This window comes from Electrona antarctica (assembly GCF_951216825.1).
Source record: "Electrona antarctica genome assembly, chromosome: 13".
Classification (NCBI taxonomy): Eukaryota; Metazoa; Chordata; class Actinopteri; order Myctophiformes; family Myctophidae; genus Electrona; species Electrona antarctica.
In genome coordinates, this window is record NC_136794.1 from 48,885,377 (window position 1) to 49,029,555 (window position 144,179).

At 42.0% G+C, this 144,179-nt stretch overlaps 2 protein-coding genes across 3 annotated transcripts in view; one reads left to right on the forward strand and one right to left on the reverse strand.

Moving 5' to 3' along the window:
• Positions 1-3,497: 3,497 nt before the first annotated feature.
• obsl1b (obscurin like cytoskeletal adaptor 1b) lies at positions 3,498-107,572 on the reverse strand (the record flags this gene model as incomplete). The annotated part of the gene is made up of 36 exons (XM_079517852.1): positions 107,421-107,572; positions 103,506-103,592; positions 101,889-102,929; positions 98,330-98,599; positions 93,810-94,070; positions 92,606-92,917; positions 87,928-88,194; positions 86,832-87,107; positions 86,121-86,396; positions 85,072-85,347; positions 84,519-84,794; positions 83,794-84,138; positions 80,304-80,582; positions 78,131-78,406; positions 76,325-76,603; positions 75,679-75,957; positions 75,131-75,406; positions 73,562-73,858; positions 72,730-73,005; positions 72,127-72,399; positions 70,395-70,670; positions 69,927-70,202; positions 69,330-69,605; positions 67,851-68,129; positions 66,527-66,796; positions 65,011-65,277; positions 63,524-63,796; positions 61,336-61,608; positions 50,183-50,449; positions 39,325-39,437; positions 29,788-29,941; positions 29,231-29,392; positions 28,198-28,302; positions 27,503-27,769; positions 10,845-11,117; positions 3,498-3,508 (listed from the first exon to the last, which is right to left on the reverse strand). Exons 3-36 carry the CDS (start codon positions 102,904-102,906, stop codon positions 3,498-3,500), a joined length of 9,354 nt encoding a protein of 3,117 aa, XP_079373978.1. The 5' UTR covers positions 102,907-102,929; positions 103,506-103,592; positions 107,421-107,572.
• Positions 107,573-114,197: 6,625 nt separating this feature from the next.
• col18a1a (collagen type XVIII alpha 1 chain a) overlaps positions 114,198-144,179 on the forward strand; it is a 137,098-nt gene continuing 107,116 nt past the window's right edge. The window contains exons 1-2 of one of the 2 annotated variants that reach the window (XM_079519195.1): positions 135,145-135,199; positions 135,319-135,395. In XM_079519195.1, coding sequence (XP_079375321.1) covers positions 135,195-135,199; positions 135,319-135,395 — 82 coding nt within the window. In that variant the 5' untranslated portion in view covers positions 135,145-135,194. Of the gene's footprint in view, positions 114,430-135,144; positions 135,200-135,318; positions 135,396-144,179 lie in introns of those variants that run through there. The other variant, XM_079519196.1, reaches the window with a different exon arrangement.

Below are 144,179 nucleotides of genomic sequence, written 5' to 3' on the forward strand. Positions count from 1 at the left end.
TAACCTTAACCCATGTCTAACCAATGACTAGTCTAAACTAAGTATGCACCCCACCAGGGGTGTTTTTGGCAGCAAATTTCTATTTTAGTTTAGTCATAGTCTTTGGACTGAAACTGTGTTTTAGTCACATTTTAGTCACCTGGAATGTCTTGGTGTTAATCTAGTTTTAGTCGACAAAATGTCATAAGATTTTAGTTGACTAAATCTACAGTTGATTTAGTCGACTAAAATGTATTTTGGCGGGCCTTGATGTCGTCGTAATGAGTGTTTTTACAGTTGCTGAAAATAGCCGATCTACAAGCTCACAACTGCGACGCGTTGTGAGCTTGTAGATCATCTATTTTCAGCATGCAACCAAGTGTAAAATGACTTATACTGGATCTCTTGTCCACTAGTCCCTTCCTAACATTTTAGTCTAGTTTTTATTTGTCGACGAAATTGTCAGTATATTTAGTTTTAGTTTTAGTCACCGTAGCTTAGTTTTCATTTCGTTTCCATTTGTTTTTGTCAGTGAAAAAAGGTAGTCGACGAACATTTTTCGTCTTAGTTTTAGTCGACGAAAACAACACTGCACCTCACATGTTCTGTTTATTGAAGAGCTGGAGAGATTCCTGTTACTGAACAAACATCAGGTTATACCTGTTACAGCTCTAACTTTATTTTATTTATTTTCTTACGAAAAAATAAATATAAAAATCACCACATTTAAAGGAGAATTCCATGCTAGAAGGTTTTCTTACCTTTATTATTTGTAGTTGTTACGTCCCCACCAAAGAGGTCCAGGTGTTATTTTGTGCAAAAGTGCATTATTGGCTATTTCCCCTAGTATAAGCCCTCAATGTGGGTTGGGTTTTTGTGCTAATTCGCTTATTTCCATCGAAATAAGTAGTAAAGTGTGCCGCTTGGGATACTATTTACATTATGAAGAGAGGATATATACAAAAAAAAAGATTTTTGAGCGATGGAAATAAGCGAATTAGCACAACACCCCATAGCCCCATTCAATTCAATGCAATTCAATGCAATTCATTGAGGGCTTATATTAGGGGAAATAGCCAATAATGCGCTTTTGCTCAAAATAACACCTGGACCTCTTTGGTGGGGACGTAACAACTACAAAGAAAGGTAAGAAAGCCTTCTAGTATGGAATTCTCCTTTAACTCCTGAGTGTACCATATACACTTGTGGGAGTTAAATGGATAAATGAACACCCAGTCTGTTGATAATGTGTATGAATGGATGACTTCCAGTGTCTAGGTTTCAGTGGGACTGCATCAAATGTGAGTATTTCCCTTTGGGTTAAAGAAAATATAACTTTGAAAATACGTATCTGTAATGTAACCTAGCTTTTATGAAATAATGATTTAACTTTTTTAACTGTATGCAAAAAGTAAAGAAAGTGATCTAAGATAATGTTGTTACTGAATGTTCCAAGTTTGAAAACAAGAGACAGCTATAAGGCGAATTTGTACTTTTGCATCAATAAAGCGTGTTTTATTGAAAGAGGAGAGAATTTCAGTACACTACATTTTCCATACGACCCTAATGTTCAACACGGATACAACGAGGGCAACGAGTACAATGGAAAAATGGAATATAGAATAGACTTCGTATGAAAACATCTTCCGTTCCCCTTAAGTTGAAATATCAAGACCCTTCGACCGTATAAGTAACTATAACAACTACACAGTAAAATTCCCAGTGTTAATTCAACTCTCGAGCGACACAAATGGAACCAAATGGACCCGCGTTAACACCCAGGATTTTCCTGCGAAGTCATAATTCAACCACATCTCTTTTTGTAAATCTAATTATTTTTGGCCCAATGTATTTTACATTTCAAGCCTTTTTTTTATTACGAGACAAAACACCTTCCTTTCACACGACCTTTGAACCCTGACTCACCAAAATAAAATGTAAAAAACAATGACTATACAATGGACAAATGATGAAAAATACACAGGCACTTTTAAAGGTTAACGGTCATTTGTCACAAACCCCAAATCTCTAAAAAAAAAACATAAGTGGTTGGAGCCCCTATCAATTTAAAACCTAGCGGAATCTAATCTTGAGATGCAGGAACAGCTGAAAATTATTAATGGTAATGGCTGCTGTCTAGAGAAGATTAGCATGGTATTTTAATATGGTAATATAACCACAAAAATGTATCCTCTCTTGCTATGAATAATAGAAATCAGAGAGCCACCACAACAGCCACACAAACCATGCTGTGATATTATGGAGTAAAATTGCACAGAATGAAGAAATGCATTGTAAAATCCTCGGCTAATTTAATTAGTTAGAAATGGATACACTGAGCACTTCACGGTGTACATTAATTGGACAGAAACCTTGTGAATAAATATGTAATGAGTAATAATGCACATTATTCTAGTTGAGAGAACATCTCAAGTTTAGCTCCTATACCCTCGGAAACCCTGTAATCAATCATTCTTAAAAACTACATATAATGCAAAGAATCCCCGGTGTTAAAGGTATATTCAGTGATTTCACTTAATTAAAATATCACTTCATTTTTGTTTTGTTGTGATAATCCTCCCTACTATAGAGTGTGCTGACCATATAAGGAGTTCCTCCCTGTCCCCAGTGAGCCCCTGGGGTCAAAAAACCTTAGGTTTCGTTTTTGGCTAGGTGGTCAAGTCTTCATCCAATCAGGATGAGAGGGGCCTTCCGCCAATCATGATCGAGCGGGGGCGGACCTTGGTGTGCGTGCTGTTGGCCTGTTGCGTGTCCCCCCCACTGTAGTGTGTGCATGTGCACATCTTGTTACCGGGGCGGACCGGAGGGTTTTCCAAATCACCCAAATCACTGAATGCTCCTTTAATTTACGTCTGAGAATGAAAGTAGCTCTCAGAGTAGGATTTTGTTCTGTGTCTGAATTCACTTGGCTTCTTTTGAACCCCATTAGGAATTAATTTCAACATGACACGGAAACATAGACTGTATGGGCTCCTTTTACACAAAAACAAAACAAAAAAAAAGATGTAGAATTAATGATAAAGAATAGGAATAATTCTCGCTTCTTGAATAAATCCACCATGTATATTAATGTATAGCCAAAGTGCCACTGAACTTCTTAGGTCAAAAGCCGTTCAAGTTCACAACTTAGGCTATATTCAATACTTGGGAACTTTTAGACTTTGTATTTTGAACCAGGAAAAGGTGTCAGTGAAATATAAATTATAAGCTGATGTATGGCTGACTGTCAATTTGTTTTTTAGATTGAATGTAAGAACTTTTAATGAGCACAATATTTCCACTTGTTGTAAAAGAAAAGAAAAGAAAAGAAAAGAAAAGAAAGGAAAGAAACTTCCATTGATTCATTTGATTTCAACCTTGTTCTCGACTACTGTAACTACAGTAAAAACCTCTTAATTTTAGCCACTGCCTCTTCGGTTTCACATCTTGAAAAAGTAAAAAAAACAAAGAATTCCTTTTAATGAGGTGATGACACTTTGAAGACGACACCATCACTTTTAGGGATCACCTGCGAAATGAGAGCAGAGAAGAAATGCATGTGAACCGGAGAGCATCCATACAGTAAGTATGCCTGGCCTTATTCTGTCAAAACGCACACTTGTTTATGCTGCAATTGATATGTTTTCAGTTTCCATTACACAATAAATAGTAAAAAAAACAAATGTGGAAATAGTGTTGTCCACTGAACCCTTTTCAAATTCAAACTGACATCATTATTTTTGTGTAGGCAAACATTTTCAAAATGTTAAATAATTTTCAGAGATGTACAAATGGCATCACATGAACTGTTTTTGCTATTTCCATGTATAGAATAGGCTATGGCTTAACGACCACATGGACTGGTTGCTTCCACTGTTTTTGTGCAGCACCGTTGTACGACAATTTGACAGTGTAAAAGTGTAAAACGAGGCTGAAGTAGTGTTGTGTCAGACATCTCCGCCTATTGATATGTCTGGTGACGTCTAACTTCTATGGATGGGCTAAATCTGTGTGGGAAAAAATTAATGATAGCTTCACAGAAGTAGTAATTTTGCATGTCAAATTGTTTAATATATAATGTACAGTAAAAATGGGTTTCTCGATGACTTGCTTAATCGAAAAAGTAATTTATACAATCTCTAAGAAAATAATCGATATTCACATTTGATTTATCCCATTCTTGGCGGGAACCCCTTTTGGTGTTAGCATTATGTTATGCTTTAGCTATTGAAAAATAGCAGATCTACAAGCTCATAGCGCGCCACCGAGTGGCGTGCTATGAGCTTGTAGGTCTGCTAATTTTGAAAAATCGAAGAACGACTAAGCAAAGCAAAGCAAAGTTACTATATTTACCCAGGGTAACTGGACTAAGCATCAGATACTTGTTTACAGCCAGGCCCTGCTCATAGAACATTTCATGGTAGTGGTTCAATGCCTTGCTCAAGGGCACTTCAGCGGTGGTAATTTTAACGTGCCGGTCCGGGGATACGAACTGGCGACCTTCCGGTATCAAGACCGCTCCGCAAACCGTTCGGCCACCGCTGCCACTAACATTTTTAGAATCTGATCTCAGGTCAAAATGGGTTTAAGTGTTGAGTATTTCAGAAATTTCAACCAGACTTTTGGTCAATAGGTGGGAATTCAGCTTCTACAGATGCCATTCTGGAAATACTTGAAGGGTCAAGTACTGTGATACTTTTTCCAATGGCTCGCATAGCGATCTGCAAGGCCGGGGGGGTCCGGACTCATTTCATAGCGATCTGCAAGGCCGGGGGGGTCCGGACTCATTTCATAGCGATCTGCAAGGCCGGGGGGGTCCGGACTCATTTCATAGCGATCTGCAAGGCCGGGGGGGTCCGGACTCATTTCATCGTTGGAAAGGAATCGGAACAGTCTCTGCACCCCGGACCATACCTACCTCCTTAGAGCTGTCGCACTGACTAAACTCACTGACGTCTGACGTTGACTCTGCACGTTCAGTTATTGGTCACTAATCAGTTCCGTTCTGTTTATTTTTGCGTTATAGTCAAGTACTTTTGTACAACAACAACTGTACCTCCCCAACCCCCCCCCCCCCCCCCCCCCCCCAAGTCAGACGAATGAACCTAATACTCTCCTATTGGCAACATAATAAAACTAAAAATAGTTTACTATCCTGGCCTAGACGCATCCCTGGATATCTGTTCCATATCACTTGACCTCTATGCCCATGAATAGAGCTGGATCATAAATGAAGAATTTAGCACATACAGGAGCCAGCAAATGTATATCTTGCCTCGGCAGGGGTCTGACGGCAGGGGTCTGACATGATGACATCATCACCACGTTGGCTCGTGGTTGACATTTGTGTCAAAATGCCATTTTTTGCCACACGGACATACACAACATGAGTGGACCTGAGGACAGTTTTCTGAAAAACCCTTTGTTTCTATGTCGTTCTCAAATATTTTCATGTCAAGGACCCCCAAAAATATATGTAATTGGCCTCCGACCCCCATCTAAAAATATGTTGTTCCAGGGACCCCCTAGAAGCAAAGAGTTAAAAACTGAAAGAATATATATTCAAAGATTTGCATCACATTTTCACGATTTAAGAAACATAGCAGATCTACAAGCTCGTATCGCGGCACTCGGTGCCGCGCTACGAGCTTGTAGATCTGCTATTTTTCAATAGCTAAAGTATAACATAATGGTATAAACACCAAAAGTGGTTCCCGCACAGAATGGGATAATAATGTATTTACCAGAAACACAAAGAGATATATAGTCTTGAATGACCATGACAGGTCTGTAACTCTGAGACACAGTCACATTTTGTACACTCTCAGAGTTATGGTGGTCATAATAAAACATGTGAGATCCAGGCCAGGTCAGCAATGTGTCCCTGAGCCCCATCTCTTCACCTCTTAAACCCTGAATTGCTCCCTGAGCGCGTAGAATGGCTGCTCACTGCTCCTAGTTATAGGATGGGTAAATGCAGAGGACGAATCTCAGTATTTGTTGTGTACTGTCCATGTCCATAACAGTTCTCTAGTCTATTGTATACAATAGAGAACTGTTATGGACCCTACAGGTTAGTAACTTAGTGTATAGTGTATAAAATGTCACTTAGATTGGCACTTTCACAGTCATTGAACCGATTTTTACTCCACAACTTCAGCGCTGGTTCAAACTATTGAAACTATCACTTCACTGCATGTAGACAACTAATATTCCACGGAGCACACACACACACACACCCTAAGGCCGTAATAACACAGATATTATATATAATATTATATATATAATATTCCACGGAGCACACACACACACACCCTAAGGAGTGGGGACTATTATAAAAAGGAAATCTACGAGTGCAAAAGGATACAAAGGGAATCTTATAATCCAATCTAACTGTCTGACAGGCAGACAGACCGACAGTGCAGGGACCTTAAGATAAGAGTGATGTGAGCGCTTATCTTATCTCCGGTTAAAACTCTGTCTGGCAGAGATAGTGAGTTGATGACTGCATTATCACATTTACATTTATTGCTTGAGATGTGACAGTGTAGTTAATTATTATTATTATTATTATACATTTATTTGTATTTACTATAATTTCACTGTTGGTTTTGTTTAGTGTACAGCTTCTTGCATCATTAACCTCATGATCCAAGTCAAATTCCTCCATTTACTAATGTAAAAGTTAATATTTTCCCCCATCTAGTGGTGAGTGTTTGAATTACAGGAATGGAGTGACAAAATAGGCGCAGAACTGGATAATCACAGAATGTGTTTGTCTTTTTCAATGGCTGTATTTACACACATTTACAAAATATACGGTGGCTATTAGACAATCTGTTAAATGTAGCATTTTATGGCATCATTTCAGAGGTGTTTCCTCTCATCTTGGTCACAGCTGGTGTTACCAATGTAGCAGAACCTTTCCGGTGAGCCAACACACACCTGGCATTAATTTGTGTTTGATTGGTAACAGCTGTGAAGGAAGTGTGTATGTGACAGGACATGGGGGAGAGGAAGTCAGATCAGCTACACATCTGGGGTCTGTATCCGTGTTAAGCGTACAGTATCATATGATGCGCTGGGTTTCAGTACACTGAAAACACCAGTTAACACTTGTTACCTTCTATCATTGTTGTTTCATAAACAATTACCTTCATAGCGACCACGGTGGCTGTCAATCAAAGCCCTTTGGCTTCCACTTGCTGCCCGCACCCAGTAGCAGTGGTGGAAAAAGTACTCAATTGTTTTACTTAAAGGGGAAAACCACCCATTTTCAACATTTTACTATGTCATTAATATACCTTAGAGCTGTTGTGTGGAAATAATAAAAAGTCCCCCCATTTTGTGTTTCCTAGAACTGTAATTATGAAAAAAATCATTAACATGGTGAAACACATCTTGATGACATCATCAAGATGTGTTTCACCATGTTAATGCTTTTTTTCAGACCTCTAGTTCTAGGAAACACAGAATGGGGGAACTTTTTTATTATTTCCACACAACAGCTCTAAGGTACATTAATGACATAGTAAAATGTTGAAAATGAGTGGAATGCCCCTTTAAGTAAAAGTACCAATACTGCAATGTAGAACTACTTAGTAGAATTACAAGTAAAAGTACGGAATTGAAAATGTACTTGAGTAAAAGTACAAAAGTATCGGCATCAAAATGTACTTAAAGTACTAAAAGTAAAAGTACTCATTGTGCAGAATGTGCCATTTCACAAGTTCAAAATGTGTACAAAATCTATTGAAAATAGCAGATCTACAAGCTCACAATGCGTCGCGTTAGATCTGCTATTTTCAAATGGTCGAATTGTATATGGTTGAAGTGGTATGTTTTCTAATCAAAATTTTAATCTCCAAAGTAACTAGTAACTAAAGTTTTCAAATAATTGTAGTGGAGTAAAAGTACACCTTTTGGCTCTGAGATGTAGTGGAGTAGAAGTAAAAGTACTGGAAATTGGAAATACTCAAGTAAAGTACAAATACCTCAAAATTGTACTTAGGTACAGTACTTATAAGTAAAAGTACTTAGTTACTTTCCACCACTGCAAACAAAGCCCTTTGGCTTCCACTTGCTGCTGGACTAAAAGGCAACCAGTATTGATTGATTGATTGATTGATTGATTGATTGATTGAAGTATTTAACAGATTGGAGAATTACAGTACATTTCAAGCACAACTCAATACAAAACTGTTAACTGTGGACGACACCATAAAGCATTACACTTGTTTACAAGAGGGTCCACCATGTTCAATTGATCATAACATTTAGAGACGTGCAAATATACACTTCTATAGGCCTATAGCCAAAAACAGGAAATCATCATATACAGTGAGGGGAAAAGGGGTGGGTGGGGGAATCAGATTTTACGGGGGCCAGTATCGAATTGCAGTCCGTCCATAGGTGCCCTTTGAGAGCAGTTTTGAAGGAGTCAAGGGATTCACATGTCTTAATGACTGTTGGTAGGGCGTTCCACATTTTGGTGGCATAGGAGCGAAAATAATTTAGTCCCTTGTTTGTGCCGAATCTGGGTAGCACATGTTTGTTGAACTCCCTCTGGTGTTGTGGGTGTGGACTTCGCTGACATAAAAAATAAATTAGGTACATGGGTATTGAATCTTGTGGACCAGACCCATTGCAAGATGCTGTACTCTGTCCTCAACCCTAAGCCATTCCAGCCTTTCGGGGGGTGAGGCCCAGTAGTAGCCTGACCAGTTTGTTTTGGGAAGTCTGGAGCCTTGTTTTAAGGGCCTTTGAGGTGCTGTGGTACCAAGAGGTGCATGCATAGTCGAAGAAACCTTGTACGAGGGCTCCTGTTAGGATCTTCAAGGTGTTTTTGTTGACCAGTGAGGAGATCCTGTACAGGAATCTTGTTCTTTGGTTGACTTTTTTGATTACGTTGGTGGCCATTTTATCACCGGAAAGATTTGCCTCCAGGATGGAATGGATCCTAGGTATGTAATTTCATCTTTTCGTGTGATAATATTGTCAACCCACTCTAACCAAGAAGCCATCTGCCTTGCTGAGATTACTATTAGAGTCAAAGAGAATGGATTCAGTTTTTCCCAGGTGTAAAGATAGTTTGTTATCAGCGAGCCAGGTGCAGATTCTACCGAGTTCAGAGCTGAGGGCCTTTTCAACCTGCAGTTTGTTCCTGTCCGAGACTAGCAGTGCCGAGTCATCTGCATGCGAACAGGAACAGGTTGCAGTCACAAGCTGATGTCATGTCGTTTACATATATTAGGAACAGTAAAGGCCCTAGTATGCTTCCTGGAACGCCACAGCTCACTGAGAGGGGGGTGGAACAGTGTTCCGTTCACCTCCACCATCTGTTCTCTCCCCTCCAGGTAGGATTGCATCCAGCTCACTGATGTGCTATCAAGATTCAAAACCAATTGCTTTTAGCTTGTTAACCAGTATGGAGTGGTTCACGGTGTCCTGCCTTCAGGACATTATCCAACCTACAACCCTTCCAGCTCATTTTTGATCATCTCTATTTTATCGATTCTGACATGATTGAAAATGTCAGAATCGATAATAAAATACATACCAAGAGTCTAATAGGCAATTCACACTGAGAGGGACTGAATCCGTTTCATTGGAACCGTTTCCGAATACGGTTGCCTGGTCCCCGATGGCCATGATTCACATTGACCGAGATTCAACAGCGCACCCGGGTACACTTGCATAACACACTTTGATCCTCCAGATGGTGGTGTGCTTTATGACTGGTGCGCACGGACACTGACCATCAACTCTGCGACATTGTCTCCAATTAATCCAGACACTGCATTGCATTGCCTCTTTTGGCTCTTTGCCGTTAGACTACTTCACTGTCAGCCTGCCTGCTATTCACTGTGTCAGTCAGTTCTGTGCTCCAGTGTCGTGTTTGATATTAGTTTGCTATGGATTCTACAGCATTATTATTATTTTGTTTTACTTTGGAAACTATGCCAAGCAAAGCCCAAGAGCCAGGTGTAGTCCAAGATCAGCGCGTACTGCGGTGCTGCGCGTATAGCAGATTCAACAGGAGACGGGCGGCGTTGAGAAATGAGCTGGTGTTACGCGTCGTGCAGCGTCTGTGTTTTTCTTTTGTTGACGCTTGGCTCGTCGACTAGAGATCATGTCACGTTCTAAAAAAAAACAGTCCACTTCCTTCTTTAGGTACGCATGCATTCACATTGGAACGATCCGTATCTGAATACACTTCAACGGTCCAGAGACCCGCCCCCAGTTGGACGATCCACTCCCGGGAACGGTACGCATCATTCACACTACCACAACATCTGCCAAGTGGTCCCGAGTGCGCACCCGGGACCATAGTGTGAATCGCCCCTAAAACACCCTGGACAATGCTCCACATGTCCCATGCAGGCTCTCGATCTATTCCCCTTCCTGGCTCCCAAACTGTGGAATAAACTCCCCATTTGCAGACTCGCTTCCAATTTAGTTTTAGTTTTGGGCGGGAACCGTTTTTGTGTTGTAAGCATTATGTTATCCTTTAGCTATTGAAAAATAGCAGATCTACAAGCTCATAGCGCGGCACTGAGTGCCGCGCTACGATCTTGTAGGTCTGCTATTTTTGAAAAATAGTGAAAATGTGGCGCAAATCCTTGAATTTATATTCTTTCAGAGCCAACGTTTTTAACTCAAATCTTTGCTTCTGGGAGGGGGTCCCTGGAACAACATATTTTCAGATGGCGGCCGGCGGCCAATTACATATAATTTTGGGGGTCCTTGACATGAAAATGTTTGAGAACCACTGACATAGAAACATGTAATATATGTAATCAAGAAAGCATATGTAAAAATATATGTAAATTAAGAAAGCATAATAATTCTGCGTTTTAACTCACTCAGGACATGGAGCTGTGAACTGCTGGTGGCTTTCCCTAAGTTGAACTCCACGCTGCCGCTCATGTCCGGAGAGGTGTGTCGTAGGGTCAGTCTGTGGACGGTTCCCATCCTCTCGATGCGGACCCTGGAGCTAGGCGTCAGGGGGGCCCCGTTCAGGCTCCACAGCGGGCCCTTGAGGATGGGCACCGACACCTCGCACTCGAAACAGGCCTCTTCGCCGGGCGCCACCGACACGTCTTCCAGCGCCCGGACCAACGTTAACGCAGCCTGGGCTGTGTTCGGGTGAGAGAAAAGAGGAATAACTTTGTAAATTCCTAATTAAAACCTGAGGACGATTCTAGAAATGTCTTCTAAATCCTGACAGTTTTCTGAAAAACCCTTTGTTTCTATGTCAGTCGTTCTCACACTATTTCATGTCAAGGACCCCCAGAATTATATGTACAGTAATTGGACCGTGGACCCCAATCTCAAAATATGTTGTTCCAGGGACCCCCCCCCCCCCCCAGAAGCAAAGATTTGAGTTAAAAACGTTCGCTCTGAAAGAATATATATTCAAAGATTTGCAAACATTTTTCAAAAGCTAAAGTATAACATAATGCTTAAAACACCAAAAGGGGTTCCCGCCCGAAATGGGTTAAAACACTTATTTAATAGAAGCTTAATTTATGATCATCTAAATGCTGTATTTTTGTAAGACAGTTGGCATTTAATTCACATACTAAAAGACAAGCCATTTTATGCTTGGTTGCACCCGGGTGTTGTTAGCAGATAGCAGATCTACAAGCTAACAACGCGCCACGCTGCCTGCGACGCATTGTGGGCTTGTAGATCGGCTATTTTCATCATGCAACCAAGTGTAAAATCAGCCATTACGACACCATCAAGGCCCGCCAAAATACATTTTAGTCGACTAAATCAACTTTAGATTTAGTCGACTAAAATCTTAGGATATTTAGTTGACCAAAACTAGACTTAACACTAAACCATTTCAGATGATTGAAATATGACTAAAACTACATGACATTTCCTTCAAAAGACTATGACTAAAACAAAATCTAAATGTACAGTAAAATTAAAAAACTAATATCAGCTTGCAGCAAGTTTGTTTATTCCCGATCAACCGGAATAAACCGGAGTTCAGCAATAGCATAGATAGATGGTACTCAATTAATACACTCCGCCAGATGGGGGCAGTATTGTATTGATTCACAAGTTCACAACACAGCCTCCATCATGTTGCGGTGTTCAGAGTATGGGTTTTTTATGCCGTTCAGACTATGGGTTTTATTATATAGGTAAGTCTCCCATTGGCTTAGAGGCAACCTAGAGGCAGCCAATCATGAAAGTGTCCACTACGGTCGTTAATAGTAAAATGTAGATCAGCTCTGCAAGCTGATCTAAATCAGGGGTTCCCAAAGTGGTCCTTGAGGGAGTTCCAGGGGGTCCCCAGCTAAATGATAGTTTGTAACCAAATGTACCCTTATGGGACTGTAACTTTGAGAGTGTACAAATGGACACTCTCAAAGTTATATTAGCAGTGATTTTACAATATATATTGGGGTCCCAGAGATGGAAATGCCATTAAATGGGTGGTCCGTAGACTAATGCAGGTCAAACTGGGGGGTCCTTGAAATTAAACGGGTTGAGAATCACTGCTAAAGCCATACAAATCTTCTCTTATGGGGGTCCCTGGCATATCTTTGCAAATGGGGGTCCGCAGGGCTAATTAGGGTCAATTTGGGGGTCCTTGACATGAAAAGGTTTGGGAACCAGTGATCTATAAATGATATAAATCTCCTTCCACTGATCTATAAATGATATAAATCTACCACTGATCTATAAATGATATAAATCTACCACTGATCTATAAATGATATAAATCTACCACTGATCTATAAATGATATAAATCTGATCTATAAATGATATAAATCTACTACTGATCTATAAATGATATAAATCTACCACTGATCTATAAATGATATGAATCTGATCTATAAATGATATAAATCTACTACTGATCTATAAATGATATAAATCTACCACTGATCTATAAATGATATAAATCTACCACTGATCTATAAATGATATAAATCTACCACTGATCTATAAATGATATAAATCTACCACTGATCTATAAATGATATAAATCTACCACTGATCTATAAATGATATAAATCTACCACTGATCTATAAATGATATAAATCTACCACTGATCTATAAATGATATAAATCTACCACTGATCTATAAATGATATAAATCTACCACTGATCTATAAATGATATAAATCTACCACTGATCTATAAATGATATAAATCTACCACTGATCTATAAATGATATAAATCTACCACTGATCTATAAATGATATAAATCTACCACTGATCTATAAATGATATAAATCTACCACTGATCTATAAATGATATAAATCTCCTACTACTGATCTATAAATGATATAAATCTACCACTGATCTATAAATGATATAAATCTACCACTGATCTATAAATGATATAAATCTACCTCTGATCTATAAATGATATAAATCTACCACTGATCTATAAATGATATAAATCTACCACTGATCTATAAATGATATAAATCTCCTACCACTGATCTATAAATGATATAAATCTACCACTGATCTATAAATGATATAAATCTACCACTGATCTATAAATGATATAAATCTACCACTGATCTATAAATGATATAAATCTACCACTGATCTATAAATGATATAAATCTACCACTGATCTATAAATGATATAAATCTGATCTATAAATGATATAAATCTACCACTGATCTATAAATGATATAAATCTGATCTATAAATGATATAAATCTACCACTGATCTATAAATGATATAAATCTGATCTATAAATGATATAAATCTACCACTGATCTATAAATGATATAAATCTCCTACTGATCTATAAATGATATAAATCTACTACTGATCTATAAATGATATAAATCTCCTACTACTGATCTATAAATGATATAAATCTACCACTGATCTATAAATGATATAAATCTACCACTGATCTATAAATGATATAAATCTACCACTGATCTATAAATGATATAAATCTACCACTGATCTATAAATGATATAAATCTACCACTGATCTATAAATGATATAAATCTACCACTGATCTATAAATGATATAAATCTACCACTGATCTATAAATGATATAAATCTACCACTGATCTATAAATGATATAAATCTCCTACTGATCTATAAATGATATAAATCTACCACTGATCTATAAATGATATAAATCTACCACTGATCTATAAATGATATAAATCTACCTCTGATCTATAAATGATATAAATCTACTACTGATCTATAAATGATATAAATCTACCACTGATCTATAAATGATATAAATCTACCTCTGATCTATAAATGATATAAATCTACCACTGATCTATAAATGATATAAATCTACCTCTGATCTATAAATGATATAAATCTACCACTGATCTATAAATGATATAAATCTACCACTGATCTATAAATGATATAAATCTCCTACAACTGATCTATAAATGATATAAATCTACTACTGATCTATAAATGATATAAATCTCCTACAACTGATCTATAAATGATATAAATCTACCTCTGATCTATAAATGATATAAATCTACCACTGATCTATAAATGATATAAATCTCCTACTACTGATCTATAAATGATATAAATCTACCACTGATCTATAAATGATATAAATCTACCACTGATCTATAAATGATATAAATCTACTACTGATCTATAAATGATATAAATCTCCTACCACTGATCTATAAATGATATAAATCTACCTCTGATCTATAAATGATATAAATCTACCACTGATCTATAAATGATATAAATCTACCACTGATCTATAAATGATATAAATCAACCTCTGATCTATAAATGATATAAATCTACTACTGATCTATAAATGATATAAATCTACCACTGATCTATAAATGATATAAATCTCCTACAACTGATCTATAAATGATATAAATCTACCACTGATCTATAAATGATATAAATCTACCACTGATCTATAAATGATATAAATCTACCACTGATCTATAAATGATATAAATCAACCTCTGATCTATAAATGATATAAATCTACCACTGATCTATAAATGATATAAATCAACCTCTGATCTATAAATGATATAAATCTACCACTGATCTATAAATGATATAAATCTACCACTGATCTATAAATGATATAAATCTGATCTATAAATGATATAAATCTACTACTGATCTATAAATGATATAAATCTACCACTGATCTATAAATGATATAAATCTACCACTGATCTATAAATGATATAAATCTACCACTGATCTATAAATGATATAAATCTACCACTGATCTATAAATGATATAAATCTACCACTGATCTATAAATGATATAAATCTACTACTGATCTATAAATGATATAAATCTACCACTGATCTATAAATGATATAAATCTACCACTGATCTATAAATGATATAAATCTACTACCACTGATCTATAAATGATATAAATCTACCACTGATCTATAAATGATATAAATCTACTACCACTGATCTATAAATGATATAAATCTCCTACCACTGATCTATAAATGATATAAATCTACCACTGATCTATAAATGATATAAATCTACCACTGATCTATAAATGATATAAATCTACCACTGATCTATAAATGATATAAATCTACCACTGATCTATAAATGATATAAATCTACTACTGATCTATAAATGATATAAATCTCCTACCACTGATCTATAAATGATATAAATCTACCACTGATCTATAAATGATATAAATCTACCTCTGATCTATAAATGATATAAATCTACCACTGATCTATAAATGATATAAATCTACTACTGATCTATAAATGATATAAATCTCCTACCACTGATCTATAAATGATATAAATATACCACTGATCTATAAATGATATAAATCTACCACTGATCTATAAATGATATAAATCTCCTACCACTGATCTATAAATGATATAAATCTACCACTGATCTATAAATGATATAAATCTACTACTGATCTATAAATGATATAAATCTACCACTGATCTATAAATGATATAAATCTACCACTGATCTATAAATGATATAAATCTACCACTGGTCTATAAATGATATAAATCTACCACTGATCTATAAATGATATAAATCTACTACTGATCTATAAATGATATAAATCTACCACTGATCTATAAATGATATAAATCTACCACTGATCTATAAATGATATAAATCTACTACTGATCTATAAATGATATAAATCTCCTACCACTGATCTATAAATGATATAAATCTACCACTGATCTATAAATGATATAAATCTACCACTGATCTATAAATGATATAAATCTACCACTGATCTATAAATGATATAAATCTACCACTGATCTATAAATGATATAAATCTACCACTGATCTATAAATGATATAAATCTCCTACCACTGATCTATAAATGATATAAATCTACTACTGATCTATAAATGATATAAATCTCCTACTACTGATCTATAAATGATATAAATCTACCACTGATCTATAAATGATATAAATCTACCACTGATCTATAAATGATATAAATCTACCACTGATCTATAAATGATATAAATCTCCTACTACTGATCTATAAATGATATAAATCTACCACTGATCTATAAATGATATAAATCTCCTACTACTGATCTATAAATGATATAAATCTACCACTGATCTATAAATGATATAAATCTACCACTGATCTATAAATGATATAAATCTACCACTGATCTATAAATGATATAAATCTCCTACTACTGATCTATAAATGATATAAATCTACTACTGATCTATAAATGATATAAATCTCCTACTACTGATCTATAAATGATATAAATCTACTACTGATCTATAAATGATATAAATCTCCTACTACTGATCTATAAATGATATAAATCTACCACTGATCTATAAATGATATAAATCTACTACTGATCTATAAATGATATAAATCTACCACTGATCTATAAATGATATAAATCTACCACTGATCTATAAATGATATAAATCTACCACTGATCTATAAATGATATAAATCTCCTACTACTGATCTATAAATGATATAAATCTACTACTGATCTATAAATGATATAAATCTACCACTGATCTATAAATGATATAAATCTCCTACCACTGATCTATAAATGATAGAAATCTACCACTGATCTATAAATGATATAAATCTACCACTGATCTATAAATGATATAAATCTACCACTGATCTATAAATGATATAAATCTCCTACTGATCTATAAATGATATAAATCTACCACTGATCTATAAATGATATAAATCTGATCTATAAATGATATAAATCTACCACTGATCTATAAATGATATAAATCTACCACTGATCTATAAATGATATAAATCTCCTTCCACTGATCTATAAATGATATAAATCTACTGATCTATAAATGATATAAATCTCCTACTGATCTATAAATGATATAAATCTACCACTGATCTATAAATGATATAAATCTACCACTGATCTATAAATGATATAAATCTACCTCTGATCTATAAATGATATAAATCTGATCTATAAATGATATAAATCTCCTACTACTGATCTATAAATGATATAAATCTCCTACCACTGATCTATAAATGATATAAATCTACCACTGATCTATAAATGATATAAATCTACCACTGATCTATAAATGATATAAATCTACTACTGATCTATAAATGATATAAATCTACTACTGATCTATAAATGATATAAATCTACCTCTGATCTATAAATGATATAAATCTCCTACTACTGATCTATAAATGATATAAATCTCCTACTACTGATCTATAAATTATATAAATCTCCTACTACTGATCTATAAATGATATAAATCTCCTACTACTGATCTATAAATGATATAAATCTCCTACTACTGATCTATAAATGATATAAATCTCCTACAACTGATCTATAAATGATATAAATCTCCTACTACTGATCTATAAATGATTTAAATCTCCTACTACTGATCTATAAATGATATAAATCTCCTACTACTGATCTATAAATGATATAAATCTCCTACAACTGATCTATAAATGATATAAATCTACCACTGATCTATAAATGATATAAATCTACCACTGATCTATAATGATATAAATCTACCACTGATCTATAAATGATATAAATCTACCACTGATCTATAAATGATATAAATCTGATCTATAAATGATATAAATCTACCACTGATCTATAAATGATATAAATCTGATCTATAAATGATATAAATCTACTACTGATCTATAAATGATATAAATCTCCTACTACTGATCTATAAATGATATAAATCTACCACTGATCTATAAATGATATAAATCTACTACTGATCTATAAATGATATAAATCTACCACTGATCTATAAATGATATAAATCTCCTCCCACTGATCTATAAATGATATAAATCTACCACTGATCTATAAATGATATAAATCTACTACTGATCTATAAATGATATAAATCTACCACTGATCTATAAATGATATAAATCTACCACTGATCTATAAATGATATAAATCTCACTGATCTATAAATGATATAAATCTACCACTGATCTATAAATGATATAAATCTACCACTGATCTATAAATGATATAAATCTACCACTGATCTATAAATGATATAAATCTACCACTGATCTATAAATGATATAAATCTACCACTGATCTATAAATGATATAAATCTACTACTGATCTATAAATGATATAAATCTACCACTTATCTATAAATGATATAAATCTACTACTGATCTATAAATGATATAAATCTACCACTGATCTATAAATGATATAAATCTACCACTGATCTATAAATGATATAAATCTACTACTGATCTATAAATGATATAAATCTACCTCTGATCTATAAATGATATAAATCTACCACTGATCTATAAATGATATAAATCACTGATCTATAAATGATATAAATCTACCACTGATCTATAAATGATATAAATCTACTACTGATCTATAAATGATATAAATCTACCACTGATCTATAAATGATATAAATCTACTACTGATCTATAAATGATATAAATCTACCACTGATCTATAAATGATATAAATCTACTACTGATCTATAAATGATATAAATCTACCACTGATCTATAAATGATATAAATCTACCACTGATCTATAAATGATATAAATCTACTACTGATCTATAAATGATATAAATCTACCACTGATCTATAAATGATATAAATCTACCACTGATCTATAAATGATATAAATCTACCACTGATCTATAAATGATATAAATCTACCACTGATCTATAAATGATATAAATCTACCACTGATCTATAAATGATATAAATCTACTACTGATCTATAAATGATATAAATCTACCACTGATCTATAAATGATATAAATCTACCACTGATCTATAAATGATATAAATCTACCACTGATCTATAAATGATATAAATCTACCACTGATCTATAAATGATATAAATCTACCACTGATCTATAAATGATATAAATCTACTACCACTGATCTATAAATGATATAAATCTCCTACCACTGATCTATAAATGATATAAATCTACCACTGATCTATAAATGATATAAATCTACCACTGATCTATAAATGATATAAATCTACCACTGATCTATAAATGATATAAATCTACTACTGATCTATAAATGATATAAATCTCCTACCACTGATCTATAAATGATATAAATCTACTACTGATCTATAAATGATATAAATCTCCTACTACTGATCTATAAATGATATAAATCTACCACTGATCTATAAATGATATAAATCTACTACTGATCTATAAATGATATAAATCTACCACTGATCTATAAATGATATAAATCTCCTCCCACTGATCTATAAATGATATAAATCTACCACTGATCTATAAATGATATAAATCTACTACTGATCTATAAATGATATAAATCTACCACTGATCTATAAATGATATAAATCTCACTGATCTATAAATGATATAAATCTACCACTGATCTATAAATGATATAAATCTACCACTGATCTATAAATGATATAAATCTACCACTGATCTATAAATGATATAAATCTACCACTGATCTATAAATGATATAAATCTACCACTGATCTATAAATGATATAAATCTACTACTGATCTATAAATGATATAAATCTACCACTGATCTATAAATGATATAAATCTACTACTGATCTATAAATGATATAAATCTACCACTGATCTATAAATGATATAAATCTACCACTGATCTATAAATGATATAAATCTACTACTGATCTATAAATGATATAAATCTACCTCTGATCTATAAATGATATAAATCACTGATCTATAAATGATATAAATCTACCACTGATCTATAAATGATATAAATCTACCACTGATCTATAAATGATATAAATCTACTACTGATCTATAAATGATATAAATCTACCACTGATCTATAAATGATATAAATCTACTACTGATCTATAAATGATATAAATCTACCACTGATCTATAAATGATATAAATCTACTACTGATCTATAAATGATATAAATCTACCACTGATCTATAAATGATATAAATCTACCACTGATCTATAAATGATATAAATCTACTACTGATCTATAAATGATATAAATCTACCACTGATCTATAAATGATATAAATCTACCACTGATCTATAAATGATATAAATCTACCACTGATCTATAAATGATATAAATCTACCACTGATCTATAAATGATATAAATCTACCACTGATCTATAAATGATATAAATCTACTACTGATCTATAAATGATATAAATCTACCACTGATCTATAAATGATATAAATCTACCACTGATCTATAAATGATATAAATCTACCACTGATCTATAAATGATATAAATCTACCACTGATCTATAAATGATATAAATCTACTACCACTGATCTATAAATGATATAAATCTCCTACCACTGATCTATAAATGATATAAATCTACTACTGATCTATAAATGATATAAATCTACCACTGATCTATAAATGATATAAATCTACCACTGATCTATAAATGATATAAATCTACCACTGATCTATAAATGATATAAATCTACCACTGATCTATAATGATATAAATCTACCACTGATCTATAAATGATATAAATCTACCACTGATCTATAAATGATATAAATCTACCACTGATCTATAAATGATATAAATCTACCACTGATCTATAAATGATATAAATCTACTACCACTGATCTATAAATGATATAAATCTCCTACCACTGATCTATAAATGATATAAATCTACTACTGATCTATAAATGATATAAATCTACCACTGATCTATAAATGATATAAATCTACCTCTGATCTATAAATGATATAAATCTACCACTGATCTATAAATGATATAAATCTACCACTGATCTATAAATGATATAAATCTCCTACCACTGATCTATAAATGATATAAATCTACCACTGATCTATAAATGATATAAATCTACTACTGATCTATAAATGATATAAATCTACCACTGATCTATAAATGATATAAATCTACCACTGATCTATAAATGATATAAATCTACCACTGATCTATAAATGATATAAATCTACCACTGATCTATAAATGATATAAATCTACTACTGATCTATAAATGATATAAATCTACCACTGATCTATAAATGATATAAATCTACCACTGATCTATAAATGATATAAATCTACTACTGATCTATAAATGATATAAATCTCCTACCACTGATCTATAAATGATATAAATCTACCACTGATCTATAAATGATATAAATCTACCACTGATCTATAAATGATATAAATCTACTACTGATCTATAAATGATATAAATCTCCTACCACTGATCTATAAATGATATAAATCTACTACTGATCTATAAATGATATAAATCTACCACTGATCTATAAATGATATAAATCTCCTACTACTGATCTATAAATGATATAAATCTACCACTGATCTATAAATGATATAAATCTACCACTGATCTATAAATGATATAAATCTACCACTGATCTATAAATGATATAAATCTCCTACCACTGATCTATAAATGATATAAATCTACTACTGATCTATAAATGATATAAATCTCCTACTACTGATCTATAAATGATATAAATCTACCACTGATCTATAAATGATATAAATCTACCACTGATCTATAAATGATATAAATCTACCACTGATCTATAAATGATATAAATCTCCTACTACTGATCTATAAATGATATAAATCTACCACTGATCTATAAATGATATAAATCTACCACTGATCTATAAATGATATAAATCTACCACTGATCTATAAATGATATAAATCTCCTACTACTGATCTATAAATGATATAAATCTACTACTGATCTATAAATGATATAAATCTCCTACTACTGATCTATAAATGATATAAATCTACCACTGATCTATAAATGATATAAATCTACCACTGATCTATAAATGATATAAATCTACCACTGATCTATAAATGATATAAATCTCCTACTACTGATCTATAAATGATATAAATCTACTACTGATCTATAAATGATATAAATCTACCACTGATCTATAAATGATATAAATCTCCTACCACTGATCTATAAATGATATAAATCTACCACTGATCTATAAATGATATAAATCTACCACTGATCTATAAATGATATAAATCTACCACTGATCTATAAATGATATAAATCTCCTACTGATCTATAAATGATATAAATCTACCACTGATCTATAAATGATATAAATCTGATCTATAAATGATATAAATCTACCACTGATCTATAAATGATATAAATCTACCACTGATCTATAAATGATATAAATCTCCTTCCACTGATCTATAAATGATATAAATCTACTGATCTATAAATGATATAAATCTCCTACTGATCTATAAATGATATAAATCTACCACTGATCTATAAATGATATAAATCTACCACTGATCTATAAATGATATAAATCTACCTCTGATCTATAAATGATATAAATCTGATCTATAAATGATATAAATCTCCTACTACTGATCTATAAATGATATAAATCTCCTACCACTGATCTATAAATGATATAAATCTACCACTGATCTATAAATGATATAAATCTACCACTGATCTATAAATGATATAAATCTACTACTGATCTATAAATGATATAAATCTACTACTGATCTATAAATGATATAAATCTACCTCTGATCTATAAATGATATAAATCTCCTACTACTGATCTATAAATGATATAAATCTCCTACTACTGATCTATAAATTATATAAATCTCCTACTACTGATCTATAAATGATATAAATCTCCTACAACTGATCTATAAATGATATAAATCTCCTACTACTGATCTATAAATGATTTAAATCTCCTACTACTGATCTATAAATGATATAAATCTCCTACTACTGATCTATAAATGATATAAATCTACCACTGATCTATAATGATATAAATCTACCACTGATCTATAAATGATATAAATCTACCACTGATCTATAATGATATAAATCTACCACTGATCTATAAATGATATAAATCTACCACTGATCTATAAATGATATAAATCTGATCTATAAATGATATAAATCTACCACTGATCTATAAATGATATAAATCTGATCTATAAATGATATAAATCTACTACTGATCTATAAATGATATAAATCTCCTACTACTGATCTATAAATGATATAAATCTACCACTGATCTATAAATGATATAAATCTACTACTGATCTATAAATGATATAAATCTACCACTGATCTATAAATGATATAAATCTCCTCCCACTGATCTATAAATGATATAAATCTACCACTGATCTATAAATGATATAAATCTACTACTGATCTATAAATGATATAAATCTACCACTGATCTATAAATGATATAAATCTACCACTGATCTATAAATGATATAAATCTCACTGATCTATAAATGATATAAATCTACCACTGATCTATAAATGATATAAATCTACCACTGATCTATAAATGATATAAATCTACCACTGATCTATAAATGATATAAATCTACCACTGATCTATAAATGATATAAATCTACCACTGATCTATAAATGATATAAATCTACCACTGATCTATAAATGATATAAATCTACCACTGATCTATAAATGATATAAATCTACTACTGATCTATAAATGATATAAATCTACCACTGATCTATAAATGATATAAATCTACCACTGATCTATAAATGATATAAATCTACTACTGATCTATAAATGATATAAATCTACCTCTGATCTATAAATGATATAAATCTACCACTGATCTATAAATGATATAAATCACTGATCTATAAATGATATAAATCTACCACTGATCTATAAATGATATAAATCTACTACTGATCTATAAATGATATAAATCTACCACTGATCTATAAATGATATAAATCTACTACTGATCTATAAATGATATAAATCTACTACTGATCTATAAATGATATAAATCTACCACTGATCTATAAATGATATAAATCTACCACTGATCTATAAATGATATAAATCTCACTGATCTATAAATGATATAAATCTACCACTGATCTATAAATGATATAAATCTACCACTGATCTATAAATGATATAAATCTACTACTGATCTATAAATGATATAAATCTACCACTGATCTATAAATGATATAAATCTACTACTGATCTATAAATGATATAAATCTACCTCTGATCTATAAATGATATAAATCTACCACTGATCTATAAATGATATAAATCACTGATCTATAAATGATATAAATCTACCACTGATCTATAAATGATATAAATCACTGATCTATAAATGATATAAATCTACCACTGATCTATAAATGATATAAATCACTGATCTATAAATGATATAAATCTCCTACTGATCTATAAATGATATAAATCTACCACTGATCTATAAATGATATAAATCTACCACTGATCTATAAATGATATAAATCTACCACTGATCTATAAATGATATAAATCTACTACTGATCTATAAATGATATAAATCTACAACTGATCTATAAATGATATAAATCTCCTACAACTGATCTATAAATGATATAAATCTCCTACAACTGATCTATAAATGATATAAATCTCCTACTACTGATCTATAAATGATATAAATCTACTACTGATCTATAAATGATATAAATCTCCTACTGATCTATAAATGATATAAATCTCCTACCACTGATCTATAAATGATATAAATCTACCACTGATCTATAAATGATATAAATCTACCACTGATCTATAAATGATATAAATCTACTACTGATCTATAAATGATATAAATCTACTACTGATCTATAAATGATATAAATCTACCTCTGATCTATAAATGATATAAATCTCCTACTACTGATCTATAAATGATATAAATCTCCTACTACTGATCTATAAATTATATAAATCTCCTACTACTGATCTATAAATGATATAAATCTCCTACAACTGATCTATAAATGATATAAATCTCCTACTACTGATCTATAAATGATTTAAATCTCCTACTACTGATCTATAAATGATATAAATCTCCTACTACTGATCTATAAATGATATAAATCTCCTACAACTGATCTATAAATGATATAAATCTACCACTGATCTATAAATGATATAAATCTACCACTGATCTATAAATGATATAAATCTACCACTGATCTATAAATGATATAAATCTACCACTGATCTATAAATGATATAAATCTGATCTATAAATGATATAAATCTACCACTGATCTATAAATGATATAAATCTGATCTATAAATGATATAAATCTACTACTGATCTATAAATGATATAAATCTCCTACTACTGATCTATAAATGATATAAATCTACCACTGATCTATAAATGATATAAATCTACCACTGATCTATAAATGATATAAATCTGATCTATAAATGATATAAATCTACCACTGATCTATAAATGATATAAATCTACCACTGATCTATAAATGATATAAATCTACCTCTGATCTATAAATGATATAAATCTACTACTGATCTATAAATGATATAAATCTACCACTGATCTATAAATGATATAAATCTCCTCCCACTGATCTATAAATGATATAAATCTACCACGGATCTATAAATGATATAAATCTACTACTGATCTATAAATGATATAAATCTACCACTGATCTATAAATGATATAAATCTACCACTGATCTATAAATGATATAAATCTCACTGATCTATAAATGATATAAATCTACCACTGATCTATAAATGATATAAATCTACCACTGATCTATAAATGATATAAATCTGATCTATAAATGATATAAATCTACCTCTGATCTATAAATGATATAAATCTACCACTGATCTATAAATGATATAAATCTACCTCTGATCTATAAATGATATAAATCTACTACTGATCTATAAATGATATAAATCTACCACTGATCTATAAATGATATAAATCTACCACTGATCTATAAATGATATAAATCTCACTGATCTATAAATGATATAAATCTACCACTGATCTATAAATGATATAAATCTACTACTGATCTATAAATGATATAAATCTACCACTGATCTATAAATGATATAAATCTACCACTGATCTATAAATGATATAAATCTCACTGATCTATAAATGATATAAATCTACCACTGATCTATAAATGATATAAATCTACCACTGATCTATAAATGATATAAATCTACTACTGATCTATAAATGATATAAATCTACCACTGATCTATAAATGATATAAATCTACTACTGATCTATAAATGATATAAATCTACCTCTGATCTATAAATGATATAAATCTACCTCTGATCTATAAATGATATAAATCTACCACTGATCTATAAATGATATAAATCTACCACTGATCTATAAATGATATAAATCTACTACTGATCTATAAATGATATAAATCTACCACTGATCTATAAATGATATAAATCTACCACTGATCTATAAATGATATAAATCACTGATCTATAAATGATATAAATCTACCACTGATCTATAAATGATATAAATCACTGATCTATAAATGATATAAATCTACCACTGATCTATAAATGATATAAATCACTGATCTATAAATGATATAAATCTCCTACTGATCTATAAATGATATAAATCTACCACTGATCTATAAATGATATAAATCTACCACTGATCTATAAATGATATAAATCTACCACTGATCTATAAATGATATAAATCTACTACTGATCTATAAATGATATAAATCTACAACTGATCTATAAATGATATAAATCTCCTACAACTGATCTATAAATGATATAAATCTCCTACAACTGATCTATAAATGATATAAATCTCCTACTACTGATCTATAAATGATATAAATCTACTACTGATCTATAAATGATATAAATCTCCTACTGATCTATAAATGATATAAATCTACTACTGATCTATAAATGATATAAATCTACCTCTGATCTATAAATGATATAAATCTCCTCACCTTCGACCGTGAGATTGGCGGAGCACGAGTGTTCCCCGACCTGCACGCTGTACGTGCCCTCGTCGTCCAGCGCCACCTGCTGGATGATGAGCTTGCGGTAGCCGCCCTCGCTGCAGATCTCGAAGCGCTCTCCGGGCAGCACCACGTTGTGGCCCTTGTACCAGCGGATGCTGCAGCGCGGGTTGGACACGGTGCAGTCCAGGAGCACGCGGCTCTTCTCCACCACCGTCTGGTCCTGCAGAGGCTTCACGATGTTCACCGGAAGCTCTGAGAGAGAAGGACAGACAGGAGGGGTCATCGAAATGTCCAGGGACGTCATGCATCCAACTTTCCTATCTAAATTGCCCCGAAAATAGCTGATCTACAAGCTCACAACGTGTCGCAGCGCGGTCTCTCGTGGTCATGAAAGGGGGCGGGACTGCGACGCTCTATTACTGAATGTCAGTCTCCAGGTTTTCTTCAGAATATTTATTATGACACTGATTTGCTACAGTGTGATACATTAGCAATGGTTCTCCAAATGTTTATTTTCAAGGACCTCCATATTTACAAACCTTGACATTTATTGCTGGTATTGGCGAACTTAATTGGACAAATATGCATGCTACAATAAGTGTTACTAGAATACGAACATATTGTAGGTAAATTATTTAGATTAAATTCGAACGAACATGGTAAACTGTGTCACATAATACCTTCCACCTCCAGGCAGGCTGTAGACTCAACATGCCTGGCGACAAATCTGATTACTCCAGAATCCTCTCCCCTCACGTTGCACATGAGAAGAAAATGTTTGGTCCCTGAAATAATAATAATGACAATGTATTAATTATTAGCCACTTTAAAACAGGCATCCAATTCTGGGCATGCCATTATAGCAGGCACAAAAATATATAAAAAATAAATCACTTTCAAAAAAGTAAGCGGTGGCTGACCCAACACTGCAAAACAGTGAAACAGCTAATAGGCTTACTAATTAACTTTAAAGGTATATTCAGTGATTTGACTTAATCTAAATATCACTTATTTTTTCTTTTTTTCTGGATAATCCTCCCTACTATAGAGTGTGCTGACCATATAAGGAGTTCCTCCCTGTCCCCAGTGAGCCCCTGGGGTCAAAAAACCCTAGTTTCAGTTTTGGTGGCGGGTGGCAAAGCCTTCATCCAATCAGGATGAGAGGGGCCTTCCTCCAATCATGATCGAGTGGGGGCGGGCCTTGGTGCACATGCTGTTGGCCTGTTGCACTTCCCCCCACTGTAGAGCGTGCATGTGCACATTTTGTTACCGGGGCGGACTGGGTGGTTCTCCAAATCACTCAAATCACTGAATGCTCCTTTAATAGACCTATTGCTTACTCCACTATTACGTGCAGGTATTCGAGTCTTAATTCTTACTGTAAAAGAAAATCGAATAAATAATTAAAACCAGTGTTGGGCAAGTTAAGCTATATGTAGCTGACCCAACACTACTACTACTACTACTACTACTACTACTACTAATGTAGGGCAGGCTATATTACGCATGCATATATTTAAACTGTGTTAGCAAAAGTTTGTTTTGGCATGTCTAGCACCCTCTGGTGGACATATTTGCATAAAGTAAACATACTCATAGGAGCTCAGAACAGCTTGGGATTGTTATCATCATCAGGGAATGAATTGTTTGCATTCAAATATAAATGACAACGGCAGCCAGGTCCACACATACATACTGTACTCTGTACTGTACCTTCTTGGCGGATCTTCACGGTGGTAGTGGGCCGTATCTTGTCTCCGTTTCGGTACCACTCCCCCGGCACGTCCTCGATGTTGATCTCACAGACAAACACGGCGTTCTGGTCCTCCTGGATGTCCAGGTCCTCCAAGCCCTGCAGGACCTGCAGCTCGCGTTCTAGAAACAATGTGTTGTTACTTAGATCAGAGACCATAGAGCAGGGGTTCTCAACCAGTTTCATCATATGGTCCGTGGCTCAAATGCAGAACACATGATATGAAAAGGGTTGAAAACCACTGCCATAGACCACGTGGTTATCAAACTGCATGTTTGTACTCCCAAATTAATATGTATTTGGACCGCAGACCCCCCCAGAAAATTGGTTTTTTTCAAGATAGTTTGAAAATCTACAAACTCACAACGCATTGCGGTATGAAGCGTTGTGAGCTTGTAGATCGGCTATTTTCAAATAGCCAATGCATAATATAGGTTTTAAAGTGGTTAAACAGCTTTTTATGCTATATTAAGGACATTGCAGCGTGCGTGCGTGCGTGCTGTATAAATATCTTTACCATAGACCTCCACGGTGCAGTAGGTTGAAACCTCTCCAGAGTCACAGGTGTAGATGCCAGAGTCGGCGACGTCGCATTTCATGATCTGGAGGAAGCGCTTTCTTCCCATAGCATAGATGCGCATGTCCTTACAGGGCTTCACCTCAGCCCCGTCCTGGAGGAGGAGAGGAGAGCGTTAACCCTAACCCTTACAGGGCTTCACCTCAGCCCCGTCCTGGAGGAGGAGAGGAGAGCGTTAACCCTAACCCTTACAGGGCTTCACCTCAGCCCCGTCCTGGAGGAGGAGAGGAGAGTTAACCCTATAGCATGTCCTTACAGGGCTTCACCTCAGCCCCGTCCTGGAGGAGGAGAGAGGAGCGTTAACCCTATAGCATGTCCTTACAGGGCTTCACTTCAGCCCCGTCCTGGAGGAGGAGAGAGGAGCGTTAACCCTATAGCATGTCCTTACAGGGCTTCACCTCAGCCCCGTCCTGGAGGAGGAGAGGAGAGTTAACCCTATAGCATGTCCTTACAGGGCTTCACCTCAGCCCCGTCCTGGAGGAGGAGAGAGGAGCGTTAACCCTATAGCATGTCCTTACAGGGCTTCACCTCAGCCCCGTCCTGGAGGAGGAGAGAGGAGCGTTAACCCTATAGCATGTCCTTACAGGGCTTCACCTCAGCCCCGTCCTGGAGGAGGAGAGAGGAGGTTAACCCTATAGCATGTCCTTACAGGGCTTCACTTCAGCCCCGTCCTGGAGGAGGAGAGGAGAGTTAACCCTATAGCATGTCCTTACAGGGCTTCACTTCAGCCCCGTCCTGGAGGAGGAGAGAGGAGGTTAACCCTATAGCATGTCCTTACAGGGCTTCACTTCAGCCCCGTCCTGGAGGAGAGAGGAGGTTAACCCTATAGCATGTCCTTACAGGGCTTCACTTCAGCCCCGTCCTGGAGGAGGAGAGAGGAGGTTAACCCTATAGCATGTCCTTACAGGGCTTCACTTCAGCCCCGTCCTGGAGGAGGAGAGGAGCGTTAACCCTATAGCATGTCCTTACAGGGCTTCACTTCAGCCCCGTCCTGGAGGAGGAGAGGAGCGTTAACCCTATAGCATGTCCTTACAGGGCTTCACTTCAGCCCCATCCTGGAGGAGGAGAGGAGAGTTAACCCTATAGCATGTCCTTACAGGGCTTCACTTCAGCCCCATCCTGGAGGAGGAGAGGAGAGTTAACCCTATAGCATGTCCTTACAGGGCTTCACTTCAGCCCCGTCCTGGAGGAGGAGAGAGGAGCGTTAACCCTATAGCATGTCCTTACAGGGCTTCACTTCAGCCCCGTCCTGGAGGAGGAGAGAGGAGCGTTAACCCTATAGCATGTCCTTACAGGGCTTCACTTCAGCCCCGTCCTGGAGGAGGAGAGAGGAGCGTTAACCCTATAGCATGTCCTTACACGGCTTCACTTCAGCCCCGTCCTGGAGGAGGAGAGAGGAGCGTTAACCCTATAGCATGTCCTTACAGGGCTTCACTTCAGCCCCGTCCTGGAGGAGGAGAGAGGAGCGTTAACCCTATAGCATGTCCTTACAGGGCTTCACTTCAGCCCCGTCCTGGAGGAGGAGAGAGGAGGTTAACCCTATAGCATGTCCTTACACGGCTTCACTTCAGCCCCGTCCTGGAGGAGGAGAGAGGAGGTTAACCCTATAGCATGTCCTTACAGGGCTTCACTTCAGCCCCATCCTGGAGGAGGAGAGAGGAGAGTTAACCCTATAGCATGTCCTTACACGGCTTCACTTCAGCCCCGTCCTGGAGGAGGAGAGAGGAGCGTTAACCCTATAGCATGTCCTTACAGGGCTTCACTTCAGCCCCGTCCTGGAGGAGGAGAGAGGAGGTTAACCCTATAGCATGTCCTTACAGGGCTTCACTTCAGCCCCATCCTGGAGGAGAGAGGAGCGTTAACCCTATAGCTGGTCCCTATAGCTGGTTAACCCTATAGCATGTCCTTACAGGGCTTCACCTCAGCCCCGTCCTGGAGGAGGAGAGAGGAGCGTTAACCCTATAGCATGTCCTTACAGGGCTTCACTTCAGCCCCATCCTGGAGGAGGAGAGAGGAGCGTTAACCCTATAGCATGTCCTTACACGGCTTCACTTCAGCCCCGTCCTGGAGGAGGAGAGAGGAGGTTAACCCTATAGCATGTCCTTACACGGCTTCACTTCAGCCCCGTCCTGGAGGAGGAGAGAGGAGGTTAACCCTATAGCATGTCCTTACAGGGCTTCACTTCAGCCCCGTCCTGGAGGAGGAGAGAGGAGGTTAACCCTATAGCATGTCCTTACACGGCTTCACTTCAGCCCCGTCCTGGAGGAGGAGAGAGGAGGTTAACCCTATAGCATGTCCTTACACGGCTTCACCTCAGCCCCGTCCTGGAGGAGGAGAGAGGAGCGTTAACCCTATAGCATGTCCTTACAGGGCTTCACCTCAGCCCCGTCCTGGAGGAGGAGAGGAGCGTTAACCCTATAGCATGTCCTTACAGGGCTTCACTTCAGCCCCATCCTGGAGGAGGAGAGAGGAGAGTTAACCCTATAGCATGTCCTTACACGGCTTCACCTCAGCCCCGTCCTGGAGGAGGAGAGGAGTGTTAACCCTATAGCATGTCCTTACAGGGCTTCACTTCAGCCCCATCCTGGAGGAGGAGAGAGGAGCGTTAACCCTATAGCATGTCCTTACAGGGCTTCACTTCAGCCCCGTCCTGGAGGAGGAGAGGAGCGTTAACCCTATAGCATGTCCTTACAGGGCTTCACTTCAGCCCCATCCTGGAGGAGGAGAGAGGAGCGTTAACCCTATAGCATGTCCTTACAGGGCTTCACTTCAGCCCCGTCCTGGAGGAGGAGAGAGGAGCGTTAACCCTATAGATACATGTCCTTACAGGGCTTCACTTCAGCCCCGTCCTGGAGGAGGAGAGAGGAGCGTTAACCCTATAGATACATGTCCTTACAGGGCTTCACTTCAGCCCCGTCCTGGAGGAGGAGAGAGGAGCGTTAACCCTATAGCTGGTTAACCCTATAGCATGTCCTTACAGGGCTTCACCTCAGCCCCGTCCTGGAGGAGGAGAGAGGAGCGTTAACCCTATAGCATGTCCTTACAGGGCTTCACTTCAGCCCCGTCCTGGAGGAGGAGAGAGGAGCGTTAACCCTATAGCATGTCCTTACAGGGCTTCACCTCAGCCCCGTCCTGGAGGAGGAGAGGAGAGTTAACCCTATAGCATGTCCTTACAGGGCTTCACCTCAGCCCCGTCCTGGAGGAGGAGAGAGGAGCGTTAACCCTATAGCATGTCCTTACAGGGCTTCACCTCAGCCCCGTCCTGGAGGAGGAGAGAGGAGCGTTAACCCTATAGCATGTCCTTACAGGGCTTCACCTCAGCCCCGTCCTGGAGGAGGAGAGAGGAGGTTAACCCTATAGCATGTCCTTACAGGGCTTCACTTCAGCCCCGTCCTGGAGGAGGAGAGGAGAGTTAACCCTATAGCATGTCCTTACAGGGCTTCACTTCAGCCCCGTCCTGGAGGAGGAGAGAGGAGGTTAACCCTATAGCATGTCCTTACAGGGCTTCACTTCAGCCCCGTCCTGGAGGAGAGAGGAGGTTAACCCTATAGCATGTCCTTACAGGGCTTCACTTCAGCCCCGTCCTGGAGGAGGAGAGAGGAGGTTAACCCTATAGCATGTCCTTACAGGGCTTCACTTCAGCCCCGTCCTGGAGGAGGAGAGGAGCGTTAACCCTATAGCATGTCCTTACAGGGCTTCACTTCAGCCCCGTCCTGGAGGAGGAGAGGAGCGTTAACCCTATAGCATGTCCTTACAGGGCTTCACTTCAGCCCCATCCTGGAGGAGGAGAGGAGAGTTAACCCTATAGCATGTCCTTACAGGGCTTCACTTCAGCCCCATCCTGGAGGAGGAGAGGAGAGTTAACCCTATAGCATGTCCTTACAGGGCTTCACTTCAGCCCCGTCCTGGAGGAGGAGAGAGGAGCGTTAACCCTATAGCATGTCCTTACAGGGCTTCACTTCAGCCCCGTCCTGGAGGAGGAGAGAGGAGCGTTAACCCTATAGCATGTCCTTACAGGGCTTCACTTCAGCCCCGTCCTGGAGGAGGAGAGAGGAGCGTTAACCCTATAGCATGTCCTTACACGGCTTCACTTCAGCCCCGTCCTGGAGGAGGAGAGAGGAGCGTTAACCCTATAGCATGTCCTTACAGGGCTTCACTTCAGCCCCGTCCTGGAGGAGGAGAGAGGAGCGTTAACCCTATAGCATGTCCTTACAGGGCTTCACTTCAGCCCCGTCCTGGAGGAGGAGAGAGGAGGTTAACCCTATAGCATGTCCTTACACGGCTTCACTTCAGCCCCGTCCTGGAGGAGGAGAGAGGAGGTTAACCCTATAGCATGTCCTTACAGGGCTTCACTTCAGCCCCATCCTGGAGGAGGAGAGAGGAGAGTTAACCCTATAGCATGTCCTTACACGGCTTCACTTCAGCCCCGTCCTGGAGGAGGAGAGAGGAGCGTTAACCCTATAGCATGTCCTTACAGGGCTTCACTTCAGCCCCGTCCTGGAGGAGGAGAGAGGAGGTTAACCCTATAGCATGTCCTTACAGGGCTTCACTTCAGCCCCATCCTGGAGGAGAGAGGAGCGTTAACCCTATAGCTGGTCCCTATAGCTGGTTAACCCTATAGCATGTCCTTACAGGGCTTCACCTCAGCCCCGTCCTGGAGGAGGAGAGAGGAGCGTTAACCCTATAGCATGTCCTTACAGGGCTTCACTTCAGCCCCATCCTGGAGGAGGAGAGAGGAGCGTTAACCCTATAGCATGTCCTTACACGGCTTCACTTCAGCCCCGTCCTGGAGGAGGAGAGAGGAGGTTAACCCTATAGCATGTCCTTACACGGCTTCACTTCAGCCCCGTCCTGGAGGAGGAGAGAGGAGGTTAACCCTATAGCATGTCCTTACAGGGCTTCACTTCAGCCCCGTCCTGGAGGAGGAGAGAGGAGGTTAACCCTATAGCATGTCCTTACACGGCTTCACTTCAGCCCCGTCCTGGAGGAGGAGAGAGGAGGTTAACCCTATAGCATGTCCTTACACGGCTTCACCTCAGCCCCGTCCTGGAGGAGGAGAGAGGAGCGTTAACCCTATAGCATGTCCTTACAGGGCTTCACCTCAGCCCCGTCCTGGAGGAGGAGAGGAGCGTTAACCCTATAGCATGTCCTTACAGGGCTTCACTTCAGCCCCATCCTGGAGGAGGAGAGAGGAGAGTTAACCCTATAGCATGTCCTTACACGGCTTCACCTCAGCCCCGTCCTGGAGGAGGAGAGGAGTGTTAACCCTATAGCATGTCCTTACAGGGCTTCACTTCAGCCCCATCCTGGAGGAGGAGAGAGGAGCGTTAACCCTATAGCATGTCCTTACAGGGCTTCACTTCAGCCCCGTCCTGGAGGAGGAGAGGAGCGTTAACCCTATAGCATGTCCTTACAGGGCTTCACTTCAGCCCCATCCTGGAGGAGGAGAGAGGAGCGTTAACCCTATAGCATGTCCTTACAGGGCTTCACTTCAGCCCCGTCCTGGAGGAGGAGAGAGGAGCGTTAACCCTATAGATACATGTCCTTACAGGGCTTCACTTCAGCCCCGTCCTGGAGGAGGAGAGAGGAGCGTTAACCCTATAGATACATGTCCTTACAGGGCTTCACTTCAGCCCCGTCCTGGAGGAGGAGAGAGGAGCGTTAACCCTATAGCTGGTTAACCCTATAGCATGTCCTTACACGGCTTCACTTCAGCCCCGTCCTGGAGGAGGAGAGAGGAGCGTTAACCCTATAGCATGTCCTTACACGGCTTCACTTCAGCCCCGTCCTGGAGGAGGAGAGGAGAGTTAACCCTATAGCATGTCCTTACAGGGCTTCACTTCAGCCCCGTCCTGGAGGAGGAGAGAGGAGGTTAACCCTATAGCATGTCCTTACAGGGCTTCACTTCAGCCCCGTCCTGGAGGAGGAGAGAGGAGAGTTAACCCTATAGCATGTCCTTACAGGGCTTCACTTCAGCCCCGTCCTGGAGGTGGAGAGGAGAGTTAACCCTATAGCATGTCCTTACACGGCTTCACTTCAGCCCCATCCTGGAGGAGGAGAGAGGAGCGTTAACCCTATAGCATGTCCTTACAGGGCTTCACTTCAGCCCCGTCCTGGAGGAGGAGAGAGGAGCGTTAACCCTATAGCATGTCCTTACAGGGCTTCACTTCAGCCCCGTCCTGGAGGAGGAGAGAGGAGGTTAACCCTATAGCATGTCCTTACACGGCTTCACTTCAGCCCCGTCCTGGAGGAGGAGAGAGGAGGTTAACCCTATAGCATGTCCTTACACGGCTTCACTTCAGCCCCGTCCTGGAGGAGGAGAGAGGAGCGTTAACCCTATAGCATGTCCTTACAGGGCTTCACTTCAGCCCCGTCCTGGAGGAGGAGAGAGGAGCGTTAACCCTATAGCATGTCCTTACACGGCTTCACTTCAGCCCCGTCCTGGAGGAGGAGAGAGGAGCGTTAACCCTATAGCATGTCCTTACACGGCTTCACTTCAGCCCCGTCCTGGAGGAGGAGAGAGGAGAGTTAACCCTATAGCATGTCCTTACACAGCTTCACTTCAGCCCCGTCCTGGAGGTGAAGAGAGGAGCGTTAACCCTATAGCATGTCCTTACAGGTCTTCACTTCAGCCCCCTCCTGGAGGTGAAGAGAGGAGCGTTAACCCTATAGCTTCACTTCAGCCCCGTCCTGGAGGTGAAGAGGAGCGTTAACCCCATAGATACATGTCCTTACACGGCTTCACTTCAGCCCCGTCCTGGAGGTGAAGAGAGGAGTGTTAACCCTATAGCTGGCATCCCCGACAGGCCTGGCTGTCACAATTACTGCATCATCGAGTTAACCCATTTAGGCCTGACATCGAAATTAAAAAAAAAAGTCTTCTATATCCTGACGGTTTTCAGTGGTGCTCAACCTTTCATGCCAAGGACCCCAAAGATTATATGTAATATGCCTCCGCCCCCCCATCTGAAAATATGTTGTTCCAGGGACCTCCCAGAAGCAAAGATTTGAGTTAAAATGCTCACTCTGTAATAATATATATTCAAAGATTTGAGGCATATTTTCACGATTTTTCAAAAATAGCAGACCTACAAGTTAGTGAGCTTGTAGATCTGCTATTTGTTTTTTGTTTTTTTAACTTTGTTTTTATTTCAGTTTAGGCAACTTCACATAATTATAAGCATACATATTTCTTACAACTGCTTTTTTTTTCACACAACCTCAGCTGTTTCATACTTTCACAGAATATATATATATATATATATTATACACTCCTACACACAAACAACTTCACATACGTACATTTACAATAATTCACAATAAAACAAGGAAATAAAATACTACAATTATTCACCATAAAACAAGGAAATAAAATACAAGTAGCGAGACAAAAACCACAGAGCGTCGACAACAGATCTGCTATTTTTCAATCGCTAAAGTATAACATAATGCTTTAAAACACCAACAGGGGTTCCCACCCAGAATGGGTTAATAGATATGCACATGCATAAAGTGAATGGGAAATCGAGTGGCAAAGCGAGTTTAATGTTGTTCAACGTTGTTAATGCAATCAGACACAGGACCTTTCTGTGTGGATGTACAGAATGGGCTGTCAAGGCCAGAAAAGCAAGCAAGCATGATTGAACCCTACAAACCCTCCCGCGCACTCAGATCAGCCAACGCAGGAAAGCTGGAAGTACCCTCACTAAAAACGCCGGGACAACGCTCCACACGTCCCAAACTCTTCTCCCTTCTGGCCCCAAAACTGTGGAATGCACTCCCCGTTGCAATCAGAACTGCAGCATCACTCCCAATCTTCCGCCGTAGTCTGAAGACCCACCTTTTCAGACTCCATCATGGCCCATAGCACTTATCCTACCCCCTTAGACAGCACTTTTTAGACTTAGATAGCATTTGAAACAGACTTATAGCATGTCATGTAGACAGCACAATAATTGCATTGTATGTAGTCATAGCACATCATAGTAGCCTACATATGTATAGCATAGTATAGTATATATGTATAGTTAATATGTATAGTGTCATTATATAGATATGTTCTAGTTACGTTCTTAGCTTACGCATGTTTCTTGATAAATGCATTTTATATATGTGATTTATTCCCATACTTTTGTTCCTGCCTAATGTAAGTCGCTCTGGATTAAGAGCGTCTGCTAAATGCCTAAATTGTAAATTGTAAATTGTAAAAGTAGGTTTTTGCCACTCAGTGGGCGTTCCCGCATGACCTCCGGGTATGATGATGATGTCACGTGCAGCATACCCTCTCTATACTCGCCCGTGTCAAGAGTTGAATTGTGCTGAACTTTTGTGTAGAATCACGTCTATGCGGTCGTAGTGCGGGCGTAGCCTCTAGTGTCGCTCCCTGTGTGAAAATCCCTTAACTCTTCACTTAACATAGCTTGTGGTTTGGTGTTGAGATGCCCTGACACTCAAGACAGTCAATAGACCTAGTACTGTACACAGTAATTTTACTCTGAGCATGTACACCTTAGAGTATATATATATATTAATAGAGACGGCACCATATTTCTCCTCCCATCCACTTGCATTAAGTTGCTCTAAAGCGCATGAGGCGATTTCACTCCTCCTTCCGGGTAGGAACAGAGTGCATTCTGGGATGGATTGGGCCCAAACACATGAACAACATGCCGTTGACCATCATTGCATGCGTTCACGTATGAAACAGCGTTCACGTGTCATCGTGAACGTGCACAATGATAGTCAACGGACCAGCGCGTTCATGAGTTTGGGCCAGCGCTGCCATTACCAAATTCGGCCACTATGTCCATTTCGCCTCATGGTTTCCTCCGGGTGCCGTCTGAGCCCGTCTCTATTCATATATACTCTAAGATGTACACTTATACAATTACAAATAGACCCAGGATCGTCAAGTTTGCTATTGTTTACAGAAACATAAATTGCAGATAAAGATACGAGATAAGAAGAGAAACACGATACTCGCCTTGCTCCATTTGACGTCCCCGTTGTGTCTGGACAGCTCACATTCAATAGATATGCTCACCTTGCTCCATTTGACGTCCCGTTGTGTCTGGACAGCTCACATTCAATAGATATGAAGAGAAACACGATACTCGCCTTGCTCCATTTGACGTCCCCGTTGTGTCTGGACAGCTCACATTCAATAGATATGCTCACCTTGCTCCATTTGACGTCCCCGTTGTGTCTGGACAGCTCACATTCAATAGATATGCTCACCTTGCTCCATTTGACGTCCCCGTTGTGTCTGGACAGCTCACATTCAATAGATATGCTCACCTTGCTCCATTTGACGTCCCCGTTGTGTCTGGACAGCTCACATTCAATAGATATACTCACCTTGCTCCATTTGACGTCCCCGTTGTGTCTGGACAGCTCACATTCAATAGATATGCTCACCTTGCTCCATTTGACGTCCCCGTTGTGTCTGGACAGCTCACATTCAATAGATATGCTCACCTTGCTCCATTTGACGTCCCCGTTGTGTCTGGACAGCTCACATTCAATAGATATGACTGATCCTTCAGCACATCTTTGGTCCTCCAGCTTCTTGAGGATGGTCACTGGGGGCTCTGGGTGGTGGCAGCAAAACACACATGTTTTATTTAGAGAAGCTGCAGCGGTTTCACCTTAGAGTATATATTAATATACTCGGGCGACTCACACGGTCGCAACAGATTGATGTATGCTTGTTGTATGAGATGTATAGCTGATGCAAGCTCGCAATGCATTTCCAATGGGAGTCACATGGTTTGACACAACATTTGTGTTGTATGAGGGGGAGGGGGGCAGTCGAAACACAGCCGAAAGCCATACAACAGCTTGTAGTCCAAAATGTTGTATCAAACCATGTGACTTCCATTGGAAATGCATTGGGGCGGCCATGACACTTACATCTTGCATGCATCAATGTTGTATGCTAGATCGAAAGGTGTGAGTGAGGCCTAAGGCCCGACTCACACCTTTACATCTAGCATACAACATTGATGCATGCTAGATGTATGCAAAGGGTTTGTTTACATCTTGCCCCAATGCATTTCCAATGGAAGTCACATGGTTTGACACATTTGTGTTGTACGGCTTTTGGCTGTGTTTCGACTGCACCCCACCCCCTCATACAACACAAATGTTGTGTCAAACCATGTGACTCCCATTGGAAATTAATTGTGAGCTTGCATCAGTCAATAAGTCTCATACAACAAGCATACATCAATCTGTTGCGAAGGTGTGAGTCAGGCCTATGGGTTTCACACTGGAGTCACGCCACAGGTTGATGTGAACAGCAGTGGTGGAAAAAGTACTCAATTAAGTTTGACTTAAGTAGTGGAGTAGAAGTAAAAGTACCGGAAATTGGAAATCCTCAAGTAAAGTACTTGTAATGTTACTCAAGTACAGTACTTAAGTAAAAGTACTTAGTTACTCTCCACCACTGGTGAACAAACATATGCTGTTCCAGGCAAATGCTGTTTAATTGTAATGTATTTTAAAGATTATCCCAGCCAGGTGAGAGACCACATTTTCTACATGAGATATTTCAATTTTCATTTTGCAGTTGCAGTTCTATTTGTTAGCCAGCAGGTGTCCTACTTGACACTTGGGTCTACATTTCTCAATATACACAGGGCAGTGGTTTTTAACCCTTGTCATGCCAAGGTCCATTATTTATTCAGCATTTGAGCCACGGAACCACCGTTTGATGACATTTAGCCCCTCAGACCCATCTGAGCCACGGAACCACCGTTTGATGACATTTAGCCCCTCAGACCCATCTGAGCCACGGAACCACCGTTTGATGACATTTAGCCTCTCAGACCCATCTGAGCCACGGAACCACCGTTTGATGACATTTAGCCTCTCAGACCCAAAACTAAGAATATTTAGTTGTCATTGGATAAGACGACTTTTCTACGTTATCTAATTGTCTGGACTTCTTGTAAATTAAGCAATGCACATGTTTAACAATATTTTAACACTTGAGAGCGTAAAATGAAACGATAAGGGTCCATATGGTTACCAACTCCATCATTTAGCTGCATGGGGACCACCTGGAACCCCCTCAAGGACCACTGGTGGTCCCCGGACCACTGGGGACCACCTGGAAGCCCCTCAAGGACCACTGGTGGTCCCCGGACCACTGGGGACCACCTGGAACCCCCTCAAGGACCACTGGTGGTCCCCGGACCACTGGTTGAGAACCACTGGCATAGGGTAATATCCCCCAAGCCCTCAGTAAGGCTATCCACCGTTGAAGATGCCACTACCTACTGGCGAAATGTGGAATTGCAGCACTTTAATTGGAGGTGGGCGCGGACGTTCATGACGTCACGTGCGTAAGCCAGCCCGTACCTCAAAATTGAGGGGGTACCCAGCTAAATGATAGTTTTGAACCAAATGGACCCTTATGGGTCTGTAACTCAGAGAGTGTACAAATGGAACCAAATGGACCCTTATGGGTCTGTAACTCAGAGAGTGTACAAATGGAACCAAATGGACCCTTATGGGTCTGTAACTCAGAGAGTGTACAAATGGAAACAAATGGACCCTTATGGGTCTGTAACTCAGAGAGTGTACAAATGGAACCAAATGGACCCGTTAGGGTCTCAGAGTTACATTAACATTGATTTTACAATATAAACTGGGGTCTCAGAGATATAAATGACATTAAATGGGGGTCCGTATAGACTAATGCATGTCAAACTTGGGGGTCCTTGAAATTAAACGGGTTGAGAATCACTGCTAGAGCCGTACAATTCTTCTCTCATGGGGGTCCCTGGCATATCTTTTCAAATGGGGGTCCGCGGGCTAATTAGTGTCAATTTGGGGGTCCTTGACATGAAAAGGTTTGGGAACCACTGATGTAAGGGATAATATCTGGCTAGGTGGTCGGCATTAAGCAACTAGTCGACTAGTTTACTAGTCGACTAGTAAATCCACTAGTCGACCTTGCTGGTACTAGTCGACTAGTTGATAAGAAAAAAAAAGTTAATATTCTTTTTTTTTTTTTTTTTTTTTCCCCGATTTTGTAGGCCTCAATATCAGGTAGATTATAGTTATAGTCACCAATGTACACAGTTTTTAAATGTACAAATATTTATTTCCCAAAAAAAAAAAAAAAAACGTTTTTTGTTTTTTGTTTTCGTTTTTTTTTAAACATAAAAGGTGGTTAAACAACTAGTCGACTAGTCGACTAGTAAACTAGGCAACTAGTCAACTAGTAAAAATGACTAGAAGTGAATGCCCTATGTTGTCGGGAGATAATTCACCGACAGGAAGTTTTGCAGAGGTGGTTAATCACCCTGAAGGTGAATTATATCCCGACAACGACCACCTAGCCAGATATTATCCCGCTTGTTACATGGCTACCTAATATAAATGAATACATTGATCCAAAACACCGGAAAATGGATTCAATTTGATCAACTCACTTCCTTGTTTTCCGACAAGTATACCAGCCCTGCCGCCTTTCAGACGCAGCCAGCGCCAATACTTTTTGTTGTTGTACTGCTAGTCTATTTCTAGCTCAAATGTTTTCAAAAACATTTTTGAGAGCAATATTTAGCTGTACATGACATTGTGTGTCACAATGTGTGTGTGTGTGTGTGTTTACATGGCTGTCATGTTGGAAACAGCAGTAAATCAAGTGCGGCACAGCTGCAGTGCGATTAGGCAGCGCGGTCTGTTCTAGAGCGGAGCGGTCTGTTATCAAGAAATAACACACCGCTGAATTCAGCAATTGACCAATCAGAATCAAGCGTTCGACGAAGCCATGTAATAAATTGTAATAACATACTCTATCTTGCAGATTGTTCAAAAGTTAGGGGACTCATGGGTTTCAGCTTTAAAAGAAGCATTTGAACTAAATAAAACATTGAAAGGCCTCAAAATGTTCATTTGCTTCTTTAAAGGGGCATTCCACTCATTTTCAACATTTTACTATGTCATTAATATACCTTAGAGCTGTTGTGTGGAAATAATAAAAAAGTCCCCCCCATTCTGTGTTTCCTAGAACTAGAGGTCTGAAAAAAATCATTAACATGGTGAAACACATCTTGATGATGTCATCAAGATGTGTTTCACCATGTTAATGATTTCTTTCATACTTAGGGGAGGACCTTTTTATTATTTCCACACAACAGCTCTAAGGTATATTAATGACATAGTAAAATGTTGAAAATGGGTGGTTTTCCCCTTTAAGTGCATTTCAAAAAATAATAAAACGATAAATTAGCTTTTACCGTATCCAGGGACGTTGCTGACTATTTCGTTGTCCAGGATATGCATAATGTCTGAGCTGCCAGAAACCATCCCTCAGGGACCCCCAGGGGTACCTGAGGGAGTTCCAGGGGTCCCCAGCTAAATGATAGTTTGGAACCAAATGGACCCTTATGGGTCTGTAACTCAGAGAGTGTACACTCTTTGTACACTCTCAGAGTTACATTAACATTGATTTTACAATATAAACTGGGGTCTCAGAGATAGAAATGCCATTAAATGTATAAATAGCCTAATGTATGTCAAACTGGGGGTCCTTGAAATTAAACTGGTTGAGAATCACTGCTAGAGCCTTAAAATTCTTCTCTCATGGGGGTCCCTGGCATATCTTTTCAAATGGGGGTCTGCGGGCTAATTAGTGTCAATTTGGGGGTCCTTGATATGAAAAGGTTTGGGAACCACTGGTGTAGCATAGATTTGGCAACTTGATAATGCATGCTGAGGTTTTGACAGTGTGATGTTATTGTGTAAATATAGCCAAAGGCAGCTACTAGAATGCGTGTGGTTTGGAGCCCGCTGACATTGCATTGGTAGTACTTAGAATGGAGCTATTTGCAGGAGCACCACCACCACCGCAAACAAACAGCCAGACATGGTTATGTTTCAGCGTTGGTAACTAATCACAAATTTACTCCCAAGTACTGCCAACCCATTTTGACCTGAGATCAGATTCTAAAAATGTCTTCTACATCGATTTTTCAAAAATAGCAGATCTACAAGCTCATAGCGCGCCACTCGGTGGCACGCTATGAGCTTGTAGATCTGCTATTTTTCAATAGCTAAAGCATAACATAATGCTAACACCACAAAGGGGTTCCCGCCCAAAATGGGTTAAAAGTACACTGTCCAAAGGCGACATGAGGCACGATTGATCTTTGGGACATGACGTGTCAATTTCTAGCCGCTCTAGATTAGAACATAATAGCAAATATAAAATCCCTAAATCCAACGACTCGGGGATTGTAATATAGGATATTGGATGCCAATTTTGAATACAGGACTTTTATTCGTAACAGAGTATTTCTAACAGTACATTATGGTATTGCTACTTTTACTTGGAAGTATATAAAATCAGAGTACTTCTTCCAGAACTGGTATTTAGTTTAGAGGTGGGTTTGGTGTGGTTATAAGGTCGTGGTTTAGGAACTGGGAGGTGTGGTTATAGGAACTGTGATCTCTCTTCGTTTGGCTCAAGTTCTGTGACCTTCAGTAACTTTGAGTCAGTGCACCTGTCATTATGTGTTCTCTTGTAACAGCATCCTGGTTTCAAACGTTGTATTAAGTAATCAAAAACAAATGTATGTAATCTGAATTCCAAAAATAACTATAGTATAGGAGCTATACAGTAGCAACCGTATAACCTGTAAGCTACCATACAAATATGTATAAAATATTCTGTATACTGCTCTAGGTCATTTTAACCCATTCTGGGCGGGAACCCCTTTTGGTGTTTTAACTAAGCATTATATGTTCTACTTTAGATATTGAGCTCGTGCTATTTTTGAAAGATTGTGAAAATGTGCCTCAAATCTTTGAATATATATTATTACAGAGTGAACATTTTAACTCAAATCTTTGCTTCTGGGGAGGTCCCTGGAACAACATATTTTCAGATGGGGCATTTTTGGGGGTCCTTGACATGAAAGGTTGAGCACCACTGATACAGAAACATAAGGTTTTTCAGAAAACTGTCAGGATCTAGAAGACATTTTTTAAATTTCGACGTCAGGCCTAAATGTGTTAAATCGTAGTTGCACCAGTTGCACCACTGTTGTACCATTACTTGTGACACACACACACACACACACACACACACACACACACACACACAGTAGCTTACAGTATATATATATATATACGTACACTATGGGAACTCCCAATGTACAGTGATGACATTTTCATCCAAGTGTCACCCCTAGTCCTTTGGACTCCTGGCTCAGCGGGGATGAGACACACCGAATGACTCCGCATGCATGGCACGGATTATCTTACGGCATGGAGGTTAAACTGGTGTCTGACTGACAGGGAAGAGTAGAAGACGACTTTGCGCGGCCGGGGTCGCGCTGGGCTATTTTATTATGACCGTGTAACGTGAGCCTGGATATATTGTAGGAGCAACGTACGGTAGCAGTAGAGCTGTCACTGCTGTTCTATTATCATACTGTAAAACTAACGTACGGTAGCAGAGAGCTGTCACTGCTGTTCTATTATCATGCTGTAAAACTAACGTACGGTAGCAGTAGAGCTGTCACTGCTGTTCTATTATCATGCTGTAAAAGCAACGTATGGTAGCAGTAGAGCTGTCACTGCTGTTCTATTATCATGCTGTAAAACTAACGTACGGTAGCAGTAGAGCTGTCACTGCTGTTCTATTATCATACTGTTAAGCAACGTACGGTAGCAGAGAGCTGTCACTGCTGTTCTATTATCATACTGTAAAAGCAACGTACGGTAGCAGTAGAGCTGTCACTGCTGTTCTATTATCATACTGTAAAAGCAACGTACGGTAGCAGTAGAGCTGTCACTGCTGTTCTATTATCATACTGTAAAACAACGTACGGTAGCAGTAGAGCTGTCACTGCCTTCTATTATCATACTGTAAAAGCAACGTACGGTAGCAGTAGAGCTGTCACTGTGTTCTATTATCATACTGTAAAAGCAACGTACGGTAGCAGTAGAGCTGTCACTGTGTTCTATTATCATGCTGTAAAACTAACGTACGGTAGCAGTAGAGCTGTCACTGCTGTTCTATTATCATACTGTTAAGCAACGTACGGTAGCAGAGAGCTGTCACTGCTGTTCTATTATCATACTGTAAAAGCAACGTACGGTAGCAGTAGAGCTGTCACTGCTGTTCTATTATCATACTGTAAAAGCAACGTACGGTAGCAGTAGAGCTGTCACTGCTGTTCTATTATCATACTGTAAAACAACGTACGGTAGCAGTAGAGCTGTCACTGCCTTCTATTATCATACTGTAAAAGCAACGTACGGTAGCAGTAGAGCTGTCACTGTGTTCTATTATCATACTGTAAAAGCAACGTACGGTAGCAGTAGAGCTGTCACTGTGTTCTATTATCATACTGTAAAAGCAACGCACGGTAGCAGTAGAGCTGTCACTGTGTTCTATTATACTGTAAAAGCAACGTACGGTAGCAGTAGAGCTGTCACTGTGTTCTATTATACTGTAAAAGCAACGTACGGTAGCAGTAGAGCTGTCACTGCTGTTCTATTATCATACTGTAAAGCAACGTACGGTAGCAGTAGAGCTGTCACTGTGTTCTATTATACTGTAAAAGCAACGTACGGTAGCAGTAGAGCTGTCACTGTGTTCTATTATACTGTAAAAGCAACGTACGGTAGCAGTAGAGCTGTCACTGCTGTTCTATTATCATACTGTAAAGCAACGTACGGTAGCAGTAGAGCTGTCACTGTGTTCTATTATACTGTAAAAGCAACGTACGGTAGCAGTAGAGCTGTCACTGTGTTCTATTATACTGTAAAAGCAACGTACGGTAGCAGTAGAGCTGTCACTGCTGTTCTATTATCATACTGTAAAAGCAACGTACGGTAGCAGTAGAGCTGTCACTGTGTTCTATTATACTGTAAAAGCAACGTACGGTAGCAGTAGAGCTGTCACTGCTGTTCTATTATCATACTGTAAAGCAACGTACGGTAGCAGTAGAGCTGTCACTGCTGTTCTATTATCATACTGTAAAAGCAACGTACGGTAGCAGTAGAGCTGTCACTGTGTTCTATTATCATGCTGTAAAAGCAACGTACGGTAGCAGTAGAGCTGTCACTGTGTTCTATTATCATGCTGTAAAAGCAACGTACGGTAGCAGTAGAGCTGTCACTGCTGTTCTATTATACTGTAAAAGCAACGTACGGTAGCAGTAGAGCTGTCACTGCTGTTCTATTATACTGTAAAAGCAACGTACGGTAGCAGTAGAGCTGTCACTGCTGTTCTATTATCATACTGTAAAGCAACGTACGGTAGCAGTAGAGCTGTCACTGCTGTTCTATTATCATGCTGTAAAAGCAACGTACGGTAGCAGTAGAGCTGTCACTGTGTTCTATTATCATACTGCTGTTTTGGCACTGCAGCTTTACTTGGGTTGGAAGCGTCTAGCCACCTGTCTGAGCCCCACCAGAAAAACTAAAACAAATGCCCACAGTAAAATTATTGATACTGCTTGGTTTGAAATGTAAATGTAAATGTCTCGTATCAGGGATATAGCAAAAGGAACAGGGGCCAAATTAGCCTATATATGGGCTGATGTGCAAAGTGATTGAAATTTGTTGCTTAACCCATTTAAGAACTGAGGACGATTCTAAAAATGTCTTCTAAGTTTTCTGAAAACCTCAGTGGTGCTCAACCTTTTTCATGTCAAAGACCCCTAGAATTATCTGTATTTGGTCGTGGACCCCCATCTGAAAATATGTATTTCCAGGGACCCCCCCCCCAGAAGCAAATATTTGAGTTAAAAACGTTCACTCTGAAAGAATATATATTCAAAGATTTGCGCCACATTTTCAAGATTTCTCAAAAATAGCAGACCTACAAGCTCGTAGCGCGGCACTCGGTGCCGCGGGTTCACATCCCGGGCTCAGGAAATGAAGCTTGCATACTGTATTGCAGATTTAATGACTCCTTACATTTTATTGTGTATACTATGTTTCATACACATTAAAATCCTACTTTGAGCATGCCCAAATGGCTCCATTTTTGTACACCCGGTTACAAATGGATAAATTAACAGTTTTTTGAGGGGTGCTAGCCCCTCCTATGTCCAGCTTTTGAGGGTTTGTGTAAACACAAACATTGTCTTGCTACCGTTTCCTATGACTATGTTTTGAGTGTTTGTGCACTCAAACACAAACATTGATGACAAAAGTGAGTGACGCAAATTGTGATTGGCCAGAATGAGATGATGTATATGATGATGTCTTATTGTGATTGGCCAGAATGAGATGATGTGTATGATGATGTCTTATTGTGATTGGCCAGAATGAGATGATGTGTATGATGATGTCTTATTGTGATTGGCCAGAATGAGATGATGTATATGATGATGTCTTATTGTGATTGGCCAGAATGAGATGATGTATATGATGATGTATATGATGATGTATGATGATAAGAGCGCCCCTCACTTCACACCAGTGTTGTTTTTGGCAGCAAAATTAGATTTTAGTTTTAGTCCTAGTCTTTTTGAATAGTTTTCATTTAAGTTTTAGTCACATTTTAGTCCCCTGGAATGTTTTTAGTGTTTAGTCGTGTTAAATCTACGGTTGATTTAGTCGATTAAAATGTATTTTGGCAGGCCTCGATGACGTCGTAATGGGTGATTTTACGCTTGCTGAAAGTAGCCGATCTACAAGCTCGTTGTGAGCTTGTAGATCTGCTATTTTCAGCATGCAACCAAATGTGTAATATGACTTATACTGGATCTCTTGTCCACTAGTCCCTTCCTAACATTTTAGTCTAGTTTTTATTTATTGACGAAATTGTCAGTATATTTAGTCTTAGTTTTAGTCATCATAGCTTAGTTTTCATTTAGTTTCTATTTAGTTTTTGTCAGTGAAAAAAGGTAGTTTTAGTCGACGAAAACAACACTGATTCACACGGGTGGGATTTTTACACAGACAACCAGTGGTGGAAAAAGTACTCAATTGTTTTACTTAAAGGGACACTTCACCCTTTTTGCAAAAAAATACATGTTAATGACGTTTAGAAGCTTTAGAACACTTTCCTGGGGGTCTTTATGTGTGTAATATGTGGTTGTAGATATTTTAGATTGTAGCAGTGAGCCCAGTGTCTCTGATGTCATGGACACTGGGCTCACTTACTTCCTGGACTACATGTTGTCTCAGTAAGACAGCCCTCCCCTATCCACAAGGAGGAGCAGTGCACCAAAGTATTATGGAAATTGTAGTCCAGGAAGTAAGTGAGCCCAGTGTCGATGACATCAGAGACACTTGGCTCACTGCTAAAATCTAAAATATCTAAAACCACATATTACACACATAAAGACCCCCAGGAAAGTGTTCTAAAGCTTCTAAACGTCATTAACATAATATTTATTTGCAAAAAGGGTGAAGTGTCCCTTTAAGTAAAAGTACCAATACTGCAAATTAGAACTACTTCGTTACAAGTACGGAATTGAAAATGTACTTGAGTAAAAGTACAAAGGTATCGGCATCAAAATGTACTTAAAGTACTAAAAGTAAAAGTACTCATTGTGCAGAATGTGAAAGTAGAAGGAATAACGCTAACATTTTTTTATAATTGTTTGAAAGACAGATTGAGTCACTTCAATGTTATGTTAAAATGTCCTTTCCATTTCCTTCACAGTGAGGAAAATCACAATAAAGACAGGCCTGGTGGACATCCGAACCACAGAGAGAGATATATATAAATATAAATATATAAATAGCAGATCTACAAGCTCACAATGCGATCTGCTATTTTCAAATGGTCGAAATGTATAGGGTAGAAGTGGTTAATGTATTGTTTTCTAATCAAAATTTAAATCTCCAAAGTAACTAGTAGTAACTAAAGTTTTCAAATAATTGTAGTGAAGTAAAAGTACAAATGTTGGCTCTGAGATGTAGTGGAGTAGAAGTAAAAGTACTGGAAATTGGAAATACTCAAGTAAAGTACAAATACCTAAAAATTGTACTTAAGTACAGTACTTAAGTAAAAGTACTTAATTACTTTCCACCACTGCAGACAACACATTTTTACTGTGTGTATTATTGTCCCAACGTGCTCCGTGTTCTGACGGACCGTACCTCAGAATGTGGGGCACCGTAGGGGCAGCGGTGGCCGAACGGTTTGCGGAGCGGTCTTGTTATCGGAAGGTCGCCAGTTCGAATCCCGGACCGGCACGTTAAAATTACCACCGCTGAAGTGCCCTTGAGCAAGGCATTGAACCCCTACCATGAAATGTTCTATGAGCAGGGCCTGGCTGTAAACAAGTATCTCGAGCTTAGTCCATTCACCCTGGGTAAACAAAGAACTTTGCTTTGCTTTGCTTACCTTTGACCACGAGTCTCGCGGACGTCTTCAGATTCTCCACACAGAACATGAAGGTTGCGGTGTCGTCGACGGAGAGGTTGGGGACGGTGAGGCTGTGGACGTGGCCCTTGGCGCTGATCCGCCAGTGGTTACTGGGCTTCAGCTGGACTCCGTTCTTCATCCAGATGCCGGTGACGTTGGCGTGAGACAGTTCCACCTCGAAGGACGCCGTCTCTCTCTCTGTGGTTCGGATGTCCACCAGGCCTGTCTTTATTGTGATTTTCCTCGCTGTGAAGGAAACGGGAAGGACATTTTAACCCATTTTGACCTGAGATCAGATTCTAAAAAATGTCTTCTACATCCTGACAGTTTTCTGAAAAAGCTATGTTTCTATGTCAGTGGTTCTTTTGATTTTTCAAAAATAGCAGACCTACAAGCTCGTAGCGCGCCGCTCGGTGGCGCGCTACGAGCTTGTAGATCTGCTATTTTTCAATAGCTAAAGCATAACATAATGCTAACACCAAAAGGGGTTCCCGCCCAAAATGACCTCTGCATCCATGGGAGTTTATAGTTAACATAACATTGAAGTGACTCTTGTCTTTCAAACAATTATAACAGATATTTCTTTTAGCGTTATTCCTTCTACTTTCACATCAACTTAACCCATTTAGGCCTGACGTCGAAATTTCTTCTAAATTCTGACAGTTTTCTGAAATACCTATGTTTCTGTGTCAGTGGTGCTCAATATTTCATGTCAAGGACGCCAAAAATGATATGTAATTGGCCCCCATCTGAAAATATGTTGTTCCAGGAACCCCAACCCAGAAGCAAAGATTTGAGTTAAAAACGTTCGCTCTGAAAGAATATATTCAAAGATTTGTGCCGCATTTTCACGATGTTTCAAAAATAGCAGACCTACAAGCTCGTACGTAGCTCTATGAGCTTCTAGATCTGCTATTTTTCAATAGCTAAAGTATAGCATAATGCTTAAAACACCAAAAGGGGTTCCTGCCCAGAATGGGTTTTAACTGAAGCCTTTTTAAACCTCCCCTAAAACACCCTGGGCAACGCTCCACATGTCCTAGACTCTTTCCCCTCCTGGCTCCCAAACTGTGGAAAAATCCCCCTCACAATCAGGCCTGCAGTCTCACTGCTCACCTCTTCATACTCCACCTCACCCCCTAGCACTCCTCTCTCCACCTCACCCCCTAGCACTCCTCTCTCCACCTCACCCCCTAGCACTCCTCTCCCCTTGTATCGCTTCTTGTTTTTGAGTGGTGCAACCACTCCAAGGAACAGCAATGTCTGTGTTAACCTATGTGACTATGTAGCCTATGTGTATGTATGTGTGACTGAGTTCCAGTAGGGGCAAAAGTGGCGCTGTTGTGCCAGAAAAAAGAGAGAGAGAGAGAGAGAGAGAGTCACTATGCTTACGTGTGTCTGTAAGTCGCTATGCTTACGTGTGTCTGTAAGTCACTATGCTTACGTGTGTCTGTAAGTCGCTATGCTTACGTGTGTCTGTAAGTCACTGCTTACGTGTGTCTGTAAGTCACTATGCGTACGTGTGTCTGTAAGTCACTATGCTTACGTGTGTCTGTAAGTCACTATGCGTACGTGTGTCTGTAAGTCTCTATGCTTACGTGTGTCTGTAAGTCACTATGCTTACGTGTGTCTGTAAGTCACTATGCGTACGTGTGTCTGTAAGTCGCTATGCTTACGTGTGTCTGTAAGTCACTATGCTTACGTGTGTCTGTAAGTCGCTATGTTTACGTGTGTCTGTAAGTCACTGCTTACGTGTGTCTGTAAGTCGCTATGCTTACGTGTGTCTGTAAGTCGCTATGCTTACGTGTGTCTGTAAGTCACTATGCATACGTGTGTCTGTAAGTCACTATGCTTACGTGTGTCTGTAAGTCACTATGCTTACGTGTGTCTGTAAGTCACTATGCTTACGTGTGTCTGTAAGTCACTATGCTTACGTGTGTCTGTAAGTCACTATGCTTACGTGTGTCTGTAAGTCACTATGCTTACGTGTGTCTGTAAGTCTCTATGCTTACGTGTGTCTGTAAGTCACTATGCTTACGTGTGTCTGTAAGTCACTGCTTACGTGTGTCTGTAAGTCACTATGCTTACGTGTGTCTGTAAGTCACTATGCTTACGTGTGTCTGTAAGTCACTATGCTTACGTGTGTCTGTAAGTCACTATGCGTACGTGTGTCTGTAAGTCACTATGCTTACGTGTGTCTGTAAGTCACTGCTTACGTGTGTCTGTAAGTCACTATGCTTACGTGTGTCTGTAAGTCACTATGCTTACGTGTGTCTGTAAGTCACTATGCTTACGTGTGTCTGTAAGTCGCTATGCTTACGTGTGTCTGTAAGTCACTATGCTTACGTGTGTCTGTAAGTCACTATGCGTACGTGTGTCTGTAAGTCACTATGCTTACGTGTGTCTGTAAGTCACTATGCTTACGTGTGTCTGTAAGTCACTATGCGTACGTGTGTCTGTAAGTCACTATGCGTACGTGTGTCTGTAAGTCACTATGCTTACGTGTGTCTGTAAGTCACTATGCGTACGTGTGTCTGTAAGTCACTATGCTTACGTGTGTCTGTAAGTCTCTATGCTTACGTGTGTCTGTAAGTCACTATGCTTACGTGTGTCTGTAAGTCACTGCTTCAAGTGTCTGTAAGTCACTGCTTACGTGTGTCTGTAAGTCGCTATGCTTACGTGTGTCTGTAAGTCACTATGCTTACGTGTGTCTGTAAGTCACTATCCTTACGTGTGTCTGTAAGTCACTATGCTTACGTGTGTCTGTAAGTCACTATCCTTACGTGTGTCTGTAAGTCACTATGCCTACGTGTGTCTGTAAGTCACTGCTTACGTGTGTCTGTAAGTCTCTATCCTTACGTGTGTCTGTAAGTCACTATCCTTACGTGTGTCTGTAAGTCACTATGCCTACGTGTGTCTAAGTCACTGCTTACGTCTGTCTGTAAGTCACTATGCTTACGTATGTCTGTAAGTCACTATCCTTACGTGTGTCTGTAAGTCACTATGCTTACGTGTGTCTGTAAGTCGCTATGCTTATGTGTGTCTGTAAGTCACTATGCTTACGTGTGTCTGTAAGTCACTATGCTTACGTGTGTCTGTAAGTCACTATGCTTACGTGTGTCTGTAAGTCGCTATGCTTACGTGTGTCTGTAAGTCACTGCTTACGTGTGTCTGTAAGTCACTATGCTTACGTGTGTCTGTAAGTCACTATGCTTACGTGTGTCTGTAAGTCACTATGCTTACGTGTGTCTGTAAGTCACTATGCTTACGTGTGTCTGTAAGTCACTATGCTTACGTGTGTCTGTAAGTCACTGCTTACGTGTGTCTGTAAGTCACTATGCTTACGTGTGTCTGTAAGTCACTGCTTACGTGTGTCTGTAAGTCGCTATGCTTACGTGTGTCTGTAAGTCTCTATGCTTACGTGTGTCTGTAAGTCGCTCTGCTTACTTGTGTCTGTAAGTCACTGCTTCAAGTGTCTGTAAGTCACTGCTTACGTGTGTCTGTAAGTCACTATGCTTACGTGTGTCTGTAAGTCGCTCTGCTTACTTGTGTCTGTAAGTCACTGCTTCAAGTGTCTGTAAGTCACTGCTTACGTGTGTCTGTAAGTCGCTATGCTTACGTGTGTCTGTAAGTCGCTATGCTTACGTGTGTCTGTAAGTCTCTATGCTTACGTGTGTCTGTAAGTCACTGCTTACGTGTGTCTGTAAGTCGCTATGCTTACGTGTGTCTGTAAGTCGCTATGCTTACGTGTGTCTGTAAGTCTCTATGCTTACGTGTGTCTGTAAGTCACTGCTTCAAGTGTCTGTAAGTCACTGCTTACGTGTGTCTGTAAGTCACTATGCTTACGTGTGTCTGTAAGTCACTGCTTCAAGTGTCTGTAAGTCACTGCTTACGTGTGTCTGTAAGTCGCTATGCTTACGTGTGTCTGTAAGTCACTATGCTTACGTGTGTCTGTAAGTCACTATCCTTACGTGTGTCTGTAAGTCACTATGCTTACGTGTGTCTGTAAGTCACTGCTTACGTGTGTCTGTAAGTCACTATGCTTACGTGTGTCTGTAAGTCACTATGCTTACGTGTGTCTGTAAGTCACTGCTTACGTGTGTCTGTAAGTCACTGCTTACGTGTGTCTGTAAGTCACTGCTTACGTGTGTCTGTAAGTCACTGCTTACGTGTGTCTGTAAGTCACTGCTTACGTGTGTCTGTAAGTCACTATCCTTACGTGTGTCTGTAAGTCACTGCTTACGTGTGTCTGTAAGTCACTGCTTACGTGTGTCTGTAAGTCACTATGCTTACGTGTGTCTGTAAGTCACTATCCTTACGTGTGTCTGTAAGTCACTATGCCTACGTGTGTCTGTAAGTCACTGCTTACGTGTGTCTGTAAGTCTCTATCCTTACGTGTGTCTGTAAGTCACTATCCTTACGTGTGTCTGTAAGTCACTATGCCTACGTGTGTCTGTAAGTCACTGCTTACGTGTGTCTGTAAGTCACTATGCTTACGTGTGTCTGTAAGTCACTATCCTTACGTGTGTCTGTAAGTCACTATGCTTACGTGTGTCTGTAAGTCGCTATGCTTATGTGTGTCTGTAAGTCACTATGCTTACGTGTGTCTGTAAGTCGCTATGCTTACGTGTGTCTGTAAGTCACTATGCTTACGTGTGTCTGTAAGTCACTATGCTTACGTGTGTCTGTAAGTCACTATGCTTACGTGTGTCTGTAAGTCGCTATGCTTACGTGTGTCTGTAAGTCACTATGCTTACGTGTGTCTGTAAGTCACTATGCGTACGTGTGTCTGTAAGTCACTATGCTTACGTGTGTCTGTAAGTCACTATGCTTACGTGTGTCTGTAAGTCACTATGCTTACGTGTGTCTGTAAGTCACTGCTTACGTGTGTCTGTAAGTCACTATGCTTACGTGTGTCTGTAAGTCACTATGCTTACGTGTGTCTGTAAGTCGCTATGCTTATGTGTGTCTGTAAGTCACTATGCTTACGTGTGTCTGTAAGTCACTGCTTCAAGTGTGTCTGTAAGTCACTATGCTTACGTGTGTCTGTAAGTCGCTATGCTTATGTGTGTCTGTAAGTCACTATGCTTACGTGTGTCTGTAAGTCACTGCTTACGTGTGTCTGTAAGTCACTATGCTTACGTGTGTCTGTAAGTCACTATGCTTACGTGTGTCTGTAAGTCACTATGCTTACGTGTGTCTGTAAGTCACTATGCTTACGTGTGTCTGTAAGTCACTGCTTACGTGTGTCTGTAAGTCACTGCTTACGTGTGTCTGTAAGTCACTATGCTTACGTGTGTCTGTAAGTCACTATGCTTACGTGTGTCTGTAAGTCACTGCTTACGTGTGTCTGTAAGTCACTGCTTCAAGTGTCTGTAAGTCACTGCTTACGTGTGTCTGTAAGTCGCTCTGCTTACGTGTGTCTGTAAGTCGCTATGCTTACGTGTGTCTGTAAGTCACTATGTTTACGTGTGTCTGTAAGTCGCTATGCTTACGTGTGTCTGTAAGTCGCTATGCTTACGTGTGTCTGTAAGTCACTATGCTTACGTGTGTCTGTAAGTCGCTATGTTTACGTGTGTCTGTAAGTCGCTCTGCTTACGTGTGTCTGTAAGTCACTATGCTTACGTGTGTCTGTAAGTCACTATGCTTACGTGTGTCTGTAAGTCACTATGCTTACGTGTGTCTGTAAGTCACTATGCTTACGTGTGTCTGTAAGTCTCTATGCTTACGTGTGTCTGTAAGTCACTATGCTTACGTGTGTCTGTAAGTCACTATGCTTACGTGTGTCTGTAAGTCACTGCTTACGTGTGTCTGTAAGTCACTGCTTACGTGTGTCTGTAAGTCACTATGCGTACGTGTGTCTGTAAGTCACTGCTTACGTGTGTCTGTAAGTCTCTATGCTTACGTGTGTCTGTAAGTCTCTATGCTTACGTGTGTCTGTAAGTCACTATGCTTACGTGTGTCTGTAAGTCTCTATGCTTACGTGTGTCTGTAAGTCTCTATGCGTACGTGTGTCTGTAAGTCACTATGCGTACGTGTGTCTGTAAGTCACTATGCTTACGTGTGTCTGTAAGTCTCTATGCTTACGTGTGTCTGTAAGTCACTATGCTTACGTGTGTCTGTAAGTCTCTATCCTTACGTGTGTCTGTAAGTCTCTATGCTTACGTGTGTCTGTAAGTCTCTATGCTTACGTGTGTCTGTAAGTCGCTATGCGTACGTGTGTCTGTAAGTCTCTATCCTTACGTGTGTCTGTAAGTCGCTGTGCGTACGTGTGTCTGTAAGTCACTATGCTTACGTGTGTCTGTAAGTCTCTATGCTTACGTGTGTCTGTAAGTCTCTATCCTTACATGTGTCTGTAAGTGATGTATCTGGAAATCACAATTCACATTAATATAGATAAAGAACCATGTTTTAAACTAAAGTGGATCTTTGTCTCTCAGGGCCTGAGAGAGTGACATGACGTGTTTAGACAGGATGTATGGGCAGCTGCAGGAGGGACCCTAAAGATCTGGCTTGCTGATAGTAAACGGCCAGGCCTGCAGGACACCTACTGTTCTGTGCTTGCTTCCTGGTGACCAACACCTTATTTAGACATGTTTGACCATTTGGTACAGGGGGGTTGGGACCACCTTTGCATTTCCTTTGTGTATAAGGTCTACTGAAAATGTTTTGTAACAGTTAGTTCAGTGGCTCACACGCCGTGAGGCGGGTGGGCCAGGCCCATGGCTGTGAATGATGTCTTGTACTCTCTGAAAATAAATGGAACTCCGGAACCTTCATCTGCCTGCCTGTGCTTTTTCATCCATCTATCTGTGCAGAACTTCTCCGTATTTTTGCCTGAGTATTTTCTAGTCTAAGTATTCAACGTCTGTTTATGCTCTATGGGGAGAGGGAAAGCACTCTCTCCTTTGTAGAACAGATTCTTCAAAGTGGTGCCGAGCTCGGTCGTGTTGATGCATTTTTACGTCAGGCGAGAGAACCAGTGGACAATTGACAATTCAGTCTAATAGATATTTCGGTCGGCAATTTTTTTGGACGGAGGGGAACGGCGACGACGACGGCGCTATGCGCACTGCAGTCGAACCAGCGAGACGATGGCGACGGCCTGCCCGGCGCGGTGGGGGGGGTTTCATTCATCACCACCACGACGGAGGCGGCCTGCACCGAGGAGCGGCGATGGGCAACGGCGTGATGCTCTCGGCGATCGTGACCAGAGGCGATGCTCGGCGGCCGGACGGCGGGGAGAGGGGTGCTACGGAGCACAGCGTGCCCCGGCCCGAGGGCGTTCATCGGCGGTCAGCGGTCCAAGGGAGGCGATGGCCGCTTCATTGACTCTTCACGGCGCGTCTCGACTCGACAGGCGCCGGCGGCGAGGCGTCGTGGCTTCGTTCCATTCAGCGGCTCGACAGAGCTGATCTACAAGCTCGCAACGCGGCACATCGCAAGTTTCCGCCTCGCGGGGGCCTACGGGCTCCTGTGATGACACTGATTCACTTTCTCGTTTTTTTTAGTCATGTTGTATTATCATGACTGAAAGGGAGGAGGTGATAAAGTGAATTCAGATCAGAATTCAGAATGAAAGTTTCCGGACGGGACAAAGGGCAACTCGACAACAAAGCGGCCTACGCCATGCGGTGCATAAGTGTACTACATCACAACCTCGTTTGGCCTGTGTGTGCGCTGGCTGATGAACATCGAAGGTGAGACAAAAGAAGAAGAGAGACATTACAGAGAAGAATAATTCTACTATATCAGATGGATATCGTTCCATTTGATTCCAAATTGTGTGTCGCGTTTGTTTTCAACATGAATTAGAAGGCATTATGTTGATTGTATGTTTTTGTCGTATAATTAGATAAGTTGAGTCATGAGTAGCCTACTTATGCAACAATGAGGTGATTTCCTCGACGTGAAGAGAATATTAAGTTGAATATTGCTTAAACTCTGGCCTGTTAATGTATTTTTATTTTTTTCTTATTATTGTTTAGCTGGTTAACAAGGGCCCAGCGTCATTTATTATGTACTACCCTAGTAGAGCAGAGTTTTAGTTAAAGCATTATAACGTATATGTTATTGCACGTCCTAAATTTCCTCAAAGCGGCAACGTCTGTTAAATGTCAGTTATTATTTGTACTAATCATTTGACCATTATTCTTTGTTTGGGATTGGGTATTTGTCAAAAGAATGATTGGAATTACAGACAGCTGAGTTATCGAGGTGTAAAGGGGATTTTTACTGTGGGTTTTAAGCTAAAATGTAGTCCATGACCTAAGGGGTCATGAAGTGAATGTTGTAAGTGTTTATTTTTTATATTTTAGCAAAATTAAAGTAACACAGAGAGAGTCCTAAAAGCACACCGAGGATGAAATGTAATGTAATGTAATCATTTGTGACAAGCTGTAATCTTGAATGTCTGTGTCTGCAAACCATTTTTGAATTCTACTGTAATTGTTGATTTCTTTGTGTCATATTTTTAATGTTCCAGTCAGTGCCAAAGGGAGGACGAGGGTCAATTGTGTTTCCATATTCGTTTTTATGAGGCATGGTTGCCTCAAAGGGAGGTCTGATGTATCTGGAAATCACAATTCACATTAATATAGATAAAGAACCATGTTTTAAACTAAAGTGGATCTTTGTCTCTCAGGGCCTGAGAGAGTGACATGACGTGTTTAGACAGGATGTATGGGCAGCTGCAGGAGGGACCCTAAAGATCTGGCTTGCTGATAGTAAACGGCCAGGCCTGCAGGACACCTACTGTTCTGTGCTTGCTTCCTGGTGACCAACACCTTATTTAGACATGTTTGACCATTTGGTACAGGGGGGTTGGGACCACCTTTGCATTTCCTTTGTGTATAAGGTCTACTGAAAATGTTTTGTAACAGTTAGTTCAGTGGCTCACACGCCGTGAGGCGGGTGGGCCAGGCCCATGGCTGTGAATGATGTCTTGTACTCTCTGAAAATAAATGGAACTCCGGAACCTTCATCTGCCTGCCTGTGCTTTTTCATCCATCTATCTGTGCAGAACTTCTCCGTATTTTTGCCTGAGTATTTTCTAGTCTAAGTATTCAACGTCTGTTTATGCTCTATGGGGAGAGGGAAAGCACTCTCTCCTTTGTAGAACAGATTCTTCATAAGTCACTATGCTTACGTGTGTCTGTAAGTCACTATGCTTACGTGTGTCTGTAAGTCTCTATGCTTACGTGTGTCTGTAAGTCTCTATGCTTACGTGTGTCTGTAAGTCACTATGCTTACGTGTGTCTGTAAGTCACTAAGCTTACGTGTGTCTGTAAGTCTCTATGCTTACGTGTGTCTGTAAGTCTCTATCCTTACATGTGTCTGTAAGTCACTATGCTTACGTGTGTCTGTAAGTCTCTATGCTTACGTGTGTCTGTAAGTCACTATGCTTACGTGTGTCTGTAAGTCTCTATGCTTACGTGTGTCTGTAAGTCACTATGCTTACGTGTGTCTGTAAGTCACTATGCGTACGTGTGTCTGTAAGTCACTATGCTTACGTGTGTCTGTAAGTCTCTATGCTTACGTGTGTCTGTAAGTCACTATGCTTACGTGTGTCTGTAAGTCACTATGCTTACGTGTGTCTGTAAGTCACTATGCTTACGTGTGTCTGTAAGTCACTATGCTTACGTATGTCTGTAAGTCACTATGCTTACGTATGTCTGTAAGTCACTATGCTTACGTATGTCTGCCAAAAGCATAAATTGTAAGTGTGCTTTCCCATGTTCTGTAGACTTCAGTATAAACCACAGACTAAATATTTAACAGCAGACCGGGATGAGCAGATATCTTTGTCATTTCAATACTACACAAAATCCTGCTTCAAAACGTCCAACATTTTTCATTTATATACCAAGACGGAGAGGCATCCCCTGTGGGGGGAAAAAAGGAGTGTTTATTTTGGAGACCTGATGACAACAACCTTAGTTCTGAAGGCCAGTGGGTAAATTTAGATGCAATGAGAGGAGATCCAAATCCGGAGGAGGTGCCAACAGCAGCCTGAAGTCCAGACTGTTCCCTTCCCCACCCACGCTAGTGTTGAAAGAACAGCCTCTAACTCACCCACCGGCCTGCGGATCCGCCCACTAAGTCACCTACCAAGCATGCACAAAGAAGAACTTAACACGTAGAGTTCGTACGTCTTAATCCCTAGAAGATGTCCAAACCTAAGGCTTTTATGGAGTGCAAAAAGCCAGTAGCACCAGCGAACAGCATGGAGGCTCTAGGGTTGTGTCTCTGCAGCAACACGTAAACAGATTTGTGACCCGTTGCAGGAGAGCATCCACATGAAGTCTATAGCGTCACAACTGTGGGATTGTCATAACAGCCCAACATTCAGTGACCTACAGTACTGGCTCACAATGTGTTGTGACGCATTGTGAGCTTGTAGATCGACTATTTTCATCGACGAGGGTCCCCTGGAGGACCCTGGCAAACGCAGTGTTTAGGTGGCAGGGGACAAAGTAGAGACCCCTGGAGGACCCCCAAGAGGACCCCCTGGAGGACCCTAGCTGGTGGCAGGGGGAAAAGTAGAGACCCCTGGAGGACCCCCTGGAGGACCCTAGCTGGCAAACGCAGTGTTTAGGTGGCGAACGGCCATAAAAATAAGCCGGCATGCAGATTAACTCAGCAGGCCCTTCCTTTGAACATCCGATCCACTGGCCTTTGACGTGCTTCATTAAACCATCAGGGGCTCTAGTGATATTGCGTCAATACATTCACAGCTGAAAAGTCAACTTGGGCTGTGGAGCAAATCACCTGTTGGTAGACATCATGTCTGAGGTAGAACAACCGGTCCCCTCCCCCCCCCCCATCATCACTCATATTACTCTTACTCAGTCAACTGAGTTTCCCTTAAAAACACAGCAGTGAAACAGGTGTGTGTGTGTGTGTCTGTGTGTCTGTGTGTGTGTGTGTGTGTGTGTGTGTGTGTGTGTGTGTGTGCGTGCGCGTGCTGGGGTCGTTGGACAACGGAGGTAAACAAAACAGCAACAACAGTGCATAGTGACAACAAACAACACGTGCGTGTGCGCGCGCGTTGGGTCGTTCGACAACGGAGGTAAACAAAACAACAACAACAGTGCATAGTGACAACAACACGTGCAACAGAGCAGACTCACGTTCCACGGTGAGCTGGGCCTGCGTGCGGTCGTGGAGGCTCTCGCAGCTGTAGGTGCCGCGGTCGGCGAGGGCCAGCCTGTGGACGGTGAGGCTGCGCGCGCGGCCCTGCTCCGTCAGGGTGAACTTGGAGGCCCCGGTGGGGTGGATCAGCACGCCCTGCCTCATCCACTGCACCTCGCCGCCGTCCAGGCTCACCTCCACCTCCAGCGTGGCCTCGCCGTACTCCTCGGCCGTGACGGGCGCCATGCATTTGGTGAACAGCACCTGTTGCTCTGAACCGTGACATCGGCAGAATTAATTAATTGGAACAATACAACGGAACACATTCACAGAAAACCAGTGGTGGAAAGTAACTAAGTACTTTTACTTAAGTACTGTACTTAAGTACAATTTTGAGGTATTTGTACTTTACTTGAGTATGTCCAATTTCCACTACTTTTACTTCTACTCCACTACATCTCAGAGGCAGAATTTGTACTTTTACTTCACTACAATTATTTGAAAACATTAGTTACTAGTTACTTTGGAGATTTCAATTTTGATTAGAAAACACACCTTAACCACTTCAACCCTATACATTTCGGCCATTTGAAAATAGCCGATCTACAAGCTCACAATGCGTCACGTTGCGACGCATCTATTTTCAATAGATTTTATACACATTTTGAACTTGTGAAATGGGTACTTTTACTTTTAGTGCTTTAAGTACATTTTGATGCCGATTCTTTTGTACTTTTACTCGAGTACATTTTCAATTCTGTACTTTTACTTTCTAAATTGCAATTGAAGTAAAACAATTGAGTACTTTTTCCACCACTGCAGAAATCACAGAATAAATTCGCGGCACATGTTTGCAGGAATTTTTCAGTGCAGGACTTTTGTAAGGGGCGACCTGTTCGAGAAAGTGGCAGCTAGAGGCCAGTAAATGATTAGGTATATTTTAAAGTATGTTTTACTGTCATCAAACCAAATCATTTCAAGTTAGACTCAACCACAGAGTTGTACAGTAACATCTCACCAGCCCTGCACCCCCCCCAACAAAAAGCCACTGTGCCACTTGTCTCTGTCAGTTACCAGAGGAATCCTAACAGGAGAAGCTGCTAAGCGCTGGCCGTCAAAGGCGCCTCTTCAACAATTTAAACATGTCTAAAGGGCCGGGTCATTATTTATCACATACTGTACACGCTCGGTGGCACAGGCTTTTGGACCACTTGCTGTTCCGATTTGATTCCTTGGGCGCGATTCATACTCCTATTTTAGAGCCGAATAAAAGTCGGTTCGGCTCTGTAGAGCCTACAATGTGACGTCATTTGAGGTTCAGGGGGGGGGTGGGTACCGTCCTAAAGTCGGCTCTTCGGTGCTACTGAAAATTTCTGACGAGCCGAAATCATTTCGGCACTACAGCCGTAAAATAGGAGTATGAATCGGCCCTTGGCCTCTGCCAACACCAAAGTTCTCGTTCACCGCCAATATAGTTCACAGAAGTCATTTTTCTATGGAGAACAACATTGGGTCATCTGAAAATTGTCTCGTATATAGGCATTGTGGTCCAACAACCCAGGTGACCCGGGTAATTACGTCAGACTTTGGTGCTCTATAACAGTGGTCCTTGAGGGTTGAGGGGTTTCCTGGTGGTCCCCAGGTTTCCTGGTGGTCCCCAGGTAAATGTAGAGTTGGTTAACCAGGCTATAATCCTACTTCCCTCTCACTCTCTTCCTGGTCCTCTCCCTGTCTCTCCTCGTCACACAGCTGTCACATTCCCCATCCCTCTAGCAACGCTGTCCAGTCCACGTCCACTCCAGTGTTTCCCAGCTTTGTTCCATGCCTGATGGACAGCCCCCCCCCCCCCCCACACACACACACACACACTCTGGCACAACAAGCATTCCATTCCACGACACCACACCTCACCTCACAGCACATTCATCTCGTTTACTCCCAGTCGTAACATGAGAACCCTGGAGCCACTGTGTCAGCAGACAGACGCCGGGCACAGCGAACGACTCACCTTGTACCTGGAGGTTTGCCTCGGACAGCAGTCCCTCCGCGTCGGCCGTAACGACTCACCTTGTACCTGGAGGTTTGCCTCGGACAGCAGTCCCTCCGCGGGCACAGCGAACGACTCACCTTGTACCTGGAGGTTTGCCTCGGACAGCAGTCCCTCCGCGGGCACAGCGAACGACTCACCTTGTACCTGGAGGTTTGCCTCGGACAGCAGTCCCTCCGCGTCGGCCGTCACCCTGCCGCTGTCTGACACCTGGCAGCCGTGGACCCACAGCGTGTGGCACAGGCCGTTGCTGGACACCGCGAAGCGCTCGTCGTCCTGGGGCACCGGCTCGCCTCGCAGGCGCCACGCCAGGCGGGTGTCCTCCGGCGAAACTACGCACTTGAACGTCACGTCCTCCCCCTCGCGCACCGTGATGTTGTGCAGCTCGGCGATGAACTCCACTAGACGCGCCGCTGAGGGTTAGAGGGTTAGATCCTTTGAGTTAGTTATTTGTCCTTAAATAACTCATTTAGACATGGGAACGATTCTACAAAATGTCTTCTAAATCCTGACAGTTTTCTGAAAAACCTCATGTTTCCATGTCAGTCGTTCTCAAACATTTTCATGTCAATGACCCGCAAGATTATATGTAATTGGCCACCGACCCCCATCTGAAAATATGTTATTCCAGGGACCCCCCGGAAGCAAAGATTTTAGTTAAAAACGTTCGCTCTGAAAGAATATATGTATATTCAAAGATCTGCACTACATTTTCACGATTTTTCAAAAATAGCAGACCTACAAGCTCGTAGCGCGGCACTCGGTGCCGCGCTACGAGCTTGTAGATCTGCTATTTTTCAATAGCTAAAGCATTATAACATAATGCTTAAAACACCAAGAGGGGTTCCCACCCCCTTGATTGACAGAGGTTCACATCACTGACAAATAATATTCATGGCTCGATGACTTTGATTTCTGCGGTGTTAAGCCTATATATAAATGGCCCATTACATACCAGTGAGACTTGGACCAGACAGTGAACATTAGCTCCAGAGTCATCTGGCGGTAGAAATGGCGAGATCTCGTTTTGTGAGTGTTGCTGCTAATGAGCATTCCAAACAGGGTATAGCAACAAAGGTTTGTCAAAATAGATCACAAAAAGTATTTTATGGTGACCAAGTGCCGTGCGACCTTGACTTTCAGAAAGCATTGTTTTCACTCAGTTGGACATAATAAACAATCTGATCTGGCACAACAACCAAAACATGTTTTGATTTATTGTTTAATGAATGTGTGCGCGATGACATCAATTTACAGCTTTGTTTAATTTATGAGCCTACAAATGTCTATTGAAAAGTTATTTTAAATGCCATGTTTGTGTAGCAGTGGCTACAGAGCCTCTGCCTGATGGCCTCAAAAGTCTAATATCTCCCCTGGTCCAGAGGGATATCCCTTTATCCCGGGCGTTACATTTGGAATAGTTGTGCAGCAAGATGCTAGAAATGGGAGCCCGCTGTTTTTGCAAACGGCCGACTCTGGAGCTAATATTTTAATTTCATTTTTTGAGGATGTGATTGAACCTCACCCAGAGGTCCATCCTTGGGCCCCCTCATCTGCAAGTCCGCCTATTATAACATGGCCAGAGTTGGGACAAGTATACATACAGTAAATGTAAATATGGACCTACTTTCTATAGTGACGGTGGCAGAGGTCTTGTCATCCGTGGATTCACAGGTGTACTCCGCCGCATCCTCGTCCGCCAGTTGGTGGACGGTGAAGCTTCGCTCGCGACCTTGTGCCCTTATGGTGTGTCGACGGCTAGGGGAGATCTCCTGGCCAGCCTTTAGCCACTGGACGTCTCCTTTGGGCTTGTTGACCTCGCATCGTAGCGTGAGGCTGCTGCCCTTCAGGGCCACCACGTTCTCCAGAAGTCTGGTGAACTTCACTGGCATTTCTGTTTTAATAGAATGTGTGGTATAATAATTATATAATAATATATATATATAATATGATGTATGAAAATATGACTGTTTCAGGGATTTGTTGTAACAGATTTTAAAATTATTTAACGTGTGCATGAAATCAGCAGTGGTGGAAAATAACTAAGTACTTTTACTTAAGTACTGCACATAAGTAAAATTTTGAGGTATTTGTACTTTACTTGAGTATTTCCAATTTCCAGTATTTTTACTTCTACTCCACTACATCTCAGAGCCAACATTTTTACTTTTACTCCACTACAATTATTTGAAAACTTTAGTTACTTTGGAGATTCAAATTTTGATTAGAAAACATACATTAACCACTTCAACCATATACTTTTCGACCATTTGAAAATAGCAGATCTACAAGCTCACAATGCATCGCGTTGCGACGCATTGTGAGCTTGTAGATCTGCTATTTTCAATAGATTTTGTACACATTTTGAACTTGTGAAATAGCACATTCTGCACAATGAGTACTTTTACTTTTAGTACTTTAAGTACATTTTGATGCCGATACTTTTGTACTTTTACTCAAGTACATTTTCAATTCCGTACTTTTACTTGTAAGGCTGAGCTCACACCTTTCATGCAATTCTCGTGCTCGTTGGATGCTTGTTGTGTTGTGTCATGGCCGCCCAATGTATTTCCAATGGAGGTCACATGGTTTGACACAACATTGTGTTGTGTGAGGGGGAGGGGTGTTTCGACTGCGCCCCTCCCCCTCACACAACACAATGTTGTGTCAAACCATGTGACCTCCATTGGAAATACATTGGGCGGCCATGACACAACACAACATTCATCCAACGAGCACAGAGCATTGCATTAACCGTGTGAGCTCAGCCTCAGGCTGAGCTCACACCTTTCATGCAATTCTCTGTGCTCGTTGGGTGTTGTGTCATGGCCGCCCAGCGGCCCAATGCATTTCCAATGGAGGTTACATGGTTTGACACAACATTTGTGTTGTGTGAGGGGGAGGGGGCAGTCGAAACACAGCTGAAAGCCATACAACAGACCATGTGACCTCCATTGGAAATGCATTGGGGCGGCCATGACACTCACAACGCTGTAAAGGTCTGAGTGAGGCCTAACGAAGTAGTTCTAAATTGCAGTATTGGTACTTTTACTTAAGTAAAACAATTGAGTACTTTTTCCACCACTGGAAATCAGTGCAATAGAACAGTGATTATGTAAATGTGTGGGCGGTTGATTCCTTACCTTTGACGGAGACAGTGAAATACATCTCGTCTGTATTCACGTCACAGATGTATTTCCCACTGTCTGAAACACGCAGGGGGTTAATAGTGAGATGATGGTTTTTACCCTCACTTGAGATGTGAACGTTGTCTTCGTTCAACAAGCGGCCGTCTTTCAGCCATCGGACGTTGGCCCGTTCTTGGTTCACTGTTGCACACAGTGTGACACTCTCGCTCTCGTAGGCAGAGATGTCGGTGTCTGTGTGTTTATTGACAAACTGGGCTGGTAGCTCTGTGGGCGAGGAAAGAAAGAAAGAAAAAATCATCAGCATCATAGCAAAAGCAGAATCATATCATCACTGTCAGACTAAACTTTGTATGTTTGGCACATTTTAGTCCCCTGGAATGTTTTAGTGTTAGTCTAGTTTTAGTCTACTAAATATAAGATTTTAGTCGACTAAATCTACTGTTGATTTAGTCGAACAAAATGTATTTTGGCGGGCCTTGATGCCGTCGTAATGACTGTTTTTTTCACTTGCTGAAAATAGCTGATCTACAAGCTCACAACGCGTCGCAGCGCGACGCATTGTGAGCTTGTACATCTGCTATTTTCAGCATGCAACCAAGTGTAACATGACTTGTACTGGATCTCTTGTCCACTAGTCCCTTCCTAACATTTTAGTGTAGTTTTTATTTTTTGATGAAATTGTCAGTATATTTAGTCTATTATTTAGTCATCATAGCTTAGTTTCCATTTAGTTTTCGTCAGTGATAAAAGGCAGTCGACGAACATTTTTCGTCTTAGTTTTAGTCGACGAAAACAACACCGCCTACAGTATTTACTCACAAGCTCTTTTTAACACTTTTATTGATTAAATACTTATAAAACCCAACAGGCAGACTAACCACTTTCAACCTGACATCACTAGTATTTTGTGAATGAAGGTGACATCTTCGATCTCAGCATAATATCTACAAGTAAGACGCGCGAACGCGGGAAGCGAACGCAGCTCGTAAATTGCAATAACAATTAGAATAAATTACGTACTTGTTAAGGTTTTTTTTAAGATTTATTTTTTTAAGTTTTTTCTTTAAGTTTTTTTTTTAAGTTAAGTTTTTTTTAAAGTTAAGTTTGTGTGTGTGTGTGTGTGTGTGTGTGTGTGTTTTTTGTGTGTGATACAGCTGTACCCTCTGGTGGCGGGCAGGTGGTGTTACAGCGTGACACACACACACAGACAGACAGACATGTTCTGCTAGGTCTGCGTTCGCAACAAGCTCTACATCGCATCACGGCGCCATAAAATATTCTGCCCAAGAAGCGACGGCCTGTAGAAGCAAAACACTACCTTGAACTTCAACCAACGTTATCATCTTGTCATCGACGGCATCGCAGATGTACTCTCCCGAGTCCGAGGCCTGAAGTCCCGAAAGAACGAGCTTCCGCACGACGTCGTGGCTGTCGATATGAACGCGATCGTCGTCCGATTCCAGCAACGTGTCGTTCCACAGCCACCGCACGGTGGCGTCGGGCCGCGACACCTCGCACTCCAGAATGAGGTTGTCTCCGGCCACCAGGATGTGACGCTCCGGGGTGCCAGAGTTTCCAAGTATGCATACAGGAGGCTCTGGAGGTAGAAGATACAATACCGTTTTACATTATTTTGCAATACCAAGTCATTATTCGGAGTAGAACCGCTGCTCCTTCGCCTGGAAAGGAGCCAGCTTAGGTGGTTCGGGCATCTGGTTAGGATGCCTCTCGGGCGTCTCCCTAGGGAGGTCCTCGAGTCACGTCCCACTGGGAGGAGACCCTGGGGCAGACCAAGGCACAGTTGGAGGAAACACATCGACTCACTGGCCTTGGAACGTCTCGGAATCCCCCAGGAGGAAGTCACTAATGTTGCTCTGGAGAGGGAAGTCTGGAGCACTCTGGTGGAGCTGTTTCCCCCGCGACCCGACTAAGGATAAGCGGTTGAAGATGGATGGATGGAAGTCATTAACGGTTTATTATTATAACATAAGAACAGCCAAACTAACCACACACACGCGTAGGCATGTGAGGCGGCTGTATGTGAGGCGGCTGTACAGTACTCACTGTACTGTACTGTACTGTACTGTACTGTACTGTACTGTACTGTACTGTACTGTACTGTACTGTACTGTACTGTACTGTACTGCAGGGGTAAACAAAAAAAAACTACTGTCTATCCCCTCACTCCCCTCTCTCTCCCTCTGCCGCTATATGATGCTCAGCCAATCACAGCACAGAATGCCCCTCTCTCTCCCTCTGCCGCTATATGATGCTCAGCCAATCACAGCACAGAATGCCCCTCTCTCTCCCTCTGCCGCTATATGATGCTCAGCCAATCACAGCACAGAATGCCCCTCTCTCTCCCTCTGCCGCTATATGATGCTCAGCCAATCACAGCGCAGAATGCGTCTGACGCATTCTGAGGTTGCAATCTTCTCTAGAATTAGTAGTTAAGATGACATACAGGATATTTAGTAGTTAAGATGACATACAGGATATTTAGTAGTTAAGATGACATACAGGATATTTAGTAGTTAAGATGACATACAGGATATTTCGTAGTTAAGATGACATACAGGATATTTCGTAGTTAAGATGACATACAGGATATTTAGTAGTTAAGATGACATACAGGATATTTAGTAGTTAAGATGACATACAGGATATTTAGTAGTTAAGATGACATACATATTTGCAATCATATTTGGCTTCCATAGATCGATCAAGAGATAACAATGGGATTTATATCTTCGAGACATTTTGAATACAACGCATGGATGAGTGACGTCGTAATGACCTTTGACGGTGATGTAGAACACGATGTTATCGTCCCCAGCATCACAGGTGTACTCCCCGGAGTCTTCCAGCCCGGCGCTCAGGACCACCAGCGAACGGAAGGATCCTTGCTCCTCGCTGCAGTAGCGCTCGCTGTCGTCGATGAGCTGCTTGTCTTTGTACCAGCAGACGGACGCGCTTGATCTCGACAGTTCGCACACCAAGATGATGTCATCCGATACCAAGAATTGCTTTTCTGTGTTGGCCTCCGTTTTCCCCAGGATTTTCACAGGCAGCTCTGAGAAAAACGAGGAAACCTTAACTGTTAAAAGTGATGTTCTCTTGGAATTCCCCTCTCGTGTACCAGTGGCACGTGTCCCGCGGACCGGCACCGGTCCGCGTACCGATGGTTGGGAACCTCTGGTGTAAACTAATTTAAACTTTGAATTTGATTTATTTGTATTTGTATTTGTTTATCTTGTCTATCCTTGTTATCCTTGTCCAGCGGCTTTGTGATTTTAGTTCCAGGCATACGACACACACAGACCCTCTCACAGATGGCTACTAGTCTCTTGCAGAGCTACGCCAAAAAAACAACAACAACGTGAAAATGACTTGCCTTTGACTTTGACCTGGAAATCCATCACGTCGTCCTTTGCATCGCAGACATACTTCCCAGCGTCTGCTACTGTCAGCGAGTGAATGGTTAATTGGCGCATCACCCCGTCCTCAAGGATGGTGACCTTTCTGGAATCCTCGACCTCTTCGCCATTCTTCTTCCAGGTCACGTCAGCGTTTGATCTGGACACCTCACAGTCCAGTACCAACGTCGTCCCGGCAAGCTGTTCCACTCCGCTCGCCATCTTCCTCGGACGCACAAAACGCACAGGAGGCTCTAAAGGAAAATGGAAAGTGTGACATTATTAGATCTGGGGTTACTTTGATCTAATTAGTCACATGAAAACCTAGTGCCCCTTTTCTGGGGCAATAATTGGCAAAAATGGCTATTTTCAGCAAAGAGATTTGGTGTAGAGACCTACTGTAAGAGAGGATTCTACTATTAGATTATTTCCGTTAAAGTCCATACCTGCTATGTTTACAAAGAATGTCATGGAGTCGTCGGCGGTGTCGCACACGTATTCCGCGGAGTCTTTGACGGTGGTCTCGGGTATAATGAGCCTCCTGTAAACACCGTCGACCTCCAGGATGAGGTTGGCGTTCTCCTCGACCTCCAGCCCGTCTCGGTACCAGCGCACCACGGCGTTGGGCCTGGAGATCTCACAGCTCAGTACCATCCTCTCGGACGTCTGCTGGCACAGCTCCATCTGAGACTGGCTGGGAGATACGATCCGTACCGGAGGTTCTAGAGGAAAAATGAATACAAGTTTAGCCCTTGTTAACACATTCTGAACGGGAACCCCTTTTGGTGTTTTAAGCCTTATGTTATGCTTTAGCTGTTGAAAAATAGCAGATCTACAAGCTCATAGCGCGGCACCGAGTGCCGCGCTACGAGCTTGTAGGTCTGCTATTTTTGAAATATCGTGAAATTGTGCCGCAAATCTTTGAATATACTCTTTCAGAGCAAACGTTTTGAACTCAAATCTTTGCTTCTGGAGGGTCCCTGGAACAACATATTTTTTCATTTCGACGTCAGGCCTAAATGGGTTCATGAACGCTAGCGTCCCTAGTCTGTCAGCCCTATGTAATAAGGGCTATTTTCAGCCAAGAGATTTGGAGGAGAAAAAGGAGAGGGAACTCCTGAGGGAGGGACCCTGGTCAACAACACAGAGAGAAATGTACGCCATTGATTTGATTACATATCACATCGCCTGCCAATATCATTTTGTGTGAGACATTGAAAATATTGGTTCGTTTTGCAAAAATATGTAAAAGACAAAAACGTTACCCTAAGCACCTTAAAGAGAAACGCTCATGCTGTTCATTTTCTTTTCAGTTCATTGTTGATGAAACGTTGTCTATAATTTATAGTCATAATAGTCATAATACAACAATAGTCATAGTACAATAACAGAGACAAACATTCTATCACGTTTCTACTATTCCCATAATAGATTTAGTAGGCGAGCACTGGCCTGGCAATCTATGGCCGCCAATACATAAACCTGATTGATATTTTCATACTCATTGTTTCGGATGTCAATATCGCTATCTTGCCATAAACAAAGCATGGTTACGATTGTGAATACAACAGATAATTAGAGTTGTTAATTGTTGTTGTCTCACAATAGTTGGGGGTGAACTCTGTCTGGATTGATTGATATCGGGGTTCAACCCAATGACCTTCAAAGAAAGGACCACAATTTGGACATACTTAAAGATGGAGTGCCACGATTTTTTCCACCCTAAAACATGATCATCAGGTATTATTACAATATTAGGGGGAAGAACTTTTTCCAAAAAGTGTACATTATTTGTTGAAATCATGCTTTTATGTGGACACGCCCACCAGTTCATTAAGTATGCCTGGTTTGCCTGGTGGGTGGTGATGGGTGGTGATCCACCTGAACTGAAGCCGTACCCACAGCTGTAGTTGTATGATAAAGGGGGAGGGGTTAGGGGAGGAGCTGATAGTGTGATGTCACTATATTACTGTTTATTTCATTGGCCCGTTTGACTCTCAAGGGTTCAGCCTCCAGGAAGAAACCCTAAATACAAAGTTAATACACCATTGCACATAAAAACGACTCCAGGGTGTCTAATGAAGTACTGTCACCTCATAGACACATGAAAAACTGGAAAAATACAAACATTGTGGCACTCCATCTTTAAACACCCACAATATGTACAGGTACATTTACCTGTAATACCAAGATGAAAGAATATGGAGTCATCAGCTGTGTCACAGACATATTCCCCAGAATCCTCCACGCCACTGCAGAGGATCTTTAGCCTCCGATACGGGCCTTCCACCTTGAGCTTAATGTTTTCGCTGTCCTGCAACTTCTGGCCATCCTTGAACCAGTTGACGACCCCGTTGTGACGAGAGAGCTCACAGCTGAGAATGATCTCCTCGGGGACGTGGCGGTCCAGGTGGACATCCTCTTTGGGGTACACTATTGTCACCGGTGGTTCTTTAGGGGGAGGGGGGGGCACATTTAACCCATTTAGACCCGAGTTAAAAACATTCACTTTGAAAGAATATATATTCAAAGATTTGCACCACATTTTTTACAATTTTTCTAAAATAGCAGATCTACAAACTCGTAGTGCGCCACTCGGTGGCGCGGTATGAGCTTGTAGATCTGCTATTTTTCAATAGCTAAATTATAACATAATGTTTAAAACACCAAAAGGGGTTCCCGCCCAAAATGGGTTAAAAGGAGGTCAGGTCAACCTGTACTGAATTCCAGTACAATTCTCAGGACATAAATTGTTTACGAATAGCCATGAACGCTTCTCACCTCGTATGTTAACCTTGAACATTAACGCGCTGTCTCCGGCGCGACATGTGTACGTCGCCGTGTCTGACAGTTGAGCCGAACACATAGTCAGAATCCTTGCGGTGCCATCTGCCTGCATTGTAATGTCGTCACTTGGCTGCATCTCAACTCCTTCTCTGTACCACCGGACCGTGACTTCAGGCCTGGACACTTTGCACGACAAAACAAGCTGCTCGTTTTCCACAACACTTTTGAAAAGCTCCTCCTCTGGGACGTCGGCGAATGTCACCGGTGGTGCTGTTGAAGAACAGTACATTAAAACAAATCAGTGATTTTTTTGATTTACTAATGCGCACACGCTCATCATTTCTCCTAAAGGACTTGTTTTCCAAAAGGTTAGCCATGCTGAGCTCAAGGCCTTTTCATTGTCTAGGTGGCTTTAGAGACAGGACTGCAACATTCACTGTTGAAGCGAAGAAACCGTTAATAAAAGCTCTGTGTAAAAGGAAGTATAGTGTAATTAGATTTGTGAGGGGGAAAAATAAAGCGTCATCTCATGCCTTTTTTTTTGCAGCTGATGGCCTAAAAATGTTTAGAATATAAATGAACTGCATTCAAACGTTAGGTGAAAAAGACATTTAAGAGGAAAGATGACTGATGAGCGGACTTGGTGGAGGACAACAATGCCTCCTGATGAATTAGAGGAATGGTGTTGTGGCTCCTAGCACAGCAGCAACGTGAAATGAACATGTCAATGGCTTTGAGGATCACACATCAATGGAATCTTGACAATGGCATTAGTGGCGTGGGTCACAAACAACGTCTGCATCTATGGAGAAGCTTTGTGTGTCACCTTTCACCTCCACATAGAACTCCTTGAAATCTGAACCGTCATCCTGTTTACAGCCGTGCAGTCCAGAGCACGGCGAAGTGGTCGATTCTGATTGGACAACCTGTGTTCTCTTACTGCCATCTGATTGGGTGCTTATTCCAAATTGTGGCAGAAGCTGCTTTGTTCCATCCTCATGCCAGCGGACGTGGCTCGTAGGGTCTGATATGTCACACTGTTGGAGTGTGACGGGGTTGCCTGCAGCTTCAAAGGCCGCGGGCCGCCATGCTGGCTCTGAAACAGCTGGTGGCCTAATTGGAGCTATGAGGTGCTTGGATTAATTTCATGTTAATAAAAAGGTATTCAAATCTAGTATGTGACCTTCAACATGCTGGAATTCATATAAAACTGAATTGCTGTGCCTCTACAGTTAAAATACACACTGTAGGACACTTGTGTAAAATCACACCTGTGTGAACTGAGTGGTGCAACTCCCCTCCCCCCTCTCCCCCTGCCCCTCTCTCTCTCTCTCTCTCTCTCTCTCTCTCTCTCTCTCTCTCTCTCTCTCTCTCTCTCTCTCTCTCTCTCTCTCTCTCTCTCTCTCTCTCTCTGTAATTAGCACTAGGCAACAGTGCAACACTATCTCTCTCTCTCTCTGTTTCTGGCACAACAGCTCCACTTTTGCCCCTACTGGTAATCATAGCCACACACATAGGTTAACACGGACATTACGTGGTTGCACCACTCAAAAAAGCACTGCTATTGTTTTTAACAATTTAAACCCCTATACACTTCATTGTACGTCAAATAGTGACAACTGGACGATCTACGAGCTCACATTACAAGGAGTTTTGAGCTTGCAGATTGTTTATTCATATAGTATTTTCACCCGATGTTCACATATTGAATGAACCTGTTCTCTCTGTACGTTTCACCTATTATGACATGCAGAATAGGGACGTCGCCAGAGCTCACGTGTGAATCTGTGGTTCACTACCTCAGATTCAGTTTGTGTACATTACAGTATGTCACAATTATTGTCATTAAAGGGCTTTAAATTGCTTTAAACTATAGGCCCTGCTTAATTCGATATACCCGACATTTGTTTTGTGTTTAAATCGCCGTATTTTAATAATTAAAAAGAAACTCCGTCTTTGCCACGGAGCTGGTGGAGAGACCTTCATGTTATGATGACGAAAGCAGAAATCAACCCATGCGCTGGGCTGCTAGGGCTTCTGGGAAATGGAGGCCAATGCAAGTGAACGGGGTACAACGCCGTATGATCTAAAGGTAATAAAACAATCTCGGCAGCGTAGAATATTTGATTAAAATGCGGGTAACGCGTAATAAGCAATAGAACTGTTTTAAGTACAAATAACCACAGCATTTTGTTCATGCCACATTATTGTATCAACATTACACGGTAACTACAGTAAGCCAGTATGAGTCAGCAAAAGGCAGCAAGTTGAATAAGCTCGCACGAGGCTTTGACCAGCAGACACATGTACAGCTCAAAGTTCTGCACAAAGAGCCAAACACGTAATATGACAGGGAGTTAGTGATTTGTGACGAAACTCAAAATACTCAGATCACCTGCAACATCCACCTTGAATTCTATAAGGTCATCCGTAGCTTCACAGCTGTAAACTCCAGAGTGTCTCACTTCGGCCGACTCGATGACAACTGCCCTCAAACTGCCTTTTGATTGGATGTCAATATCGCTCCGCGGGAGAAGATCGACTCCGTCCTTTGACCAATAGACGTGGGCAGTGGGTTCTGAGACTTCACATTGCAGCGTAATCGGGCAGCCCGCTTCCACAAATTTGTTTCTGGCGACTTCTGGAAGTGCTGAAAACCTTGTGGGTGTGGCTGCGGATAGTTTTTTTGTTTAAAAAACATTTTTGTTTTAATGCCAGATTATTTTGTTTGTTCGTGTATTGAAACAAATCAAATCAGTTGTTACAAAACGCTTACGGATCATTTCGTTTACACATGCAATTACACATGAAACATCTGGAGCGTTCCAGATGTTTCTGTCTGGAATGTGTGAGGGGGGAAAAGGTGCACTAGGTTTATGGACAACTGGTTAATTAAAACACTTTGAACATCATTAATAGATGCAATCAAAGCAATGAAATCACCTTGGACATCCACCTGGAATGTCACAACATCGTCAGCGAGTCTACAGCCGTAGAGGCCGGCGTCCGACGGCTTGGCAGAGTTAATCACTAGTCTCCTGGAACATCCGTCCCGTTTCATATCCAGGCCCGTTTTGGAAAAAAGCTCCAGTTCGTCTTTAAACCAGGAGACCTGGGCAATGGGATCTGAGAGCTCACACTGGAGGATAATCGGAGAACCGACGACAATTGATTTACAACTTTCGGACGCTGGAACTGGCATGATCCTCTGTGGCGATCTGCCTACAAATGGTGTTGGTGCAGGGGAAGATTTTGAAGAAAAAGACAATTGGTCAAAATTGCTGCTGAGCTATAGGTTTACTACCAGCTATAGTACCAGCTATAGTACCAGCTATATATAGTGTAAGTGTGTGAACATTCAAACTGAAGCAAATTGTTGTCACTCTCCATTCTCACCAAAAGAGCAAGATCGATCAAGCATATTTGCACAGCAAATTTCGGAACAATGAAGGTTAGTATTAAAGCCATATGTTAAGATTCACTACAGCGGTAGGTAGTGCTCAAGCTTATTTCATATGCAGAAATAAGATACGTTGCAGGACAGGAAGATAAGTAGCCTTACGGGGACAACAGGACACACACAAGTCACCTTCAATGTCCACTTTAAACGTGACGGTATCGTCTTCCGTCGAACACTCATAGGTTCCACCGTGCGTAAGATCGGCAGAAGAGATGAATAGCGCCCTTGTCAGACCTTCGGCTCGCATCTCTGTTCCGCTTTGCGGTTGAAGACGGACCCCGTCCTTGTGCCATCGGACGTGAGCCGAAGGATCGTGAGAGAGCTCACACTGGAGGACAACGGGAGAGCCTTCCCGGATGGTCTTGTATCGTTCCGTCTCCGGGAGCTCTGAGAACCTCACAGGGAGATCTACAGGTTGCATTGATTGCAAAAAGAACGTTTTTATCGGATCATACACACAGTGGAAGTCCCCAAACATCAACAGTGTTTTTACACTCAGGATTTAGCCGTGCGTCAGTATGCTAACTTTAATGAACAAGTTTACTAACTAAATCAAACCAACGGATATAATTACAAATAATCTCAAGTTAAAAGCAAGCAGGAAGATGGACAAAGAATTGGACATAAAACATATACACAAGAGACCAGACACAAACAAACTAACATTCCAAACATACAACATTAAGAGCAGCATAAGAACCAGAGTCAAGTGGTGTAGTTGTACACACAATGGCCACACGCTGACATGAATAGCACATCGGACAAGATACAAGAATGGCGTTCTGAAGAATGGTTTTCAACGGGCTAGCCACTAAAGAATAATGTGTTTAACACACAGACAAGGTGTGGAAAAAGATTAAGATAGATCAAGTGTTGATGTCTACTGAACACATTCTGGAATGCAAAAGTACTATGTTTTACCATAAATCTGTACTTTGCATTTACCAAACTGCAGCGTCGACAACGTGGGGCGGCTGGCTCAGCCAGAAAGTGCTCAAATCATATATATGCTCCTGTGCGGAACTGGGTTCTAATTAGAAGATAGAGATTTCTCACATGACTCTCCTCGGTCTCTCTGCCCTTGGTTTCCTGTCTCTCTCTACAATGATCTGAATTTTATTTCTTTCAAAAACGTAATCTTAGGGGGGAAAAAAAAATCACACCCGTGTGAAGTGAGGGGCGCTCTTATCATCGTACATCATCATAATTAATTATCTCATTCCGGGCTAATCTGAATTTGCATCCTCACCTTCGTCTTCAATGTTTGTGTAATTGTGTTGTTACGTAAATGTTTGTGTTTACACAAACACTTATCCATTCATTGTCAACGGCATTGTTTGTGTTAGGACAACGTTTGTGTTTGCACACACACTAAAAGCTGGACATCGCCTCTCAAAAATGGGAACAATGTTTCAGACATAATGGCAGCATGTTAATGATGATTTGACACATTTTTAAACATGTATAGATCTACTTTTGTATCCCCATGTTTAAGAGTTTAATAAGCCAAAGAATCTGTTTTGGTTAAAATAAAATAAAAAGTACAATACAAAATAATTTTATATTGTACAAATAAGGGCAGCGGAGATTAACTTCTGTTAGGTAATCAGCCAAACATGAACGAAACAACTTGTGGTAGTTAGTTTGCCAATGAATGCAGAACACACAGGGCTGTATTTTGCGTGTCTTAAGTACCAGGTCTTATTACTTAACTTAAGACCTGGAGGCGTGATCAATGCCATTTGCCCATTCTGAGTGGCCAAAGAGCATTGACCACGTCTCCAGGTCTTAAGTTAAGTAATAAGACCTGGTACTTAAGACACACAAAATACAGCCCATTATCTATAGACCAATAATTCACACGGCGGGCCCATCTGGACAAGATGGCCGCCGCGTGAGTATCTGGTCTAGTAGCGTGTCGTTTCTGAGCATCACCTTTTACTTCCACAGTGAACTGGACGCCGTCATCCTGCGTCTCACAACGATACACTCCAGAGTGAGACGGGCCCGCCGATTGGACAACTACGCGCCTCACGGCTCCGTCTGATTGGACCTCTACTCCACCCTGAGGTAGGAGGCGCGCTCCGTCCTTGTACCAGTCGGTGTGGCCAGTGGGGTCTGAGAGCTCACACTGTAGAGCGACGGGACAGCCGGCCGTGACCGTCTGTCTCCGCTCAGCCTCAGACACTGCTGAAAACTTCAGAGGTCGAGCTATACAGGGTTAAATAAAGAATATTGGTTACTTAGTTAAAATGTGATGACTGCTGTCTTATGTTCCCCAATGAAGCGATTTACTTTTAAGCAATTCCCGTAGATTAGAAGACGCGGTCTGATGATGAAAACACACCCCTTAAGACTAAACCACACCCATCAGAGGTGTGGCTTCCAGAGGTACCTTTCACATGAAAGGTTTTTAAAGGTACCTATAGAAGTCAGCCTGGAACAGACCAACAGAATGGGACTGTACATCACATGCTGTTTACAGCGCTACCTTAAATCATTTGGAAAAAGTACTCTTCTAGGGCCAATATATAAGGAAATACTGAAAGCAAATACCTGAATTAATCTAGAACCTTGAGACCTAGGTAGATGTCATTTTAATTCACAATTATAATTAATGTTTTTATTAATCGATTTTCCTTGGATATGATCAAAAAAATATATATTTTGAAATGTATAGAACCGACTTGGTAATTGGTTTATTTATTTACATGTACATTTACATGTTCTGTTATCCCAAGTAATCTTTTTTTCCCCCCGTTACTGAGTTGAGAACCTACCTCTCTGTTTTCCTTAACCAAGGCATACAACACTACACCGATCCACAAGTATTGGCAATAATTATACAACAGGTCGTTTCGAGGAAGCAATCTGATTGGTTGAAACGGCTTTTAGCCGTGGATCAAACCAGCACCATTCACCACCTAATCAAAACAAAGAATTCAGCTGCTCTGTTTTCCCAGAGCGCTAGCAAACTCGGTGGCTAGGCTAGCTAGTTTCTTGGGACATTTGTGGTCGTAGTGACTACATCTGTCATTAAAGAAATATATTTCTTCTTAGTTTTAAGGGTAACTGTTGTATAATTGCAATATTACACTCGAGGGTGTGGTTTAACGTGATTATTGCCACTTCAGTGATGCTTGCGGAACTCGACTTCGTCTCGTTCCTGACCGCATCACTGTCTTGGCAATAATCACGTTAACCCACACCCTCTCGTGTAATATTGCTTAAGTAAACAATAGTGCAGTGGTTTTCAACCTTTTTCATATCAAGGCCCATTATTTATTCAGCATTTGAGCCACGGAACCACCATGTGATGAGATTTAGCCTCTCAGACCCATTTATTTAGCCTATCAGACCACAATTCCACGCTGTACTGTACGTTGGTACCATTAGGAGAGATAACAGGCAAACGATCAAAATATTATTTTTTTTAGATTATCTAATTGTGTAGATGCAGATGTTTAACAATAATTTTGCTCTTGAGAGCGTAAAATGTTAAAGGACCACTCCACCACTTTTCAACCTATCTTCATATAATAGGTCCTCACTAATAATCATGAAAAAATGGCACGATTTTTTTCTACTCAGTCTGTGTCTCATAGGAGGGCTGTGGGCAGTTTAGAAACCGTCTTCCAGTGACATCATTAGGCAGATTATTTTTTAAACAAGATGTTTTACAAAAATGTTTAGATTTTCATTATCGTGAGAACGATGGCTTCCATTTTCGCATTGCAACTTTTCAGGACTAGAAAGCCTGCGGTTTTTATTAGCTTGTATTCCCCATCGATGATGTCACTGGAAGACGATTTCTGAACTGCCCACAGCCCTCCTATGAGACACAGACTGAGTAGAAAAAAAATTGCGCCATTTTATCATGATTATTAGTGAGGACCTGTTATATGAAGATAGGTTGAAAAGTGGTGAAGTGGTCCTTTAACACTCAAGAGTTAAAGATCTAGAAGGGTCCATTTTGGTTTCCATAATTTAGCTGGAGACCACCTGGAATCCCCTCAGGGATCACTGGTGGTCCCCTCAGGGATCACTGGTGGTCCCTGGCTGGACCACTGGTTGAAAACTACTGCAATAGTGCAATACATCTTTTCACCTTTAACGTCCACATGAAACTGCGCTGCGTCATCGGTGGTCTTGCAGCTGTAAACCCCGGCGTGAGCCGCCATGGCCGAATGGAAAGCCAGCGTTCTTATGGAACCTTCTGAACATATGTCCTGTTGGCCGGCCGCTCCGAGCAGCTCCACGCCGTCCTTGTACCAGGCCACTTGAGCTTTGGGGTTCGATATCTCGCAACGCAGCACTATGGGATCTCCCACTTCAACGGACTTGTTCCTCTCGGCCTCGCAAGGTGTTGTAATTCTCACAGGCAGAGCTGGGGGAGGGGGGTGTTTGAAGTGACATCAAGAGAGAATTGTATGACTATTATTAGCTACGTGGCAGAAATCACGCTTTCCAGTAGGCAACAAGAGCAAAATCTCACTACGGAGATTAGTCATGCCAAAGCCCCTCAAGAGTTAAATTAATTAAGCACTAATAATGTCCATTAAACAAATGTATCTTGATACACAGACTTGTAATATTAGTGTTTGGACAAGAGGATTTCTTGGTTAGGTTTGTTTGATAATTATGCATTCAAGTTAGGATTTGCTTCTAATATTAACTGTATTCATTATAATTCAAAATGTAGCAGACCACCCAAGCTCAAAGTCTTTCTAGCACATTGAGTATCTTAAGTCATATTTAGTACAAAAAATCTAAGTGAATGTAGAAATTGCCAAAATGTCAAGAATTGCGATAAGAAGCAATCTCTTGATTTTACACAATGTCAACATTGTGCCCATCCATTTTCTTGTTTGATAGCATTTAAATCACCTTCAACATCCACCTTAATTGCAATGACATCGCCATCCCAGTGACTGTCAATGACATCGCCATCCCAGTGACTGTCAATGACATCGCCATCCCAGTGACTGTCGCATGCCCTTGACAGATAGATATCTTCTGACAGAGCGGACGTCTGCTTGGTATAATAGACCTCTCCTGCCTGGGTAGACGATCGCTGCATAGACTTAACGCTGCGGTTTAATCTATCTTCCGCCGTCTCCGTGATCTGAGACACCTCTTCGGGTCCAGCCGCCTCCCTTGACCGCTGAAGCTCGGCAAACTGGACGGGTACCAACGTTGGCCTGCTGCTGTAATAGGTGTCGTCCGATTCCACGGTTGCACTCTGCAGCAAGTGGTAGAGCTTGCCCGACTGACCAGCCATGGTCTGCAGATAACGACATAACGCCATTGAGTGACGTGACGTTTTCTGACCGGGGTCACACGGCTCTCCTGGCCGGACGTTCGCTGCCCTGAGAGAGTCACAAAGCTCCTCTGATTGGCCAGATGCGGTCTGTAAGGAGCTATAGAGCTCCCCCGATTGGACAACTGTCTTTTTGAGGGAGTAATAAAGCTCCTCTGACTGGATAGTTGCCGTCTGTAATGAATTACAAAGCTCTTTTGATTGGACAGTTGCGGTCTGTATGGATTTATTGAGCTGGTCTGACTGTGCAGTGACTATCCTCAGGGGGTTGGAATGCTCTGCCGACCGGGACGTTACCGGCTTGAGGGAGTCGCGTGGCTCCTGTAACGCTGTTCGTAGGGAATTACAAAGCTGCTGTGATTGGGCAGTGGCGGTCTGTAGGGAGTTGCACAGCTCCTCTGATTGGACCGTCGCAGCCCTTAGGGAATTATCAAGGACCTCGCACTGATCTAATGCAGGCTGTGTGTAATGAGCGCTTTGCTCGGGTTGTGTTTCTGTACGTCGTATAGAGTGACGTTGCTCCTCGGACCGGGATACCACCGTTGGTGGAGAGTAACGGAGCTGCTCCGGGTGAGCACTGAGGCCTGATCCGTCCTGACCGTCGGAGAGATCTTCCGAATGGACAGTCGCCGCCGTGCGGTCAGGCCCACACTCATAGGTTGACCGAAGAGTTGGCATTTGCCCGGAATGTTCGTCAAATATCTGAAGAGGATCTTCTCCACTCTTGCTGCGGAAGGTCTGGGAATTTGGCTTCGAGACATCATCGTCTTCAACGAGGTAGACCTCTTCATTGGGGTCGTGCAGCTCGGTCTCTTGGTCAGGCGATAGCCATGGCGACGTAGCTATGGGCATTGTGATGTACACAGAAAAAGGTTTTTCAATTGTTGTTTGCCTCAATAGTTCTTCTCAAAATAGTACTGCACACCATTGCGGGGTTAGCATGAAGGAGTTATGGGATAATCCATTGCAAAGACAAACACTTAAGAGGGTCGACCAGGGTTGGTCTGATATTGAAAACAATCATTCCTGTTTTACCACTAAATAGACTGGTCTGGTGCAGTAATTTCCATTCCATTTTGTTTTTTGTAATTAAATATTATCGAAATAGTTTCTGAGAAGAGTTCATTGTCATTGCAACGGGGAGAGCAAAGTGAATGAGAGGATCTGGTGATGAACAAGACATAAGATGGGCTTCCGGAGTAGAAAGCTGCTTGTTACTGAGCGTACAAAAGATGGCAGTTAAAAGATGAAGAATGAACATGAACATGACAGACATAAGATGGATGTTAGTATGAAGAGAAGATGCTCACAGAGACACCCCATACAAGGTTGATTAAAAGCCAACACCCAGCAGGAAATGAGATCATGAGATCAGGAGTGAAAACATGACAAAATCATACTGGACAATAAGAATTATATCTACTCTACACACATATATACAGGATATACAGTCTATACAAGTATACAGTATATATATATGCCTCTACTGGTCTAACATTGAAATCTACCACCATTGTTAGTGGTATGTATGAGCTATGGGTTAAGATGATGGACTCTAATGTTGAAATCGTTGCATCACCTTCTTTGACATCCAAAGTGCAGTGGGTGGTTGCATCTGTTATCTCACCAATCTCACCCCCCGAGTGACACTGCTCTGCTGTTTGGACAAAGCCACAGAGAAAACAATGAGCCGGGCGATAGCTTCAGGCATGTACTGTATTTAACTAAATGACTCATTCTCGTGAATTGAGCTGATGATACGATGGGGGCGTGTTGCGGAACACCACCTTTGACGACGTGACCACTAAACTGTGCGTCGTCGCCAGTTCTCTCGCGGCCCAGCCTCCCGCCATGGGATAAGCCGTCTGGCTGGAGGAGGGGGGGCAAGGTAGTCGGCGCGCTGCTCTCTGATTCACTGTCAACCCGCCTGTTGTGTGGGTAGATCTGCCTCCCGTCTTTGTACCAGCATGCTTTGGCAATGGGATCTGAGATCTCAAATTGCCGAACAATTGGACAGTGTGCTTCTACGGGCCTCTCGACTTCAGCGCCAAGATATGAATCAGGTGAAGCTACAGGTGATCATGGGGGGGGGGGGGTATAGGGGGATATTCTTTTTAGTATAGATTATTCAGAACATTTTTAAACAAAATAAGTATTAGCTCTGTACGCTAAAACAGGTAAGAGGCCAATCCAGAAAGCTACATAAAGAGAGTTAGTTGCAACTGACACACATATAATAAGAAACACAAGCATTTTTGACATTTAAACAAAAAATCACCTTGGTTTTGTACAATTAACTGTGCAACATCGTCCGCTGTGGCACAATAGTACGCCCCAGAGTTGGACGGGTGAGTCGGTTCAATAACAAGGGTCCTCCTGGTGGCTCCCATTTCAAAGTCAGGATCATGTATAGATTCTGGGGTTTCTTCGTGCCTCTTCCAGGACACCTGGAGTGCAGGCCCAGGGTCTGAGCTCTCACAGGGCATCTCAACAGGGTCAGAGCTCTCACAGGGCATCTCAACAGGGTCAGAGCTCTCACAGGGCATCTCAACAGGGCTGGTTGCTTCAAGCGATTGGCTCTTCACATGAACCTCTGGTGAGGGTGCCAATGTCAACGGTGAAGCTAAAGATGAGTATCCATGTTATAATTGTGGACTATTAAAGTGGATGTTAAACTGCATTTTGATTGGGGAAGGGGGGAGGGGTAAAAAGTACAATGTACCCAAATGGACTAAATCTGTCATTTCTCAGACCATCCTTAAAAGAGGTAAATTTCACAAATTCAAACGTTACAAAAAAAAACAACAACATTCAAGAAATGTTGTTACTGTATAAGATTTCTTCCATGATTTAAGAAACATTTTTGCAACATCACACACACACACATGTTATTACGGCACACAGACATATAAAGACAAGTTAGTTGCATCTACTCTTCAAAGGGGATTATACTGTTCAAGATTCAACTAATCAAAAAAATAAGTAAAAAGAAAAAGAAATCACCTTTGATATCCACACTGAACTGGATAATGTCATCAGAGGTCTCACAGCCATACAGCCCTGAGTGAAAGACCTCCGCTGACGCGATAACGAGTCTCCTTAACGTGCCTTCAGAGCGAATATCCCACCCATTTTGCGGAATGAGCTGAACCCCGTCTTTGTACCAGCGGACCTGAGCAATGGGGTCTGTAACCTCACATTCCAGCTCAAACGGTCTGCCCGCTTCAAGTGACCTGGTTCTCTCAACTTCAAAGAGATCTGAGAACGTCACGGGTGGAGCTAGCAGTGGGGAATGTAGGACAGATTTAATACAACCAAAGCTGTGGAAAGGTGGGCGTATGCAATGGACACTAAGAGCTCTTATAATTACATAGGTAGCTATGAGCACAAATTAATTGATTATCAAACAGTAAAGATTGCATAGTCCTGTGAGATAATGCTCATGTACGGCAGCACTAACCATCACACCACATATAAAGCAGGGTTTATTAGTGGCATTTAGAAAGAGGAAGTGGGGTTACATCACTAGGGCACAAAGTAAAAGTGGTAAAGTCACCTTTGATGGTCACTTGAAATTCCACGGTATCATCCTCTGTGGTGCAAGTGTACACGCCAGAATGGGACATCTCTGCTGACTGAACCACCAAGGTCCTTGTGTTGCCCTCCGAGTCAATTTCTAATCCCAAGTCTGAACAAAGCTGTATCCCACCCTTGTGCCAGCGAACCTGAGCCTCAGGCTCCGACACCGCACACTGCAGTACAATGGGGCGTCCCACTTCGATGGACTTGGCTCGCATGTCTTCTGGGACTGCTGAGAACTTCACAGGTGGAGCTATAGATATGTTTAAATCTTAAATGATCAGCCATAACATGCCAAAACCTCAAGAAGTCAAGATTGATAGACAGTTTAGCTAAATTCCTTGGGGATGCAGAACACAAATTGTTTTAGCAAATTTTGCTAACATGACAAATGTGACAAAACAGTTATGAGGACAAGCAAAGGTCAACACTCAATATCATCATCGTTAGTGGCAATGCGTCGAGAGAGTGAATGGTTAACCACTTAAACCAAACGCTGTCATGCGCTGAAAATAACCACTCTACAAGCTCACGCTTTGTGAGCTTGTACATCGGTTATTTTCACTGTGCAACACCGGTGTACCATAATGTTTTCTCGGTAAATGTCCACAGATGTCTGTTAACATCCCGTAATCAGGGAATTAACCGGGAAAAAACCATTTGGCATTTAATGCCCGTTTTTGCCTACTTTCACCCTGTGTATAAAATTAACTACTGTGCAAAAAGCAGGAAATACGGATGTGTATATTACAGGAAACTCCCATTAAACTTTCCAACAAACTCTGGTAAACTCCCGAATTGTACCATCACACCTGTATATTACCGTATATTAACTGTATATGCTGCTAAACTTGAGGTTTACGGGCAAAATACAGTGCCCATAATTGCCCGTTAACTCCTCTTTTCACGCAATGTAGGACTAGCGGCTATGTTTGAGAATTGTTGCCGATATAACGACATGCCCAAAATAGGGGATGCCCTGCAGGGTTAATGTGCTCAACTGCTCAAAACCAAACGTTAAATCACCTTTGACGTCCACAGTGAACGTGACGGCGTCCCCTTTTGTCTTGCAGCTGTACAACCCAGAGTGGAAGGACTCTGCCGACTGGACTACCAGCGTCCTCCTCATGCCCTCTGATTGCATGTCTAGCCCACTCTGGGGGAGCAGCTTTGAGCCGTCCTTGTACCAGTGCACTTGTGCAGAGGCCTCTGAGATCCCACAGTGCAGCACCAAGGGGCAGCCCGCGTGGACCGACTTGTTCCTGTCAGCGTCCGGAATGGCTGAGAATCTTACAGGTGCGGCTATGGATAATTTAGATATGACGACTGCTCATTATTTATGCCTGTGTGTGTGACTGGATTTTTTTTTCTGTTCATGTCAACAGTACTTAAATGGTAAATGGTAAATGGTGCATTTATATAGCGCCTTTATCCAAGGCGCTTTACATAGATTGTGCATTACATTCACCCATTCATACACCGATGGCAGCGGAAACCATGCAAGGCACCAACTAGCACATCGGGAGCAATTAGGGGTTCAGTGTCTTGCTCAAGGACACTTCGACAGTAACTCTGGGGGAGCCCGGGTTCGAACTGGCAACCTTGCGGTTACCATCCAGGCACTCTACCCCTGAGCCACCGCCGCCGCTTACTTAGATTTCAAATTGCAACATGAAATCAGTTCAGAAAAGCTAATCGTGTGTCAAACGTGTGACGTGTGAAATTGCAAGAACTCACCCTCGACTTCCACGTTGAATCTGATGACGTCGTCGATGGCGTCGCAGCAGTATACTCCCGAATGCGAGAACTCTGCCGATTGGATGACGATCCTCCTCATGGTGCCTTCTGATTGGATGTGAAGACCCTCCACCGTCTGTAGCTCCACCCCGTTCTTGTACCAGTTGACCGGAGCCGCGGGGTCCGATAGCTCGCAGTAGAGGACAATGGGGTTCCCGACTTCTACGAACTTATTACGATCCATCTCTGACATTGAGGAAAATTTCACGAGAGGAGCTGCGGGAAAAAAATTGCATCTTAATTTTGAGTTGTGTCATCATTGAGTTGTGTCATCATTGAGTTGTGTCATCATTGAGTTGTGTCATCATTGAGTTGTGTCATCATTGTTGATTGTATCATTTTATAATGCAACAAGTGGTAACTGGTAAGTAACAACACAAGTTGTTACAGAACACAACTTGGAAATCACACTTGTGTGAAGTGAGGGGTGGCTCACTTCTTTAAAGATGGAGTGTCACAATTTTTGTATTTTTCCAGTTTTCCATGTGTCTATGAGGTGACAGTACTTCATTAGACACCCTGGAGTCGTTTTTATGTGCAATGGTGTATTCAATTTGTATTTAGGGTTTCTTCCTGGAGGCTGAACCCTTGACAGTCAAACGGGCCAATGAAATAAACAGTAATATAGTGACACCACACTATCAGCCCCTCCCCTAACCCCTCCCCCTTTATCATACAACTACAGCTGTGGGTGCGGCTTCAGTTCAGGTGGATCACCACCCATCACCACCCACCAGGCAAACCAGGCATACTTAATGAACTGGTGGGCGTGCCCACATAAAAACAACATTTTAACAAATACTGTACACTTTTTGGAAAAAATGTTCTTCCTCCTTATATTATAATAAGACCTGATGATCATGTTTTAGGGTGGGAAAAAAATCACGGCACTCCATCTTTAAACAAACATTGTAAACAAACACCTTTAAACAAACATTACAAGTCCGTAGACGTGGTTACAACATGACATAATCTTTAAAAGGCAGAGGTTGGAGCGGCTATAGCGGCACTCACAAAAGTGAAATATGTACTGTACCTTGAATGTACAGTGCTGCAGAATCCCGGATACCGTAGGCAATGAACGTAATCTCGGCTCCATTGTCTGTGTCTCGCACCCCTCGAATGCGAAGGGATTGGTGCGTCCGTGACCGCCGCATGGAGTAGCGGTCGTCCTCCTGAAGCTGAGTGCCGTTTAAGAACCATGTTCCGATCACAGACGCCGACAGCTCGATAGAAAAGCTAGCGTCTTGTCCCTCTGGCACCAAGGCGTCCTGTAGAGGGGCTTGGATTCTGGCAACTGGAACTGGAAGAGATGTCACAAGCACTTAGATTCAGCCATGAGGATACATATATTACTCTTCCTTGAATATGATGATTTTGAATATGTTTGTAAACAAAATCTCAGTGAAATAGCATTTAATAATAATAATGAATTGCATTTTTATAGCGCCTTTACAAGTGCTCAAAGCGCTTTACAATGGTTCATTCATTCATACATTGGGAGGTGAAGCGGCGAACAGTCGACGCCAGCGTCCTCACTTCCCACATTCACACACCAATGGTGGCGAGCTCACACCGACCGACTCATTGGAGGCAATGTGGGGTTCAGTGTCTTCTTGCCCAAGGACACTTCGACATGTAGACAGGAGGAGCCGGGATTCGAACCGCCGACCCATGGATCATTGGACGACCTGCTCTACCTCCTGAGCCCCAGCCGCCCCATTTGCAAATCATTGTTAACTTTGACCATACTGAGTCATTTGAGAGTCAACTAAGTAGACTTTGATACATTTTACAAGTGAAAGGCATATGTAACTTTGCCTTGTGTTTTACAAAACGGAACAATAAATATAAATAAAACACCAAAATACAGCGATAGGGCAGTGTTCTTATGCAGTTAAAGCACCGCCACTACTCCAGTGGCTGATGGTTATAGAGGGAAATGATGGGTAAAACATGACATTGTTCATTTGTTATGTAAACACAGGGCGAAGTTATCTCTCCGTAGCCTGGAGAGATACCAGCCACACATCAGACATCATTACAACTATTGGTTAATAGTTGTAGTGAAGGCGATATTATTATGAATCATTTAGAAATCCCTGCGGTTCGAATGAACACATTCTGGGCGGGAACCCCTTTCAGTGTTTTAACTAAGCATTATGTTATACTTTAGCTATTGAAAAATAGCAGATCTACAAGTCCATAGCGCGCCACCAAGTGGCACGCTATGAACTTATAGGTCTGCTATTTTTGAAAAATCGTGAAAATACGGCACAAATCTTTGAATATATATTCTTTCAGAAGACTTTTTTTGTATTTCGACGCCAGGCCTAAATTGGTTAATAGAATAAAAACTGGACAGTATCTTACCTAGGTGAACTGTTCTTGGGAACTGGACAGTATCTTACCTAGGTGAACTGTTCTTAATAAGAACTGGACAGTATCTTACCTAGGTGAACTGTTCTTAATAAAAACTGGACAGTATCTTACCTAGGTGAACTGTTCTTAATAAAAACTGGACAGTATCTTACCTAGGTGAACTGTTCTTAATAAGAACTGGACAGTATCTTACCTAGGTGAACTGTTCTTAATAAAAACTGGACAGTATCTTACCTAGGTGAACTGTTCTTAATAAGAACTGGACAGTATCTTACCTAGGTGAACTGTTCTTAATAAGAACTGGACAGTATCTTACCTAGGTGAACTGTTCTTAATAAGAACTGGACAGTATCTTACCTAGGTGAACTGGTCTTAATACAAACTGGACAGTATCTTACCTAGGTGAACTGTTCTTAATAAAAACTGGACAGTATCTTACCTAGGTGAACTGGTCTTAATACAAACTGGACAGTATCTTACCTAGGTGAACTGTTCTTAATAAAAACTGGACAGTATCTTACCTAGGTGAACTGTTCTTAATAAAAACTGGACAGTATCTTACCTAGGTGAACTGTTCTTAATAAGAACTGGACAGTATCTTACCTAGGTGAACTGTTCTTAATAAGAACTGGACAGTATCTTACCTAGGTGAACTGTTCTTAATAAAAACTGGACAGTATCTTACCTAGGTGAACTGTTCTTAATAAGAACTGGACAGTATCTTACCTAGGTGAACTGTTCTTAATACAAACGGGACAGTATCTTACCTAGGTGAACTGTTCTTAATAAAAACAGACAGTATCTTACCTAGGTGAACTGTTCTTAATAAAAACTGGACAGTATCTTACCTAGGTGAACTGTTCTTAATAAAAACTGGACAGTATCTTACCTAGGTGAACTGTTCTTAATACAAACTGGACAGTATCTTACCTAGGTGAACTGTTCTTAATAAGAACTGGACAGTATCTTACCTAGGTGAACTGTTCTTAATAAAAACTGGACCGTATCTTACCTAGGTGAACTGTTCGTATCTTACCTAGGTGAACTGTTCGTATCTTACCTAGGTGAACTGTTCTTAATAAAAACTGGACAGTATCTTACCTAGGTGAACTGTTCTTAATAAAAACTGGACAGTATCTTACCTAGGTGAACTGTTCTTAATAAAAACTGGACCGTATCTTACCTAGGTGAACTGTTCTTAATAAAAACTGGACAGTATCTTACCTAGGTGAACTGTTCTTAATACAAACTGGACAGTATCTTACCTAGGTGAACTGTTCTTAATAAAAACTGGACAGTATCTTACCTAGGTGAACTGTTCTTAATACAAACTGGACAGTATCTTACCTAGGTGAACTGTTCTTAATAAAAACTGGACAGTATCTTACCTAGGTGAACTGTTCTTAATAAAAACTGGACAGCATCTTACCTAGGTGAACTGTTCTTAATAAAAACTGGACAGTATCTTACCTAGGTGAACTGTTCTTAATAAAAACTGGACAGCATCTTACCTAGGTGAACTGTTCTTAATAAAAACTGGACAGTATCTTACCTAGGTGAACTGTTCATAATAAAAACTGGACAGTATCTTACCTAGGTGAACTGTTCTTAATACAAACTGGACAGCATCTTACCTAGGTGAACTGTTCTTAATAAGAACTGGACAGTATCTTACCTAGGTGAACTGTTCTTAATAAAAACTGGACAGTATCTTACCTAGGTGAACTGTTCTTAATAAAAACTGGACAGTATCTTACCTAGGTGAACTGTTCTTAATAAAAACTGGACAGTATCTTACCTAGGTGAACTGTTCTTACCTAGGTGAACTGTTCTTAATAAAACCTGGACAGTATCTTACCTAGGTGAACTGTTCTTACCTAGGTGAACTGTTCTTAATAAAAACTGGACAGTATCTTACCTAGGTGAACTGTTCTTACCTAGGTGAACTGTTCTTAATAAAAACTGGACAGTATCTTACCTAGGTGAACTGTTCTTAATACAAACTGGACAGTATCTTACCTAGGTGAACTGTTCTTAATAAAAACTGGACAGTATCTTACCTAGGTGAACTGTTCTTAATAACAACTGGACAGTATCTTACCTAGGTGAACTGTTCTTAATAAAAACTGGACAGTATCTTACCTAGGTGAACTGTTCTTAATAAGAACTGGACAGTATCTTACCTAGGTGAACTGTTCTTAATAAAAACTGGACAGTATCTTACCTAGGTGAACTGTTCTTAATAAAAACTGGACAGTATCTTACCTAGGTGAACTGTTCTTAATACAAACTGGACAGTATCTTACCTAGGTGAACTGTTCTTAATAAAAACTGGACAGTATCTTACCTAGGTGAACTGTTCTTAATAAAAACTGGACAGTATCTTACCTAGGTGAACTGTTCTACCTAACCCCTAACTGGACAGTATCTTACCTAGGTGAACTGTTCTACCTAACCCCTAACTGGACAGTATCTTACCGAGGTGAACTGTTCTACCTAACCCCTAACTGGACAGTATCTTACCGAGGTGAACTGTTCTACCTAAGGGCCGATTCATACTCCTATTTTACCGCTGTTTCGGCGCTGTAGTGCCGAAATGATTTCGGCTCGTCAGAAATTTTCTGTAGCACCGAAGAGCCGACTTTAGGACGGTGCCCGCCCCCCCGAACCTCAAAAATGACGTCACATTGTAGGCTATACAGAGCCGAACCGACTTTTATTCGGCTCTAAAATAGGAGTATGAATCGCGCCTAACCCCTAACTGGACAGTATCTTACCTAGGTGAACTGTTCTACCTAACCCCTAACTGGACAGTATCTTACCTAGGTGAACTGTTCTACCTAACCCCTAACTGGACAGTATCTTACCGAGGTGAACTGTTCTTACCTAGGTGAACTGTTCTTACCTAGGTGAACTGTTCGTATCTTACCTAGGTGAACTGTTCGTATCTTACCTAGGTGAACTGTTCTTACCTAGGTGAACTGTTCGTATCTTACCTAGGTGAACTGTTCTTAATACAAACTGGACAGTATCTTACCTAGGTGAACTGTTCTTAATAAGAACTGGACAGTATCTTACCTAGGTGAACTGTCTTAATAAAAACTGGACAGTATCTTACCTAGGTGAACTGTTCTTAATACAAACTGGACAGTATCTTACCTAGGTGAACTGTTCACTAGGTGAACTGTTCACTGACAGTATCTTACCTAGGTGAACTGGACAGTATCTTACCTAGGTGAACTGTTCAGTATCTTACCGAGGTGAACTGTTCTTACCTAGGTGAACTGTTCTTACCTAGGTGAACTGTTCTTACCTAGGTGAACTGTTCTTACCTAGGTGAACTGTTCTCGGGAACTCTACGTTGTTGCTTCTGCCGTATTTGTTCACGCTGCAGATGCGAAAGCGATAGTCGGCCTCGCACGGGACGCTGTCGCCCAGGATCTCCACGGACGTGGCGGAGTCGGTGGTCAGGCACTGGAGCCACTCCTGTGAGCCGGTGCCCACCTCCTGCCTCTCGACCACGTATCCGGACGGGGGGTTCTTCCGGGACTCCGGAGCAGGAACCCAGGAGAACAGGACGGCGTTGGCGCGCTCCGTGTTGATCTGAACGCCCACTGGGCACGCGGGCGGACAGTGCCTGGCCGCTGGAGGAGGAGCAAAAGGAGACAAAATGCCTCATGGTCAGTTGTTGTTGCACATGCAAAAACAAAAACAAGACTTTTGCTTGGATCTAGAGCAACACCTAGGCCTGACTCACACGTGTACAACAGATTGATGTATAGCTGATGCATGAGACTTGTTTACTGATGCAAGCTCACAATGCAATTCCAATGGAAGTCACATGGTTTGACACATATTTGTTGTATGAGGGGGGAGGGGGGCAGTCGAAACACAGCCGAAAGCCGTACAACAAAAATGTTGTGTCAAACCATGTGACTTCCATTGGAAATGCATTGGGGCAAGATGTAAACAAACCCTTTGTTTACATCTAGCATCCAACAATGTTGTATGCTAGATGCGAAGGTGTGAGGCATTCGCTGCACCCCTCCCCCTCACACAACACAATGTTGTGTCAAACCATGTGACTTCCATTGGAATTGCATTGCGAGCTTGCATCAGTAAACAAGTCTCATGCATCAGCTATACAACAATCTGTTGTACACGTGTGAGTCAGGCCTAGGTGTTGCTCTAGATCCAAGCAAAAGTCTTGTTTTTGTAAGATACAAAAATGTTGTGTCAAACCATGTGACTTCCATTGGAAATGCATTGGGGCAAGATGTAAACAAACCCTTTGTTTACATCTAGCATCCAACAATGTTGTATGCTAGATGCGAAGGTGTGAGGCATTCGCTGCACCCCTCCCCCTCACACAACACAATGTTGTGTCAAACCATGTGACCTCCATTGGAAATACATTGGGCGGCCATGACACAACACAGCATTGATCCAACGAGCACGAGAATTGCATTAACCGTGTGAGTGCACCCTTAGGCCTGACTCACACCTTTCACCCTTTTAACCAACACCATACTGTACCTTTCACTCTCAGCTGAGACGAGGTCTTGGATCTGCCCACGAAGAACGTGACCAGGCCGGCGTCTTGAGGCATGGTGTTGACAAACACCAGGATGTGAGTTCTGCCAAAGGACTTGAGGATGGTCTGGTGGGTTTCACGCAGCTCCACGCCGTCTTTGTACCAGTGGATGTCCATCTCCTCCTCCTCCACCTCAACACAGAACGCAGCGTTCTCCCCCTCCAACACGTCCACTTTACGTGGAAGCTTCCGCATAATCGTGCCTGTTCAGCAGCCATGGAAGAAAAAGACATTCACAGGAGGCTTGAAGCAGTTAAAGGGGCATTCCACTCATTTTCAACATTTTACTATGTCATTAATATACCTTAGAGCTGTTGTGTGGAAATAATAAAAAGTCCCCTCATTCTGTGTTTCCTAGAACTGTAATTATGAAAAAAATCATTAACATGGTGAAACACATCTTGATGACATCATCAAGATGTGTTTCACCATGTTAATGATTTTTTTCAGACCTCTAGTTCTAGGAAAGACAGAATGGGGGGACTTTTTTATTATTTCCACACAACAGCTCTAAGGTATATTAATGACATAGTAAAATGTTGAAAATGAGTGGAATGCCCCTTTAACCCATTTAGGCCTGACGTCGAAATTTAAAAAATGTCTTCTAAATTCTGACAGTTTTCTGAAATACCTCATGTTTATCAGTGGTGCTCAATATTTCATGTCAAGGATCCCAAAAATATATGTAATTGGTCGCCGACCCCCATCTGAAAATATGTTGTTCCAGGAACCCCTCAGAAGCAATGATTTGAGTTAAAAACGTTCGCTCTGAATTATATATAAAAATAAAAATAAATGTTCACTGTTGTATTGTCCAATTAACCCATTTAGGCCTGATGTCGAAATTTAAAAAAAAATCTTCTAAATCATGACAATTTTCGGAAAGATTTGAGGCACATTTTTTGAGGCAACGATTTAAAAAAAATAGCTGACCTACAAGCTCGTAGCCACGCCACTCGGTGGCGTGCTATGAGCTTGTAGATCTGCTATTTTTCAATAGCTAAAGCATAACATAATGCTAACACCAAAAGGGGTTCCCGACCAGAATGGGTTTTAAAGCAGCACTATGCAACTATATATAGCATATTATGTCGCACAAAATTATAAAGTTACATGTTTAAGCAATAACAATCATCCTTCCATAAATGTATAGAGTAGACTCAGGGGGGGTCCCTGCTAGGGGTTTGACTGTACAGTATTACTATGTACTGTATAGGGGAGACCATGAGTTTCATCCTGGCATTTTGCCAATAAGGCACCAAGGCAGTCAAAGCGAAGACTCGCCAATCACACAGCACGCCCTCGGTGGACATGCTTACAGAGACTCATGGGTAATGAAGTCAAAGACGGTGTGTGTCCAAAGTGGCCAATGATACCCCAAACTACATAGTGCTGCTTTAAAGGAATACTTCACACTTTTCAATGACTCACCCCACATGCAGCCTCGACACAGCCTAGTCAGTGTCCACGGCTTTATATACGTAGGAGACCAATGCAAAAATATAAAAGAATCATATAAACTCTCAGTGTTATTAAACAAAATATCCTGTATCATAACATAAACTACATGAACATGACTACAATTCGAAACTGGCCCCTGTAAAATCGGAATCCCTCAAACACGAACGCAAGGACAACAAAGAGACGGTCTCGGCCACACAGCCAACTCAAGGTATGGCCACTGAGCCGACTTGGGGACCCAACGCAAGGACAACACAAGAGACGGTCACGGCCACACAGCCAACTCAAGGTACGGCCACGGAGCCGACTTGGGGACCCAACGCAGCTCCTCCAAGGAAAACAAACAAATTAACGGAGCTGAACGTGAATCCCCCCCACCGCCCACCCCTTTTTTTCCCCTCACTGTATATGTTTCTTTTCCCTTTTTACCTCCTTTATGATGAATTCCTGTTCTGTCTATAGAAGTGTCTATTTGTACGTCTCTAAATGTTTTGATGATTTGAACATGGTGGACCCTATTGGAAACAAGTGTGTGTAATGCTTAATTGGGTCGTCCACTCACAGTTAACAGTCTTTGTATTGAGTTTGTGCTTGAAATGTACTGTAATTCTGCAAACTGTTAATAAATTCTTCAATCAATCAATCAAAAAAACATTTGTAACAAACCAAATTGCGTCGGTTGAGAAATCAGTGAGTCACGATGATTTGTTTTAAAGACGTTCCTGCTTCAATAGACAATAGACATACATGGGGCATACCATACGTGTGTTAGGACAGTGGTACCCAAAGTGGGGTCCGGGTCCGGGACCCCTAGGGGTACTTGAGGGAGTTCCAGGGGGTACCTGGAACAGACCCTTATGGGTCTGTAACTCAGAGTGTGTACAAATGGTACAAATTTGGTTCCATTTGTACACTCTCAGAGTTTTACAATATAAATTGGGGTACCAGAGATGGAAATACCATTAAATCGGGGAACACGTGTGAAACTGGGGGTCCATGAAATTAATACGTTTTGGAATCACTGCTAGAGCCGTACAAATCCTCCCTTATCGGGGCCACTGGCATATGTTTTCAAATGGGGGGTCCGTGGGCTAAAAATGTCAATTTGGGGGTCCTTGACAAGAAAAAGTTTGGGAACCACTGCTAATGTGGCAGCCGCGATGATCGACACATTGCACCAATGAACAGCAGCGGCCACTGCATACAGGACAGAGGGTCCCATCTGTAGTGGGAAGCTACAGTAAAGTGAGTGGAGCGCAGACTGAGTCAAATTGAGCTGAGACCATGCAGTGGAAAAGCACCATAGCAACTCTCTGTGTGTTGCTTGTGTACCTGTGATACTGTCGTCTGCATATTGCGGTCATTTAAATGTTAATGGCCTTCAGACTGTGCCTGGGGTTATGGTGACCTGTCACCTGTTGCTGCCTGCTGGCCCTCCTCCACTCCTCCATGTCAAACACATGTGGCCATGTTGCATAATAACCCTCTGCCCACATTCTGTACAGATGATGTCAGTTGTAAGACCCCCACCACAACACCAACAAGACCACCTTCACCACCACCACTCTTGACCCATCTTGTTCAACAAGACCGGTAGTCAGAGTGTACTAGCTGTGCTACTATATAATTTCACAAGAATTAAGTTAATATCATAACTCATTATTATTGATCTGTTCATCTATTATTTTAGCTACAGTGACCTATTATGGCCTAACCCTAGTATGTGCGGGTGCAGTACTTACTGTAGTTTAGACTAGTCATTGGTTAGACCAGTCATTAGTCCTACAACTACAACCTCTCAAAACCCCACCCTAAACCTAACCTCCCACGGGGCAACACACCTAAACCTAACCTTAACCCATGTCTAACCAATGACTAGTCTAAACTAAGTATGCACCCCGGTCCCCGTATGTGCGAATCGCACATACTAGTGTGAATGGGAAGGGTGTCGACGTCACGTGAGTGTGTTGGCAGTCTCGCGTAGCCAGACAATTTCACCATCTCCGAATACTATATGTGACCAGATTTGACTGAGAGACTGCCATCGCGCAAATTCCAGCTTTTCACCACAGGAGAAATGTATTATTATTATATCTTTTTTCAAAATGAGTTTATAGCACATGCAGACTCTTCACATACTAGAGCATGTCTGAAATAAATGTCAGAGCTGAAATCGACATGTAAATATGAAATAAATGCCCAAACATGTAGCTAGGTGTAATGTTAGAGACCACAGAAGTGAACCTTTCAAGCCTGTTTTCTCAACTCGCTGTTTCTCTGCAAGACATTACTCTATAAGCCATATCTCCAAAACTGGTGGGTCAAACTGAACAACCAATATGTCAATTTGAAGCTATGATTCCCTGCTTTCATATGGAAAAAAATCCAATGGCAGTCCCTCAGTCAAATGTAGTCACATATAGAGTCTGGACTACACCTCCCAAAATCAGAGTAACTGAAGTATGTTGACAAGTTTCATGGAGATGCTAATTTTCCTTTCCAGCTCGATTTGGCACCTGCCCACAGAGCCAAAACTACTAGTAACTGGTGTACTGACCATGGTATTACTGTGCTTAACTGACCAGCCAACTGGCCTGACCTGAACCCCACAGAGATTTGTATTGTCAAGAGGAAGGCGTGAGGCATGAGACTGAACAATACAAATTAATTTACGGCTGTTATCAAAGCAAACCTGGGCTTCCATAACACCCCAACAGTGCCACAGGCTGATCACCTCCATGCCACGCCCCATTGATGAAATTTCTCTCAATTCATTGAGATAGGATTTTTTGATTTTCATGAGCTGTACGCCATAATCATCAAGATTAAAACCAAAAAAAGGTTTTAAATACTTCACTTTATGCACAATAAATGGAGAATATATGAACGTTTCACTTTTTGAATTATATTACAGAAGAAAATTAACTTTTACAAAATATTCTAATTCAGTGAGATGGAGCTGTATAGTCTCAAAGAATACGGCCCAGATGAATGAGTTTACCTTTCACAGCCACCTCTGCAATGCTCCTCCCCCCGTCGGGCATCTCACAGAGGTAAATACCGTCGTCGTCCACGCCGATGTCACGGATGGTCAGCCGTCGTTTTGTTCCCCACTCCTCCATTCCGTACTTGGCCCCGGGTTGGAGACGCCGGTCCTCCAGGTACCACGTGATGGGGACCGAGTCCTCTGGAACCTCACACTCCAGAACCGCCAGGTCCCGCTCCCAAACCTCCAGGTCAATCAGTGGCTGTTTGAACCGCACCGGTGGCTCTGGGGGGGGGGGGGGGGGGGGGGGGGGGGGGGGGGGGGGGTACATAGTATGGTCAAGGTTTGACGATTAGTATTTTGGTTTTATAACAGTATGGATGTCAAGTCACAGGTTCATAGAAAAAAATTAAATTAAAACATCAGATTTTAGTGTCAGTGACTCAGAGGTAACAAACGTATCATGGGCAGACATAATGAAATAAATGACTATGTTGTTGTGCAAAACAACAATTCCCAATCCCCCAGCCTCTCTACAAGTACTCTGCTAACCCCCACAATCAGTCATTGGGAGGGTGAAGAAAGACGATTAGTATTTTCTTAAAGATGGGGTGCCATAGTTGGGGTGCATCTTAATACTGTCCAATAATTAGATAGGGAGGGGGGTGAAATTATGACAGGCAGCTGCTGTCAAAATATGGCCCCCCAGTCAAAAAACCTCTGTGTTTTGAATAGATGCACTAGTGCTTTCTATGGCATGATTTGGGGCCCAAAAGATGAATACAAAATCAATATCAACATCTTAATACTTTCCCCGTTTCTCTGTTCTTCGTACGTCAGTTGATACTACAGTATATCAATGATAAGGGCTACCAACTAAACCCTATAGGAGAAGCTCTCGTCATCCTGCTAAATACCGACACTGACTTCGCTGATGACATTGCGCTTATCAGTCAATCATTGGAATACGCTCAGGCTCTGCTTCAGTCTCTTGAGCAGGCCTCCAACTGTGCTGGCCTTTATCTCAACGAGACAAAAACGGAATAAAAAATAAAATAACCACGTTATTATTAACACTTAACAACACTCCTTTTGAAGCAGGTCGATGACTACGTACTAGTATTTGGGTTCGGGTTTGAGTTCATATATATCTTCTTCCCAAAAGGACTTTCAAACTAGGAAGGGTAGGCTATGGCCTGGTCAGCCTGCAATGACATGCATAAGATCTGGTCATCCCAGCTTAGGTACTGTAAGGTTCAAAGTAAAACAAATATTTAGGACAACCATCTCTATGGCTACTCTATGGCTCCGAGACATGGACACTTTCAAAGAAATTAGAGAAACGGCTGGATGGCACTTACACCCGCCTTCTAAGAGAGTGCAAAATCTCTCTTGGAACTGGAAGAGCCACGGTAGCCCCCCATCAACTTCTCTAATATATGGCAACCTTCCTGTGTTTCTACACTAGTCCGATCCAGAAGAACACTGCTGGCCACTGCTACAGAGCTGATCAGCAGCACACCTAAACCTAACCTTAACCCATGTCTAACCAATGACTAGTCTAAACTAAGTATGCACCCCGATCAGGAGGTTATATCTTCCCTTCTTCTCTGGAAAGCTGCCTCAAAACAGACCAGAGGTAATCTGTCGTTCCCTGATGTCATCGCTATAGGGACACATGCATCAGTAAGCAGGAACTGGGGATGGCAATGAAGGAACGGGAAGTCTGGCGTGGCATTGTGAAATCCATGATCTCGACCGCTGATTTAATACGCTAGCAATTGTTTTAATGAGATGTAGCCTACTGTGTTGATTTTCCTGAATTTCAGACAATACTTGCTATCAGGGAAATGCAAAGCAAAGTTCTTTGTTTACCCAGGGTGAATGGACTAAGCTCGAGATGCTTGTTTACAGCCAGGCCCTGCTCATAGAACATTTCATGGTAGGGGTTCAATGCCTTGCTCAAGGGCACTTCAGCGGTGGTAATTTTAACGTGCCGGTCCGGGGATTCGAACTGGCGACCTTCCGATAACAAGACCGCTCCGCAAACCGTTCGGCCACCGCGGCCCATAAATTTGGACTTTTCCCTGCAGGGCCATGTGAGAAATCTGATCCCATCCCCCAGAGACTTGGATCACATGTGCGCCCCTAGACCTTTCACAAGCTGAGTGAGTCCACAGACGTTGGTACGGCCAGTCGGCCACGGCATTGCACCTCAAGCTAAGTGAGTCCACAGACGTTGGTACGGCCCGTCGGCCAGGGCATTGCACCTCTGAAAAACAGCTGAAAAACTTGGCCTAGCCAGATAGTTGGATGAATATATCTGAGGTCAAATTTCAGATAATTAAGATGTTAATGAATCGTCCCGGGGACATGGGGATTGGATTTCTCTTAGATTGCTCTTGAGTTAGCAGATGGTTGCTGTTTACACTTGCATCTAATTAGCTTGTTAGCATGGCCATTTTTAACTAATCCTATTGACTGATGGTGTAAAACGAGTTTTGTCTGTAAAAACAATATTTGATTTAATTGCCATTTTTATATGCAATGACATCCGTTATTGTATGGTTGGGGAAATAGGGCTTACTGTGTGATGATAAGAATCCCAAAAGGTTGATAAAATACGATTATATGATTATTCCCCAACATTTTCATTATAGTACCACAGACGAAAAACAGTCTAAGTCCAAATGTCATTCTGACCCCTCCACGAAAAGGCCTTGTTGTCCTCCTGACCCCTTATCTATCATTTATACATTATGGATAAATAGTGTGGACTTGGACTGTTATTCGTCTGTGGCATTATTTGTTGCAGTGTATGACCTATTAGGCCTACAGTATAGATATAGCCTATTTATATGCTATAGGCTATTTGATGTTAAAAACTTAAAATGTAATCAGAAAATGAAAAAGTGATTGTTCCCAGACAAGGCACCACAGCTTTTTTTCCCCATCCCATATACTGGAGGGATGACTGCTCTGACTGCAATTGGCAGTTCATTGTTGGCCAACCATCTCATCAGTCAGGCAGGCAGTCAGTCAGTCAGTCAGGCAGGCAGGCAGGCAGGCAGGCAGGCAGGCAGGCAGTCAGTCAGTCAGTCAGTCAGTCAGTCAGTCAGTCAGGCAGGCAGGCAGTCAGTCAGTCAGTCAGTCAGGCAGTCAGACAGGCAGGCAGTCAGTCAGTCAGGCAGGGGCATCCGTGCGTATAGGACTGGCCCACGACAGACAAACTTTCACTTTGCATTGTAACCATGAGAAACCATGTGATAACAAATCTTAATCAATCAATCAATCTAACACAAGATATACTAAGCCTCACTGAAAGATCCATGGAAATTGGAAAAGGAGCAACTTGGACACTCAGGCATGAAGGAAGCATGAGTCTGTTGCTCTCCCCATGTCCCCCATATATGGGGACTAGGTTTCTGGAGGGTGTGTAGAGCCCAGGATCACATTAGATAATTGACACAGGGGTGAAAAATGGGTTGCAAAATCGTGGGATGAAAATATTAAAACATTTTTTTTATCAATTTATTTTTTATCAATAATGCCAGAGAAGAATGTGTGCACTTACCCTTGACAGAGAGGTGTACGGCACTGAGGGTTTGTCCCGCAGTATTGGACGCAGCACACACGTACACTCCATTGTCTTTCTGTTTACAGTACAGTACTTTTAGCGTGAAGTAGCCTTCCCTGTCCTCGTACAACAAATAACGCCTCCCAGACAAAATCAGCCTGCCGTCTTTCCTCCAAATGATCTCGGGTTTGGGTTTCCCAGTCACAAAGCAGCGGAATTTGGCGTGCTTGCCCTCCGTCACCGCGAACATCTTAACCTTTGTCGATTTGGTCACGGTGTCTTCCTTGAGGCGGTTGAACATCTGCCTGCCGCCCCTCTGTTTGGCCTGGTTGGCCTTCCAGTGGCCGTTTGTGTAACCGTTACGGTTCCCTTCATCATTCTCGTGTCCCGGGCCCGCGTCTACGAGCAACACGGCCCCCGCGAGCCCTTCCCCAAATTCATTCCTGGCTTTGCACGTGTACACCCCGCCGTCGGGCGCGCGCGTCTTGAAGATCTTGAGCTGGAACCATCCGCCGTCCTGGTAGCTGACGCTGAAATGCGTGCTCTCGAAAATCTCGTTAAGTTTCCTGCCGTCCTTTTCCCAGACGACCTCGGGCCGAGGGTTCCCCCACAGCTTGCACGAGAAGACGGCGTCTTCCCCGCGGCCGACGCGGGTAGAGAGGGGCTTGATGAGGAACCGGGGCTTGTTCTCCTCTCGTAGCTCCAACTCCAGCGCCTCGCCTTCCACCTTCAACGTGGCCGCCGCGTAGGTCTCCCCGATGCTGTTCTTGGCTTTGCATATGTACTGGCCACTGTCCTCCGTCGTCACCGATGAGATTATGAGATTGTAAACATTTCCGTCCTCAAAGACTCTATACCGTTCCTGGGGATCGATCTTTTCATTGTTCCGCTCCCATATGACGGTGGGCCTCGGGTCTCCGCCGATTTGACACTTGAGGACGGCGTCGGTGCCGCTCTGCGCCACCACGGTCCGCGGATAGGCCAGGAAACGAGGCGCCCCGCCGAACACATCCATCTCTGCGTCTTTGCCAGCCTCACCTCACCCTTAGGCAGGCCCGAAGGAGCAGAGGCAGTCACCTCACCCTTAGGCAGGCCAGGAGGAGCAGAGGCAGTCACCTCACCCTTAGGCAGGCCAGGAGGAGCAGAGGCAGTCACCTCACCCTTAGGCAGGCCCGGAGGAGCAGAGGCAGTCACCTCACCCTTAGGCTGCAGGCCAGGATGGAGCAGAGGCAGTCACCTCACCCTTAGGCAGGCCCGGAGGAGCAGAGGCAGTCACCTCACCCTTAGGCAGGCCCGGAGGAGCAGAGGCAGTCACCTCACCCTCAGGCAGGCCAGGAGGAGCAGAGGCAGTCACCTCACCCTTAGGCAGGCCCGGAGGAGCAGAGGCAGTCACCTCACCCTTAGGCAGGCCAGGAGGAGCAGAGGCAGTCACCTCACCCTTAGGCAGGCCCGGAGGAGCAGAGGCAGTCACTCTCACACGCTGGGGCCCAGCCTCACCTCACCCTTAGGCAGGCCCGGAGGAGCAGAGGCAGTCACCTCACCCTTAGGCAGGCCAGGAGGAGCAGAGGCAGTCACCTCACCCTTAGGCAGGCCAGGAGGAGCAGAGGCAGTCACCTCACCCTTAGGCAGGCCAGGAGGAGCAGAGGCAGTCACTCTCACACGCTGGGGCAAGGCCACCAAACTTCTGCACCGCGCAACGTCCTGAACAAAGGAAATAATAGATGAATGTCAATACAACATACTGTACAACATACTGTACAAGCAGCTTCCATCTTGTATCTGATGTGAAAGTACAAAAGAGGTTATGTATTAAATGTGGACATCATTTATTGAACGCTTTATATTGCATGTAACATAACATATGTTTATTACGCCTTGGTTGAATGATTGATTCTTTTTTTTTTTTTTTATCCCACGATTTCATAACCCATTTTTCACCCCTGTGTCAATTATCTAATGATCCTGGGCTCTACACACCCTCCGCCAACCTGGGGAGAGCAACGGACTTGAACTCATGCTTCCTTCATGCCTGAGTGTCCAAGTTGCTCCTTTACACCTGACAGGGGGGAGTTTCCCTGGTTGGACGTAGCGCATGGAAGGAACATGTTATTCCAACAAGTTCCTTTCCCCTCCATCAGGCGCCCCGGCTGGCCAGGGGGAGGCAGTTTAGAGACCAGGATGCAATTGAATGATTGATTCTAATTGGTCATTCAGCGGTGTGTTATTTTTCTTCTTCTAATGGCCACTGAACTCAGTAACACCGCTGTCTTCCAACATGGCAGCCATGTAAACAAACACACGCCATTTACAGGTAACTATTGCTCTCAAGAATGTTTTTGAAAACATTTGAGGTGAGAAATGGGAAATGCAGATAACACAACATTCATTTGATTTTATCAATCCGTTGTTTTCCGAGGCGACACTTGGACACACCTGGCATAAATTAATGGAATAGTTTCATTACCGGAAGCAATGAAATCCTTTGCGTGTTATTTACTTTCGGGTCAATTTATTTATTCGTTAAATAGCTTGTGTAATAAGTGGGATAATCAATGGATCAATAAATAAACCCCTTCAGGGTGATTATAGACCCCTCCGCTATCATTTTATGGTCTAAGATTCACCCGGCTTATTTCTCAATAATGACCCGCTCCACACTGATTGATTGTCCCCTTGCACACAACACATGATGATTAATGAAGATTCCTTCTTATTATGCAGTGTGTCCTCGATAGCTCTCTGTGGCCAAACTAATGTCCCCACAGTGTGTCCTCGATAGCTCTGTGGCCAAACTAATGTCCCCACAGTGTGTCCTCGATAGCTCTGTGGCCAAACTAATGTCCCCACAGTGTGTCCTCGATAGCTCTGTGGCCAAACTAATGTCCCCACAGTGTGTCCTCGATAGCTCTGTGGCCAAACTAATGTCCCCACAGTGTGTCCTCGATAGCTCTGTGGCCAAACTAATGTCCCCACAGTGTGTCCTCGATAGCTCTGTGGCCAAACTAATGTCCCCACAGAGAAACCCAAACTAATGTCCCCACAGAGAAACCCAAACTAATGTCCCCACAGAGAAACCCAAACTAATGTCCCCACAGAGAAACCCAAACTAATGTCCCCACAGAGACACCCAAACTAATGTCCCCACAGAGAAACCCAAACTAATGTCCCCACAGAGAAACCCAAACTAATGTCCCCACAGAGAAACCCAAACTAATGTCCCCACAGAGACACCCAAACTAATGTCCCCACAGTGTGTCCTCGATAGCTCTGTGGCCAAACTAATGTCCCCACAGAGAAACCCAAACTAATGTCCCCACAGAGAAACCCAAACTAATGTCCCCACAGAGAAACCCAAACTAATGTCCCCACAGAGACACCCAAACTAATGTCCCCACAGAGAAACCCAAACTAATGTCCCCACAGAGAAACCCAAACTAATGTCCCCACAGAGACACCCAAACTAATGTCCCCACAGAGAAACCCAAACTAATGTCCCCACAGAGAAACCCAAACTAATGTCCCCACAGAGACATTAAAATTCTTTCTTTTCTCCCTATGCCAGTGGTTCCCAAAGTGGGGTCCGGGGACCCCCAGGGGTCCTTGAGGGAGTTCCAGGGGGTCCCCCAGCTAAATAATAGTTTGGAACCTTATGGATCTGTAACTCTGAGAGTGTACAAATGGAACCAAATGGACCCGTAGGGTCCATTTGTACACTCTCAGAGTTAAATTAACATTGATTTTACAATATAAATCGGGGTCCCAGAGATAGAAATGCCATTAAATGGGGGTCCGTAAAATAATCCATGTCAAACTGGGGGTCCTTGAAATTAAACGGGTTGAGAATCACTGCTAGAGCCGTAAAAATCTTCTCTTATGGGGGGTCCCTGGCATGTCTTTTCAAATGGGGGTCCTAGGGATAATTAGTGCCAACTTGGGGGTCCTTGACATGAAAAAGTTTGGAAGCACTGCTGTACTGTATTATATGTCTAAGTACCCCTCCCCCTACCACCCACTATACGCCCCCACACATGTTTTGAGTGCAAATGGACACGGTATGATCATTGCTTGTAATTGAATTAGCCGTGTAGCCTAGCCTAGCGTGTGAGAGAGAGCCACACACAGGCTAGCCGTGGAGGGGCAACATGGTCTTGCAACAGCAGCCGCACAACCCACTGCCAACACAGCTGGTGCTGTATTTCAATGGGAAAGAGCTTAATATAGTACTCCCTAAATAAAGACTCTCTCTGCGAGGGAGAGTGAGTGTGTGTGTGTGTGTGTGTGTGTGTGTGCGTGCGTGCGTGCGTGCGTGCTTGCGTGCGTGCGTGCGTGCGTGTGTGCGTCTGTGTGTGTGCGTGTGTGTGTGTGTGTGTGTGTCAGGTATCACAAAGAACGCCCAGAAACCCGCGTGCTCACACACAAACACACAGACTAGAGCCCTCAGCATGCCCACCCAAGAGACCTTGCAGTCGAAATATGCTATGCCTCCCTCACACCCTTTGTTGGCAGCCCTGGTATAGCATTCCATCTCAAAATGTCAACGTTAAAATTGGGTTTTCCTCCTGTTGGTTTTGATTTCCAGATACAGAGCAGCTGGATCGAGCCATCATCCCTTATTCAAAGTTCCCAGCGCTATGCTCTATTGGTTTTATTTTATATTTTACTTTTCATTTCGGTTTAAATTCTATTAGCATTTTTGCTAATTGGTCCACATTATGTTGTGGTTTTGCTTCTCATATTTGGCTGTAGCAGCTAAAGGTATTGCCACCACGCCAGAAGTCATCCATCAGGCTAGTTTATGTATTTTGGGACAGCTCACATACAGTGATAAAATTCTGTCCCCTCGGATGAGAAGTGGTCTCAAGGAATATAATAAGGGTTGAACGTGTTGTTCAATCTGTGTCGTCCATCATCTGCATTGGCTTTGGGATCCTTGTTGGTGTTACAAACACCCCCTTGGTTTGTCCTCCTATCTCGCTGATATATTAATTTACCTCACAGAATGATGAACTGCACTTTTGTTTATAAGCTTTCAAAAAGCTTTAAAGTAATATAGCGTTAAGTATTTACAATCATAGCATTCTTGTTTTTCAGTAAGCCCTTCGATATCTATATGTGTTTCGAATGAAACATTCACGTTAGGTTGTACCCCATAAGACTGTGTTCACTGTTGCACTAAAGTTTGTTATGGGTTTTACTGTAAATATCAGCAATGTTCTAATTGCTTTGGCTTTATTGCAATAAAATGAACTCAAACATGCATTTACATCTCACTCTCCAGTTGGTTATCAGTGATATCATATAGGCTATTTTAGTGTCAGGATTTCATTTGGACACATGTGGTGAAAATCATTTCTCACATGGCCACACATTGTATTAAATTGTTTTGGACAATGCGTTGAAAGTGGCTTGAATATATTCCCCCTGGAGGTTTAAAGCAAGGAGATTAACCCCTGTGTTTACTCATCTGGTTTAATTGGAATGACCCCTGACCCCCGTGAAGCGGTGCAGCATACCCCTCACATGACCTACCTCGCTTCAGTACCCAGGAACCATCGTCAACATACATTCCTTCACTCGCGATCTCCCCTCGAGCCGAGGAGGCAAAGTCACCATCTCCAAAAAGCTGAGTAATGTCCCAAGTCACTTTCAGACTATCAACCAAACACTCTCCTCAAAGGTCCAGAGTGCTTTGTACTCCGTACATCTTGACACAGTCGGTTCAGTCAACTGTCAACAGTCAACAAAAAAACACGTTCAGCTTCCAGCTTCCTTGTTCAACGACTTTCCAGTGGTTCCCCGAACTCTGTGGCGCTCGATCAGTCCCTCAGACACCCCAAGTGTCATTGTTCATGGAAGAACCGTTAAATGCTTTTGCAGCTGCTGCTGTCCCCTAAAAATACTGGCAGCCTCGATGACAGCAGCGGAGATAAGTCGGGCGCTAGCTTCCATTCACTCGCTAGCATGGGCTAAAGATAGGTTTGGATGACCGGCCTGGGGCAGGCTAACCTGCTTAGCTTACTTGAGACCTTGCAATAAAAAGGCTAAGGAGGAAGAGCAGGCTTCTTTCTGCATGGTCTAAACATCTTTAAAACCTTCCATAACTAATCCCACTCTGTTTGTTTTTATTCAGAAGTACCGTGATCTTCCGTACTGACTTGAGTAAACCGGACATTAGAACACTTATGAAGGCTTAAAGTGTCATGCTGGATAGACTAGATCTGTCAAAGGTGGATCAACTGTAACATGATGCCTCCAACAAATGCAAGTCATGGTGTGTTTTTGTTTTTGTCTGGCTACGTTTACCTAAGGAGAGTAATAATCTCACATCATAAATTACATTACAATGTCTGGGCTGCACTGGGAAATATGGTTCCTGCCCGCCACCGTGCGGGGACTATATGGTTTTGAATTATCAACTGCGATGCCTCTGGCAACAAACACAGTTGTCTGTGGAAGCCAGTCAGACTAGCGAATCCTACAGGTTGGTCTGGCTGCCTGTTAAGCATGTAACAATACACTCAACTCACGATACGATACGTATCACGATATGAGGTTCACGATACGATTTTTCACAATATTTTCAACACAATTATTTTCCAAATAAATGATTGATTTATCTTCCCCCCCAAGCTTTTTTTTTTTACAATTTGTATTTAACTACATTGCAAACATAATTGCCTTCCTTGATGTATTAAAGAGCATCAATTAACGACCATCACCTGGGCACAGTCAGACACATACAGCTCCCCTCTGCAGGCCTCTACTACTGAAAGTAGTAGTCTGTCTCATTTCTCTCCAAAAGCACGTGAATATGATGGAATATGATTACAGCTCACATTTCATATCACACACTAGCCCCCCTAAAAATCTTATTTTTTTTTTGAAAATCTATTTTTATTTTTAATAAATCGATACATATCGTCGGGATATAATATCGATATATCGCTATATATTGTTACATGCCTACTGCCTGTTCAGCAGGGAGACCTACTATAGGTTGTACAGCATGACACAGATCCTCTTAATCTAGACGGCTCTCCCATTTGGGGCCATACTGTAAAAATTGCAATTTGCCACCCAGAATGCAATGCTGACATTCACTTTTTCAGAAATAAAACTACATTCGACAAGATCAATGTAGGCATTTTAACAGAAGCTCTGAACCAGAGCAATAAGCAGGTAAACACATACATTTCTACAGGTAAACGGCCCATGAATTTACGTTTGTAAAACGATGCTGTATATTTTCCTGTAGATGCCACCAGGGCAGGAATTTCACGGCGGCCACGGCGGCCATGGCCGTCGTTGCCCCTCTCTTTGGCCTTGTGCCCCTCGAAAAATTATATGCCCAGACGGCCACATTGGCCGCGGTGCCCATGTGCCCCGACCGGCGCCCACAGCAGTTCATTTTACCGTTTTTCCTCTGCACAATTTTCCAGTCATTACGGTAACCTTCCCCAAACGTCTCGCGCAGACTTGTATTGTCTGTGTAGGCTATTGTAGTTGTGTTGCCATTTGCCAAGTGGTTTGATTATTTTGCGTTACTTTGCCTCCTCCCTCCTCCTCCTCCGCTCCATGCACGCATACACGCACTGACAGCTCTCACTCACACTGACACTCAGCGCTTCAGGATTATTATCACACAGAGCCCGTGTGTTAAGACCAACGTGACTCGTCTTCATGGACATATAAACTCACAAAACAACACCACGCAACAGCATAGACTGCAGGACTACACGGCTAATATCGCTAGCCAAACGCTAGTAGCCAAGCACCAGGGCGTGCTCACTGTACACCACGCGTCGCTCGCTTAATAATCATTAATTTCTGTATCAATGCGGACATAACGTGGTAAATGTTCATAAGCACACAATTGTACAAAATGCTTTTTACACTTGACTTATCTCCAGAGTCCTCAGTCCTGCAGCCCCACAATGCCATATGCCAGTCTAGCCTTAAAATCTACATTTATATGTTATTCAATATATTACTTTAGCACAAAATATAGGCTTTTCTAAACCAAGCCCTCATTCAAAAGTTATGTAAGTAAGTAAGTAAATGTTATTTATAAAGCACCTTTTGAAACAAAGTTAGAAGGTGCTGAACAATTTGCACAGTATAAACAATAGAAGAAAATTAAAAACAAGGAACATATCACACAGTTGTGACCAGGGCAGGAATTTCACGGCGGCCACGGCGGCCATGGCCGTCGTTGCCCCTCTCTTTGGCCTTGTGCCCCTCGAAAAATTATATGCCCAGACGGCCACATTGGCCGCGGTGCCCATGTGCCCCGACCGGCGCCCACAGCAGTTCATTTTACCGTTTTTCCTCTGCACAATTTTCCAGTCATTACGGTAACCTTCCCCAAACGTCTCGCGCAGACTTGTATTGTCTGTGTAGGCTATTGTAGTTGTGTTGCCATTTGCCAAGTGGTTTGATTATTTTGCGTTACTTTGCCTCCTCCCTCCTCCTCCTCCGCTCCATGCACGCATACACGCACTGACAGCTCTCACTCACACTGACACTCAGCGCTTCAGGATTATTATCACACAGAGCCCGTGTGTTAAGACCAACGTGACTCGTCTTCATGGACATATAAACTCACAAAACAACACCACGCAACAGCATAGACTGCAGGACTACACGGCTAATATCGCTAGCCAAACGCTAGTAGCCAAGCACCAGGGCGTGCTCACTGTACACCACGCGTCGCTCGCTTAATAATCATTAATTTCTGTATCAATGCGGACATAACGTGGTAAATGTTCATAAGCACACAATTGTACAAAATGCTTTTTACACTTGACTTATCTCCAGAGTCCTCAGTCCTGCAGCCCCACAATGCCATATGCCAGTCTAGCCTTAAAATCTACATTTATATGTTATTCAATATATTACTTTAGCACAAAATATAGGCTTTTCTAAACCAAGCCCTCATTCAAAAGTTATGTAAGTAAGTAAGTAAATGTTATTTATAAAGCACCTTTTGAAACAAAGTTAGAAGGTGCTGAACAATTTGCACAGTATAAACAATAGAAGAAAATTAAAAACAAGGAACATATCACACAGTTGTGACTATAGCAGAACAAAAACAAACAAGGCAGAACAGAAACATAGGGCTATAAAAATGAATGTAGGCTATTAAAGAAGAACTGTTCTGAACCAATGTTCGCCTTTAAATTAAAACAAATTTAATCATCCTTAACCTTTAAGCTAAAATAATGATGACCGGGGACTTAAAATCATTGTTTTAATTGATGGCCTTCATGCCCTGGCACTTGGCCTTGTGCCCTCAAAAAGTTGACCACACTAAAGGCCAAGTGGCCTTGCCCCTAAAAGGATGAAATTCCAGGCCTGGTTGTGACTATAGCAGAACAAAAACAAACAAGGCAGAACAGAAACATAGGGCTATAAAAATGAATGTAGGCTATTAAAGAAGAACTGTTCTGAACCAATGTTCGCCTTTAAATTAAAACAAATTTAATCATCCTTAACCTTTAAGCTAAAATAATGATGACCGGGGACTTAAAATCATTGTTTTAATTGATGGCCTTCATGCCCTGGCACTTGGCCTTGTGCCCTCAAAAAGTTGACCACACTAAAGGCCAAGTGGCCTTGCCCCTAAAAGGATGAAATTCCAGGCCTGGATGCCACACGTAAATATGCAATCAATCTAGTTTTAAGAAAAGCATGCGATGATGTCATGGAGAAATAGTGCACTACACACCCCCACCCATGTGGCAGCGACCTGAGACTCTGATTGGTGGAACTCGCCTTACTATCAGTGTTGTTTTCGTCGACTAAAACTAAGACGAAAAATGTCCGTCGACTACCTTGTCGCGCCACAGTGCATCTACGTAGGTGGTGCGCTTCTTTCCCCTCCTGGCTTTGCCCTGGGTTGGCTCCCAGAGTCAATTTACTTACCTTCTCTCTCTGATTTTGTCTGTGACCCGTGGTAGTATAGGTCCCCATAGAGGTCCACATTTCTGATGCTGTCCGTCCATGTGACACCTATAGTGCCATTCGTAGCATTCTTGTGTAGGGCTCTTTCCTGTTGTGCTGTGAGGGTCCATGTCTCAGTAATGTTGTAGCAGAATAGATAATAATAGTAAGACGACGATAATAATAGCATATGCTCTTTAACCAAGGTAACAAAAACAAGGTGTTAGTTGGCTTATGTCAACAATGCAGGTTGACATACTGTATGAGGAAGAGTTTTACACTCGAAACGCGTTGCTGAGCAGTCTGTAAGATTTTAAGCCATTTGTGTCTTTGTTTGCCTAAACCAGGGGTTCTCAACGTTTTTGGCTGGGGACCCCCCGAAAATGCTTTGGCCATGTCTCGCGACTGATTCAGCCGTCAACATGCCTGCATTTTGCTGCCTGTACCTGTATGAGTAAGTGGTGACAAAATAAACCCTTCTTGATGTCTACATGAGTGACGTGACCGTGACCCCAAAGGAAAGTGAGACCAGCCATGCTGTAGTGTTACGGCTTGGGAACAGAACAGAAACGGACGGAAATGAGGCGCTATGGCGACCCCGATGGAGAATTAGCCGAAAGAAGAACATTGGCTATGTCACACTCTGTCCTTGAGTGAGGGTAGTAGTGTGTGCACAAAAGGCACGTGTCACAGTTCTCAAAACCTCAAAAAGTGTTCAAATGAGCAGGATACTCAAAATAGGAAGCCAGAGTCCTCTTAAAGGAGCATTCAGTGATTTGGGTGATTTGGAAAACCACCCAGTCCGCCCCGGTAACAAAATGTGCACATGCACACGCTCTACAGTGGGGGGGAAGTGCAACAGCATGTGCACCAAGGCCCGCCCCCACACATGATTGGAGGAAGGCCCCTCTCATCCTGATTGGATGAAGGCTTTGCCACCCGCCACCAAAACTGAAACTAGGGTTTTTTGACCCCAGGGGCTCACTGGCATAGATATTAAGAAATAGATGCCTCATTTGCCGCTGCAGTTCATTGGAGCGACGTGTATCCCAATGAAGGCGGAAGTGCAGCTGAAGGCTTTTTTTTTTTTTTAACAAATCTTTATAACAGTCATGACCGTATACATTACAATACAAAACAAGACAAACAAACAAACAAACACAAACAACAAAGTTATTAACAATACAACATCAGAGCCAGGGGGATTAGATTACTAACAGAAAACATTAAAGAGTGAACACAAAGCAACAGTTCTCCGCAGCTTTATTATTTAGAAGTGCTGAAGGCATTTGCTGTCTCTCGCTGTCACTCAAGTGACTACTGGCCAATCACAGCGCGTCTTTTCCGGGACTTATGTTACGCACGCGGAAGCTTGACAAGCTTCCGCTTTGCTTCCGCTATTCTTCGCAAGGAATGTCGGGAAAATAGTGCCTTCAATTTTGACACACGCCTCAGAGCCGGAAGGGGCGTCTATGTATATATGTCTATGCTCACTGGGGACAGGGAGGAACTCCTTATATGGTCAGCACACTCTATAGTAGGGAGGATTATCCAAATAAAAAGAAAAAATAAGTGATATTTGAATGAAGCGAAATCACTGAATATACCTTTAAAGGACCACTTCACCACTTTTCAACTTCTCTTCCTATAATTGGTCCTAACTAATGTTCATGATAAAAATATAAATGTTCCTACTCAGACTGTGTCTCATAGGAAGGCTGTGGGCAGTTCAGAAACCCGTCCACCAGTGACATCATCAATGGTGAATCCAAGCTAATAGAAACGGCAGGCTTTCTTTTCCTGAAAAGTTGCAATGCAAAAGTTGAAGCCATCGTTCTCACGATAATAAAAATCTAAATATATTTTAAAACAAATCTTGTTTAAAAAAAAATCTGCCTAATGATGATGTCACTGGTGGACGGGTGTCCGAACTGCCCAAAGCCCTCCTATGAGACACAGACTGAGTAGGAAAAAATGGTGGTGTTTTATCATGAACATTAGTGAGGACCAATTATATGAATTGATGTTGAAAAGTGGTGAAGTGGTCCTTTAAGCAAAATCAAACTGTTTTATTCATTCACCTTTCAAGTGTCAAAAATGATGTCCCAAAAACAGTACAACACACTATTTAGTATTTACTATGGCTGAATCGGTTGACCCTCTTGGTCTACAGCCCTACATCGACTGGCCCTCCTGGTCTACAGCCCTACATAAACTGCTTGTCAGTGGCAGGTCCCCCTTCTTAAATAGGCTATAGGCCCCTCCCACTGGACCGTACCAACCCTAATTGATTCCACAATGAACAGCCCCATGTCCAGAGACAATAACTACTTTACTACATAATCACATTTAACCCTTGTATAATTCACATTTAAATCATTACCCATCGTCCATAATAATTCACATATTTACAAAAACCTACAGTTGGTCTGATCCAGTGGGATGGACTGAGCATGCTCCCTACAATGGAGTCAGGCACTATAAAAGGCAGCCTCATGCTACAATCGGGTCCTTCCCCACTGGTCAGCACCAGGAAGCACTGTGGTGACACATGTCAAACATTCTCCAAACATGCTTCACAACTTAAAGAATAAAGGTGAGACTTTGTGTCCTCATACATACATACATACATTAAACATATAATTTAGGGGAGAACAGTAGAACACAAGAAAACAGTCTGTCATCTATTAAATGAGTCAGTGGCAGGGTAATCTGTAGCCCGTCTCCGGACCCCCCGGGTTGAGCTCCTTTGGACCCCAACCCATAGGGTCCGGTATCACCAAAGCAAAGCTACATGATAATTCTCAAACGCACAATGACACCGTTGCGTTTGATTTTGCTGCGCTGTTCGTGTGTGATGCTGACATATTCCAAAAGAAGCATATATCTGCTATAGGAGCCAACGGAAACATCAATGAAACTTTCCTTTGGCGCAGAAGCCGTTAAGTATTTTTAATCTTTGTCAGACCGTTTTGGCAGCTCTGAAATTCTCTCTTGTTGACATCCCATTGTACCGCCTCCAGCATCGGGGTTGGCTATCTGCGCCTCCCTACGCGCCTCGTAGGCGCAGCTAGCCAACCGAGACAAGTGGTTTGTGTCAACAAGGAGGGACCGAAGAGAGAATTTCAGAGCTGCCAAAATGGTCAAGCACAGTTTAAAAATACTTAACGGCTTCTGCGACAAAGGAAAGTTTAATTTATGTTTCCGTTGGCTCCTATAGCAGATATATGCTTCTTTTGGAACAAATAACTAGCACACACACGGCGCAGCACAGGGGTAAATCAGGGTAAGTCAGATTGCGTCCCACGTCGCTTGAAGTCGACGAGAAGGAACCCTACATAAAGTCATCAAAATGTCAGAAACTTTAACGTATGGTTCCGAGAGGGGCTAGGTAATCTGCCACAGGCTATTTCATCGTGGGATACCGACATACAGTATGACAAAGTATAAAGCAGGATTTAAAGTTTAACCTTGTTTACCTGATGATTCTGATGCTGATTCTGGTTACTTCTGTGCCATACGTATACTGTACCTTTGCTTCTCTGCTTCCTGGCCATGCCGTCACTCTACCTGTGGGCTCTGTTCTGATAGGATCCCCCTGGGAATATCTTTTTGGCAGGATTATTCATTAGAAATATGTTCAGGGAGTGATTCGAGACAGAGCATTGATGCCAAAAACGGTTTCATTTTATGCTCAATAGATATTTATAATTATGCTCAATAATTATTTTGTATTCCAATCCAAGAGTTAGTTGTCTGTGAAATGAGGGTTTAGGTTTTCATGACCTCTGGTTGTTGGAGGGAGTGCAATGAGTACCACAGACGAAAAACAGTCCAAATGTCATTCTGACCCCTCCACGAAAAGGCCTCGTTGTCCTGAACCCTTATCCATCATTTATACATTGTGGATAAATAGTGTGGACTTAGACTGTTTTTCGTCTGTGGCGATGGTGCCGGTTTGACAGTGGAATTGGTACAGCTGGTGCTACTGGTGTAGTTGTCTAAAAAGTAGGGCCTTGTGAAAAGAGTAATATACAACGCTGGCATATAGCCGCAATTTGCAACAATAGATTTTTTTATAATGGGATGAATCTAGAGTTGCAATACCCTCCATTGACTCCCCACTCATCATTTTGCGTTTGCGATCTGCTCGTCTTAAACGACGTTAAACTCACCAACATTGCAGCTGTAGTCCAAGCTTGAATTATTCTCTTTCAATCTGCAAAGCTTGTTTTTCATAAAAATCCCCCGTAGACATGTTATGAGCTACTTTCTGTCAAGAAGAAGAAATGTTGGAGTTTGGAAGCGCTCGTTTTTATTAAGGGGTCGCGCTGCTGCCTCCTGCATTATGTGCAAATGCGAAACAGATGCATGCAGGGACGTTCAGTGACTTACGACGAGCGCTTCCAAACTCCAGCACTTAGAAAAATAATCACTTGCACAGAATTTCTTGACAGAAAGTAGCTCATAACATGTCTACGGGGGATTTTTATGAAAAACAAGCTTTGCAGATTGAAAGAGAATAATTCAAGCTTGGACTACAGCTGCAATGTTGGTGAGTTTAACGTCGTTTAAGACAAGCAGATCGCAAACGCAAAATGATGAGTGGGGAGTCAATGGAGGGTATTGCAACTCTAGATTCATCCCATTATAAAAAAATCTAGAGTTGCAAATTGCGGCTAGCTGGCATATAGCATTTTATTCCAACTGGGACTGTGGGGCCTATCCAATGTGATTTTCCAAATAAAGATTAGACATAGCTGTCATAGGTGCCAGTCTGCCAGAGCATTTTAGTTGAACTAGTGTACATTGTCAACAGAATCACTGATTGCACCCACATGGGATATTTCTTTAGTTAGATCTTGAACTTGAACACGTATGTTTATTCCGTTTTGGCAATTTATTTATTGTAGTCCTATTCATTTTTAAGTGGTGCAGGTGTGCACAGCATGGTTGTTTTTCACCACCTGTGCGTAACCTAACACACACACAAACGCACATATTAACTGTATATATGGTGATTTCGGGTGTGCCAGTACAGTACAGTACAGTACAGTACAGTACAGTACAGTACAGTACAGTACAGTACAGTACAGTACAGTACAGGGACCCCCACACGGTAACTCTGTCATTTCTCAACCGTTTCGGAATCGGGCCGGCACCCTGGATGCGTTCCTGTGGTTTTGGAACTTGGATCTGCTATTTTCAATAGATTTTGTACACATTTTGTACTTGTGAAATGGCACATTCTGCACAATGAGTACTTTTACTTTTAGTACTTTAAGTACATTTTGATGCCGATACTTTTGTACTTTTACTCAAGTACATTTTCAATTCCGTACTTTTACTTGTAACGAAGTATAGTTCTAAATTGCAGTATTGGGTACTTTTACTTAAGTAAAACAATTGAGTACTTTTTCCAACCACTGGAGACTATTTTGTGTCGGTGAGAGCTGGGCCCGACTCACACCTTGGCCTCACTCAGACCTTTACTGCATTGCTGTATGCTTGTTGGATGAATGTTGTGTAGTGTCATGGCCGCCCCAATGCATTTCCAATGGAAGTCACATGGTTTGTAGTCCACATTTTGGACTACAAGCTGTTGTATGGCTTTCGGCTGTGTTTCGACTGCGCCCCTCCCCCTCATACAACACAAATGTTGTGTCAAACCATCTGACTCCCATTGGAAATGCATTGGGGCGGCCATGACACTACACAACATTCATCCAACAAGCATACAGCAATGCAGTAAAGGTCTGAGTGAGGCCCTTTACATCTAGCATACAACATTGATGCATGCTTGTTGTATGAGATGTATAGCTGATGCAAGCTCGCAATGCATTTCCAATGGGAGTCACATGGTTTGACACAATGTATGGCTTTCGGCTGTGTTTCGACTGCCCCCCTCCCCCTCATACAACAAAAATGTTGTGTCAAACCATGTGACTCCCATTGGAAATGAATTGAGAGCTTGCATCAGTAAACAAGTCTCATACAACAAGCATACATCAATCTGTTGTGCACGTGTGAGTCGGGCTGAACGCGGGCGATGCTGACCCTTCAGACTGTTTTGTGTGGGTGTAGAGCTGGCCTGAACGCGGGCGATGCTGATTCTGGACAGACTGTTTTGTGTGGGTGTAGAGCTGGGCTGAACACGGGCGATGCTGACCCTGGACAGACTGTTTTGTGTGGGTGTAGAGCTGGGCTGAACACGGGCGATGCTGACCCTGGACAGACTGTTTTGTGTGGGTGTAGAGCTGGGCTGAACGCGGGCGATGCTGACCCTGGACAGACTGTTTTGTGTGGGTGTAGAGCTGGGCTGAACGCGGGCGATGCTGAGCCTGGACAGACTGTTTTGTGTGGGTGTAGAGCTGGGCTGAACGCGGGCGATGCTGACCCTTCAGACTGTTTTGTGTGGGTGTAGAGCGGGGCTGAACGTGGGCGATGTGTGGGTGTAGAGCTGGGCTGAACTGGAGACTGTTTAGTGTGGGTGTAGAGCTGGGCTGAACGCGGGCGATGTGTGGGTGTAGAGCTGGGCCGAACGCATGCGATGCTGACCCTGGACAGACTGTTTAGTGTGGGTGTAGAGCTGGGTCTGAACGCGGGCGATGTGTGGGTGTAGAGCTGGGCTGAACGTGGGCGATGCTGACCCTGTACAGACTGTTTTGTGTGGGTGTAGAGCTGGGCTGAACGCGGGCGATGCTGACCCTTCAGACTGTTGTGTGTCGGTGTAGAGCTGGGCTGAACGTGAGACTGTTTTGTGTGGGTGTAGAGCTGGGCTGAACGTGGGCGATGCTGACCCTGGACAGACTGTTTTGTGTGGGTGTAGAGCTGGGCTGAACGCGGGCGATGCTGACCCTGGACAGACTGTTTTGTGTGGTTGTAGAGCTGGGCTGAACGTGGGCGATGCTGTCCCTGGACAGACTGTTTTGTGTGGGTGTAGAGCTGGGCTGAACGTGGGCGATGCTGGCCCTGGACAGACTGTTTTGTGTCGGTGTAGAGCTGGGCTGAACGTGAGACTGTTTTGTGTGGGTGTAGAGCTGGGCTGAACGCGGGCGATGTGTGGGTGAGAGTTGGGCCCAACGCGGGCGATGCTGACCCTTCAGCTGTTTAGTGGCTCATGTCTTACAGCCTCACACTCCATGCTCTCTGATTTCAGCTGTTGTTCAGTAATCTGATCTAAGTCAGGCCTCTCCAACTAGCCGGGAGGTTATGAAATGCTTTGTGCCAACCACTGAGTAAAGAACCTGAGAGGGGATTACAGGGGCCTCTTTCTGAAATGTCCCCAAACTGCTGAGGTGGTTATTATCCCATTTTGGGCGGGAACCCATTTTGGTGTTAGCATTATGTTATGCTTTAGCTATTGAAAAATAGCAGATCTACAAGCTCATAACGCGCCACCGAGTGGCGCGCTACGAGCTTGTAGGTCTGCTATTTTTGAAAAATCGAAGAACCACTGACATACAGTAGGGGCGACTCACACGGTCGCAACAGATTGATGTATGCTTGTTGTATACAAAGGGTGTGATACATCTCGCCCCAATGCATTTCCAATGGGAGTCACATGGTTTGACGCAACATTTGTGTTGTATGAGGGGGAGGGGGGCAGTCGAAACACAGCCGAAAGCCATACAACAGCTTGTAGTCCAAAATGTTGTATCAAACCATGTGACTTCCATTGGAAATGCATTGGGGCGGCCATGACACTTACATCTTGCTTACATCTAGCATGCATCAATGTTGTATGCTAGATCGAAAGGTGTGAGTGAGGCCTTAGAAACATAGCTTTTTCAGAAAACTGTCAGGATGTAGAAGACATTTTTAGAATCTGATCTCAGGTCAAAATGGGTTATTGAACATGACACCTATTCATCTACATCGTACCAGACTTGGATCAAGTTCGATAAGATGAGATTGTTATCTATATTAAGTTGGAAATGTGTCTTCTGTGAAGATTTTCTTCATATATAAAGGCCCTTCAAGTTGCTCAACAGCGTACAAATGTCACAGGATGGATTAACAGCTGCAGAAGCCATGGCGAACATAAAACGAAAGCACCGACAAAACAAAACAAAACAAACGCCCACCATCCCACGTTAGAATAGATGCTGCATGAGGAAGATTAAAGAAAAATATGTACAATCATGTCAAGAACTGTGGTGTACTCCATCGTTTGTCTTGTATTTATTTTCTTTTTTGTCTGTGTAATGTAATGTCCATATTGTGGTATTTGTTGTTTTTCTATGTTGTGTTAAAAAAAATGAGTGGTTCTACATGCAGTATTCGAACAACTGACATTTCAGAGCCTCAATAAAAATACATACAAAAAAATTCACAAAATCTAGTCTGCAATGAGTGTGGCCTATATATATTTGGGAAAATCAAAAAAAATACAGGGGTGAAATACATTTGGATTCTTAAGCCCTGATTGTATGAGTCGAGGAATTCAATTTAGTTTGACTCAGTTCCACAGATAAATATTGAATATTGAAAATAGCCGAGCTTGTAAATCTGCTATTTTCACAATTTTTGCCTCTTTCTTATATTATTTGACAATTTGGCCAATGTTTGCCCAGTTTTTATAGTGGTTTGTTGATTACTTTTTTTAAGGTATTATACGAAGGTCTTAAAAGTCCTTAAATTGTCACTTTACAGTCTTCTGGGGACCCCTTAAAAAGTGTGTGGGACGGCCCACAGGTTGAGAAGCACTGGCCTGGTCTTCTGGGGACCCCTTAAAAAGTGTGTGGGCCGGCCCACAGGTTGAGAAGCACTGGCCTGGTCTTCTGGGGACCCCTTAAAAAGTGTGTGGGACGGCCCACAGGTTGAGAAGCACTGGCCTGGTCTTCTGGGGACCCCATAAAAAGTGTGTGGGACGGCCCACAGGTTGAGAAGCACTGGCCTGGTCTTCTGGGGACCCCTTAAAAAGTGTGTGGGACGGCCCACAGGTTGAGAAGCACTGGCCTGGTCTTCTGGGGACCCCTTAAAAAGTGTGTGGGACGGCCCACAGGTTGAGAAGCACTGGCCTGGTCTTCTGGGGACCCCTTAAAAAGTGTGTGGGACGGCCCACAGGTTGAGAAGCACTGGCCTGGTCTTCTGGGGACCCCTTAAAAAGTGTGTGGGACGGCCCACAGGTTGAGAAGCACTGGCCTGGTCTTCTGGGGACCCCTTAAAAAGTGTGTGGGACGGCCCACAGGTTGAGAACCTCTGCTCTAACCAACTGTCGGTTTTGCCGGAAAATGTTATGCACTAATACCTTCATATTGATTAAACAATTCTGGACGGGAACCCATTTTGGTGTTTTAACTAAGCATTATGTTATACTTTAGCTATTGAAAAATAGCAGATCTACAAGCTCATAGCGCGCCACCGAGTGGCGCACTACGAGCTTGTAGGTCTGCTATTTTAGAAAAATCGTGAAAATGCGGCACAAATCTTTGAATATATATTCTTTCAGAGCGAAGGTTTTTTTTATTTCGACTTCAGGCCTAAATGGTTTAAACTATAAAACATACAAGTAAAATAACACACAATCCAGATGACGGCAGTTGTTTTGAATTATTACATGTTGTACAGTATGTGTACAATATGTGTACAGTATGTGTACAGTATGTGCTGCGAAAACTGTAGGCGCCGGAGAAGCACAGTAAACCTTTATAATATAATATTAACCCATTTAGGCCTGACGTCGAAATTTAAATGTCTTCTAAATCCTGACAGTTTTCTGAAATACCTCATGTTTCTGTATCAGTGGTGCTCAATATTTCATGTCAAGGACCCCAAAAATGATATGTAATTGGCCACCGACCCCCATCTGAAAATATGTTGTTCCAGGAGGCAGGAACCATTCAGGAACAAAGAGTTGAGTTAAAAACATTCGCACTGAAAGAAGATATATTCAAAGATGTGTTGATCTACAATAGCTTGTAGATCTGCTATTTTTCAATAGCTAAAGTATAACATAATGAAACACCAAAAGGGGTTCCCGCCCAAAATGGGTTAAATATATGCACCTATAATAAATAGGTAGAATCACTATACTGTTGTCTTTTTCAATTACACTATAGATAAAAAAAGAATTATTGATAAAAAGACAAACTACGAAAAAAACAAAAACAGACGATACAAAAAAGGGGGGAAAAAACAAAGCAAGGAAAAAAAAAAAAAAACAAGGCTGCATTTTTCATATTACAGGATACATTCATTGAAATCCTCATACATTATCGATAGGCTGAAAGAAGAGACCCCACTTTTCCCACTTTTTATAGAACTTATCCTCTTGTAGTCTAAGTATGAATGTTAGTTTTTCCATGACATACAGTTCCTCAGTAATGTCCGTCCAATGTTCTTTCGTTGGTGGGTCCTGTTGGTACCAGCGTCGTGTGATCGCTTTCTTACTTGTTGCTAAGAGGATCTTGATTAAATATTTATCATGTATTAGAAACTCTTCAGGGATATTTAATTTTGGGCGGGAACCCCTTTTGGTGTTTTAAACATTATGTTATAATTTAACTATTGAAAAATAGCAGATCTACAAGCTAAAAAAAATTAAAATTAAAAAGATTTTTTTTTTTTTCACGATTTTTCAAAAATAGCAGATCTACAAGCTCATAGCGCGCCACCGAGTGGCGCGCTACGAGCTTGTAGATCTGCTATTTTTCAATAGCTAAATTATAACAATGCTTAAAACACCAAAAGGGGTTCCCGCCCAAAATGGTTTAAGGTTATTGTAGCAGTCAATTTATATTGGGGGTCGGGAGGGGGCGGGGCGGGGGTCCCGAGACATTGCCAAAGCATTTCCGGGGGTCCCCGGCCAAAAACGTTGAGAACCCCTGGTATAGATGGTTGACACAGATAGGATGGGTCTGGTCTTTAAGTTATACTCAGAGGATCAGTGACAAATTACCTGTCAAACTACATCTCTAGAGTGAGTGATGCCCACGGGCACAGCACCAGAAGGAGATCATCTGATCTTGTTCGCCCAAAATACGCCTCAAACATGGGTAAAAATGCATTCTACTATATGCTGCCTAAAGGCATAGAGCAGGGATGTCAAACTCAAATACACAGTGGGCCAAAATAAAGAAATCGGTCGAGGTCGAGGGCCGGACTGTGTTTCAACACACGGGCACCGCGGTCATGAGGACGTCCCAGGCAAACAGCAAAAAAGTAAATGCATTTAAAACTGAAAATGCATTATTATTAAGCTCAGTTTCCTGTTCTATGATCCTCACCAAGCACTGCTTTCATAGTATGTGTCACTCGCAGTGCATTGTCGGACTTGTAGTATTATGGTGGTCCGTGCAGTATACCAGAGGGCCAGTTCTAATACTAATTAAATATCATTCCGCGGGCCAAAGATAATTCACTCACGGGCCTGATTTGGCCCCCGGGCCTTGAGTTTGACATATATGGCATAGAGGTTCTCAACTCCCCTATACCCAAACTCAAATCTAACCTAAAGGAATTCCTGTCCTCAAAATACAAGTGAACATACAGTTTAACTCCTTGAACATCATGATAATAATAATAATAATAATTATAATATCTGGGATTTATATAGCGCTTTTCTTAACACTCAAAGATGCTTTACATGTGTTGGGGCCAGGGGGGGGGGGGACAAGAAAAGGACAACTTTATTAGAAAAAACAATTAAAAGAATAAAACCAATAAAACAGTGCATATAACAAGTTTTAAAAACACATCAGCTTGGAAATGCGATGGTGAACAGGTGGGTTTTTAGTGCAGATTTGAAGGTGGGAAGTGAGGGAATCCTGATAGTGGAATCCTCCGTGCGTGTGTGTATAGGGTTTTTTATCTTGGTTTGATCTTTGAAAATCCTCACATCATGTACATGGCTGTGACTCATTACTCAGGTATTGGCTAATTTAACTTAAGCAATAACTTTGTGTATATATATAATACTGTATATGTAACATTCGCTATAAACACTCCCACGTCATGTGACTGGGGTGAGGCAATTGTCATTAATCAGAGAAAGCATAAAGTGTCACCTAATATGACAAGGTCAGTATATCACGGGACGAGCAGAGGTTGAGTGGCTCTTAAATCTAAATAGTGCTGATAGAATAGGCAGAATATGTACCCTTCCCACATCTAACAGATAACATCTCCTGTCAACAGTGACATGAGCCAGTGTGCGAGGAAATAAAAATGTAATTAGGTTTTGGACTGGTGCTCTACCCCAGCATCTGGGCATTGGCCCAGGGCTGTAGCTGACCATTTGGTTGCCCTACTCCTAGGATATTTATCGACCAGAGCGCTGCTATTCCTCATGCAGATCGTCTATTTTCGCTGTTTGCGAGGACGCACACACGGCCGCTCATTAAATTATGCGGCGGAGCCGCGGAGAGATTTGTTAATTTGAGGATCGGCTTGGCACTTTTTGGCAATTCTTTCTCTCCAACAGTTCTCTCTGTCACTCAGCAGAGCTTTCTCTCTGAGCTCACACGGTCGCAACACTGATTTTTGTTGTGAGTGTCATGGCCGCCCCCAATGCATTTCCAATGGACACAACACAGCATTGATCCAACGAGCACAGAGAATTGCATTAACCGTGTGAGTGCACCCTTAGGCTGAGCTCACACCTTTAATGCAATTCTCGTGCTCGTTGGATCAATGCTGTGTAGTATCATGGCCACCCAATGCATTTCCAATGGGAGTCACATGGTTTGACACAACATTGTGTTGTGTGAGGGGGAGGGGCGCATTCGACTGCGCCCCTCCCCCTCATACAACACAATGTTGTGTCAACACATTTGTGTTGTATGAGGGGGAGGGGCGCAGTCGAAACACAGCCGAAAGCCATACAACAGCTTGTAGTCCAAAATGTGGACTACAAACCATGTGACTTCCATTGGAAATGCATTGGGGCGGCCATGACACTACACAACATTCATCCAACAAGCATACAGCAATGCAGTAAAGGTCTGAGTGAGGCCTAAGCGTCTCAGAGCAGGCAGACAAAATACAAACATGCTCTACCGTACAGATTGGACCACAAAAAAATAAAATAAAATGCAACACAGTGGGGTGACTGGGGTCACAGAGTTTACTACACGGTAACACAGTTTAAGTGGCCTGTCTTCCATTTAGCATATACTCTACAACTCGTGTTGTAGAGTAAGGCAAGAATTTATAAGACATACCTTCATGGTCAAATAACCTACACATACAGTATCAAATCATTCTGAGGTCACAGGGATATTTTAAGGTATGACATTATGTCTCCTGTATAAATGTCATACACTACATCTGCCATTCCCTTGATGAAACATTAGCCTTTACACATTTGAAGCTGTATTTACATTATTGTTAAACCTGCGGTTTAAACGTTTTGCACAGCGACAGCCTCTCCACCGCTGGTGAAGTGGTTAAGGATGCATGTGTAATTCCAGACTCCCTCCCCCACACATTCCTTTATGGTCACCTGTGTAAATACATAGATTCTTTGTGCTGCAGGTAACCCTGTTCTGTCATTTCAAATTCTGACACCTATAGTATGCATCATCCAACGATCCATCCATCTTCAACCGCTTATCCGTAGTCAGGTCGCGGGGGCAACAGCTCCACCAGAGAGCTCCAGACTTCCCTCTCCAGAGCAACATTACTGACTTCCTCCTGGGGGGGGGGGGGATCCCCAGACGCTCCCGAGATCCCGAGACGCTCCAAGGCCAGTGAGTCGATGTAATCCCTCCATCTACGCCTTGGTCTGCTCCGCTTTGATTGACACACAGAGCTCATTCCAAAGAGTAACACCTGTGTAGAATAATTAATCCATATCGCCTATAGTTTCATACTGATGTGATGTACAATCAACTTGGCATATTACTCCTAAGTTAGTTCAGGGCATTACCATTAAAAATGTTGTTCATAATGACCGAGCTCCACCCTGTACCTCACAGCATCCCTACCTCCCTAGGCTGAGCTCACACCTTTCATGCAATTCTGTGCTCGTTGGATGCTCGTTGGATGCATGTTGTGTTGTGTCATGGCCGCCCAATGCATTGCCAATGGAGGTCACATGGTTTGACCCAACATTGTGTTGTGTGAGGGGGAGGGGCGCACGACTGCGCCCCTCCCCCTCACACAACACAATGTTGGGTCAAACCATGTGACCTCCATTGGAAATGCATTGGGCCGCTGGGCGGCCATGACACAACACCCAACGAGCACAGAGAATTGCATGAAAGGTGTGAGCTCAGCCCTAAACAGAGCTCCACCCTGTACCTCACAGCATCCCTACCTCATGTGTGAGGAGTCAGACTGGAGCGTTCAACACATTTTCAATTCTACCCGATAACATAAATAATGAGCAGTATTAAAGCAAGTTGACCGTGGTCAATGCATACTGTTACGGACCGTTCTTAGGTCCTAAATGGAGGGCAGATAAGAATATTGTTTTAATACAATGAAGAAATGTTTTACAATATGGCGTTGAATGACTCTGTATATTTACACGGCTCAACGAGCAGTAAAGTAAAATGTCTCACATGGTTTTCAGTAAACGATGGTCATCATAGCTCAGGGGGACAAAAGAAAAAATAAGAAAAGGCAATGTTGGCAAACTAAGAATATTCACAAATCCCTGACAAACAACAAAAGCAAACTACAAACTAAACCTACACTCCTTTCCGAAGGGATTTTAACAGAATGGGAACACAGGGTGACGAAAATGAACAACGGAATTAACATTTGGCTGGCTGTTACAATGCATTGATCACATTACCATCACACTGCTGTAAATGAAATCTGAAATACAGCATGAAAAAAAAAAAAAAAAAGTAAGAACCCAATCCAGCTCACTTTGCTAGGTTACATTACAGCATGGCATTCAATCCTTCAGACATTCAGTTCTGCTTTTCTTTTCCAGACATTTGGAATGCAAAGGGAACAGACTTCCACAGACGTGTTCAGACGGTGACCTAAGGGGCCCTGCAGATAGAAAGCCGAATAACCCATTTTGACCTGAGATCAGATTTAAAAAATCTGTCTTCTACATCCTGACAGTTTTTTTGAAAAAGCTATGTTTCTATGTCAGTCGTTCTTCGATTTTTCAAAAATAGCAGACCTACAAGCTCGTAGCGCGCCACTCGGTGGCACGCTATGAGCTTGTAGATCTGCTATTTTTCAATAGCTAAAGTATAACACAATGCTTAGTTAAAACACCAAAAGGGGTTCCCGCCCAGAATGGAATAAAGCAGTGTAGCATTGGAGCACCGAATGCGGCCATTGCGGCGGCTATTCCCATGCTAACTAAACTAACTCATCTTAGGTTACTCCTGTATGCATTAGCTCACACAAGGCTGTGGATCACACAGCAAATGAACTCTAGAAGAAGTCATTAAGGAAGTCATAGGGACATACTAAATACTTGCCACTTACAAGGCGGGGATACCACTCCAATTTAAGAAATCACGTGTTATGTGACATATACACACAGTCGGAGCTCTTCAAGTCAGAACAGTTTGTGAACATGTGTGCATGCTGTCATACCTACGTATAGCCTAGAACCGCTCCATTGACACAGACGGGCTGTCATACCTACGTATAGCCTAGAACCGCTCCATTGACACAGACGGGCTGTCATACCTACGTATAGCCTAGAACCGCTCCATTGACACAGATGGGTGAGATCAGTGTTGTTTTCGTCGACTAAAACTAAGGCGAAGAATATTCGTCGACTACCTTTTTCCACTGACTAAAACTAAATGGAAACTACATGAAAACTAAACTATGATGACTAAAACTAAGACTAAATATACTGACGATTTCGTCAACAAATAAAAACTAGTGTTAGGAAGGGACTAGTGGACAAGAGATCCAGTATAAGTCATTTAACACTTGGTTGCATGCTGAAAATAGCAGATCTACAAGCTCACAACGCGTCGCACTGCGACGCATTGTGTGCTTGTATAGATCGGCTATTTTCAGCAAGTGAAAAACAAATGTCATTACGATGGCATCAAGGCCCGCCGAAATACATTTTGTTCGACTAAATCAACTGTAGATTACCTGATGTCATGGTAAATGCGACCTGCTGTCGCAGTTAAGCCCATGTATGGAGATCCCTGATGTCATCAATATTGGCCAGCAACTCTACATCTGACCTCAAACCTCAAACCCTTAAGGCTCGATTCATAGTATGGATTTTCGGTGGTGAGGTGACCGCCGAACTACAACATGACGTCACTGAGCCGCGGTGAAGAGCAAACCACCGCCACCGCTCCAGCCCTTCTCTCTGTTTTTACTCACCACCGCTCAACGTTATTTCAGCTCCGGTGGTCAGCTCACCACCGGAGCGGTGGTCACCTCACCACCGAAAATCCCGACTATGAATAGGCCTTTAGATCTCCATATATGGATATACATGTATGTCAGAACCTGTTCTGACATTCTATATGTTGATCTGACCTCATCAAACCCTGACCCTGTACACTCAAGACATGCTCCTTATATGGCCAGTACATAATTCATTCCATGTTGATCTGACCCCCCATGGCAAAGCGCCAGCGCTCGCCCAGCAGTCTGCCGTCAACGAGGCGGATGCGTGCACCTCGCCCTTTAGGGCGAGGTCGCTTATCGCCCTCAGACGTCTTACTGGTATTATAAAAAATCACACCCGTGTGAACTGAGTGGTGTAAGGTTTTATATAGCATGATCAGCTGTGGTCTGACGTAATGTCTGACGTAATGAAATAAGGTAAGGTATTATGTAGCCTGATCAGCTCTGATCTGACGTAATGAAATCACACCCGGATGTGATTTCACAACTGGCTTGTTCTGTGCAGAGAAAATGACCACGGTTGCTACGGTCATCCAGTTCACCCGGGTGTGATTTAATTACGTCAGAAATTATTTTGAACATAGCAACCATGGTCATTTTTTTATGCACACAAAAGCCAGTTGTAGGAGTGGTTTACACCACTCAACCAGTTGTAGGAGTGGTTTACACCACTCAAAAATGCTGAGCAGGCCTATTTGACCTTGATTTTGGATCGATGGTACGAGAAACTTTGGAGCGCGGGTGGCAGCCACATTCACAAAGACTGACTAAAATGACATCCATCTGCATTTTGCTTTGGAAATTGTGAGAGTGTAATTGGTGCAATATGTGAGGACAAACAGAAGAGCAACTCTTCCAGAACAAGTGACTGAGAATGTTCAATACAGGACGTGATCAGATTTCCGCTCCTTTCTCTGTAAATATACCTTGTGATTCTACTGAGCTTTATTCCAACATGTTTTGTAGTATACCGTATTTGCAAGGACCACAATGGATACAAGCGTGTTGTCCTTGACTGGACAACCGCTGTTAATAAGCATGTTAATAAAGTAGGCTATTCAATAAATCAATCGATCAAAGACTGCACGTGTCAGCAAGAACAATCCATTGATGACAACACAGTGATGTTGTAGTAGGGCTGCACGCCACAAACCCCTCATTTCAAAGATGAATGCACATTTGAGAGTTCATCAGTGGTGCAAAATAAATGTGTGTGTGTGTTGTGGAGAAAAAAGTGTGTGAATGCATGAATGGCGTGCACAAGAGAACGATACAGTGAGTGGGTCTGGTGGCTGTTCTGTGTAGGGGGCATTTTCCTGGCATGGTTGTGGTCCACATGTGCACTGAAGTTATTCTGAATGATCACCTTTATTTGGATGAAATATACTTCTATGCTGAATGGAGTTGGCTTTTCAGTATGACAATAGCCCCATCTACAGGGCATGAAGGGTTACTGAATGCTTAGTATGAAAATTGTGAATCATATTATGTTATAACCTTCTCTCTCAGGCCCCTTTTCCACCAAAATAACTTTGGTTCTATAACTGGTTCCGTTATTTATTTGATATGATGGTTTATATCACATCTGCATCATCCAACCAACATAGTGACACTCCACTTTGATTCCCACTTCTGGGCAAGAAGAACTAGGCAGGAAAAACAAACTAAATGAAAGATCTCAACCCAGTTGCACAGACGTGTTTGCAAGCGCTCTCCACGCCATCATCAACACAAACGAGGGAATATCTTTTGCTAGAATGGTGATCCATCCCTCCAGTAGACTTCCAGGGACTTGTACAGTCTTTACAAAATAGTTTTTTTCCAATCATTGTAGGTTTTTTAAAAGAATAGCAACGTCATCCTCTGCTGGACATGTTGCGTAAGTGCAATATAACTCACAAAGTTGAACAACAAATAAGAAAGCCTTTTTTAATGAAGAGTTTTAATTAAAACCTTCAGAAATGCAAATACATTGAACAGGATACATAGCTCCACTTCCCTTCTAATGCAACACAAAGTGTGCGTGTTGTTGTAAACTTATGTTGTAATGTCTGTAGTATTGTTTCTTGTTTTTTTGTAACTATGGGGATGGTAAATACTAAAGCTTTCGTTAAATCCAGTATATTTACACCTGCTCATGTCATGTGTATTATTACACCTGCCTTGTCTTCAAAGTAAAGTAACGTAATCTAACCTAACCTAATGTAACCTTTGGTCCCATCTCCTTCATCAAAAAGGTTCTCTCTCTGTCTGTGTGTGTGTGTGTGTGTCTGTCTGTCTCACACACACACACACACACACACACACACACACACACACACACACACACACACACACACACACACACACACACACACTTTCGATTTCTTTATTTGAATCCACAAATTACAAGGAAACAAATATAACGGGGTTGACAGTTCATGTTCACTTAAGGATACACATGGCACCTCCTCCTCCACACAGACAAACTGCCTATAACAGCCGAAACAGAACAGTATTTGGCAAGTTGTTTGGCTTTGCTTTTTGTCATGCCAGCTATTCTTAGGCCACTCATGGTCAGTTAATGCACATGGCCCAGGCTTCCGAATATCAGTATGGCAAATCTTCAGCGATACCCCAGGTTTGTTATACTTCCAAGTATTGGGTTGATACTTAGAATGTTTATCTTGGAATGCCTGGTCCATGTACAAATCTAAAGACACAGCCCACCTCCAGAATCAGGACCACCTTGTGACTGGTGTCAACAAAGACAACATCAGGTGTATTTGGGATGTTAGCAAAGACATCACATGCACAGCTAAACCAATCTGGTAACACTCTTGAATGTTTATACATTGCTGCCCTAGATGGCACATACTTTCGAACTGCATCAGACACTAGGTCAACAATCCGGTCGTGGCGAGCAATATACAATTTTTTGTATGCACTACATCCATTTGTTATGTGTGCGATGGATTCTAGGTGTTGTTCAGAATCATGATGGTTTATACAGAGTGGAGTGTGGGTGTCGTGATCATACCAGATTGACAGATTGTACTTGGTTGGTAATACTTGCAGTCTTGCTTTGATGGTGAATTTTTAAAAAAAACACACACACACACACACACACACACACACACACACACACACACACACACACAATAATTTGTTTGTCCTTGTTGGTGTGACATCATCATGTGCCATTGTAAAAAAAAATAATAATAATACAATATAAACACAAAACAGGAAATGGAGGAAGGAAATAGGAATCATCTAGAATTCAGGAATGTATTTAGACAGAACATGCTCTCCTAAATCTCAAGTGTCAAGGGGATTAGTCTCACCCTGAACCGCTTTGGCATATTTGAAGAGCTATTATCGGTGAACTGTGGTCTTCCTCCTCGGGGAGGTCTAACCTCTCTCTTACCTCTACGCAAGATAAATCTGGGCAAATAAACCCCCGCTGAGACAACATGTGGTCGACACCTTGTCAAGTTCATTCTCATGAGCGCACTGCATCCAAGAGGAAATTACAATGAAGCTTGTATATCAACTGACAAGAGGATTTTCCGGTGGAAACCCTTAAGTTTACATAGTTCATTCCTTCTTTTTTCACCTATTCACGTCCACTCTAGTTTATGTCAAGAGAGGCGCGTAACGTAATTCTTCAGTCAGTGACACGTTTGGGGGCCACGCCATGAGAGAGGCACGCTGTACCAGTCTATAGGCCTACCTCAACGCCATGAGAGAGGCACGCTGTACCAGTCTATAGGCCTACCTCATGAGAGAGGCACGCTGTACCAGTCTATAGGCCTACCTCATGAGAGAGGCACGCTGTACCAGTCTATAGGCCTACCTCATGAGAGAGGCACGCTGTACCAGTCTATAGGCCTACCTCATGAGAGAGGCACGCTGTACCAGTCTATAGGCCTACCTCATGAGAGAGGCACGCTGTACCAGTCTATAGGCCTACCTCATGAGAGAGGCACGCTGTACCAGTCTATAGGCCTACCTCATGAGAGAGGCACGCTGTACCAGTCTATAGGCCTACCTCATGAGAGAGGCACGCTGTACCAGTCTATAGGCCTACCTCATGAGAGAGGCACGCTGTACCAGTCTATAGGCCTACCTCATGAGAGAGGCACGCTGTACCAGTCTATAGGCCTACCTCATGAGAGAGGCACGCTGTACCAGTCTATAGGCCTACCTCAAAGAGAGGCACGCTGTACCAGTCTATAGGCCTACCTCAAATGAAAGAGGGACTTAAGAGCAGGAAATATTTGCTCATCCATCTTATCTGTTATGTTGAACAAAAATAAATTTGTATTTTATTTTTGCTAGACAATTATTGTACAAAATACTAGTTGAGCTCCACCATAACAACACATGATGTACATGACACCATAGGATTTAGCCCATATAGGCCTGACGTCGAAATTTTAAAAATGTCTTTTTAAAATGTTTGTTTTTTTCTGAAAAACCATCATCAGTGGTTCTCAATATTTCATGTCAAGGACCCCAAAAATGATATGTAATTGGCCCCCGACCCCCATCTGAAGATATGTTGTTCCAGGGACCTCCCATGAAGCAAAGATTTGAGTTAAAAACTGAAACTCTGAAAGAATATATATTCAAAGATTTGAGACACATTTTCACGATTTTTCAAAAAATAGCAGACCTACAAGTTCATAGTGCGGCACTCGGTGCCGCGCTATGAGCTTGTAGATCTGCTATTTTTCAATAGCTAAAGTATAACATAATGCTTAAAACACCAAAAGGGGTTAGCTAACATAAATTGTAGCTCTGGCTGAAAACAATACCAAATAACTAAGATTTTAATTTGTGACATTCTGTGGTAGTGTGGACTCTGGACAACAAGGTTCTGCTATGTAGCTTACGGTAGCCTTGGATGATTATCCAATATTATAAACTGCTTTAGAGGTTTAGAACTAAGTAGGACTACACAGTGGAATGAAAGTTATTTGAGTTTCAAATCAAATAGATTTTTATTATGCTATAATTAATTATTGATGTAATCACAGCTGGAGAAGGAGGGGCTTATTTTAACTACTTTATATTATACTTCTGGCTTTTGATTGATTGATTGATTGATTTATTAACAGTTTGCAGAATTACAGTACATTTCAAGTACAACTCAATACAAAAACTGTTAACTGTGAGTGGACGACACCATAAAGCATTACACTTGTTTACAAGAGGGCCCACCATTTTCAATTCATCAAAACAATTAGAGACGTACGAATATACTATACACAACTATATAGTCAAAAAGAAATCATCATAGGAGGTAAAAAGGGAAAATGAATATATACAGTGAGGGGAAACGGGGGTAATGGGGCCATGCAGTTTGTGACCCTCCTGCCCATCGATATAGTTTTAATGTCAGGCATTCTTCCCTCTAGACCGGCCCCCTACCCTGTAAATCTGTGTCCTCCTTCAATTTGACGTGTTCACTGACTTCACTCCCACTTTGCATTCCATGTCATCAGTCATTAGCCAATCCATTGCTAATTGTTTACTACTTACTGTTGCTAGTCAGTCGCCTGCTATCTGTTCTCTAATAAAATCATACAGGGCAGAGGTTCCCAAAGTGGGGTCCGGGGACCCCCAGGGGTCCTTGGGGGAGTACCAGGGGTACCCAGCTAAATGATAGTTTAGAACCAAATGGACCCTTATGGGTCTGTAACTCAGAGAGTGTACAAATGGAACCAAATGGACCCTTATGGGTCTGTAACTCAGAGAGTGTACAAATGGAACCAAATGGACCCTTATGGGTCTGTAACTCTGAGAGTGTACAAATGGAACCAAATGGACCCTTATGGGTCTGTAACTCTGAGAGTGTACAAATGGAACCAAATGGACCCTTATGGGTCTGTAACTCTGAGAGTGTACAAATGGAACCAAATGGACCCTTATGGGTCTGTAACTCTGAGAGTGTACAAATGGAACCAAATGGACCCTTATGGGTCTGTAACTCATTTGTACACTCTCAGAGTTAAATTTAACATTGATTTTACAATATAAATTGGGGGTCCCAGAGATAGAAATGCCATTAAATGGGGGTCTGTAGCCTAAATTCATGTAGAAACTGGGGGGGTCCTTGAAATTAAACTGGTTGAAAATCACTGCTAGAGAGCCGTAAAAGTCTTCTCTTATGGGGGTCCCTGGCTGCATGGCATGTCTTTTCAAATGGGGGTCCGTCGTGGGATAATTAGTGTCAATTTGGAGGTCCTTGACATGAAAGAGGTTGTGAACCACTAGATACAGGAGAATTAAAACGACCTTTGTCAGTCCCTGGTGTGTGTGTGTGTGTGTGTGTGTGTGTGTGTGTGTGTGTGTGTGTGTGTGTGTGTGTGTGTGTGTGTGTGTGTGTGTGTGTGTGTGTGTGTGTGTGTGTGTGTGTGTGTGTGTGTGTGTGTGTGTGTGTGTGTGTGTGTGTGTGTGTGTGTGTGTGTGTGTGTGTGTGTGTGTGTGTGTGTGTGTTTGATTGAAATATGTATTAACAGTTTGCAGAATTACAGTACATTTCAAGCACAAACTCAATACAAGGACTGTTAATTAACTGTGAGTGGACAACCCAATTAAGCATTACACTTGTTTACAAGAGGGTCCACCTTGTTCAATTCATCAAAACATTTAGAGACGTACAAATAGACACTTCTATATATAGTCAAAGAACAGAACAGGAATTCATCATAAAGGCGGTAAAAAGGGAAACTTTTACATTGACATGAAAAAGATACTGGAATGAAAACGACCTGCCCCTTTGTGTCAGTCCCTGCTGTGTGTGCGCTGTGCCATTTCTTTCCCACTCGTTCATTTCATTCTCTGCCAGCAGAGAGAGCACCATACCTCCCTCCCTCCTCCCCAACTATAGTCCCCACTCCTCCCCAGCCATCAGCTGCTCTCAGCTCAACCCAGCGTTGTGGAGGTTCTACTCTGGAGGAGCAGTCTAGTCTGGTCTGCTGCTGGAGCTGCTTCTGCTGCGTAAAGTTCATTCCACCTCCCATGTAGCCGTCGTTGTCCTCTCGATCCACACGGAAAGAAGAAGAGACGAAGATGGGGTAAGTTATTATAACTTTGCATCCTCCTCTCTCTCTCTCTCTCAGCGTACGTTTCACTGGGTGTAGAATGCATTGGTTGCAAAGGTTTTGTTTAATAATGTTACCTCGATTCGGTGCAGGTGTTCGTCATGGTTGGAGCGCCTTCTCTGCTGCGTCCTGGTTCTCGTCGTGAAGCCAATAGCATCGCAATGGCCAGGTAAGAGCGACCAGAACAGAACCTGTAGCTTAGCAGCTTTCTCGGGACCCTTAGTTGTTTACCTTTTCTGAATTATGGTACGTCGGTCCAAATACAGAAAAGGTAAACAAGGGTCCCGAAAAGGGGCTAAAATACAAAATAACCCGAATGAGTTGCACTGCTTGCTTTGCAAAAAATTGGGTCATCTTTGTAATGTGTGCGTTTGGCAAACTATATTCATTGGCAGTGAAAGATGTATTCGTTCAGCACTTGTAACTTTAAAATGTGCTTTAAAGTTGTTTGTTAAGTTAAATATTTATTGAAGCAACAGGTCTATAGTGCCATACTATTTGTCACTAATGCACAGTTTTACTGACTAACCTACAGTAGATTAACATCCATTGAGGTCAGGCATGCATGGGGTCTTTGCTTTCAATGCTTTGTGAAGTGGAGTCCAAAGTCTAAAAATGCTAAGCTTCAGAAAATTCTGCCTTTGTTTGTCCAGTCATGTCTTATCTGACCCCAGACGGTTAGGGTGATCCGTGGCCTGCTTTTTCTTTTCTTGTTGCTATATGATAAATGATCTGCAGATCAGATACAGTAGACACAGGGACAAATTAGCCATTGGGCCAGTGGGGCCGTGGCCCAGGGGCCCTTGGCTCTCAGGGGCCCTTCAGAGAAACTGGACTGCGGCGCTGCGCTGTAATAGATTTGACGCCCTGAAAAGGGCTCCTGGGGCCCTTCATTGGCCATTGATTTAGTTAAATTTAGGTCAAAAAGATGATAAAAACACGGAAAATCACAAATGTTGCGCGCACGTGCTATGGGGGCCCCGCAAAACGTACCGACCCACGGGCCCTCGTGGGGGTTCATCCGTCCCTGAGTAGACATACAGTGCGCAGCATACTGACTGTATGTCTCCCATCTCTCTGCTTACTGTACAGGTTTAATAGTGCAAATGAAACCTCTGAAACTACACACCGTGGTAATTGAACACCATACTGTACACAGCAAAATCATCAATGTTAATTGATCCTTGGGAGACCATTTGTGGTCCATTTGGGTCCATTTTTAGACCATGACCGGTAAATGAACAGCGTGCATGTGCTGTGTGTGTACTAGGATGTGGTGATGGAAGAGATCTCTTCCGTCATTGAATAATTTATCTTTGAACCTCCACTAAAAGGACCTATATTTAATTTAGCAAACATTCTGAGGGTGACTTGTCTGCAGCTGTCAGTCAGGTGGTTACGGGGGAGGTAACTGAGAAGGCATCCATTCATATTTGATGCTCTGTGATCTGTCCAGGCTAGACGTGCCATTTTCAGGTCTTTACAAGACGAACATTGCACCTGTGATACTGTTTAAGGTCAAACAGTAAATTGCAAATGCCTTGTTTTTGAGGGGCTAGTCCCTCCAACATATGGCTTTTGAAACAACGTCATATTATATATATTAGGGCGGCTGTGGCTCAGGAGGTAGAGCAGGTCGTCCAATGATCCCTGGGTCGGCGGTTCGAATCCCGGCTCCTCCTCCTGTCCACATGTCGAAGTGTCCTTGGGCAAGACACTGAACCCTACATTGCCTCCAATGAGTTGGTCGGTGTGAGCTCGCCATGTTGGTGTGTGAATGTGGGAAGTGAGGACGCTGGTGTCGACTGTTCGCCGCTTCACCTCCCAATGTATGTACGAATGAACCGTTGTAAAGCGCTTTGAGCACTTGGAAAAGCGCTATAAAAATGCAATTCATTAGTATTATCATTATTATGGCAGCCAAGTCTATGGACTTTCAATGTTTGTTTAAACAAACACTTGAAACAAACATTACCAGGCCCCTCTCACTTCACACAAGTGTGATTTTCTTTTAAATAGCAGTATATGGAGTTGACTGTTCAGATTAGGGCTGGGCACCATTATATCAATATAAGGTTGATTTCATGCCACAAGACTATAGTTGTTGTCTTTGTCTTGGTCACGTAGGTGCCCTTTACTTTGAGAGCCGTTTTGAAGGAGTCAAGGGATTCGCATGTCTTAATGGGCGTTCCTACCAACAGTATGTCATACACTCACAGGTCAGCAAGCGTGACCAAGTGATGTGTTCATAATATTCAGATGATCAGAGTCGGTACATAATCTAAAGATGAAGTGATGTGTTCATAATATTCAGATGATCAGAGTCGGTACATAATCTAAAGATGAAGTGATGTCTTCATAACGTTTAGATGATCAGAGTCAGTACATAATCTAAAGATGAAGTGATGTGTTCATAATATTTAGATGATGAAATGAAATGAAATGAAATGATTACTATATTTACCCAGGGTATCTGGGCTAAACTCAAGAACTTGTTTCCAGCCAGGCCCTGCTCATAGAACACATTTCATCGTAGTGGTTCAATGCCTTGTTCAAGGGCACTTCAGTGGTGGTAATTTTAACGTGTCGGACAGCTGATTCGAACTGGCGACCTTCCGGTATCAAGACCGCTCCGCTATCCGTTCGGCCACCGCTGCCACTAAGAGTCGGTACATAATCTAAACATGAAGTGATGTCTTCATAACATTTAGATGATCAGAGTCAGTACATAATCTAAAAATCACACCCGTGTGAACTGAGTGGTGTAAGGTCTTATATAGACTGATCAGCTGTGGTCTGACGTAATGAAATCACACCCGTGTGAACTGGGTGACCATAGCAACCATGCTCATTTTTTTTACGGACAGACACGTAAACGGACAGACACGTAAACTAACAAAGCCAGTTGTAGGAGTGGTTTACACCAAAAAGAGCAGCGATGACAGACAGCCTCACATCACATCGCGTGCACATCGTCACTGTCAGGGCGGGGAATCTTGTCCCAAACCGTTATACCTTCTCAGGAAATGGACAAAAGAACCTGTGTTTGCAACCAACCCAATGTAGTTATTATTTTGTCACAAGCTCTTACTTGCAGCCACATGCGCTACGAGCTTGTAGGTCTGCTAGTTTTGAAAATTCGAAGAACGACTGACATAGAAACATAGCTTTTTCAGAAAACTGTCAGGTTGTAGAAGACATTTTTAGAATCGGTTTAACGGTTGTGGAAGTGTCTATGATTCTGCTGATGAACTGCAGAATAGATAGATAGATAGTAACAGGTAGTAAACAAACACTGAAATGAGAGTAGACGATGCTAATGATGTTAAAGTGCTGAAAACGTCCAAACAGCCTGACATTTCCATAGGAATGCGATTGGATTTGAATGTCTCCAGGTTGAATTTGAATCAGTTCTTCAGTTCTTTTCTCTGCCGGCTGCTGCGACATGGTTGGATTTGCTCTGATTCATTCCGTCTCTGGGGGCGGGGTCAGGAATCCCTATTGTCATGTGATCTTTGACATGCACCCGGCATGGCCTGGAGGCAGCGGGGGAAAGGAGGGGGGGGGGGGGGGGAACAGCTGTAAGGCGACACCCCACCAGGCCATTTAACCTATTTCGGCCTGACGTCTTTTTAGTTTTCTGAAATACCTCATGTTTCTATATCAGTGGTGCTCAATATTTTGTGTCAAGGACCCCCAGAATTATATGTATTTGGCCCGCCGACCCCCTTCTGAAAACATGTTGTTCCAGGGACCCCCCACCCCAGAAGCAAAGATTTGAGTTAAAAACGTTCGCTCTGAAAGAATATATATTCAAACATTTGGGCCACATTTTCACAATTTTTCAAAAATAGCAGACCTATGAGCTTGTAGATCTGCTATTTTTCAATAGCTAAAGTGTAACATAATGCTTAAAACACCAAAAGGGGTTCTCGTCCAGAATGGTTTAATGGTTGAATTAGAACCACATTAACAATCACAGCTGACACAGAGTTTCTTCCTGTTCAGAGCAGCGGCTCTCAGTTTACCAGAGAAAAGAGGAATTGTCTCCGTTTGAGATTGTCGTTCGTGTTTTTTCTTTTTGTCTTGCTTTTATCGCGACGCGTTGAGAGCTTGTAGATCTGCTATTTTCGCACTTTTTGGCTAAAAGGTATTTCAGGTATTTCAGCCCCTGCCTCTCGAACGTTCTCTGCACACAGTGGCCGACATAGAGCCAGACCGATATAGTGGCCATTATTTGAAAAATCGAAGAACGACTGACGTAGAAACGTAGCTTTTTCAGAAAACTGTCAGTATGTAGAAGACATTTTTTAGAATCTGATCTCAAGTCAAAATGGGATAATCATCAGGCTCAATCGCTTGGTTTATTGAGACTCCCAAAGGCATTTCCTGCTTTCCTGCTTTCCTGCTTTCCTGTGCTCACACCTCCACAGAGAAAACCTACACAAGGTCCTCTTGGATGTCAGCATGGATCCAATCCCCTCCTTTTTTTTTTTTTTTTTTTTTAATTCAATGAATGCAGATAGTAGATCTGCTATTTTTCAATAGCTAAAGCATAACATAATGCTTACACCAAAAGGGGTTCCCGCCCAAAATGTGTTAAATAATGACGATTAGAAAGCGTGATTGTCTGAACGCGTCTGCCAAGAGAATGCCAGAGAAAGACTTTAACTATCTCAACAATGTGCCTTGAAGCCCTAATCCATAAGTTTGTTTTTGAACCCTGTCGATGATACATCTTTTTTTTCTCCATAAAATGTCTTTCTTTCTTTCTTTTCTGCCTATAATGTCATACCCAGAATAGGGTTGCCAGGTTGAGGTGGTATACTGTAGTCTGGTATTAATGTTACAATTGATTACTGAAGAAATCAAGGTCTGGAAAGGAAGACAAACAACACACTTGTGTGTTTAAACCCTTCAAAGAAAGTGGAGCTTTCTGTAGTCAAGTGTTTAGATTGTTCTCGGCCAGAAGCAGGTCATTGTAAGATGTCGTTCGTGTTTTTTCTTTTTGTCTTGCTTTTATCGCGACGCGTTGAGAGCTTGTAGATCTGCTATTTTCGCACTTTTTGGCTAAAAGGTATTTCAGGTATTTTTTCAGCCCCTGCCTCTCGAACGTTCTCTGCACACAGTGTCTGACATAGAGCCAGACCGATATAGTGGCCATTAGTTCACTTTTTTGATGACATCGGTATTGACAATTACGCAGCTGATGGGCAGTATTATGCGTGTAGTACCAGGTCTTATGACTTAACTTCAAGACCTGGAGGCGTGGTCAATGCTGTTTGGCCACTCAGAATAGCCAAATGGCATTGATCACGCCTCCAGGTCTTAAGTTAAGTAATAAGACCTGGTACTTAAGACACGCATAATACTGCCCATCGATGTGTCCTGAATTTTAACCACTTTTCAACCTGTCCCTTTTTGGGATCATGGTCATTATAGTTGAACATTTTCAAAAATATTTCAAAGGTTAATTCAAATGGATTAGAATTGATTTAGCTGATTAATATCGGTCAAAACGTCGGTAAACCTTTTAGCCCATGACCCAAAAGACCCCCCGGCACTGAAACAAGTGAAAATATCAGATCTACAAGCTGTTTTTTTTTTTAATGAAATTATTTTGAAAAAATAATGGTTGGCAACCCAGAAAAATCAGTCCGTCCGCCACCCACAATTGCGACCAACAGTGGTCTGGGTCTCTCCCAAATTCGGGGCTCGGCACGATTGGACCCAAAAAAATCTGGCATACGTCAGTCAAGCTCTACTGAACAAGCACTGGCACTTTGCTGACTTAGATCTCCTCGTTGTACTCGTACTGTAATAACACACAGGGGGCTCTTCAGCCTCACATGAAGAGTGTTCCTCCGTAGATGAACATCTGTTTACATGTCCTACATAGTTCACTGGGGAAACATCTGCTTCCATTCCTCAGGTAATTCTCCCAAATGGTGGTGATCTCCTAACCTTTCCTTATTTCTTCTTTGGCGCTCCGGACGCCGCTGGGCAAATTCACAGTTTTGTTACTTCTCACGTAACCTTTTGACATAATCATCAGGCTCAATCGCTTGGTTTATTGAGACTCCCAAAGGCATTTGCTGCTTTCCTGCTTTCCTGCTTTCCTGCTTTCCTGTGCTCACACCTCCACAGAGAAAACCTACACAAGGTCCTCTTGGATGTCAGCATGGATCCAACCCCCTCTTTTATTTTTTTTGAACCCATTTAGACCTGAGTTAAAAACATTCACTTTGAAAGAATATATATTCAAAGATTTTTGCCACATTTTTACAAAAATAGCAGACCTACAAGGCGCGCTATGAGCTTGTAGATCTGCTATTTATCAATAGCAAAATTATAACATAATGGTTAAAACACCAAAAGGTGTTCCCGCCCAAAATGGGTTCACACATAATTCAATTAACCCAACCAAACTATTTATTTCCCAAAGTTGCTATATTGGATTTCCAAAACCAAACTACAGATTTGTGTTGACAATCCGTTATATAATGACGATTACAAAGCGTGATTGTCTGAACGTGTCTGCCAAGAGAATGCCAGAGAAAGACTATTTACTATCTCAACAATGTGCCTTGAAGCCCTAATCCATAAGTTTCTTTTTGAACCCTGTCGATGATACATCTTTTTTTTCCCATAAAATGTCTTTCTTTCTTTCTTTCTTTCTTTCTTTCTTACCCAGAATAGGGTTGCCAGGTTGAGGTGGTATAACTGTAGTCTGGTATTAATGTTACAATTGATTACTGAAGAAATCAAGGTCTGGAAAGGAAGACAAACAACACACTTGTGTGTAAACCCTTCAAAGAAAGTGGAGCTTTCTCTAGTCAAGTGTTTAGATTGTTCTCGGCCAGAAGCAGGTCATTGTAAGATGGAATCAAATTCTGTTGGCTCGGCTCGGTGGACCTTGTTAGCTCTAATCCTTGGATTTTCCACTCAATAAAGTGATTTAGTCTTGGCTAGTGTTCTTGTCTGGAGGTGCCCCATGCCATGGATGAGGTGTAAGATAAAGATAAACCTGTAAGATAAACCACAGCCGGGAAATTCTGCATTCTGAATGTTTGTGACTAAATTTAACTGATGGACTGCCATTGTTTTCTTTTTGAATTTTTGTTTTTGTCATGTCATATGAAAGCAGGGAATCATAGCTTCAAATTTACATATTGGTTGTTCAGTTTGACCCACCAGTTTTAGAGATATGGCTTATAGAGTGATGTCTTGCAGAGAAACAGCGAGTTGAGAAAACAGGCTTGAAAGGTTCACTTTTGTGGTCTCTAACATTACACCTAGCTACATGTTTACGCATTAATTTCATATTTACATGTCGATTTCAGCTCTGACACTTATTTCAGACATGCTCTAGTATGTGAAGAGTCTGCCTGTGCTATTAACTCGTAAAAAAAAAGAAAAGTTTTATCCTGGTGTAAAGCTGTAATTTGCGCGATGGCAGGATCTCAGTCAAATCTGGTCACATTTTTGTGTAATAGTTCTTACAATTTGTCACAACTTGTAGTATCGGGAGGGATCCCTCCTTAGACAAATTATACAGGTCACTCCCTGTGACTGTGAAAATAGCTGGGTTTGTAGTCTTTTGGTGGAGGCTTTTATGTGTGCGAGAGAGGCTATGGGTGGAGCGCTGCTCTGAGGATCATTCAGACCTTTAAGTGTACGGTCCGAACCTCCCTCGCTGGCTGCCTCTTCTTTCAGTGTGATTTCAAAGACTTCACTTCCCTAATGCCCTCTCTCTATTCCTACTCATGCCAGTGTGACCAGTACTGTCCTTTGTCACTCACCGAGACATACGGCATGGGACGGTCATCCCCGACAAGCACAGACGTCCAACACATAATATGGACTGAAGTGAAGTCGCAGTATAATGGACTCTCAACTCGACTCACCTTTTCAAAATCCCCATTTGACGCAGAGCTGTAACAACATCAGACATTCCATTCATACTGTATGTGTCCCTTTGTGATCTGGGGACGAGGGGGGGGACGGAGGGGGGGGGAGTGGGATTGTGAGGGGTCATAAAGAGACAACAATGTTTTACGACCTCCTCCTTCGTCTCAAGACGAGAGACCTGTCGTCTGGCTCTTTAAAGCTCGGTGTAACAAACATGACAAGGACCACACCGCCACACCGCTCGGCTGTCACAGACAGACAGGAGACGGTGGGTGTCTGTCTTCTGTCTCTGTCACAGACAGACAGGAGACGCTGGGTGTCTGTCTTCTTCTTAACGGGAGACACGCCCCGGAAGAGCTGAGGAGACTGGAAAGGAAATGTAAACTTTGATGTGGATGTTGTTATTTCTAAGATAGCCATGGTGGTGTTACTTCCTGATTTGATTTCTTTATCACACTTATTATTATTAACCCATTTTGACCTAGGAACGATTATATGCATTTCTTCTAAATCCTGACAGTTTTCTGAAAAAGCTATGTTTCTATGTCAGTTGTTCTTTGATGTTTAAAAAATAGCAGACCTACAAGCTCATAGCGCGCCACTCGGTGGCGCGCTATGAGCTTGTAGGTCTGCTATTTTTCAATAGCTAAAGCATAACATAATGGCCCAAAAATGGGTTAACCCATTAAGACCTGAGGCCGATTCTATAAATGTCTTCCTGACATCCTGTTTTCTGATCAGTGGTGCGATGATGTGAAGGACCCACAAAATGATATGTATTTGGCCGCGCGGACTCCCATCTCAAAATATTTAGTTCCAGGGAACCCCAGAAGCAACGATTTGAGTTAAAATGTTGAAAAAGTATACATATTCAAAGATTTGCCAAAAAAATTACAAGCTCCAGCTCGTAGATCTGATGAGAGCTTGTATATCTTCTTGCAGATATGCTATTTTTGAATAGCCCCAACATATAAACGAATGGTTAAAGTGGTTAAAATCTAAAATCACAGATGCTTTCCCGGTCTTAATTAACCCATTTTTG